The sequence below is a fragment of the Ornithodoros turicata genome, chromosome 6 (assembly GCF_037126465.1).
Source record: "Ornithodoros turicata isolate Travis chromosome 6, ASM3712646v1, whole genome shotgun sequence".
NCBI lineage: Eukaryota > Metazoa > Arthropoda > Arachnida > Ixodida > Argasidae > Ornithodoros > Ornithodoros turicata.
In genome coordinates this window covers 40,461,019-40,605,197 of record NC_088206.1, presented here as the reverse complement: position 1 = coordinate 40,605,197, position 144,179 = coordinate 40,461,019, and the positions used below count along the sequence as shown (strand labels likewise).

Below are 144,179 nucleotides of genomic sequence, written 5' to 3'. Positions count from 1 at the left end.
CAGTTCCCTTTCTGCATTTATGCGCTACCATTCAACCCACATAAACAGTGTACTGAATTTTTTTATAGCATTACACGTCGTTTGACAGAACTTGAACAAGATTACATAGCACACGATCGAAGTAGAGTGAACATAATGTGCAGAAAAAATGGCTAGGAAGCAAGTGAGCTGGTGAAGATGACGCATATGTAAAACCCCGTGACTAGGGAACACAAAGGGACGTGTTTGTGTTTGTCCCTTCGTGTTCCTAGTCTTGGGGTTTTACATCATGCATAATGTCCAGCCTTCCATTCACGCTTAATGGCCGTGGCAGTAATGCATGAAGGCCACTGCTAAGTTGTGTTGAGAAACACCACTTTATGTTTGCCATGTCTAAATGAAACGTACCTGACCTGATCCAAATTAACCGTTCTGAGTCTGGAACACACAAAGAGAAAAACGCAACACACGCCACAACATTAACAGATAGACAAATGAGCTGTGGCGAGCTCCACCTTGGGACAAAGTCAACAAGTAATGCACCAAAAGTCAATGAGCGCCTGAAATGTAACATCTCTGACTGGTAGCAGGACGGTCCACGTTCAATTCCTGGTGCTAGCACTGACTGGCTTTTTCATGAATTATTTGTTGAAGTTTCGATGTACTTGAGAACCATTCGTCAACCATTGTATCCTCATGAGGTGATGAGGGTTTGTCATCTCAAAGAGATTCCCTTTCTGCCATGTGTCCTTATGGATGCTCATCACTGCAGAAAAAAAGAAAGAAAAAGCATTTAATGACAAGAAATGGATAGTCGTATTTACTGTATAATGATTGTGCACAACAGAAAGAAGACTTTCGCACAGAAGGCTGTACTTCTTGAGGTCTAACATCAAGTTACAAAATTCCAGAATATATGACATGTTGTAAGGTAGAGAATAAGTAGAGTTATAGAGTTGTCGAGTTGAGTTGAGGGGGGAGTTCTACCCCCTTTTTATTTTATTATATATGATTGTGTAATTATTTTTATGTCTGTAGCAACCCTCGCTCTCTACATTACAACATGTTTTATATATTCCGGGATTTTGTAACTTCATGTTAGACATTAACAAGAGCAGCCTTGTGCACGAACGTCTCGTCTCATTAAAATTTAGATGCTCTCAACAGTCCTCTTTCTGTTGTGAATCTCTATCGCAGCATACCTGCACATTGCTGTTCTACGTACTGTGACTTTGCAGTAAGAGTATGGACTTTAGGTAAAAAGACTACACAGCACTCCTCAGGTATTTTTGCCTATCAAACAGTATGTATGTATGCAGTATGCACACAGTATTTGTGCACCAGACCCACTAAAAATGTAGTGAATGTGGCATTGCCCACGGTAATGCACCAAGTTCAACACAATTATTGTAGAATCCAGGTATTTTAGCTTACAAGCCAGTACCAGATCCAGTGTGAAGTTGTGAAAAATAAATAGTTTCGATTTTTCTAAGCTCTCAGAACACAGACAGTGAATTAATAAGAGTAGACAATGTTAACATGAATTCTGGGCTATTCTTCAATTAAAGGTTCACAGATAGTAAAGGCACCTTCCTCAATGGACGTTGATGACACTGAAAATTCTAAAACGTTATCAGAGGCGACATCAGCTTCTGTGTGTCAAAGGATTGTATGTCCAACAGTAATCCAACTAACAGTAACGAAAATGTGCAAAAGACAAATTAACTGAACTAATGTAACGTACCTTCTATATCAGACAGTGAAGCTTGTAACAGCCCATCCACAGGAACCAGTGTCCAGACAGCAAAAGTGCTTGAACTGGGAGATAGCAGCTAATCGGAATGGCGACCTTTGTTTTCCACCCTGAAAGCACAGGTTGTAACTTTGAGGGCAGATTTAAAAGTGGTGTCAAGATGTCTGCATGCGAGTGCACATGAAAAGTTGAACATAGGTGAATACTCAAATTATAACATCACACTGTCGTACCTGTTGGTGGAGGTAGACTGCAACTAACGTGCCTCTGGTCTCCCTTCAAATCCGCGTATTGATCTTTCGATCTATCGCGGTGGAGGGAGGCGAAAGGGAGCCGGTCCTTCATATTTCGAGAAGGGCCCCTTGATAACGCGGTCCGCTCCCGGGTGGGCCGTGTCTTGGACTGCGCGGCCCGTAAAACGGTCGTCGGGGCAACATCGCTTGCGGTGTTGTTTCCGGGAAGATTTTTTCTAAAGAACTAACGTGCCAGCAATTTCTTCATGCACCAGATGCAAGCCAGATCATGCTTCATTTCCGCCATCAGCGTGCACCTGTGACAATTCAGAAGTTAGATTATCAATACTATTGTGTTGTTAATCGTGGTTATATCAGAGTAAGCGCAGTAGGACAGCTGCACAATCGATTCATTAGGCTTGCTATATTTTGTATCTGAACCTCGACTTACCTTTTTTGCTCTCGTTTTTTGCCTTGATCCTCCGTGGCACGTTCAAAATGTTGTGCGTCGGGCACCTCAGATTTTCATCCGACGATTTCGTGCCGATATTCCAAATTGCCTCTGGAGTCGCGCGTAACCTATGATAACATTCGTTGACGAAATCCTTGCAGTGGAAATTAGCAGGCACCACTGTCAGCCAAGAGCTTCGCACTGCTTGGTCTTTTAGCAGCTTTAAAAAGGTAACACTTGAATGCTCCGATGAATTGTTCTAACAGCGTAGCACGTAGCACCGTCGCATCTTCGACAACTTCGCCGTGGCATATCGCTCCAGCCCATAAAAGGCAAGGTCAGAACAAGGAAGTGCACTTTCCAAACGACGCCGTGCCAAAAAAAAAATATTCACATGCTTTGTTTCCGGCTTAGCAATAACATAACAGCTGTTCGCTTATGTACGATGCACAGAGGACGAAACGAAAGAAGCCAAGCGGCCAAGCCAAGAGTGCATGCCAAGCCAAAGACAGATAAACCGAGAGCAGTGACGTCGGTGCGCCCGTGCGCAGGGTTTGCCGACGGTCTGACGGCCGGGCGTGGGAACTAAAAAAACTGTTTTCTAAAAAACTACGAACAGTTGGAGCAAGATATTTCGCACACATATTCAGTGTTAGGTAATGAACACACAGCGCGAGTATCGCTCAGTTCTGCGGCACTTCAAAATCGGCATATCTGACCTTTAACTTGATCACCTGGCCATGTTTTCTACCAAATTCCCCAAATATCTGGATTTTGCAGAGGATTTGACAAACCCGGATTTGAAATGGGATTTGATTTGGCATGAAAAAAGGCAAATAAGCAAAAAACATGCTTCACTTTGTTTTCCATAATATTAAACGGGCTAGTACTAGAGTTAAAAGGGATGCATACATTACTATATGGTTCGCCCTACTTTGGATTGTGCATGTACAATATGGGATCCGCACGAAATGTTTTTAATTCAGGAGAGGGTTCAGAATATTGCGGCCAGATGAGTTGCATGGATGTTAGTATAAGCGAGATAAAATCAAGATTAGGTTGGGATAGTTTGTCTACAAGGAGACAACAGTTACGTTTGTAATTTTCAGATAAGATTATTAATGATAAAATTAGTATATGACAAAGGAACCTCCATCGTACATATCGAGATTGTTGATCACAGGAATATTCAGCCCAACGGATGTATAGAGCTTATTTTTTCGGGACCTGAGTACGTGTTGTCTTATACATGTGCGCTTTTTAATTTTTCTTTTTGTATGCTGTACTTATTGCTTACTTTTATTTGTAGGTATCCCCGCCACAGTAATGTCGTAAGGCGTTGTTGCGTAAGAGCAGAAATAAATAAATACAGAAAAAACTATAATTATGGATACATAATGACTTCATTTTCTTCTCGAAAATAAAGAGTTGACTTGAATCCGATTTGTTTCATCAAATCCATATCACTGGCGTGAAAAACACGCGACGGTGTCCCATGCGCTGTGGGGTTCGAACCAGACGCCCATAGAACTCTCATCCGGTTTCCCTCCCAACCCCCTGTAGAGGTGGTGGTGTCCCTCTACATGAGTCCTGACCGGCGATGATGGAATGTCCCAGCGGGCAGATGGTCGTGGCCTCACGCTAGGACGGTGCCGGTAGAACTGCCGTGCCAGCGCCGTAGCGCGTGGCAGCAGAGGCACGTCTTCGTCATCACACACGGGCCGCCACATCACTCCCCCCTCAGACGCGGAGCGGTGTAGAGCTAGCGGTTGGGGTCCGCGTCGATACATGAAGAGGAGGAAGACGGGCGACAGGTGGAACAGGGACGGCTGGTCTTGCATCTTGTGCTGAGTGGGCAGAAGTGGCGGGATGAACGGTGCGGACAAGAGCTGGCCGGGAGGGTTCCAGGGGCGGGCCGAAGTGGAGAGCAGAGTAGGCAGGTAGGCAGAACGTAATGCAGGATGGAGCGACAGAACCGCGACCGGTTCGTGAGCGGTGAGCTCGTACTGTCGCCAAGGAGAGTGCCGGGGAGGACCATCGCGAAGCACGGGGAGACCGGGAGTAGCACTCGGTGGCCTCCGTGCGGGTCCCCGGTGGAACGTTGGTCCCGGTGCCTCTTGAGCGCCACTGGATGGGCTGCCAGCAGTCTGTATCGAAGCCTGATGGGAAGGCAAGGCGGGCAGGGTTCTTGGGACTGGCATGACGATGAAGATGGGGCCATGCAGCCGCAGCGGCGTACCGCGACCGGTATGGGAGCGTGATGCTCGTGAAGGTGCCGCTGGTGAAAGCCCGAGGAGTGCCATCGCGAAGCATGTGGCGACGTGACGCAGAGTGAGAGACCATGGCGATGCGAGCTGAGTAGATGAGCGAGCTGGGTAGAACCATGGTGTTGCGCGGCCGTGCGTTGCGATGAGTGGAGCCGCGGTGAATTGACGTCGTCGCCTAGCGGTTCCTCGGTAGAACGTTGCACCGTACCTTCGGAGGTGGGCTTGCAGTAATTTGGGATGGTGCTTGGCCGAATTATGCCGAACATGGTGTTCGTTGTTCGGGTCACCAAATGTAGAGGAGGTGGTATCCCTCTACATGAGTCCTGACCGGCGATGATGGAATGTCCCAGCGGGCAGATGGTCGTGGCCTCACGCTAGGACGGTGCCGCTAGAACTGCCGTGCCAGCGCCGTAGCGCGTGGCAGCAGAGGCACGTCTTCGTCATCACACACGGGCCGCCACACCCCTATTACTACTCGCATGGATCAAGCACGATCAGTAGATGCACCCAAGTGTCAATAAACTCAACGGCCGCTCAGGACGCAAGAAATTGTGAAATTCGTTGCGTTTTCTTAATTGCACTTTTCGCTTCTGGCCTCTGTTATCGACGCCGATTGCAGAACCACTAAGAGCACACCTTTTTGCTGTGATGGGATTCTGAATAAGGGCAAAGTATTCCGTATAGCCAAACATGAAGGGCAACTACTATTTTCATTTCGACTGCGTTCCGTACACTTGGCTAGAGAACTGAAGTAGAATTTAAGCGTGCTGCTATTCTTGCGTCCTCGGTCGGCGATTGAAAGGATGTAGTCAATTTGTGTGGTTTCTCCAGCAATATTCAAAGCTTCGCATCCCCCCCTCTAAATAAAGGTGAGGGGGCGGAAGCAGTGATTTCCCCAGAAATTCACTGCTGAGGGGGGGGGGGGGTACTGAGCTTTCAAAGGGGAGGGGGATATGCTTGGTGAAGGTTCCACTTACGGAATTTTTCTTAGACATGGAAAGAATCGTGGCACAATTGTGACACATCTGCACAGCTTTTCAGTTTTATTTGTACATATTATTACGTTAGAACACAGTACATTAGAATATAGATTCATTATGGACGGCATTTTAACATTAAGATGCATAATCACGCGACCGACAACGAAAAAAAAAGACTAGCACCTTGTCTCACGAAGCTCAATGAATACCTAGCAGCCACAGGTGAAAACCGTAGACGAAAAAAGCAGAATACCTTGCATTGATTGAGTTGAGCACAAACGGTTCTTGATGATCCACATTGAATTTGCGTGCCCGCACGCATTTTTGCTCGGATATGCGCGCAATATATGCATTGAACAGTCACTTTCAAATGATTTTGGACAAATGCATGGTACAATCATCTGCATGACTGTGGCCCTACAGCATAAGTTTGACAGTACAGGATGTAATTGGCTGCGCCGGGCTCACTACCGAACGTGTTGGTGGCTGAGCTGGGTGGGGTCACCTGAGAAATTTCAGGGGGGGGGGGGAATCCCTGGGTGGAAGGGAGTGGTGATGTATGCCTTCCCTGTATCTGGATGGAAGAATCTAGTACTCTAGAAGGTTTTCTCTTGTTTTTTGTTCTGTCGTCTGTGTGCATCCAAGAGCCGATATACGAATAATTGAGCCTCTGTATGCAATAAGGGGATAAGTCGAAAAATCCCAAACCGAGAAAACTGCAAGTGAATATTTGGTAAAGTAACTGCAGATCAGTTTCCTCGAATAACGCAAATGCAAAATGTGTAACATATACGCATGTGTCTACTCTACACGCATGTCCTGTTAGCATCGTTTCTGGGTGTGTGACTTAGCAGAAAATCCAGGAGCATGACATATCCCCTTTGTCTATACAACACCGCACGCACGCGGTTTTCGTGCAGGAAAAAACAGTTTTCACGATGACGCCAGGACAGGCGAAGTTACCTTTGTGCAATGGAGCATCCTAGATCGTGATTATCGTGCTGCTAAACGAGCACAATCTTGAAAATAATGTTCTGTGTGGTCAGCAAAATATGACTTATTAGCATAGTACAGACGTTTTTCCGATTACAACGCTCAGTAGCATTGCTGACACGGTCATTGACAGTCATTGCTGACATGACTGTCAACACACGGTCATTGCTGACATGCATTTCCCGTTTCTTATCATCCCACAGCGCGTCAATAAATTGCAATACGGTCCTAAAATTTCTTTGACAGGTACATACTGGTATGTAGATGTCATTGCAACAAAAATACTAAAAAGGGGATAATTCGACTTATCCCCTTATTGCACACAGAGGTTCAATTACCATCTGTATGTCATGCTGATTGACAGCGGATCAGCTTGCAATAATAGAATTCACAGCTGCCTTTAGTTGTGGTAACCTATGCAGCATGGTCTCTTGGGCGGTCTGTTGTTGTGTGAGCTTGTGGCAAAAGAGAACCTGCAAGTTGCAGCAGTTATCCAGTTACCATGGGCCATTTGGTAATTTTGCGGGTGACTGTACAGCAACTGAAACTTACTTTTCTGTATCAGATAATGCAGCTTACTGTAATTTGTACCTTTTAGCAGCTTTTCTCAAAACTGCTGGTTACACATCTTGAAGTCAAACGATTATCTCGTACTGCACGGGTACACACCATGTGCATATTTTCAGATGATTTGGAGGCGAGAACCAGTCCACAGCTCATGCATCCAAAGCTGAATGTTGTGGTTGTATTGATAGGTGGTAATGCACTGCAAAGTTTTCACAGGGCAGAAGCTGTAATGGATCTTTAATGTGGCATGCTGTGTTTTCACATAAGTCTGCCCTCTTTTGCATCTGTAATAGTAAGATTGAAGTGCATTTCATTGTTTTGTCTGCTGCAGAATGAATGTTTCAGTTTGCACAGCTCACAACAATATCCACACCATCATATTCGTTTCGCATAACACTCCCTCTGCTGAAAGTACAATAAATATGTATTTAGAAAGAACACAATGGCCTCTAGGGTGTCTTAGTGTAGACAGTTTTCTGCCGTGGATTGGTATGACAGAAAACTGACAAAGCTGTTGGTGGTATGGCCTTGCATTATATGATGTTTTTGTGGCTTTTGTGAATGAGCAACACACACTGCTGTTCATTTTGCAAGAATACTAGCACATGCGTATGGCTTGGAGCTGTTGCTTGACTTTTTCCAACCTATCAGCCATGTCAGCATCAGCGATCTTGTTGGTGTTACTGCTTCATGCAGACTTGTACGTACTCAAAATATAGTATACTTTTTCTGTATTTTGATACTGTACCTAATACTTTCTGTGACAAGTATTTTCAAAGCATTTAAAACACTTCTCTCACTACTTGCTACTCAGTACTCAAAACGCTCCTTCCTCGACATGCCATGCCCCGCAAACTTCTCCGCAGTGCCCAGATTCTCAGCTCACTGGAACTCCCCAGCTTTTTCCTTCTTTATTTTTGGGAATTCGCACATCTGTCATTCATCCTCCTGTACAATGAACTGGTCCCATGCTTGGCCTTGCTTGTCATTATCCCGACCCCTTCGTCAGAAAACTGTTCCTATTCATATTCGCAGGTGAATCCCCAGGGGATTAGGTACAAGATAGTCCCGGCATTTATTTCCTTGGTTACCAAAGCAATAAACATGCCTCAGAAGTTGAAAGACCCAAGCTGCCATACAGGAGCGGTTACAAAGTTTTGGGTCAGAATATACCACTTGAGCTCACCAAAACACACAAAACATTACTTGACATAAAGACCCTTAATACTTGGGTATTTAGTGCTTTACTCAAATTACTTTCAGCTTTGAGTATTTTGTACTCTATTTTAAATATGTTTCATGCTGTGTGTTTAGCATCTTACTTTAAATACTACATTGTACATGTCGGGCCTCGCATTAAGATGCTTTTTCGAAAGAGCATCACCCACGGCTGTTCAGTTTGCAAGAATGCTTGCAACACATGCTCTGTAGGAGTCATGGGGCAATGCTTGGAGCTCTTAAGCCATCTGCAGTGTCAGCATACACGATCTGAAATGGATCATCACATTGTAAATGGCATTTGACGGTAACGTAAAATAATATATGACAAAGCAACTGTACAAGAGAATTATACGAGACTTTTTTTCCTTTTCTGGAAAAGCATTGCTATACTTTGTTTACTTTTTTCTTTTGCTCTTGTTGCTATGCTGATCCACTCAAGTAGGAGTAGCAATTTGGATTTGTTTCTAAGAATTTGTTGTTGGAAAAGTGCATACGCAAAAATGCACAACACAGCACTCTTGCCGTGTATGCTGCCATATTGACTCCTCTTCAATTGCAATGGCGGAACACAGAGGCTATACCACAATTTCGCAGTTTCAGACAAGTTTGTCACAACAGCTTTTTTAAAACCACTGTACGATGCCAGTTTCTTTAGTCATCATTAGCAATAGCAGCCGCAGCTGTGAGTAGGAGACAGGCATGCACCACTGCAACTAGAAACACTGTTGTGGGTCTTTGACTGACCTGCGCAACTTTGACACAACTGGAAAATAACTGAATAGATACAAATACAAATTGAATATGAATATTTTGGAATCGAACTGAACGAATAATCAAGACATAAAATGAGTCACGCAAGCCCTGACTGTACAGCATTTCTGCAGCTTCCTAAAAGTTTATGGTTTTTCTAATTGACAGACCAAAGTGGATCCTCTTGAATTGAGCAGGCATTAGCCTTGATGGTAGACCTTTGCTGACAGAGGTCTTCACATCAGAGTAGAGCAGATTGTGAATTTGAGGTTAAAACGAAACACAAAATTGATAACAGACGACTACTACCAAATAGAAGGTGATATCTTTACATAAGTAACCCAGACAAAATAGAGAATAGCATAGCAAACATCAGCATTGAAATTGGGATACAATTTGTCCAATTTTTAATGGCCCTGGGAAGCTGTTAGCCCTGTCATAAATGTGATTTTTGTGTGCTCCCAGACATTTTTATACAACCTTGACCAGCTTGGCTAGTATAATGGGTGACACATAGCAATGAGCCTGAGCTCACTGCTAGACACAAACATCGTTGTAGTCACACGTTATCAACAGGGTGTCGAACCGCAACAAATACGGGTTCGGTTCGGGTTCGCATTGTTTTAATTTCGTTCCGGTTCAGTTCCGGTTCGGCTACGCCAAAAATCGAACCGGTTCGCAAACCGGTTCAACGCTTCCGTTTTATATGTTCCATAAAACTGCTTTTATCAAGAAATGCGTGGCTAATAGCTTACTGGTGTTGTCTGCATTGACGTCTCTAGAGGTGAGGTAGCCCTTTAGCGAGAAATGGATGAACACTTATTGCAAATAGAGTCCACGCTGTTGAAGCGGTGTAGTCCTGCTACTTTCTGTTCCCAAAATCTCTTTTTTCACACGCACAGTGCCAGCAAGATACACTTAAAGGAAGCCTAATAAGATGGACAGCGTAACATATAGACGACAGTACTTGCCGGCACACTGCCTTCGCAGCGTGAATCGATCTGAAACCGTACTGAAGCATGTCGAAAATAAGCCGCCAGCCTTACTCTGTCCGCGCTCACTGCAGTGTACTAGTTCATCCACAACACAAAGGCAATGTGTCACGACACAACTGCACTACCAATAAGAAGAACCACATTTACTTTTCAAACCACGACCAATCAAACAGGCACCGTTCTGCGTACGCTCCTTCTCCACTTCTCATGTTTCTGACTTGTTTAATTTGTACTGCTCACGTGTAAAGGGAAATCTTGGGCGGTTATTTGATCACATATTCGTCCTGTAGAGCTACATAACTGGCCTACTCCATTCCTGTTTCCTTCGTCCGCGTGCACTCTTAAAAGTGAACTTCACCGCATAGCACGCTCCTAGCCAACCACCATCTCGAATGACATCGTTATCTGCCCTGATTTGTTGAAAACGGGAGGCATACGCCTTTTTGTGACTTATGCTGTTCATAATTGTCACAAAAAAGGCGTACGCCTCCCGTTTTCAACAAATCAGGGCAGATAACGATATCATTCGAGATGGTGGTTGGCTAGGAGCGTGCTATGCGGTGAAGTTCATTTCTAAGAGTGATGGCACCTCTTCTCTGAAGAGTAGACGCCGCATCACCGCGTGCGTGGGGCGCTAGCCGCGGCGTTCACAAGGACAACTGCGTTTCAACGTGTTAAAAAGACACTAAAAGTATACTTACGATACGTCGTCGTCTGACTGCTAGGTGAAAATTTCTGAAATCCATGATATAGGCGCGTGATGATGATACCAATGTGCCTTCGTTCGGGGATAGAGAGGAACTCTTATGCTGACTTCTTTTATGTCCGAACCGTTTTGTTGCGAACCGGTTACCGCTATTATTTTTTACGGTTCTGCTCCGGTTCGGGTTCAGCAGTGTCATGAAAATTTCGGTTCGGGTTCGGGTTCGGTTCCGGCAAAAATAACGGTTCGGGTACGGTTTTCGGTTCGGGTTCGGTTCGACACCCTGGTTATCAACAAACCTTTTGAAATATTGACATCAGCTGCCTCCACTTTTCTGGGCGGACATTCTTCACAGATGTTAGCCAGTGCCACTCTGCCTGAGCCACACGAAGGTGGCAAATACCTGGCTCACTTTTGGCCAGATGCTATGAAGAGCTGCTTTTTAGGTGCCTACAAATAAGTAACGTCTCTTTCAAACAACGAAAAAATAAACAGGCTCTTCATGCAGAAGCTAAGGAGACAGTGGCGTTACACATTTACCAGTATGATCATCAATAGCTGGTGGAGTCTTAAAGGAGGCAATATTACCTTTGAGTCAATGTACAGAGACGGAGGACAACAGATGCAGACGGGAGTCCTGTCCCGTCTAAGTCACTTGTTATCCGTCTCCGCACGTGCTCAACTCAGGGTAATATTACCTCCTCCAAGACTACACTGACTCTCTTGCATTCTATCTTTATGCTCTGGGTCATTCCATGTCCCAGATATGTTGCGCTAGACTGTCCCTGACTTCTTTCAAATAAATTGTGGTTGATTGTTCCCATGCAACCAATGCTCTCCCGCTTGGAAAAAGAAAATTGCTCTGTGGGGGCCTCTTGAAGATTTGCGAAGGGACATGTAACCTACCTGTTGAAAAAAAAATCTAAATAGCTTTTCTTTTTTTTTTTTGCAAATTCTCTTCTGAGTGATGACAAAGCGTAACACGTTCGTGCCGTATGCACTGAAGATCGATCGACACTTTGTGATTGGTGGCTGATCGATAGTTTATGTCCTGAGAAGAATAAAATTCAAAAATTATTTGAATTTTTATGGAACTCCGCAATTTTTTCAGGGCCACTTAAACTGTTCAGCACTCTTGCCTAGGGAGCACAGAACATGTTAGAATATTTTGAGGTGCGCATATTTGGAAAAGTATGTGGGAAAAAAAACCGTGAGTTCAGATATATTGCTTTTTGTCACATAGTCAGCCGTCAATTGCACACTGAGGTGGTTCTGATAACAATATGAGACAATTGCATTTCATAGTACACATCTTGATTATTTTTTCACAAAGTTTCATCAAAAGACTGCTTTTGCAGTGAAAGAATTTTAGAACTTGACCACCGTCACACACATCCAGCGTTGTCCTGCAAGGCTGCTTCAGCCCACAACGCATCGTCGCTGCTTCCTCCAAACACACTAGAGCGGCACAACCCGATTTGCGTTCTTCAGAAACAACTTGTAGAAATTAACCTTCAAACTTCAGGTTCTCACGAGAACAGCCTACTTCGGCTGCGCAGTTCAACAGGAGCACTGGTCCTACAGATGTACTTAGGTGACATTGGACACAGGCGAGCCATTGAATAACTATAATCTGTTTAAGCCATGACGGGCACGATGCTTACTAAGACAGACTCTACGGCGCAAGGCAATAATGGGTGTGAAATAAACAGGGAAAGCACAACAACTTAACTCTTTCAGCTACCACAAAAGAAGAAAATAACAGAAGCCTCGAACTGTCCAAGTGAAGTAATTGAAAGGGTCAGACCCCGCCAAGCTACAGTGTCGTAGCTTTTTGCCTGTGCATTCTGTTAAACCCTTGATAAAAATAAAAATTATGATATGAGGAGCCAGCTCAGCAGGCTGGTGTCGCCTCCAGTTGAAGTAAGTATAGATATAATAGGTGAAGGCCCATCGTCGCTGAAGTACATCCTGGTCTCCAGTGCTCCTTGTGTACTGTGCTGCCGCAGAAGGCCATTCTTGTGAGTACCTCAAGCTTGGAAAGTTAATTTGTACGAAATGTTTTTGCAGGCAACGCAAATCTGTTTCAGCTGCTCCCATGTGTGTTTGGCAGCAGACTTTGGATGAAGGAGCCATGCAAGGCAATGCCGCATGAGTGTCAGGATGGTTCAACATTCAATATTCAACAAGTTCAATATTTTTTTTTCTGCTGCAGATGATTAACCTTTGTACAAGGGGCATACTTCCAAATGAAATTTATCTCATATTTTTATCAGAACTACCTCAGTGTGTAATTAACGGATGAATATGCGATAAAAAGCAACATTTCCCAAATTCATCATTTTTTTCTGATAGTCTTCCAAGTCTGTGTACCTCAAAATATTTTTAACGCATTCTGTGCTTCCTATTCAACACCGCTAACCATGATGTGTAGCATTATTACATACTAGGTTTAAAAATAGCTAAAAGTTAATAGCTAAAGTTAGCTAATAGCTAAAGTTAGCTAATAGTTCTAAAATAACTTAACATCAACTAAAATAAGCATGGAAGGGGTTACCATCTTGTCTGTACAAAGAAATGTTTTCCTTCGGCTTCTGAATGGGCTCTCTGTCATCGCCATATGCATCCTTTCGCCACTGTTCATAACAGTGGTACACAGTTCTCTGCGTTGGGTTGGGCTGCACTTGCAAGCAGTTCATGGGCATTGTTTTACACCTCCAGCTTAGTTTCATGTAGGCTGATGGCCTGCTACACAGCCATGCCTCCAAGGAAGCAACCTGGTTGTGACAACAAAGATGGAACAAATGAACAAGAAATAGCATGTTGTAAGTTAGCTATGTAACATGAGAGTGCACTGTCTTGCAATAAGATCAATAGATATACCTCATGAGAACCTGAACTCCTTGTTGAGCAAGTTATACACATTTAAGATTGCATATTGTCAATCTAGTCTTGTTCATTGATTTTTCTATCTTAACTTTTCTACCAGTGTCCAGCATATAATGCGGTCTAAGATGACTGTATGCACCTCAAGACCCCTAATCATCAATCAGCATCATACCTAAACCTCTACCCTATGGTATCGCTTTCAGGAGGTGTGTAAGCAATGAATAGATTGAAACAGCAGAACTACCTGAAAGGGCAAAGAATTAACTCACCGTTCAGATCTCTTCACCGTGCTAATAATCCGCGAGGTAGATGTACGTTTAGTGCAGTCATCCAGCCATCGTGGGGCGTCGTCATCACAAGTTGGAAAGAAGGACATTCGTAACATACGTTGAATTTGAAGATGCTTCGTCCTCAACACAAATGATGCGTTTATATCTTCTGTTTTCAACCCTTTTACGTGACAATATTTACAATATTTTCCTGGTAATGTTTGTGGCACAAATCATTAATGTGGAAGAATTAATCGAAGTAACTTAAGCTGACCACAAGGTGTCACGAACGGAGTGTGCAGATAGTGCAGTGGGTGCGGATAGCGTTTAGGATTAGCTGGTGTAGCAAGAGCTGCTATGGGAATTCACATTATTGCTCTAGGCATTCTAGCATGGCGGATAGCTTGCAAATGCTTGTCAAGACGACGCAATGCTGATTTGGTGTGATAGTTTGGTCTTGCAAGTATACTGCCTTAATTTTTGGCCATGTTCTACTGTAGTCAAGTAATATGTTCTCTTGTTCAGTGAAGGTCTACAGTACCTGTAACCACAGAACGATGCTGCGGTGAGCTCAATTTTCAGTGCTGCTGCGGCACTTGACCTCTGGGCTGCAGTCCTTGGTTATCTTACCGAGTTTTCCACATCGGTATGGGGAGGAACGGAGCTTTTGTGACTTTTCGGTATTCATGAATACTGGAACATTCTATTACTGAAAATTTCTACACTTATTGCACCTCACACAATGCCGTCGCATATATTCTACCCTGCATAATTCGTTTGCAGTGTGAAATGTTTCGCATGGTTTTTGAGAGAGCCTGTCTCACTCCTGCAGGTTGCATCACTGACCTGTCCATGATGATGGAGTCGTGGTGATGCATGTTCCAACGCCTGAGACTACGTAAAGGCGTATAGGTGCATATAAGGAAGAAAACTGCCCTGGTACCCCTCATGTACTCTGAACGTGTATTGTGCAATTTGTGCTAGTGTGTACCCAACAACTAGTTTATTTAGTGATTATGATTGGGGATTTTCATCACCAGGGGCGATACTCAAACCAGTTGACTGTGGTGGTGTGGTAAAATATCATAATGAGTCACCTAACAGTGAGTACTGAAGTCCTATGATGCCAAAAAAGGTCAGAAATGCTTTGAGTGCAGAACTTCTGGTGTGCTGTATGTGGCCATGGACCAAGAAATATTGACAATGTGATGGGGCGAGAGTTCGGCTGATTAAGAGACCCCGAAAGGGTTGCTTGGGAAGGTTTCTGGTGCGAGCGCTGAAGAAGTATGTGCTAGTGTGGACCTAGTGTGCAAAGAGTAGCGACACACCATCCAGTAGCCTTGCTTGGACGATACAGGAAAATGCAGGTTTCGCGCCAGCAAAGGAGTTTAGCTTGTTTTTTTTTAACAACACACAGGAACATTCGTGGTCAGAAAGGGAGAAGTGTGTATACCACAGTAATGTGTGGAGTCTGAGCAGATGACGGACGGACAATCGAATCAGGCCCATTATCTCGGTTTGGTATCGTTCGACTTATCCCCTTATTGCATAAAGAGGTTCAATTATTCATGTTCGGTAAAATGAACGAGGTTTCAAGCTTAAATAGGAAAAACGTGTGAGGGAGGAAGTGTGTAATGTTGCTTTCATAATAATACTCCAAAACTTTCAAAAGAGGTTAATTGAGTAACAAGTTATTTTGCCATATAATCACCAATTATTTAAAAATAATAATATAAAATAAAGTGCTCAGGATTTCCAAGCACTCGAACTAAATTAAAATACCTGTATTAAGTGCCAGCAGAGTCTGATACTGTAGACTGAGACTTGCCAATCAAAGGCACACACGGCACACAGAGTCTTGCCAATTTCTACAGGCACATGTGTGAAGGAAGTAGAAGTATAAATTTAACGTCTAGCACATCCAGTGGTCTACAAATTAGTCCACACGGTGTGACCGGTTTGGTGTTAGGCATTAACCATGGACATTGACGTTACCAGGGTTTTTTCCAAGTGGAACAAGAGTGCAACCCCCCGAACACCCCTTTTTTTGGAGACGGACATTGGGTGTTCAGAGGTTCCTATCATGGCATCTGAGAATAAACATTACAACCTATGACTAAAGAGTGCACCATTTTTACAAGCGATCTTGGGGTTCCAGGGGGGCCATAGCCCCCCTCTCTTTACGCCCATGACCATGGGGTACCACTTCCTTCCCGAGTAGATTGTAGTTTGCTGACGTGATGGTAGCCAGAAAATATTTTGGGAAGGCAGTTTCTATGGGGACTTTACATGGGGGAGGAAGATCCCCCTTCGTTTTTTTCTCCCAAATGCACTACCAAGGGCATGATTTGAGGGGGGTCGACCCCTAAACCATCCAAGACAACCTGAATCCAAGCGCTCGCAGATGCTTATTAAGCGACAAGATCCTTTCAGACGCAAGAATAACAGAACACGTAAATTATCTCAGCCATGGAACACAGCTGAAATGTGGTTGCACAACCTGCGGTAATAACGGTAGCCATAAGCGAGAAGCGCAATTATGAAAACAAAACGAATTTTAGGCTTCTACTGCGTGCGTCTTGAGTGGCCGTCGAGTTTATACACACTTGCAGCCAAGCAATACTGAATTCTTCCACCGTACTTGTGCAACGGCTTATGTCGAACACACACGCCAAACAACACGGAACACCGAACGGAACGAGGGCTGACCACAAAACTTCCACAGTTGCAATTAACAAGCTAGCATAGCAGCAGTAATTAGAGCTACGTAATTGTTAAATTCATGACGTTTGATGACGTGAAAAGCTCGCAGCGCCTCACTTTAGTCCGCAAGTGAACTCGCGAGTTTCATCCCCTTGGCGATGGCAACTCTGGGTGTGTTTCAATACTCCGGTTAGACGGCTTCTTGGCGGTCTAACCGGAAGTGCCGCCATCTTAAGTCTGGTTCCAATTCCTGCCAAGACAGCTACTAAGGCGCTTCTCGCCTAGTCCGCTTCGATGCAGACTAGTTGGTAAGTCTCTGAGGGCTGCGCTGGCAGGACGGCGGACGCCATGGCAACCGTGACGCGCTTTGAAGGGATCGAGGAGCCAGAATCGCTGGAATCTACTACGACCGCGTCATTCAAATGTAAGTAACGCGAATAAATTTTCTTAATCGTGATTGCACCATAAAATAAATAGTGGGTCCGTCACCATCGTTCAGCGGCTTAGTAACTTCGGGTCCACGTGGTTTTTGTTATGCGTGGTATATTATGAATATTTAAGGTTCCATGTTCTCGGCGTTTATTTATTAGATTCGATTCGGTGGGTGTCCTTTGGCAGTCATATATATGCTTGTCAGGACATTTTCGCCAGAAATAGATGCCACATAATCAGCAGTTATAACCACTAGAGTATTAAATAGGAAGGCACTATTCCCGAAGCGCGTGTGATATGAGTCATGACCAAATGACACCTTTTAAGTGCGTTAGAAAGTAAATGCGCGACAAAGCGACAGTTCTCAGGGTTTACTTTGAACTGCACGGTGATGTTTGTTAGAAGTCTAGCATATCCCTGATTACTTCAAGCTTTTGTTCTTTTTCAGTTACAGAAGAGCGTACAAAAAAATTCATTATGAAACGACACGAGCTAAAGGACCTATTCAATGCCAAGAGGAATTCTGGACGACAAGGCTGGGAGTGAGTGTTCAAGTTTCCTCTGAAAAACTGTACACCCTCAGGGCTGAACATATTTCTTTGTGTCCCCATAGACGTATCATCAGAGAGCTAAATATGGTGGGCGCCACACCAGAACAATGCAGAAAGAAGTGGCTGAACCTGCAGCAGACATACAAGGTATATTTTCCGCATTGATATTTCATGACTGCTTCTACAGTTAACTGACAAATGTATTTTGATGAACTGTAAGTGTGACTTCGTGCTGCGTCGCTCTGCCTTTTCAGAAGCTGAAGGACCCACCCACTGGTGCCGGGAGTGAGGATGGGGAGTTGTCATGGCCCTATTACTCATTATTAGACAGCATCATGAGTGGTCGGGCCATTATCACTCCACCATGCCTAGTCTCCTCAGCTGGTGTGGCGAGTCCAGTGCCACAGGCTGCAGCAACTGAGTCGGATTCATCTAACAACACGAGCCCAGAGGCAAGTGAAGAAAGGAGGCCAGTGAAACGCAGGCGCTGTGTCTTTGATATGGAGGCAGGCCTCCTGGAGGAAATGCAGAAGCAGACAGAAATTATGGGAAAGTTTTTTAATTTATTGTCAGACAAGCTTATGCAGCATTAAAGAAATGTGGAAACAAAGGCAATGCTGAATGTGACTTCAAAGAAAGTGACATATGTAACAATTTACATAGCTATTTAGCTAAAAGGTATGAGTTAAAACGTGATGGTAGTCATGATCCACGGATGATGAGCTTGTGGGACATGACAATCGTGCAGCAAGCTCACTTCGAAATCTCGTAGCGTCGCCTTCGCCCTCTATGTTACCAGCTAGCATGCCTTCTGGCTCTTCTGACCCCTCCTGTAGCTCTTCGGCACAAAAGTCCTCAGCTCGAATGCACACATTGTGCATAGCGGCACAGGCAGCAATTACTAGGGGTGCCTTCTTCACCGACACCTCAAGTGCCTTTGTGAACACTGATCGCCACCTTCCCTTCATAAGTCCAAATGCCCTCTCCACTACAGATCGGGCCTTAGAGTGTAAGGTGTTAAACCTGCTCTCAACAGGTGTCCGTGGATCCTTGAAGGGTGTGATCAGCATGATTGGAGAAGATATGCAGGGGTAGCCCGAATCTCCAAGAATAGCAAAGCCCGGCGGAGGATAGAGGGATTGCTGGTCGAGAGGGCTATTTCTGAGCACACGAGAGTCGTGGACACTCCCAGGGTATCCAACAAATATGTCCAGAAACACACCTTCATGGTCACAAACTGCTTGCAGCTGCACAGAGTAGAAACGCTTTCGGTTTATGTAGTCGTCATGAAGGGCTACTGGAGCCAGTACCCTCACATGACACCCGTCAATGGCTCCCACAAACCCAAGGAAGTTCTTATTGCGGGACAACCGTGCAAAGCCTTGCTGCACGGCATCTAACTTCTCCACTTGTGTTGGGAAGACCATAAGATGTAGCTTCGCCACAATTGCCTTCAGAGCACGGTGAACCATGCGAAATGTTGTGGTTCTTGGTATATTGAAGACGCACCCAACAATCCGAAATGCGGAGCCACAGCCGAGCCAAAACAGGAATGTCAGTAACTCGACTTCCCTCGTCCAGCCGTGTGTCCTTGGTGGCATGTCACTCCAGAGAATCCCAAGAAGTATCCTGAAACTTTGCCGGCTTATCCTAAAATGCTGCTTGAAGTCCAGCCGTTCATCAGTCAAATATTCCAGCATGATGCTACCCATTTGTGGGTTGCAGTAAACAGGTTCCACCTTTAAAGATCGAAAAAAAGGCACCATGTTGAAAACCACTCTTGTTCCTTAGCATGGTAATTCAGGAAAAATACGTTGTATGATACATGCACACTGCCATTACATAAGCCATTAGTAAATGCTGAAGTGTAAGAGCGTAGGCTAGCCGCTACATTACTAGAAACAGTAAAACCTGAAAGAGGAGGAAAGTAGCTTCGCGAGTTTCATTGTGTAAGCAAATGTTGCTCAGGTTTTGCAGCATGTAGAGGAGTTATCACAGCAATTCACTTCTGATAGCAAACCGTGATACTTCGTTTTAACGTCAACTTTAACCCGTGTACAGCAAACGAGTTTCTTTACTTTTCTTCAGGCTCTGATACTGCTGCGACGAGTACAAGCTGTCCACTGCAAGAGCATGCGGTTTCTTGCAACCGTGAGCAGAATGATGGTCGACAATAGCAAGGATATTTCCTCCAATCGTATGTTTGACGCATCCATGGCAAGGCTAAACAGCTAGAACAAGCATGGAGTAAGAGCGGAACGGCGAAGCGTGTCTAAAGTTTATTACAGCTACCGACAGATGGCGCTCGAGACAATATGCCCCATTTTGAGCTTGGTCTGAGGTATATTACAGCAGGTAAATACATTTACGTGTGGTGGCATACATACACATAACACACATAATTGGCAATTTCTATATCCTATAAAGTGCTTTGACCTGAGAAATCTTGTAGAAAAAATTGTGGTAATATTCTGCCAATAAGAAGTGGACTAAACTTTCCACTCACTGCACTAGGCAGTTTGTTTTATTCTGTGTGTTTATATATCTCCAGTACTGAGTACTCTCTTGCAATATAACGAGACAACTGCCCCGTGGCTGATAGTATTGTTTTCTTCAGCTGCAACAGATGCTTTTTACCAAGGAAATACTAACATCAGTTGACATTGCACACATAAAGCCTTGGTGAGCTCAAAGCTGCTGTGTGTATTCTTGTGAATGATTTATCTAAGGAAATGTACACCCTTCCAACAACCATCAGCAAAGTCTTCATGACTATATGTAATGCATAATTATTTAATTAGATTAAAGGAAAAATATATTGCCATCACACCAGCTCAATTGCAGTCTTTTGTTATCATCAAAAATATGGTGGCCGGGGTACATGACTCTCATCAACATTCTGATAATGTAATTCGCATACAATGCTCAGTCATTTTAAAATTTTCCATGCACATCAGTACGCCTTGTATATTCAAGTTGGCTTCTATCTTGTCTCATGCTAGTGTTGGCTATCCGTGCGGTAGCCAGAAAATGTTATGGGGGGTTCTATGGGGACCTCACAGATGCACTACCAAAGGTACGATCTTGGGGGGTTTGAACCCCCCTGGCTATGCCATGCTAAACCTGCTGTAACACTATTGAACAAAAATGCCAAACAACTCTGCTTTGTCTCAACAAAGATGCAAGGAGTTAAAACGGGTGCAGCTATGTGAAAGCCAACCACTGCAGAAATGCAAATAAGAACAACAGTTCTGGAACCCGATGTTCGAACAGCTACTGGGAATTCAGAAGATCATACTATATGCGTGAAAATAACTAGCACAATCACATGTTTGTATGTTCGTGCGTCTTGCCTCAGCAACTGAGTTCCAATGTATGCTTGATTGCATTTATTTAGCAATTGTTACAAGAGAGGTAAAAGTCCTCAAGATATTGCAAATCTATATTGTAAATCTACTCAGTATTGGCCAGTTAGATCACACAACTTGGTTGATTCATTTTATCAAGCTTTGTTTCACACCTCAAGGAAACGTAGCTCTTCGGTAACTTCAGTGAGCCAAACACGCAGTCCAGGTCCAGTTTTGGATATTTTTACTGGTCTCGTTAGCAATACATCGTTCCAAAATACCACAAATTCCAGCTGGACACCATATCAATGAGCCTGTTGCCTTGCACCTCATCGGAGCGGGCCCCTACTGGCTAGTAGGAAGATATCGAATAAGAAACAGGTGACTGGCTGTTCTGTGCACCTCTCAGTGTGTGTGGCCACTCCTGTTTGCTGCTAGGGTGTCACTCCCATGAAGAAATGGAACACCCCGGTGCCCCATAAACTTTTGTCCCAATCTGTTCGAATATTGATGCACAGATGGTGTGAAGAAAGCCATAGCAGCGGGGCAGTTTTCAGAAGCAGCTTTTCAACCAGATTCCAAGAGTGTGCCAAGCAGCAGGAAATACACCCAGCTAGAGGATTTCTGTTGAATTCATGCTTAAGGACCTTCACATCTACATCAAATGCAGCGCTGTCATGTGACAACACATGACAGTCCATTAATGCTTTGAACATGAATTGAGCTTTACCCTCTGGTTGGGCATGAAACAATGATTCTTTCAATAGCTCATGACCCATTTGGGGGTCGTGACCCACACTTTGAGAAACACTGCTCTACTCATTCGTTCCAGCAATAATCTGGCATCCTTCAAAAACACCATCAAACAGGACTTTTCTGCTGATAAGTAGGGTGACATGCAATTACTTTTTGCTTATGTGCATTTCTCAGCTGTGCAATATCTTTGCTGTTTGTTTCTTATACTTGTCATGTGTTCTTCGTACTTCTGTTCCCCTCAAATTGTGTAGACATTTGCATTGACTGTGTCTTGGACTGTTCAACAGGGCTTGCCTAGTATCAGAGTATACTGTCATGGAATAACAATAAAAACCTGGTAACTGAAGAAAAAAAAGTCATCTGAAACACATCTGTCTGACTGATTCCTCACAAATGATCGATGAATGATAGTTCATGTAACCACTCCTCTGGTTGCATGGCACAGGATATGCACCTTGAAGATGTCGTTGTGGACAGAAACAAGCTGTAACAGACCGAGGAAGTTTAGATGATGTGGTGAACCTACGAGTTTGTTGTTGCCTTGAATGGGCAATCATCGCTCAGAGGTAAAACTTATTTATGTTGACTACTGCCTTCAAAGTCGAACTATAAATTTTTTGTTCTGCACTTGTCTTGGTACACCGAGTTCACACAAATGACTTTCTTAAGCATTTTTGCAAGAGCAGCCTTTTGGGAAGAAATAGGCAGCAAAATCTCAAATTGGAACACTGACCTTACCGAGCAGTGTTTGTTAGTTGTCGGGGTTGTACAATGTACAGCTTGGTACAAATGTTTACGGACCACCATGGTGTCTCATTTCTCCATTGGAGTGACACCCTAGCATCAAACAAGAGCGGACGCACATACTGAGAGGTAGACCCGTTTCTTATTCGATCTTTTGCTGGTAGCTGGCAGGGGACCGCTCCGATGAAGAAAAGCGCAGTGCCGTGAACTTTTATCTCGGGCTGTACACGCTGTTGTGTTGTACTCATACAAATTCTGAACTGCATGCCACTTCTTAGAGAATCTTTGGAAATTCGAAACCATTATGCCTGAATTGTCAGCTCTGATCATGAGCGAGATGGTGGGGGGCCCCGGAACATACGTCCCGTTATGTCCTGGAACCTTGCCAGTCTGGAACGTTGCAGACGAACCATCAATGCAGGTTACCCCCCACATCTGATGGAACCTTGTGATTTTATGGACTTTTCTCCTTTGATGTTCTTCTCTGTAAAAGCACCTGATCAGTTACAAATATAATAACACTTTAAACCTCCATCTTTCAATCTTTTTACCCCTGTGCTTTTAGCAAAAATGACTCTTGGCTGCATCCTGCATTTCTTCTCTCCATGCCTGAAAATCTAAAATCAGTAAAAATAAGCAATATCCTCAGTTTCAACACAATCCTCATGTGTTTCGTAATTTTGTTGCTCCAGTTAAGAATACAGTATGATAATTCTGAGTAAAAACTCAAATACAAAATAATAAGAATTAAGCACAACGAAAGATTACTGATAATTGCCGAAACCACGATATTTCTTACTCATATACCGACTTCGGTGTTAAGATAGAACAGGTGACAATTAGACAGTCCGATTACACAGATTTTACGAACACGTCACGAGAATTAGTCCAACTTGGCACTATGGGTGTACATTACGCACCAGTCTGCCGGTTTATGCCACTGAATCATTTTCTACAACACATGCAAAATAAGAGCGTTGAACGCGAATGGTGTGTAGCATGAGACGTACTTACCAGCTTCAGAATTGCACTAGTGCGTCTTAATTCACTAGGAAGTTGTGTACCTACATTTACCTGGTGGTGCTGCTGCCTGGACTGAGAAGGTGCAGCTCAGAAAAAGTGGACTGGCACTTGTTGCATCTGTAGTAACAGAGCGGCCCATTTTACAATTTTGTACAGACGCCCTCACCTTTTGAACCACGAGCATGAAACTCGCAGGCGTTGCTGAAACGTTCCTTCACCTGTTGAACATCGACGGACGAGCGGGACATCCAGCGAGGAACGGAATATTTGGCAAAGCTGCTTCACCACTACCACAAATCTCATCCTCAAGCCATGCTCATGCAGCTCAAGCAAACAAACCGCTGTCTGCTAGCGCATGCGTACGCGAAGCGAGCAGACTGCAAGGCGGCGGCAAAGAAAGGCACGTGACCTCACTTCTAGCGCATGCGCAGCGCAACTGATTTTCCTCTCCCGAAGGCCAAGTGTTTTCATGCTGCCGCGGTGCCAACCAATAGGCGTGCGCGCATTCTCCTATGCGTAAACTAGCCTACGTTACGGAATTTCGGCACCCGGGAATGTGCACCGGAAGTCACTTAGGAGGCCATTTTCCCATGTGCCATTTTCCCATGTATTTGTTCCTATCCCGATGCGTGCAATGCCGGAGGCCGCCCTTAGATACCCCATTGTTACCAGACGTTGGCTTGCGTTGAATTGTAGCGCGCTAAAGATCCAGTTGAAGCATAATCCAAGCCAGGCCAAGTCACCGAAGGAGAAATGGACGACTGCGCCTGCGGCGCCTGGTACGACAGGTACGCTATGTGATGCACGCAGCCGTGCGCTAGATCCTTCCGATCGCTCAACACGTTTAAAAACAGGACCAAAAAGTGAAACACGACACAGAAAGTTGTTATACGCGTTTTATTTGGTCATATAAAGACTAGATTCATTCGCAGAAACAACAAAAACATTTTGCCGCTAAACTTAGCGCGCTGAAGTGATCCGGAACGGCAACAGTGGGGTATCTAGTGGCGGCCTTCTTCGTTGCACGCTTTTCCGAGGTGAGGTTGGGGGACCTTGTTAATCCCCTGAGGGTGCGTGCGTTTTCTTATTCAACTCTTGCAACTCCGAGTTACTCTCAGCCGGCGAAAAATAGCCAGATTAGCGGAAATGACGTCATAACTCTGCGGCGAAAATTAGCCAGAGTCCAGAGTAGCCAGGAGTAACAACTCTACTCTACTCTCTGAAGAAGGGTAGCCGTCGTTCTGACGTCACACACAAGCTAGCAGACGACGATGCGTCGTCTGCTACCAACCGTCCTGTTCACAGACAATATGGGTGGTGTTCATTTTCGAAATGTAGGACTGGTTAAAAACTGTCGAGCATTTTCAAAATCTGCTGGAGTGCACGCATCTGCGTTAAGTTGTTAAACAGAGTGTCTGCCAGCACTTCCACATCGTCTCGCCCGTCAGGCCAGTCCGCCATTTTGAGCGCAGAGTAACTAGCCGTTCGAAAATTACGGTCAAAAATGGCTACTCTGGAGTCACGTGATGATAAAGGCTCTGACGTCGTTACCCAACTCCTGGCTACTCGGGTTGAATAAGAAGACGCACCCAGTAAGAGGGAACGTTCCCGCAGCACGAACCACAGGGGTGGCACCCAATGTATTGCTCCGTAGACGAAAGCGTGCTGGGCGAACGCAATGCATCCTGGACAGGTCCTGGTCGACGTCACAGCAAACGTCAAGGCACACGTGACCTTAAAGATGGCGGCGCCCGCGATCGGCGGCCAAACCGTTTGTAAACAATGCGGTTGTTGTTTCTGGACGACGTTTTGGATGTTTTTCGATCACGGTAATTATTTTTATCCGGTAATCTCGCAATAAAACGCCAGTTTTACACATAAAGCCTCGTATTGTTGACAACTTCCAAAGATGTGATGACGACCGCGCGTTGACTTACCGAGCCGATGCGATGTAAGGTGAAATAGGCTACCATGTTGCGGAAGAAGCACCACAAAGTTTACGGTGGGAAAATACGGTCATCTCTTGGTGTTATGACGGCGAAAATATGTCGGTAAGTGGCAAAACGACATGTAAACAAAGTCACATGACCTCAAAATGACGTTTCCTATGACGTGCGACCAGGACAAGATGGCAGTTTTGCCAAAAGCACCCGCTTCAGGGTAGTTACAACAATGGCTGGTTTGTGTCACCCCTGTGGCACGAACCTAACGTGCCCATTGATGTCTTCATGCGCTGACCAGGGCACTACATCAGTGTTGCCACACCTACAGATTTATCATGAGATCCGCCTACTTTTTGAAAAATCTACCAGATCTACAGAGATTTCTAAAAATCTCATGTTTTTTTGTTCCAACGAATGGATCACTCGACATAGTGTGTCCGGTAAGTGTTTCAGTGCACAAAACGAGATGGAAAACGTTAGCCGAACGCGGGAATGAGTGCATGTTGACAGACTATTTTTTAGAATATTTTCTGCAGTTCATTTGATGAGAACGAAGCAAAGAAACAGCTTCTCTACGACCACCATAACTGGCCTCCTGCACACAAAACGCGTGCTGCGGGGTCAAGCTGCTTCGCCTTCGCCGTTCACGTACGACCACTGCTGGCTGGCTGGACGCCCGTCGGGCCAGTCTTCAGTGGCGCTAGCACATGACGTCTTGCCGCTGCGTGAACGTTTTTCCCGTTTTGGTATACGTCACCCAGCTGTCCCTTCTGCGAGTACAGGGAGTGAGCAGAACATGCTTTCAATTTATGTTTGTTGCCGGGTGCCCTGTGGCATCGTGTAGCAGGCCTTTATAGCCTGACGGATGTTGAATGGAGCATTGTTCGTGGTCTGTACCCCCTCCCTGTCTCGCAGCATGATAGGCGGCATTTTGTGCTCTTGGTGGTCGAAATCAACTACCAAGTGTGGATTTCACGCTGTCGACGAGTGCACGCGCAGCAGAGCCGCAGTGTGCAGGAGCCCCAACAACACACTGTCATCCCAGGGATATCCTAAGAGCATCATGCATGGACGGGGCTGACATCCCCAGGATGGTGAATCTGATCCTCAAATCATCCTCAACATGTCATTTTGGCACTATATAGCGTCCCCATGGTATCCTCATATCATCCACAGATCCTACGTGAGGACCTCTTGAGAACAGTGCTAGATCATTTCTAGGATGCACCATTTTTTTTTATATTCATATCCCTTTTTCAGTATGCACACTTATAAAATAGCCCCCAACTCGTCGGAGAACCCATATCAATGTTTTTTTTTATTGCTCCTGTCGAAAACAGTCGTATCCTGACTCCGTGCATCTTAGCAGCGGTTTAAAAAGAAAGCAGATAGAAATATAAAAGACGCGGAGAAAAGTCTGAGAAATTCACTCCGAAAGGGGGAAAGAAAAACTCTTTCCCGGGACAGTATCGCAAGCGGTACTGCCCCGACGACCTTGATATCGGCCGCGCCATTCCGAAGCAGAAACAGATACAGTTTATTGCTTATTACGCGACCCTCCGTAAATTCGAGAGCCATGCTCGTCTGCGACACAAAACAGAGGGTGAGCTGTCCATGTTTCCTTCGATTACGCGAAGAAAAACTACTAAAAGCGAGGAATTGATTGACGTGTTAGCTCTACATCACTGCAAAGTCTATGTTTCTTATTCATTTTGGTTTGAGACATTCAGGTAGGACCTATGCAAGTCAAAAGCAGTATAACAGAATCGTGCGTTTCGGTCCATTTCCACAAGCAATGCTCCATGTATCATAGACAGTCATCCTTTTTGGAGGCAGATAATTTTACGCTAGACCACCCTTTATTTCAGAAGAATGTCAATCGGGTCCAAGGATCGGCCGAAAACGAAAAACAAAACAAAACAAATGTGTTTAGGAAGTCTGAGCTGGTAAACTAAACAAAGTAATATTTCTCGTCCCACTATCTACCCACAGGGACGGGCACAGAACGTACCTGAATGACTCTTCACGGACAGTCCTCGAGTGTCATCCTCAGGATGTTCTGGGGATACACCTCGAAGGACGAGGACACGATGATACTGTGGGGACATCCTGAGGACCGTGTGTGTTCTTGGGGAGGTGATTCGGCTAGTTAACGCCGGTATTCGCAAAGTTCTTTGCAGGGAGCGTGCGCTGCTTGGAGCAGTTGAGTTTCACCGTCGCTGCATGACCTCTGACATCCTCTTCAGGGTGGTCAATAGCTAGTTCCATGTTAACCTATGAGGTGTCCACATCCTCGTGTTGTTCTCCCACTTGCAGCTTTCCAGTGTCATGGACTGTTGCATGGCGAAACGGACACGTATAGCAATCTCTGAACAGCCTTAGTCGCTGGGCGAGAGTTGGTATTCAGAATGTTGTTCGAGTCTGTTTGAGATGCTACAGGAAGCCTGCCCCTGTGGCCGGCCTTCCATTTGATGCCAATACACTCTCTCTTCGCCGTTGACAAGGATTTGATCCGTCGATCACGAAGCTGGCGGGACTCGCCGGAGGAGAAGGACGTCTACAGCGAACAAACCATTAGCGAGCCTCAACGTTAAATCAGTTTTCTTGAGTATTTGTGTGCGCGTTACCAGTTTGCCTCACAGACATGACTTCGCTGGCTTTGAAGTGAAACCACAACGTTTATAATTCGCGTCACGCGTGTACGCTCTCATTATGTTTGTGGAAATAATATATCGAGCTTTATTGTTTTTGCGGTCCATTGCGATCCTCGCTCACCACTGGTGGGACGAGCGAGAGAAATGTTCCTACTACACGCGATACGGCGCCCCTGCGTTATTCTTGCATTGGAGCGCCACAGCTGATGTGAATACACATATCAAAGTATTAAAATCTACGTGCTGTGACACTTTTTGTGATTGTAGCGGACTTAAGTACGCGACATCGCAAACCGAAACCGAAAGTTCCAACGCGTAATGTCAGTGCGCCGCAGCAATAAATTCCGGCTGTGGTCTTCAGCAGTGGAACAAAATAAGCCATTGCTCTTCCACTAATTTAGAGGCGCAGGCAGACATTCCAGACTTGAAGGCAGAACGTTCAAGAAACTTTGTTTTGAGTGCCTACAGATTTTTAGCTCGATCTACAGATTTTTCGGACTCGGATCTACAGAGAATTTTTTTTCACGTGTGGCAACACTGCACTACATTCATAGCCACGAAGATTAATGCAAAGAGGGACCATAGCCTCCTATATACTGATCAGTATATAGGAGGCTATGGAGGGACTCGGCCACTGGACTCGGCCGTCTCGACAATGAAAATGACGAAGATTGAGTGCGCCATCTGTGGAGCCGAAAGAGAGACAATTGAACATTTGGTGCTTTTTTGCGAAGGAATTTCTCCGAGGTGTGAAACAAACTCATTGGCGGACGCACTTGGATTTACCAGCGGCGAGCATATTGCCACCACAAAAAAGAGACTAATGTTTTGGTGGAAGGAAACAAATGGGACACGGATGGAATATTAGGGATCCCGGCCGAGACGCATAGAAAGAACTGCGACCAGCTGCGACGTCCACCCGTTACAAAGGGTATGGCCATCAGCATCATTATCATCATCACCACCGCCGCCGAGGTACAGTGGCTAGAAGGAGAAGTGTGCCGGGCGCCATATACATGCCATGCGATAGGGAAGCGCAAACCGCAATGACAAATTCTGGCGTCGCAGAGGGCGCTGCAACCACTAGGCGAGTCGGGTCGCGGGAAGCAGACGCTTACTTGTCAACTCAACGTGTGTCGTTTCGACTTTCGAGCATTTGTTTGTTCAATTTGTGTCTCTTTGGGCGCTTTTGTATGTCACTTAGCGAAGTCTGGGTATCCAGTCTTCACGACATGGTCCATGCCACCGTGAGGACGAACATGAGGTCTTCCTGTTCCGACCACCGAAGGAAACTGTCCGCAGATAAGAGTCGACGCGTGACGTAAGTGCGCCCATCAAAATAAACCTGGATTCTGGTGTGCACGTGCACAACTTCAACCCGTTGTGCATCAACAGAGATGGAAACGATTTTCCAATCTCTGTCAACGTACGGCGCATGAAAGAATGGTCAATGATATGACGCATCAGAAAAAAATGAAACTGAATTCCGTGTCCAAAATTCCATTTTTGCTGCACACAGACTTAGTCTGGACTGGTTACAAAACGGAAAAATGGCCGTATAAAAGCTGTATGCAGTGTGCTTGATAGAGAATTTGATAAGGGCTGGCTAGAAAGTGGTTAAGGATTCCTGTTCAGAAAATGTATACAGTGCGCATAATAAACCCTGTACGCACATTTATTCAGGTTTCTGTCTGCCAGATTGGGAGCGAATAGGCTGGATAGGTCATGGTTATAAGAGCTGTAGATCATTTTCATAAGCCGCACAGATCCAAGAAAGTGAGTTCACCAGCTGCTTCGACGTCTACTATACCCTGGCCATGGACTGCCCAAGCTCATTTCAGTGCTGCAAAGCAGCATTTAGGTTATATTTTTCCACTCAGAAGCTCTACGCCCGCAGTATCTTTGACTTTATGCAAGTCATGGTAGTGTGGCTTGTCGCGGAGAGAAGTAGACAGGCAGACAGCTTAGGAGGCAACAGAATCAGACTGCACCCGGCTCGCTAAGAACTCGAGCCCGTGAGCGCGCGTCAGCGTTTATTTTTGGCGGTGGCTCCAAAGGAGCGTCGGGGGGAATGTTCATTGTTCGGGTCACCAAATGTAGAGGACGATACTCTTCCTCTACATGAGCCCCGACCGGCGATGATGGTATGCCACGGAGAGGCGATGACGGTGGCCTATCTCCATGGCCGCGCCGGTGGAACTGAGGCAGGTGCTCCAGGCGCGTGGCATTCTTCGTCGTTGTCCACCGGCCGCTACAGTAGAAAGCGCACAAAAACACGGACTAGAAGAAGACGACACAAGACAGCGCTGGTGTTGTCGTCCGTGTTTTTGTGCGCTTTCTACCATGTCGTATGCTTACCAACTAGCCCAACGTTGTTTGTTATTTATGCAAGTCCTTGACCAACCTAAGGCTTGAACAAATTGGCTGTAACGTGCACTGCAATATGAACTCATTAGACGTGTTCTTCATATCTTTTTAGTCACACGACTGCACTCTCTTACAAAGTCTCTTTTTTTCTTTCTCTCTCAAATTTTTTTGAATAAGGAGAATGTGTCAAAAAGAGAGCGACGGAAGCATTTGAAAATACCCTTGAACGGAAATCAACGAGATGTTTCCGTTCAATCGTACATGTATACACCAGCTCGCTTGTCTCCTCACTTATGTTCAACGAAAATACGCTATTTTTGCTTGAAAATATGCCATTTGAAAATATTCCCTATGACGTCTCGGTAAAATATAAATGTGTTCAGTACTGTACGATCGATCATGACTCTATTTCTTTTTTCTTTGTTTAAAACTTGCGCGTGTTCGTGTTCTCGTAGTTATCGCTGCATAATTAAGAGGACATGAATCAAGTACCAACAAGATTCATTTTTAAGCTAACGTGAAATCCTCGGGTTTAGTGGCGAACTCCGCAACTTCCCACGTAGGAGCCCTTCGGGAGGTAACTCGCCTACTGCGACCAGCGCCACCTGGACCTTTCATTGCAGTTTTGTGCGCTTATTTCCCGGCGCCCGGCACACTTCTCCTTCTAGCCACTGTAGCCGAGGCGTACGAACACAACGAATGATACCCCTCAGGATCTAGCGCCTCCCGTGGAACTGGTGGAACGCCTGCCTAATGTGTAAGTATGGGATATGTTTAATCACATTGTTGTGGGAGGATAACGTTTTCCAAACTTGTCTTCGTTCGCTCAGGTTATAATAGTTTGTTACACCACAATGTGTTTCAAGTTAAAGAGCTCAGAAAAACATTTTGCAGAATCCAGACAGGTGAGCAGCAGGCCTGCAGTTCTCCCTGTTTCGGGTTGTTTTTGTATACGCTTGCGTTTTAATCTGAAGAAGCTAAGAGAGAATTGTACGGCGTTACTCTACGGCATGACATAAACATGTGAAGTGCGGTAAAATGTTTGACATGCAACCCGTGGGCTTTGGGAAAATGCAGTTCGTAATTTGGTCGTTGGTCCCAAGACTCTGATGGAGGCTTGGGAGCAGTGATCTTGGATTGGTCCCTATTACCGATAGCATTGACTGCGAACGCACCTATATCTCCACCTGTGTGCGCAGCTGCTAAAGGAACATGCAGCATTCACAACGGCTTCGGCAGCTGTATATTTTGGTGACGTATTTGGGGTTGGTGTACTTGTGCATCGTATACTTTTCACCAACGCCTTCTGTTCCACGTAGAGGAAAACGTTTTGTGAATTCGGGAGTGACAGTGTTAGAACTGACACAAAAACATACGACGACACGAACACCTTGAACCAGAGAGAACTGATGTTCTGAGGCTGGAACAACATAGAAAGGACAAACACATACAAAGCCTCAAATTGCCCAAGAAATGAACTATGAAAGATGAAAGTCACTGAAAAGGCTAGCCAGCTGTAGGACTCGAACCCACATCTTCTGGATTACCGGTCCAGGGCTCTACCAATTGAGCTAAACTAACACGCCTTCTCAGTGACTTCCAAGGGTGCGTCATCTGAAGGGACAAACCAGCCACTCTCTCTCACTCATCCTCCTTTCACTCTTACATTTTTGCTCACTCATACACACATTCCGGTAATCCAGAAGATGTGAGTTCGAGTCCTACAGCTGGCTAACCTTTTCAGTGACTTTCATTGTTCAACCTTGAACCAGTTCTAGCACTCAGAACGCGACGAGGTAAGAGCCAGTTGTTTGTCGCTTTTTGCCTATGAAGGCAAATTGGGTTAAGAGACCCCAGGCTCGGACTTTGCTAAAGAACTCTGGCATTATTCCTACCTATTTTATCACAGATCTGTGTGTATTACATGACACTGTATTGTGCCCAAAATAATAGAGGGTATGAGAGTACCCAACTTCTAAACATTATTTTTTAATTTGATCTGCCATTGTGCTTTAGCTTTTTGGATTCAATCTCAACATCAAGAACATATACAGTTGACCCCTGTTTATCCCGGCTTCACTTATCCGGATCCTGCACTGTCAGGACGAAAATTGTGGGGACAGATTTCAGTCCATGCATTTTAGCTTCATTTATCCGGGCTTCCGGATCCGGAGAAGAATTTCCAGGGACTGCTATAGGAAAGTACGCAACAACCTGCCTCACTTATCCAGTCTTGGGTCGGAGTAAGTGTGCGACATACATTTTTGCCAGCAACGACAACCTTGAGGGCAGAGCGAACTACTTCGTACTATGCTTCAACGATTTCCCTTTGTACCCATGCGGGGTGATGAATAGACCAGTCGTTTGAAGCTGCAGAGGAAAGAAGGACCCGGAGTCCAAAAGTAAGAAGGTCAGTCAAAACGTCCGCCAGCAGATTTCGAGTACCTCGATGTTGGACGGCTGTGATGAAACGTGTGCCATCATTTCTGAAGTTGTTGTATTGGTATTGTCGTGATGAAGTCGTTGATATTGTTACGAAGTGGGAGAGGAGGACGAAACTCACGCTCATTCATTCTCGCTCATTCTATAATTAAACCTCTGCATACCGCTTGCACAGCTGTACGTTTTCTCTTCACAATATTGTCAATTGCAATGACGACAGCCGTGAATTAGGTAACTGAAGAAGCACATGTGGTTACACTCCGAGAGGGGTGGGTACCGAAATAACATGTTCCCCAAATCCTCGTTTTTGAATAACACATCTCAGTTGAACATGAATTAAAAAGATACAGTGCCAAAATAACACAGTATCGAAATAAACTTCAGAAATCCTTGTGGGGAAATAACATTTTTCCAAAATTTCGTGTCATAGTGCACTTTAAGTATCTCGTTCTGTAATTACCTTACATATGGACACGTCACGAGAAGGCGGGCCCGGCAGGACTCATACCCCGGGACCGGAATTTCTCTCTCCAGCCCTGCATATGGCGTTGGCAGTCTCGGGCAGTGTAATGAATTGACTAATGATCCGTAGTGTCGAGAGTAAACGAACTTACAGAAGAAACACAAATGATACTACTGCAAAACTGCATACATTTGCTAGGTACGATTCAAGGGTTAATGTTCCCGACTGTAGCTGATGTACAAGGCATGTTGAAATCTATGAAATGTTGGAATTTTTTTCCTCCCACTTTTTTGTACAATTTTGTTGCTCTGCTCCATTGAGTTTCAGCAGATGATTTGGTCAGAGCAGTCACCTTGCATCTGCCTGTCCAATAATTTTGGCACCACCATGCAGCAGTACCTGACCTGCTATTTCCCAGGCATAAGTATTTGTACCCCTTATAGAACAGGGCCTTTTGCGTCATGATAAGCTCCATTATGGACAGGACGGAGGCTATGGCGGGTATGAATAAAATCGATCCATTATGTAGAGTGACGAAATCTGGGCTTGTTGGTATGAGACCATATTGCTGCTGAGCGCTATAAAGATGAGGACTTAAGAAAGAACACAACACATGCGCTATTATTATGCGCCATTATGTAAGGCTAACCTGGGATAGCCATGTGGTGTATGCATGGAATAGATGGAACCAGTTAACAGCAGCTGTGTGACAGCCATATAGGTCACACGTAGGGCCACAAAGTACAACCAAGGGATCCAACCAAGTTAGGAAGGATACTGTGCAGCTATTGATATCCTTACATTGAACTGTAACGCCCATGAAACCTGCAGAATGTGCTGTCACGGCCATTCCCGTGCAAGCATAATGAGAAAGAAAAAGAAAAACAGTAGATGACTCTTTTGGGAAACAAACCACTTCTTTTCAACCGTAAAAATGGTGCTGTATGTTATTTTGGCACTATCATTCAAGCAAGGATTTTGCCACTTGTTATACCCCTGCATGTCATTTCGGCATGTTTATTTCAGCGGTGGCACTAGGTAATGTTAATACGGTACATGTTATTTCGAACTTGAGTATATCGCAGCTGGGAATTTTGGGAAGTTATTTCGGGACTGTGTTCTTTCGGTCCACAACCTCCGAGAGGCCCGAAATCAGTGACTTATCCAGACCCCCCCCCCCCGCCACACACACACACACACATACACACAAAAGAGTAATATTCCAGAAGTTCTTGCCATAACTAAGGGCTTAGTAGAGCTTGGTGCTTGAGTAGTCTTGCATAAATGAGTATAGGCAGTTTCATGTGCATTACGAATTAAATACGGGTCTCGTGGACAGCTCAAAATACTGTGTTTCACTTATCCTGATGCCCCGCTATCTGTACCTTTTTGCTGGGAACGGTCAAGTCCGGATAAATGGGGGTCGACTGTACCACAACGATAGCCCTGAACAGGCAAACAGTTTATAAGAGTTCGAATGATTCTTAGACTTAGGCACCAGGGACTGCACTTCTCTACTGGAAAATTAATGCCCCTGTCACACGGATAATTTAGTGTCATTTTTGTGAAGTGCACTCCAATCAAGCGAATATCACTTTCACTACATGCTTGCTACACGGATTAGGTAAGTAAGTGTCACTTATATAGTGATGGCAATTACGATAGATAAGAATAAACGTCGGCAAAATTTTTAGGCGTGCACCACTATACCTTCCTCAGAATGTTTTGCTTTGATTTAGAAACACCTCCTGCTAATCTTCTTCGAACATTAAACAAATTGGCCTCAAACATGTGCCACAACAAAAATTGTTGCCGCCGGATCGCCAAGACTGTGAAGTTCTCACAGGCAGTTAACGAGAGTAATGACATGTTTTTTGGCACAATGTCACACTGTACTTAAATAAAATAAACGTGCTGTTACGTAATAAATAAACAATTACATTAAGCTGTTACAAAATAAATAAACACTTTCGAGGCTACACACTCGGTCACCGAAGAGAAGTAAAGTGAATTTGGGGAACTCACTAAATTGTTAGTGCACTTTCTGCTGAGTATCACTAGAAGATGTCGTGTGACAGCACACGAATGACACTAAGTGAAGGTGCCACTCGTTGAAAGTGACACTAAATTAGTTCGTCTGACAAGAGTATAAGACGGGCACAGGGAATTTTGACGTTGCTAAATGTCCCTGAGCTTGGGGGAAGGACAAAAGACGAAACACAAAAACGACAGCTCTGGGACATGTTTCTAACGTCAACTGTATACCAGCTCACTTGCATTTTACTTCTATGTTCAACAGTGAATTTTGCCAGCTTTTGGCACTTTGCTGTGGCCTTGACTACGGCATACCTGACTGTACAAGATTTTCGATTACTTTACTTTAGATTAACGTGCTTTAATGCATTTCTGGAATGGCTACGTGTTACGTTAGCACGGAGCAGGGTGTCATTGAGTTTAAGAATTCATCCTTGTGAACAGAATTTTTGCTTTTCCTTCCTTCCTTTCTCTTCGTTTTGTTGTTTTACAAGAGAAGGGGATGCTGTATTACAGCAAGGAAATAATATTTTCTGATGTTGAACTGGTTTTGTAGAGACATATAATGTACGATACTTCTATGTCACTTACCATTGCATTACTTTTTGAGCACATTTCAAAACAAAATTTTAGACTTTTCAAATGTTTTAAAAATCAAATATATTTCACCCTTCATAAATGTATGCACGTGCATAGAACACACTGCAGGGAATGTGTTTTGGCGTAGGTATATGTTTGTCTTGAATAGCAAATGCTGTTTTTAACTCCTGTTGGGATGCAGCATGTGTGCATTCTTTTTATTTTTTCTACTTGAGTAATATTCCTGTGCTAGCCCTAATGACATGTTCCTCTCTTGTACAGAATAGCAGGTAAAGAGCAAGGAATGCGTGGCTAGACCTGTGGCATGTCTGCCAGGCCTTTGACGCCTGACCCACCGAGCACTCAAGATGACTATGATGATGACTTTGGAGATTTTGAAGCCACACCTCTTCGTGTTTGCCCACCGGACTCTGATGAAAGTGTTGTGACAGAACCTGTTAAATTCTCTAAGACAAATGTGAATAACAGCAGTAGTTCAGATGGTACTGTGCATACGAGCTGTGTGGCTGCGTCCTGTACGACTGGCAGTGATTGTATGCAGAGCATTGACACTATTTGTGCCTGTTCAAAGCCAGCTCAGGGTGACAGCACTAGCCAGGACTCCGGTCTGTGCACATGCAGTCAGTCTTCGTTGTCTTTAGCAAATTCTGTTCCTCCTGTTGGTGGTTCATCACCTAATGAGGCTCCAGACATGGAAGATGAAGAAGGGAAGTTTTCTCCATCAATACCTCAGAGGGAAGATAGTTTTGATGACTTTCAACATGCCGGTGAATGTGGTACAGTCTGCCAGGAAACCTTGCTACCTGTACTGCATGAGGACAGTGATGATGATGGATTTGCCGATTTTGAGTGTGCGGAAGCAGGCAGTGAGTTTGCAGACTTTTCGGCAGCATTTCAAGAGGTTCCTGAGGGTGAAGATAAGGGCGAATGGGCCACATTTGCTGCAAATGAAGAGTCAGTGGAGACATCTCCAGTTGTTGTCGACACTCATGTAAGCAAGTTGCTCAGCTGGGGTAACACTAATGAACATAATGGGAATTGTTGTTCTGAGGCTGGGACACATCCACATGAGCGTATGTGTTTGTCCCTTCAAATGGCACACCCTTCTAGGTCACTGGAGAGGCGTGTTAGCTTAGCTCAATTGGTAAGAGCCCTGGATCAGTAATCCAGAAGATGTAGGTTCGAGTCTTACAGCTGGCTAACCTTTTCAGTGACTTCCTTCTTTTATCGGCAACACTAATGACAGTCTCTGCTTACATGTCAACAATCTCTGTGTCTGTTTCACTAATACGATTTGGTGCTGTGGTGTCACTAAATGCCACGTGGGCAAGAAACGTGCCTCAGCTGTTACACCTGATGTAATGACAGCAAATTTATGATAGGTTGGGACAGGTTGTATAACGAAGCAGACTTGACTCTAGGAGCATCCACTAGCTGCAACACATAGCCTTTAGTGGTTGGAATGCAACATTTGTCAGTGACGAATGTGATACAGAGAAGCATTGTACATGGACGCCTTGTAACTATACTTCGCTTCAGCAGATTTCGGTGTTCTTCAGGACTAAGGTTTAGGAGGCTAAGGAGTTATTTAGTACATTCTTGTTGCTTTTTTATGCATGACTGGTGCATCAAAATGTAAGGTTCTGGTGCTCATATTGTCATGTAGTAAAATGCATAACTGATGACATTTTGTATGCAACTGACCTGCATGTGTGCCATAATTCTCTCCCATAGCTCGAAGACTGCAGCACAGAAACATTGGTGTGTAGAGCATTTCCAGCTTCTGTACCAATCAGAGAGGCCAACCTTTCAACAGATACTGATGTCAAGTCATTGGAAGAGCACGAGGCACACAAAAGGTATGTCCTGCAGTATGGAAGATTAAATTGTTTGAGTTGTGTACTACACAGCACAGACCACCTGCAGTAGCCCTTGTGAAGAGTTTGTTTTAGGTTACTTATATTCTCGGGATATTAACAGGATTCGAACTACAGTGCAGCCCCGTTAATTTGAACTCGAAGGGGACTGAAAATTTGTTCGAATAAACTGGAGTTGGAACTAAAGGGAGCTGGTGCTTGATGTGTTGGCAGCTACATCAGTTAACTGCATCAGAGATGCATCGTGGCTCGCTTGGCCGTGCTGCACGTTTGCGGTCACATGATGGTGGTAATATAAGGCGCTTGTTCATTCCAAAATACTACTGGCAAGCATCAAAACATCTCGGAGGATAATCTGTTATACATGCCACTTGCATCAGTTTCTTCAGCTGCGACTCAATGAGCACAGTTTGTGATGTTGAGCCCAACCCAATCTGGGCACAACCAACCCAAATTTTTGGGTTGCTGTCTCAGTAACCCAAAAAAATATCAGCTGTCATCCATTCCGTTTTGTTGGCTGCATTGTCATCAAGTTGCATTGTCATCAAGCTGCATTGTCTTGATTCCCTTAAAACAATTTGCCAACTGCGAGTAAGCAGCATCGTTTGGCGCACTCGCCATTACAGTGGTTTGTTCGTTGCTCATCTTCTGGCTAGAGGCGAAGCCCTGGAAAAAAACGGAAATTTTTGGGAAAATAGAGTTTTTTCGTTTTTTTTTTCTCGTCTCCGGAAAAATTGCCCAAAATTTCCAGGCGACAAAATTTAGAAATGTAAATTTTCGTGCCTTCGATGCGTTACAACCCGCCAACAGTGCCTTGGTCCGCCAACAACCACCAACTTAGAGCTCCGTCTGGCTGCTCCAAGTGATCGCCATCGCTTTCACATAATGTCTGAGTTCTGGTCGGAGTCGACGGGTTGTTTGAATTACCTATCGCTGAGTAGACAGCAGTCTCATGGGATGGTCTGCTCTGCATTTATGCGTAGAGGGTGAACACTACTAAAGTTTCTAACTCATTGTATGCTGTGGCTTGGCCGGCAATGCTTCGACTCAGCAGTAACCGCGTTTGTTTCCATTTTTTCCAATTTTTTGGAAAACCCCTGAAAGAAAACGTTTTTTTTTTTTTTCGAGCGATTCAAAATTTCCAGAAATTTTGCATCTCTACATCTGGCACAAGTATCGCTTTCATAAGTACCAATAGGACGCGTTAAGTAAAGGCTCTACACAACACACTGTGTGTACTCTGACCCTCGTACTCCTGTGCTGCTAGTAAACGGTCTTTCAGAGCCATGAATGCAATACGCGCCCCGGCGAAGTTTCCAAGGTGGCACATTGGTTTTCCGGGCTCTCCTTCCTCCGTACGTCATGGAGCAGGAACAGCACTTACGTGCTCTGACCTGCAAGCTGGAGCGTGAGAGTGCATCAAGAGTGCCAAAAAGGAGGAACGCCAAAAGTGTCAGAGGAGTTGCTCCGGAAAAGGAGTGTAGAAAAAACCGTTCAGAGCGCGCTTCCTGCGCGCTCTGACAGCGCGCAGTGACCATTACTTAACATGCCTATAGTCTTACAAGTATTAAGTACCAGCTAGACGCTTCAAAAGGGATGCGAATTGAATAACTGGGCGTTAAAAACCCACAGACTAGGGAAGCATGAAACACACACACACATTCGAAGTCTCAAAGTCTCTGAGGCTTTGTCTGTGTGTGTCTGTTTCATGCTTCCCTAGTCTCAGAGTTTTTAGTATTTTGAGTTCTAGTCACCAGTTCGCTTGCTTTTTAGCCATACTATCCTTGAGGATGTAGTTCCTAGATATCTCGGAACAAAATACTGTTGCTGCAGAACAACAGTTTTGTGTTTGAAACATTTTTCCAGAAAAATTATTACAGTAAACTTTCATTAATTCGGCCCTGACAGGAACGCGAAATTTGATGGAACTGTCCATAGGTCCAATTAAAGAGTAGGCAGAAAAACTAACGAGGTCAATGTAATTTTTGTGCGTTTGTCTGCTGTCGCTCGTGCTTGAAACGCGTATATGAAAACATGCCACATAGAGCGTGTATGCATGCACGTACACACACACACTGCACGCTCTCTGCAAAATCGCATTCATTTCTGCTTCCACCATCTTCCGTGGGAAGGACACATCCGACAGCGATGTTGTCCACTTCCACAAAGTAGTCGAGCCTCACCAAGCGCACGTTGTATATCAAACCCTTGTTGGACAGATTCCAAACGAAATGTGAAATGAAAACCAGAGAGAAAAAATGTTAAAGCAGACGTTTCCTCCTCACCTGGGACTTGCCAGAATCGTGAACCGCCACCAAATCGATTCAGGTTTAGGGGTTTTTAGGGCATTGTACACTATCGCCTTTGCGTACGTAAGCGATAACGTGATGGTTCTGCACAATGCCCGAAGCTCTATGTTTTGCACGTGCACAGAACCACCAGCGCTATCGCTTGTCTGCACAAATACGATAGCACACGATGCACTAAAACTCGCGGTTATTGGTACAGATTGGTACTGTTCAGTCTTCATCTGACAATCTGCCACCTGAGCTTTCGGGCTAACTTTTCTGTTGCCATGTGCGGTGCAACACGGCCAATGCAGGTGCCTGGTTCGCGGACACATCGGTTGAATTATACGGTGTGGACTGCTTTACGTTCGGAATAACAAACTTTTTATCAATAGGAATATTGGGCATACAACGGGTCCTTCAAATTTGATCGAATTGAGCGAAAAAACGAATTATCGAAAGTCTTATTAACGGAAGTCTACTGTAAATGTGCTATGTGTATGTATTAGATTGACTTAAATGTACATCATCTCAAGGTCACGATCAATGTGAAATACTATATGTTGGCTGTAAGTGGTGACATACGTTATGCTGGCCATGTGAGGGAACATGAATATTGCACTGTCTTCAGGCACATTCGGCAACGAGATGCCTACGGGAAGGAGATGCCTAGGTAAGGGTACAGCAACGAAAGTAGCAGCATAATATTTATATTACTTTTGTTTGGCAGTGGTAGCGCGTTCCTGTTTCAAATTTGTAGCGACGCTAGTATTGCACTACTCTTATGGAGTAGCGGGTAGCAGTATTCGCAGCACTTCGTTTTGTAGCGGGTATGGCACTACTCACTTGCGGCGGTGCGTCCTGTGATGTCAGAACCGGGTTTCGATCTTGGCAGTGCCAATTTTCTACGCTTCTTTTACTGTCTTCACTGTAAAACTTGGAATGTAGGTTCACATCACTGCAAAGGACCGTCTTTTACGTTTATCTGGGATAACCTGGGATGTCGTGTGGCAACCCCTTTAATGATCAGTTGCACCTATAAGGGCCTACTAGCATAATTGAACACACCCATATAAGTGCACCACTTAAGCAAGGCAAAATACGTCCTGTAGTAATTAAGGTGAATTCCTTCTGAACACTAGATCTTGTATTTATGTGTAAAGTCAAAGTGATTGATAAGAGATGCCTCTGTATCTCAAAACTTCTCTGTAAGAACCAGGCATACATATAAGAAATGAGTACATTATGTCAAAGTGTTAAATGTTTCCATTCAGTACAATAAACTGTGCATAGGGCCTTGTGTCTTGGGGTTTTATTTTTTTGAAAATCGGGGGTAAAAATTTGATTTCATTTCAAGTGCTGTAAATCAGGATGAAGTCAGGCGGAATTGGATTAAAAAAAAAGAGCACTTCCCCGCATTTTAAATGAACACAAGGTGCAAAACAACCATGTTGAATGTGCAGTGCCTAGCGCTCTTTGGGTCCTATGGGTGGCTGAATTGCCACGTTTTGACTATTACCCTAAGTGAGAATGATACAAACCTCACAAAGCTCTAACTATACATCAATGACAAGATATTTTCCCATTGTCTTTCAGGTTATTCTCACTACCACTACAACCAGTGTCAACTGGACACTAGTAACCCAGCACATTATACTACAGGGTGTCCAGTGAGAAAGTGTCATTAAATTTATATACAGTCGAACCTCGTTACAACGAAGTCACACGGGAATCACAAATTAGTTCGTTATATGCGATATTCTCTGTAAAAGTACAGCATTTAAATGCGACTAATGATTCTGACAAATTCCCGCCAGAACACGCGTAGCTTGCGCAATATTTCACAATCAATTCAAAACACCATAAGACAAACACAACCATTTTATTTGAAGAAATCTGTAATCTTCTGTTGCTTCGTGGCAACAGCGCTGTTCACGACAATCACTTCAACCTTGTCAAGCGAATGAAACGCATCACGAACAATTTCATCGGACATGTTCCAGAAATAAGTCCTTCAGTGCACGTACCATGGAGAGAGCCTCACAGTGCATTAGACAGCGGTCCGTGTCTTCCGGATCTTCGCACTCATCGTCACTCACCGCTTCTGTACATTCGCGCTGCCTTCCTGGCTGACCCCAGCAATGATGTCGGCGTCCGTCAGCTCACTTGCCACAGCGGAGCCGGGGAGTGGAGCCAGCGCGGTGGAGAGGAGGAACGCGTGTGGAAGCACTAGAAGCACGCAACCAATGAACGCGTTGCTCACTTATCGGGGTCATTCGCCTCCACATACAGGTCACCTTTCCAAAACGGGAGCTAATCTCCTGAATGTGCCGGAAAAAATGCGCTCGTGTGTTGGAAAGTCACGATGAATCACTTCGTGGTAACCGATAATAGGCTAGGAAATGGGGAAGCCTACTTCGTTGTAAACGCAGGATCTCCATAGAAATAAAGCGTGACCAACCAAATCAGACAGAAAACTCGCAATAACCAATAATTCGCACTAACGATGTTCACTGTAGCGAGGTTCGACTGTATATATATAAAAAAAAACTGTGTGGTAAAAATTTGAGACTTGTTGTATGACACTCCTGAAGGTTTTCGCCACCCAAACAAGCGGTCATTAATTTGGCTAATTATCTTAATTGAACTTAAAATTTTGCCAAGGAAAGGTAGCATTTTTTAGCGTTAATTAGAAAGTCTGTGGTCACAACATGCTATCCCAATCGTAATTTAAACTTTCTTCGACTACTCCCTAATTATTTGACACCCGAAAACTTGCCATCTCTGCAAGCCTGTTTTCGTATTTCATCAGTGCCAGCATATTGGCAAGGCCCGAAGACACACCCACTGCGAATGGAAACAGAATGAAAAAAAAAGCAGCTTGCGAAAAAAAGCAGAAGGCAGCTCGTTCAAGCAGCCCAGGGCAGCTTGAACGAACGCACTTTGATGAGCGATGTTTTTTTTTGTGTGTGGTGGTTATGTGTTTTCGGGTGTCAACATTGGAAACATTGTGCATTGTCCTGTATTTGTGAGTGAAATGGTGTGTTCTGGCCATGGGTTTCTAATTAACGCAAAAAAAGTTACCTTTCCTTGACAAATTCTTGAGTTCAATTAAGCTAATTAGACTAATTAATGAGATTCGCTCACAGAAAACACCTGTATGGATGGCAAAAAGCTTCACAAGTGTTGTGCACAAGGTTTCCCATTTTTATCTCACGTAGATTTTTTTAGAAATTAATGACATTTCTAGAATGGCGCAAAATGAAACGTAACAATGCAAAGTTATTATGTGCATTATATTTATTAGACGCCGTTTTTACATTGCCAGAATACATGATGCGTCAACGAAGTTATTAGGCTGCTTAACGGTTCCATGAACAGTGGAACGAAGTTACATGGGTCATTTCGCACATCTGGAGCTACAGGCACTAACCATTTCGGATGCTAAAGGGCACCAATAAACACACGATGAAATAATCACCCCAAGGCAAGATAATTGTACCTGTAGTCACTTCAATACTGATGTCAGCTGTAAGTACTTCAGTAAAAGACGGCATACCCTACAAATGCAACATGTCGCACTTAGAATGTTTTTAGAAGTCGAAATACATAGCAGAAGGTCTAGCACATGCTGTTACAGCTGCAGTGCTCGAGACAATTTTCTCGAGATGTGCTCTTCGTGAACCGAACCGCTTACCCAAGAGCATGTGAGGGGGATGGCTTTTGTAAATACACCAGCCAGGGCTGGGTGGTGCCTGCAAGACTGCACTATTCAGAATTCACCCAGAGGGAACACTGGATGAGAGGCGAATAGTCGTAGTTCCCTTCCCTGCACTCTCCTCGACCGAAACCCTTAAGGTCTTTGTTGGTGTACTCCATATCTTTCGGTGGTAGCCCGTCACCGCATTGAAGTAGATTATGTACCTAGGACACGCAGAAACCCATTTCATTGACGAGCTTCTCCTCTTCTTCACAATATTCACCAACCTACAGAAACTGAAATTGCACTCACCTTCCAGACCCGTCGAGACTGCGAGCGTTTTGAACTGCCAAAAGTTACGCTTCAGAACAAACGCTGAGCACGCGCTGGGCGCATGCCAACAAGCCAGAGCACGCCCTCTCCCTCTTTCCACCAAGCTTCAGCGTTAGTTGCAAAGGCGTCACACGTCACACGCCGATGTCGCTTAGCGTCTCATTGCCTTTGGTGATGTGACGCTGAACCTCTGCTCGGCGATGCAGATTTCGACGCTGATATTAAAAATGCGGGTGAAAAATAGCGTCATGCGGCTTCTATGCGTCTCCAGATTAAGAGTGTAGCAACATCTTAGCATTGAAGTGTCTGAATTAGGGTACCCTAGTTAGTAACCCTACTCGACATGAGGGAATTTTATGGTCACTTGAGCTATTTCTCAGGTGTACTTCAGAAAATGTCCAAGGCTAAGGGTTTTCCTTTCCCCTTTCCTGTGAATCACCTCTTCAAAGTGGGCAAGGGAGCTCAGATGACAAGGCAGCTAGTTATTGGAATGCAGACAGTAGCATGACACATGCATGAAAGCTGCCTGGCAACGGTGTTAAGGAATTCTGTTGCCAGGTGGCTCCTACTATCATCCCCCTTCCATGCATGCTCATATTCACACACAGACGAACAAACCGAAGGAGACAACATTTCTGATTGTAACGTAAATTACAGTGGCTGAATGAACAATTAAGACTGACACAACATTTAGTATTTTCTTGCATATAACACGAGCGCGTGTATAATACGAGGTGCAATTATTGGACCCCTATAAAAAAAATCAATTTTGACCTGCTACCATCAATTGCATTTGTTATGCAGCACTTCTTGAAGTCAGTCACGATGATCGCAGTTGGCAGACTGTACCGGGCGTCCGAAACCTACCCGCTACTCGCCTTGAAAGATGCTCCGCTGCCGTTTGTTGTGATGCCTTCATTTCTAGCAAGCTATATTGCTTTTACCCAGACTGTTTGCGCAGTTACCGCGATGTGCCGTGCTCGAAGGCCTTTGATGTACTCGATAAGCTGCTCCTCAATGTTTGGGTAACATCAACTCTTTGGCCCATGAAAAGCTTTCCGGTTTGTTGAGCACTGGAAGAGTGACGCACGTTGACGATGCCAAACACGAATGTTGGCCTCGTTCACCCCAAACTTTCGTGCAGCAGCCACGTTACTGGAAACCTCCGCTACCTGTGTAACTTGCCATTTAAAGTTAGAAGTGTACGAGGCACGCTATGAAGACGTGCTTGCGTGAACGCGATCACTTTCAGTTAGCTTCGTGGGAGAGACAGATCACATGGGTGCATGTGCACGGCCAGGAGAGCCAAGGGTAGTGGGGAACTTTTCACTCCCTCAGACGTGGAGAGGGCGCCTGCAGAAGCATCGTGGTGGAGGCGGCACCAGCATCGCGTTGAGGCTCTTACACCTCGCAAATGGTACGCCTCTGCATTTTAGGGGTCCATCTTTCGGGGGGGGAAAAACTCGTATTATGTGCGTATATATATGCGGTAAGCCTCACCAGCACTTATCTGTCTTACCAACTTGTCTGTCTTGAGTGTTTGTTGAGCTCTTGCAGTTTCTGTTACTATCAAAAATGCCGCCTGCAAAAAAAGAGAGAATAGGTCAGGGTCCGCGTCTTTGACCATCTTCCAGATTGTTGCTTGAGCCTTGGTGTCTGTCTTAATTGCTCATTCAGTCTCTGCAACTTATGTTACTCTTGTGGCGGCCCGCGGACGACGATGACAACGACGTGCCTCTGCTGGCGCGCGCCACTGCGCCTGGCAGCCAGTTCTACCGGCACCGTCCTAGCGTGAGGCCACGACCATCTGCCCGCTAAAACATTCCATCATCGCCGGTCAGGACTCATGTAGAGGAACACCACCTCCTCTACACTCTAAAAAATTCGTTGCCTTGACTGCTCGTGTGTCATTGCTCCACATTCGAATAACTACTCCATCTAGATGGACAGGACAACATTCTGTACACATTCATTATGATGCTGTACTTGTAACATACAGAAATGCGAAAAGTACAGTAGTATTGCCCGACTGAAGGACTGTCCAACTAAAGTCCCAAAAAAGTCTAGAGGTGACGTTTAGAACTGATGATACCTTCATCCTAGATCAGGGGTGCCAAGGTGGTGGGCCGCATGTGGCCCGCCCGGGGTTGGCATGCGGCCCACGTGGCCACCCAGCAAAAAATTCCAAAATATTCAGCCCAAACTTCATGAACGGTTGTGGCGTTATCATTGGGCTCTGTACTCGTGCAGTTTATCTTGCATTAATTGCACTGATAAAAAAACTAAACTGAATAAAAATTTACTCAATTGGTAGTACTAGAACATTCCTATCAAAATTTCTGAGCCAACCCTACATGCCCGATTTGTAATCTATGTGCCTTCAATGACATCGGAAACGCACCGGTTCAATAGCAGCAAGTGGCAAAAAACGCTGCAAAGTATTACAAACCGTACGGAGGTAGACAAAACAGTAACATGCGCCATTTGCATTATTTGACTTCAATAGCAGGCTTGGGGATCTCTCGAGTGAATTCGGGCAAAGATTCTTCGAGTGCAGGAGACCTCAGACGGAGCTTTTTGGCTTGCTGCTTTCCACAGTTGTTGACAATGTTCCTGATCGGCTAACAAATGGAACTGATTGATTGCACCGATAAGAACAAGTTCGACGAAGTTGGTGCGACTTCGTTTTATTCCTACACTCTAAAAACAGAACTTCACCGCATAGCACGCTGAAGGCCAACCATTACACAGAATGATACCTTTATCACTTTCGATTTGTAGAAAGCACTGGGCGTACGCCTTTCCGGACACTTAACGTATCTGAATAAGTGTCACGAAAAGGCGTATGCCTCCCATTTTCACCAACTCAACAGTGATAAGGTCCCATTTTACACAATGGCTGGGCGTCAGCGTGCTATGCGGTGAAGTTTTGTTTTTAGAGTGATAGGTTGAATGAAAGTATCTCAAGATACATATGTTGTCATGGACAAACCTGTCCATGTTCGGTACAACATAACCTAATAATAATACTTGGTGGCTTTACGTCACGAGACAACTTTGTCAACACACGTCTGCGAGCAGACGTTTCTTGTGATGAATCTCAGTAAGTCAAAGTTACGCTCACAATTATAACAAACCAGCACCACGATGTTGCAATTCCGCAATCACATTCACACGATGTTGACTTAATAGTTAGAAACAAGAAGTGCCAAGTTTTATCATGAGTCATGACACAGCAAATATAAATGATTGCTGACTATGTGACTGAGCAACACTCAGTAACCCAAATATATATGTTTGCTCCGATTTGGATTGTGTCTTGTGTCATCTCCGTATATCAGAAACAGGCTAACCCATAGCCGTGTTGTGCGGCCCTCGTAGTTCCTCCATGGCTCAATGCGGCCCGCGGACACGAATGAGCACCCCTGTCCTAGATCGTTTGGAATTGTTGCGTAATTAACTCACTGTACCTCTGTAAGATTTATGGAAGCAGTTTAATCCAAGGTGTCGAACCGCAAAAAAAAATACAGGTTCGGCTCGGGTTCACGTTGCTTTGATTTCGTTCCGGTTCAGTACCGGTTCGGCCATGTCAGAAAACGAACCGGTTTGCGAACCGGTTCAACGCTTCCATTTTATATGTTACATAAAACTGCTTTTATCCGGAAATGCGTAGCTAATAGCTTACGGCTGTTGTCTGCATTGACGTTTTTAGCAGTCAGGTGCTCCCTTTAGTGAGAGAAAGGTGAAATGGATGAACACTTATTGAAAATAGAGTTCACGCTGATGAGGCTGTGTAGTCCTACTACTTTGTTCCCAAAATCTCTTTTTTCACACACACAGTGCCAGCAAGATACACTTAAATGACAGTCTGGACGCCAGGTATGAAGTAAATAGGCCTCATCAGATGATTTCATATATCTTTCCGAGCCACCATGCAAAATATTTCCTTTATATTGAGCTCTGAGAATTTGTAATGCAATTTTCAACTTACATCTTTTGCCCCTGACTGAAAGCCGCACTTGGACTGTCGTGGCGCCAGGAGCGTTCTCTTCCGGCCTTTGCGGCATCTGCTCGGCTCCTCTTGGCTCCTCTTGGCGGGCTGTGTGTTCTTTGTGCGTCGCCGTTCTTGGTTTCCATACTTTCAATATGCATGGCATTCCTGCTTTTTATGACAGTGATTGGTTACTGCATATGTGACTGTGTTGTTGAGCAATGAAGCATAGGTGTTCCTTAGTGCATCGTGAGAACAATAATGAAAACACAACGTGCGTATCATTTTTCGGGTTTGCGGAGACCGAACCCCTAAAATAGTTGGGGGTAGCGAGTATTCACCGTCCTGGATAAAAGCTCTGTGCAGTACCAATGCCTTTTGAAGAGACAAGTAAGTGTTGTTAAGTTTCAACCTCGTTCTCGTCACAGATTTGGCCTAGACAGCATAAACATTTGTCAGGCGCGTCTCTCTGAGTTACAGCACGAACACCTCCATAGAAAATGTTACTAGCTACATAGTTATGAATAATATAAGTCAATCCCAACTGGGTCAAGTCTCACCTGAAAACCTCTTTGCTCCTCAAACAAGTGCTGAGTGTTGTTGTGTCGTCTTGCACAATTGTGACGTCGGGAACAACAGTGACGTCACAGAGAAAGCGAAACCGGTAATGGGTTAACCGTAGGATTTAATTCGTTTTCTCTAAAACTTGGAAGCTTTCACCCTGTCTATTTTACGTGGATGATATGCATGTGGAGCACAATCGAATGGAGTCGCAATCAAAATACCCTCCGGAGGTCCGCACTGTCGCTTTAAAGGAGCAGTCTAGAGGCCCACAGCTTTGTTTCTGTTTTTGGTCAGTCTGAAATGTTAGGTGGCCGAAAATAGTTTTCCCACAATTAGTGCAACCGTAGCCAAATTGGGACGCCTGCAATAGCTCCCCGAACCTCCCGTGTGCGACACCCTCCTTCGCCTTCACGATAGGCACGTGATGAGCACCACCACGCGCGTCACTATATGACGCAGGTGGTGAGGACGCTCCTCATTGGACCTGGGATCACATGATCAAGGTGAGCAACGTTGCGCAGGCCGGAGCGTCTGCTACCGCTTCGGAGATGCCATGCGTTCTCTGGCTGCATGATGTTCGAAACGGAGGGTTTGAAGGCTGTCCGCGACACAACCACGATTTTTTGGGACCGCAGGCACCACGGGAAGAACGAGTGGTGCAGCCCGAAATTAACTGCGCTTGTACAGCGAAAACCCCGTGCTTCTTGACAGTGGGCAGCCTGTCCGACCGTTTTCACTGCGCAGTTGGTTCAGTGGCTAACAGGTGGCGCCACAATACTACCGCCATCGCGTGCTTTCTGCTACTGTGAATTCTGAGATTGCACAGAAGCCACAGATATATTACTCTTGTGATCGTAATCTTATTTTCTCAGGGTGCATATATGCTTTGTTTTTTTTAGAAAACGTGATATAAATCATATAAAGAATAGAAGTCAACAAGAAACAGCTCGCAATGTTCGTAGCAGACGGTTTCTCCTACGAACGAATGAGGGGCTCTCAACCACCAACGTCACAGTAGAGTGGGTGTGGTCTGCAGTTGGAGCGCTCCAGCCTGTCACCGCGGCAGCGATTTTCGAAATTAATTGCAACCTAGTGAAACAACTTTGGACAGAAATATTTTTTCATATATTTTTTCAATTCAAGTATATTTTTTGTGGGAATGCTTTTCACATACTGCTTTACAAGATGACAGCAGTTTTTGGCCATGTTAGATACCACTTTAATGCTCCTTCAAAGGAAGCCTAATAAGATTGACAGCGTTACATACACGACAGTACCTGCCAGCACACTGCATTCGCAGCGTGCATTGATCTGAAACCTTACTGAAGCATGTCGAAAATAAGCCTGCCAGCGTTATTCTGTCCGAGCTCACAGCAGTGTACTAGTTAATCCACAACACAAACGCAACGTGTCACGACACAATTGCACTACCAATAAGCAGAACTGCATTTACTTTTCAAACCACGACCAATCAAACAGGCACCGTTCTACGCACGATTCTTCTCCTCATCTCATATGTTTCTGACTTGTTTAATTTTTACTGCTCACGTGTAAAGGGAAATGTTGGGCGCTTACTTAATCACATATTCGTCCTATAGAGCTACTGGCCTACTCCATTCCTGTTTCATTCGTCCGCGTGGCGCCTCGTCTCTGAAGAGTAGACGCCGCAGCGTGCGTGGGGCGCTAGCCGCGGCGCTCACAAGGGCAACTGCGCTTCAACGTGTTCAAAAGATGCTGAAAATATAGTTACCATACGTCTTTGTTTGACTGGTGAAAATTTCAGAAATCCATGATATGGACGCGTGATGATGATACCAGTGTGTCTTCATTCGGGGATTGAGAGGAACTCTTATGCTGACTTCTTTTATGTCCGAACTGTTTTGTTGTGAACCGGTTACCGCTATTATTTTTTACGGTTCTGCTCCGTTTCGGGTTCAACAGTGGCATGAAAATTCCGGTTCAGGTTCGGTTCAACACCCTGGTTTGATCGTTGTGATTGATTGACTGATTTGTAAAAGAAAAAAATGGAGATGTTAGTTAATCGTTGTGTTGTTGATCGTTTGCATTGTTTTATACCTGAAAGGAAACTGAAAATGTGAAAGCAGAATCCCTGGGTCACAATGGAAAATTGTTCATCTAGAGAAGGATCAAAAGGAAGCACGTGTCTAAACCAACAGGCTCCTCTGACTTCACTAAGCTTAAGTTTGCATTAAAGAGGGAGCTTCAAGAAACCAAAGTTTGCTATGTGAATTTGCTATGTCATTTGCCTTGACATGACGAACAACCTATACAAGTGTTGGCGACATCTTAAAGAACAAACTGCTAAACTAACTTGCACTGAGTATGAAGGTCTCCTTATAATGGATAATAGAGACATTGCTAATGTGCTTAATTGGGTAAATTTTTAATATCTGTATTTAACACGGATAACACCACTTGCAAGTAGTCAACCTGGAGGATGGGCCAGACAGTCGTAGATTGGTGTAATTCAATGATAAGGAATACTTTCTCAACTGTCAGCTTTGCACGAGAAAAGAGCAACAGCGCCTGATGAAATTCTAAATGGATTTGTGAAAAGATATGCAGAATGGGTTTCTCATATTATGGTTACAGTTTTCAATAAATCCTTAGGTTCTGGACAAGTACCAGATGATTGGAGAACAGCAAAAATTATTTCAATATTTAAGTCTAGAAATAAGCTAAGTGTGTCTATTTATTGCCCAATTTCTTTGGCAATTCAGGTGTACAAGCTAGTGGAGCACATAATATGCAGTTATGTTAGTTGGTATCTTGAAAGCATTAATTTTGTTTCATTCTAAACAGCATGGATTCCAGAAAGGGGTATTAGCAACAACAAAGCTTGTAGGAACTGTTTGTGATGTGTCGCACATACTTAATCACCACAGCCAGGTAGATGCCTATATCCACATGTGTAAAGCATTCAATGAGCTTCCCCACTCTAAACTAATTCACAAACACTAACAATGCAGCATTGATTCAGTGTTTATTGCTTGTATTTTAGCCTATTCATGCTTGCGAACACAGTTTCTTAGTATTAATGGTGAAGTCTCAAGACTTGGTCTCAGGAACTAACATTTGGTGTGCCCCAAAGGGTTGTCCTGCGGCCCTCGTTATTTCTTGTGTACATTGATTTGCCATCTATTGTTGATCTGTGAGAGTGCATGCAATTGTAAGCTGATGATTGTCTAATATGCATGTGTGTCAAGAATAGTAATAACCAAGATCCTTTATGTAGGTAAGTCTTGCTACAAGTTATGGAGATGAACCACAATAAAACAGTACATACGCGTGTCACAAATAAGCGATTACCCTTAAAATACCGTTACGTGGTTCAGGACTATGCCCTAAAGGAAGTATGCTGTTTTAAATATTTAGGAGTTACCCTAACTAGAACTTGATTTAGGTGTAACTTCAAATCGACGTGCACTTCATATGCAAGAAAGCTTGCGCACGCTTGTGGTTGCTGCACTGCAAGTTAAAATTAGCAGGAAGAGATGTGAAATTAGTTGTTCTCTCGTTAGACCATGTTTAGAACGTGCTGTGGAGGTTTGGGACTCGCATACAATCACTTTGATTGAGAAAGTAGTGCAGGTATAAAGGCTTGCTGTGCACTTTGTCCTCTCACTTTATTCCACAACTAGCTCAGACACGGAGAATTACTTAAATTCTCTTCACTCCCATAGGAAAATTAATCGACTTAAATTATATTTCCAGTGGTATAATAAGTTATTAAACATTTACGAAGATGGATATATTCCTCGTCTTACCTCTGTCTTTAAGACAAACACAACTTCAAATGGTCTGGCACTTGGCAGCACGAGTGTTTTTTTTTTTAAATATTCATTTTTTCCGGAAACTCTTGAAAAGTTGAATTAATGTCCCCTGGTGTTGTTGAATGTAGCACTGTCACCGAATTTGTGAATGCTCTGTCACCATGCTATGGGCTGTAAGTACTCACTCTGTGTTTGTGCTCTTACTTAAAACTTATGGATAATCCAAACTGATGCTAGGGTCCCGTCAAAGTCATGGGGAAAATGCTCGTTAATTGGAACATAGGAACGCGCGCAATGGTTGATTCGAACGAGTTTGCTCGGATGAAAATTTGGTCCCCTTCGACTTTGAATTGATGGGATTGCACTGTATAATTAAAAAGTTTGCTATTGATTGAAGAACACTCAGCACATCTTATAATAGCAAATGATCTTTGATTTAAAGGCCAACTTGTGGGGACAGAAATATTGCAATGTAAAATAGAACAGTCACTTAGTCTATGAAGGTAGGCTAGGTTTCGCATAAAGTCAGGTATGTTTGTCAATACAAAATCTAGCACATAAGCACTAGTGTTTCAGACACCTGTAGGATCAGTTACTAGCTGTGTCACATTACATGTGTCATCAAATTGCAGTACAGATCCAGAAAAGCATAACCATTAATTCTGTATTCCTGAGCAATGTCTAGTATGCCCTAGGTCCTAGTATGTCCTAGTGTAGTTAAGGTCACCCAACACAAAAATTGGGGTACGTAAGACCAGCAACAAGATTAAGGTGCCATGCTGGTTAGCAATGAAATTGTTTCCAGTGGAAGAAAATGTAAGAGAGAATGGGTCAGAGTGAATGTGTGTCCGTGTCTTCATGAATGAGGCATTGGTATCGTGACGAGAACGCGATGTCGGCGTAGTGTGTCTCGTAGCATAGAGGCAGGCGGAGAGGTGTGCATACAAATCCCGGCACTGACATTCACTAACTTTTCGTCAACTGCTGTCTTTCAGTTCAAGGCAACAAAACATGTATTGCATAGTGAAACACTACCAGACATGTTTAAGGGATAGTGACACATCATCCCAGGTTATCCCAGACAAATCTATGCAACGGTCCTTTGCACCGATGTGAACTGCATTCCAATTCTTACAGCAGAGATGGTAATAAAAGTGTAGAAAATTTGCACAGGAGATACCGAAACTGAGCCAGCTCTGACATCACAGCACGTGTCGCTGCCAGAGAGAGGCAGCGCGAGAGAGGTCACGTGCTTACGGCTACCAGTGGGATTGGCCGCAGCTCTGAGGTCTCTGACGTCTGCACTTTACTTGGGCGCGTGTTCAAGGGTTCGTATCTTCCAAGTGCGACACGTAGACAGACCTACCAAGTCTCCCGGTTTACCCTCGTTCCAGAAATACCTCCCGGGTAGGGGTTGGTCACGTGACAGAGTTGTAACATGTGACCATGAGAGTAGGGGTACCCTCGGGTAGGTTGTGGAACAGGTGTGGGTACGATTCTCAACATGGGGGTAGCAGGGGACATTTGGGCCCCGGGACATTTGGGCCCCAGGACATCAGAACTGCTGTACGCTGCTTCACTTTAGTGTGACGGTGTTGACTTCAGTATAGGGTCATCTGCGTGTGTTTGTAAAGCACATGCCATGAATTAGGTGTATTTACTGCGCATTCTGAGAAACGGTAGCGCTATTCTGGTAGCACTTAAACACATAGAAGCAGCTTTCTACGGTCACATGCAACAAGCTGATGTGTGGTGTATGTATGGTTCCGTTCATGTTGCTCTGAAGAAAATACCAGGTCGCCTAATCCACACTGGAATTTCTGGGCGTCCTCCATTATGCAGCCAAGACGAGCTGCAGCAAAAGCAGACAATCGTAGGTTTCTATGCAGATGACAACTCTGACATCACTACTCTTAGCTACCCCAAGCTGATAGGGAGTAGTGCGAGATGATCCAGAGTCGTTACCCTCGGGTAGGCGACCCGTTATAGGAATGCGGGTCGTGACATAACCGAGTTGATTCTGGAACGCGTAGAGTAGCTACCTTCAACTCTCGGGTCGACCCAGGTGAGTTCTGGACCCGCAGCCCTGGAGACTCCTGGAAAATCCAGTGTCCCCCTGTATTTTTCAAAACACCTGCTTTTGGTCTGGCCATACAACGTAAGCTTCAATCCAATCTCTGCACGACTGCCATTGCTTTCTGGATAGTTTCATTTGCTTCCTGGTGAAGAGTTCAGGCAGTGCTGTTTATGGTAAGTGCTACGCATGGGCTGGGACTAAGACTACTGCAATTATCAGTGAAAGGCCAAGCTACGCACTAGCGCGTGGTAAGTGCGCTGAAATGAGAAGTCGTTTGCTATCGCTTGAACCACAGTAAAGATAGCCAGGCACAGCTGTACCGAACCGTTGTGACATATTATGTGGAGGAGTCGAGGCCTTTTGGAGAGCCAACTGCTTCTGCCATTGCTTCTGAAATTCAGCTGCATTGCCGATTGCTGCGTAATGCTTAGTATTCTACTCATACCACACAGTAGTGCTGAGCGTGAGTGGCAGTCCACCATTGTGAAAAAGCACCACTGTTTTGTGCCTTCATGCCTGACAAGACTCTGATTTGGGATGCATGTTCTTTTGACAAAGTGTTAGAGGAGTGAACCTTGTCATTGCATTACTTACTCAGATCACTGCTAAGTGATCAAAGTCAGATCAGGGCTAAGTTGGCTACTACAAAACTTTTCCAGTAACAACAAACTGACAAACTGCTGGGGCCAAGCCTGCTGTTGCTGTTTGTGTAAATAAAAGAATGTTAACATTGTCCTTCATTTCCATAAAATCTCATGTCGTATGCCTCACACAAACGTCCCCACCCCCCCTCCCCAGTTTTGAAACCACCCTAACTTGGTTTACCACAATTTGGAATGTCTGTGTAGAAGAATAATTATTTTTTCCCCTGTACTCTGGAATGCAGTACAATGCATGCATCATGTGCTGAACTGCATCTATCAAAGTATCACAACCCATTTTGAAGAAGCACACAATGTACTTTTGTCACTACCTGTTTTGAAACCAAGCTGTTAACCTGAATACTAAAATGCACTATGCAAAGTGATTCATTCAACAGATGCATAAATGCAAAAATACTCCAAAAGCCGTAACTAGACAACAAAGTTGAGAACTCCGACTTAATACTTGTTATTTTGTTATGTTAAGTCTGAGTTCTCAACTTTTTTGTCTAGATGCATAAATATTGCAGAATTTGATTTTAAAAATCTTGACCGTGTGCAACTGTGGAAATTCCTGCAACTAGCCGCCCAAGTTGCTTTGATGTCATTCCAGTACCGCCCGCTAATTGGTGTAGTGAAATGTCACCTGCTACACAGGGAGAAAAAAAAAGGAGTACGGAAAGCACCAGCCCCAATTGGAGCATGGTCACTCTTGAGAGAGTCGAGCTGGAACGTGTGCGTTGATTTTCAGGTGCATTTTTCTTTTCTTTTTTTCTTAGAGAAATATTGGATATAGAGCATTTTATGTGTTAGTCCTCAAGTCACATCGTCTTATATATTTTACTTTGTAATGCGTCAGAAACAAAACTTTTGAGATGATTTTCTGGGCTCCTTTAACGGGATAGCTTGCCGTCCAATTCGTTGATTTCTGTTGCAGACAGTAGTGTATTTTGAACTTTGTCAGGTCTGTGCATTAGTTTTCGGCAGCTTTAGGGGCATGGTTTATTGTAGGTATCTGAAAGCAATGGAGATCCACATAAGTAAGTTTTCCCACAGAGAATGAGATACACGCAACGTCAGTCTGACAACAATGTGATGACAAAAGGGCATTCCAGCCCACGCAAAATCCGGTGAATTGAGTGTGCTATGAGGTGTGCCGCAGGGTTCGGTATTACGACCCTTACTCTTCTTTATCTATGTCAATGGCGTTACAGAAGTTATAGATTCCAAGGTACAGGTAAGATCTTTTACAGATTGTGTAATTTACTTTGTAAGGGTAGCTGACTTGTGCGACATGTGGGAAATGAGGATTAGCTATAATGAGACAATGTTCATGACTATAAGTAACAAAAAGCAGGTTACAGAGTTCACTTATCACATTTATAATAGGATGCTTCATCAAGGATGTAAAATTTAAGTTGAATAACCACATTGAGAACATCTCTAGTTAGGAAGCTCTACTCACTCAGGAAGAGCCTAAGACATGCCTCGCCAGTTATTAAGTTAATGGCCTATAGAACGTACCTACGTACATCCCACACTAGAGTACTACGCAGTTGTATGGGATCCATCCGCGGAGAAGACACATTGACATGCTCTAAAGTCTTCAAAGATTCTCCTCTAGATTCATTTATGTGTTCAAAATACAGATATTCAGACTTCATTTTGGCATTGTTGCGACGGGCACACCTAGAGTCATTGCAGGTCAGAAGAAAAATATCCAGATTGAAAATTTGTTTACCTAATTTGTAATAACCGCCTCGGTATAGATTCCAAACATACCTTTTCCCACCTGCCCAACCAGTCGGCAAGACTCAACCACAACACAATATTATTGTGTATCATGTGATACGATTAAATATTCTTTCTTTTGCTGAACTATAGAAGAGTGGAACAGGTTGCCGTCTAATATCATATTCATCGATTCTGTAATAGGACTTGCTAATGCCGTTCATACCTTGCTCACATAGGCCTCTAAGTATTTTGCATATACCTATTGTAATATATTTAGTATATTTAGAACGATTACTAGTTGTGTATTGTTTTGCTTCTAGTTATTCAGGGTGTCTACCAACCTGGAAAACGGGGAATTGTCAGGGAATTTTATGTGACTGGAAAAGTCAGGGGATTATCAGGGAATCTGGTCAAAAAGCAGCTGAAGTCAGGGAAAATCAGACAACTGCGACGAATCGCATGTGCCGACCGGTGGTTGAGCAGCAATGCCGCAGCAACGTTGCTGCGAGTAGCAGTTCATCAGTATGACAAGCTCTGAGGCAGATAGCCTCACTAATACTTAATAAATGGTATGTTTTATGAGTGATCTGTATCAAAACGTTGCAGCAGACACCAAGTTTCCTTTTGTTTTGGTCAGGGAAGTTTCTTGAAATAGTCAATGAAAACCTGGAAAAGTCAGGGAATTTGAAGGCTACAGTTTAGTAGACACCATGTTATTGTAATGACACCAACTTGGGCCCAAGAGGGCTTGCAGTATTGCTAAATACTGTAAAAGTGGTTAATTTTGCAGTTTTAATAACTTGCAAATTCGTGTGGGAGCGTGTTTCGGGAATATTTCGCGAGACCTTAATTTCGCGAAATCGTGTGCAAAGGGACGGAAGCGGAAATCGTGGTATCGGGGAGATCGGGGGTTCATGACACACACAACAGTAAACGAGAATTAGCCGGCCTCTACATGCTGGCTGGCTTATATAGAGGCTTGCCATGAACTCCAATCCTGTAACAATGACATACGTGCTGGTTTTGTGAAGGCAGGTATCTGCAATGCCAAGTGATACACTGTGCGAGCACACTGCTGATGTTGAAGTGGCGTTTCAATTATAGAAATGTTTGACAAGAACAAAGTGTGACAATAAAGGTCGTCAAGCAAGTTGATCTGTCTTTATAGAGCTCATATCATCACGAACTCCAGTGGACATGCTTTTTCATCCTCGCTACCTATATTTCGCGAAACCTTAATTTCTCGAAATAAGTTGGATCACGAAATTTGCGAAAATTCCATCCTCGCGAGAATTTCTACTTTTGCAGTAAACAAATAAAATAGATATGCAAGTTGCACATAGTCGGTTAAGTAAATATGCAAAAATTTATTTAGAAGAAATGTAGCAGTAATTAAATTTGCTACTATAATGTGGGCTAGACTGTTCATAACTTTTTTCCCTCAGATAACTTATGAGAATGTTTATGGTACTTTTGGAAGTAGTGTATCTGTACGAGACATTGGGTGCATTGCAAATGGAATGTTGGGATACTGCAAAGTCCACTCTTACATTGCTAGACTTCTCCCAATTGGAGGCATCATGCTTAGGTAGCAGTTGATAATGTGATAGGTTGGCAGACTGTTCAACCACTTTCACCTTTTATCCACCGTGCAAGATGTGTTTCACATTTATTAGAGCATAGGTGCGGGACCCATCTCTTATCCCGATCTCCTATTCTGCAGCAAAAATTCAGGTTGTAAACTTTCCTGTTCATAGCAGTAAGGTTCCACTTTTGCGATACAAAAGTCACTTCACCGAGTACGAAACAAGTCCTCATCGTCGTCCATGCATACCTGAGGCACCTCTGAAGTTATTCAGGTAGATATAAGCCAAACCGCTGGTAAATAATGTTGGCAAAATTGTTGTCACAAATCCCCAAACGACTGCAAGCATGAAACATAGCTGTCTTCACCTGTCCCTCACCTGCCAGTGCTCATGGCCAGGGCACATACAAAAGAAAGAAAAGAAACTCTGAGGAACTGCTCTTGGTAAACACAATAGTTTCTTTGCTTCTCGTTCTGAAAGCACGGAATGATGGCACCTGTGTGTGTATGGCAAATGATATCGCCACAATCCTTTTGCCTTTTTAGGAAAACACTAATTTAAAAAAAAAAAACTTTTAGGTTGTGGGAGGACCTGCAGGACTTGGATCATGCCCCATCACTTCGACATCAATGGGGGACATCATTGTCCTGCCAATATCTACTCAGGAGCCTCAACATAGATTCCAGGAATATTGTAAGTGCAAAAGTGTTTACTTCATTCAGGATCAGGTTTAATGCTGATCCTAATTATCTCAAGTGTTGTGAATTTGCGGATTTGATTGAAATATGGGTTTAGACACATGTGGGAGGCATGTAGATTTCGTTTGGATTTGATTGGAAGTGTTTAATATTTAATAGGTAGGATTTTGATTGAATCATGTTTTGGAAGAGATTCAGATTTGGATTGAATCACTTTCCTTCAGAGGGATTTGGAGCTTGGTTGAATGCTTTTTCTGCTATTTGGATTTTACTTGAATCACTTTTTACATATGGACTTCAATTGCTCACCTTTAATCCATATTATAAACCACATTGTCCCATTGAAAGTCCAAGGTTCACCCCTGGTTTACTCAACGTCAATCACCAGACATGGGATGTACAGCTGTGTGTCACTAGCACAGCTGTTAAGTAATGTAGTTGGCAGTGGGTAACTTGATCTAATTTATTACTGCGCTCAAAATAATTTTAAAAAAGTGATTAACTATTTTAGTTACATTTCGCTTGTAACTTTTACTCTACAGATAGTCACTTCTCCCAGTAGTTTAAACGAGTTCTTTTTGAATTGCTCTCTGCATTGTCTCTCATCCATCTACGTTGGAGCTACTTGTCTTCTTGAACAACCACAGAACCAGCTACAGTAGACCTGACATATTTGTATATTTTACATTACCCTCAAAGCTGTAAGGCATTACAGAAGGGACTCAGCATTAACACAGAAGGTTAATATAGACTAGAAATTGAACAATACAGATTGAATAATATAGGTTGAACAGTAATACTGTAAGACACAAACGAGATAGTACAAGGATAGATTAGAAAGCAGTTGGTCAGTGATAGCATTTTCGAAATGTGAAACGATGAAACGTTGGATTTCTGAAATGATGGTGGCTTGGAAGTGATTCCAATCCCTGATGGTGGGAGGAGGAATGAATGAAGATAGGCGATTCTCTTGCATTTTGGACATTCGCTCTTGACGGGGTGATCGATGCACGAGGACGTGTAGAACGTGGATGACAATAGTGAACATTTGAGATGGTGGTCAGTCTAATAAATCCTATGAAGGCCACATGCATGTGAAATCTTATGGCGGACTGATAGATACAGGGAAACTTTCATGGCACTTTCACTAGAAAAATGAGAATACGATGTGACGCATAGTACTATACAATTTTGAAATCGCTCGAAAGCCTTAAAGGAGCTCAGAAAGCACTTCAATCACTACCATTTTTTCAAGCCATTCCATTAACCTGCCTTTTAAAATGCACCATGCAAAGTGATTCATTCAACAGATGTATAAATATCTCAGAGTTTGATTTTAGATTTTTAGGCATTCATAATCTCAGAATATCTCAGAGTTTGATTGTGCGCAACGGTTGCAATGCCCGGAACGAGCTGACCAGCCACTCGCATCCGTTTGACGGCACTGCAGTACAACCAGCTGGTTGGTTTGGAGAAACAACGTCTGCTATTTTTCTCTTGCAACGACATCGTAAGCCGTAGCGCTGGAAGAAGTGTTTCTTTCTGCTTTTCCTTTGATTTACCAGTAGAGTTCAATTTTTTCGGAGTTTGTTTCTGGGCGTTAGCGGAGGATGTTTTTCGGAGTTTATGATTTACAGCTCAGTTGATATCCGAAATTCTGAGAAAACTTGACTATGCACGCACAGTTCTCACACTTATTGCTAAAGAGACACACGCTTAACAATACATTTCATGCGACGCACACTGTTAGAGTTCGGTACCATCGAGCGTATTGTAGTAGATCGTAGCATATTTTTTCCAGATTCATCGTGATCTCAGGACGATGTAAACTCCTCGAAATCGGGGTGCTCCTTGACATAGTCGTGGGGCAGCTTTCGCTTGCGTCCCATCTTCTCGTCAGCACTACAACTAGTTGTCCTTTCAAAAAGACCACTCCGTGTGACCTCAGTTCAATGCTTCTTTTAGTGCTTAGGTCACATGTAGGACAAGGAAATCGGGAAACAGACTGGGGGGAAAAAAACCTGGGTGGTGAACACTCAAGTGGTCGAGATCACCGCCGAAGAAAACGCTAGATCACAAGAACCATTATGTCGCGGTGGGGCCGGTATTCTAGGTGAGAAGAAACCCAGGACGCAAAAGGCAGTGGTGGTGGTGATGAAAGGGCTCGCCGTTATCAGGGAAAACATCTGCTTGCCGAGTTCCAGCCTACTGGAACCTTCAACAAGCGGAGTTTTTCGGATTAATGAGAATTGCTTAAAATTTTAGCGGAGTACGGTTTTTTTATTTTTTCGGATAAATCCGAAAACCCGGTATCCTATTTATCAGATACAGTAAACAAACATTGGTCCACAGACACCGTTCAAGGTTGGGCCGTGAGATTGTGGCGGCCATCCTCATTGAAAAGTCTCCGAACAACGTTAACCAAAAATCGGGTCAACCTGCCCCCGCTCGAGCTTGCTTTTGTCATGCGCAACCTTCTGGAATAGGTGGATTGTGAAAATAAACTTCTCTTGCTAGTTGAACGCTCTTCTGTCCGCATCTGTGTTTTCTGTCTTATCGTGATGATTGTTACTGTTGTTCTGTTCATGGTGGCAATGAGTGTGTGGCAACACTCAGTGTTGCTCGAGTTCATGCTTAAAAATAATCGCCGCATTGCTATGATCACTAACTCACCCATCGTTTCAATTAGCTTTTTAGTCATTCAGTTAATGTCTCATTCAGCTGGAGGTTTGTTATTGCAGATACGTTGTCAGACACAATCCAGTGACATTCATCGTAATGCCGTCGCCGGCATGTCGTGGCAGCAGATGTCCTCACGCCGTGTGTCCACTGACCATTGCAAAGACCAACTGTTGACCATTCATTGACTGTTGCAAGGACCAATAGAGCCAAAACAATCTCATAAGTCATAACCCACTGCCATTTATGATCGCCTTACCAACCATCAGCCAAGGCAGGTTACAAACAAGCTACAAACTCAAACACGCCAGTTTGTTGTCATCTGAGCTGTTCCGGTGCCTTTTGTTTGGTTACCACATGGTGATTGACAACGCCGGTTAAGTTTGTGTCGTTGACATGTAAGGCATAACACCGTAGGGCGTAGAGCCCGTCATTCTGCATGTCTGCAGAGTCCCAATTTCCCACTCTCAAAGTGGCAACACGTCTCGATATTCTGCAGGTACTTTGCAGTCCTCCATTCACCATTTGACAGGAAAAAGCAATGAAAAAAAGAAAAGAAACCAGACAGCCTGTTCCCTTTGAAATGTAATGACATCGCCGATGTCGTTTTCTCCTCCTTCTCATTTGACCCTGTGGAGCGAGTCGAGCAGGGACGCACACGGTGATGTTAGTGTTCTATTTTTCAGTGAAAAATATTGCATATGGAGAAAATTTGTGTGTTAATCATCAAGTTAGATCACCTGCTTTCACAACGCGTTGGGAATGGAAAATTTTTTACATGGCTTTCTGTGCTTCTGTGTGGTCTGTTATGGGTCCCATATACCTGAGTTGTACTCTAATATAGGTCATCTAAGTTTGATATAAGCATTACTGGGTGACTGTTTGAAATTTTGTTTGATATCTTGTAGCTTAACACTGTTAATGTGGTTAGACTATGAGAGATGATTCTATAGATGCACGCCAAGACACTTATACTACTGAGTGTGCTCCGGCAAAGATTTGATAATGTGATACTGAGTGCACAATGAATGTGAACAGGACAGGCACATTTTTTGGTGTTGAGTGGTGTACCCCACGTATTGCACTGTACACTGCTGTTATTTAGGTCATTCTGTAAGGTTACAGAATAGGCGGGAGAGGCAATTTTGTGGTAGATAACGTAGGCATTGGGTAAACAGGAGTTTTAATTTGAAAGCGGCACATTTATATAGCTAAACGAGAAATAAGATCTACACGAAACGACAGGTTTTGGGGAACTGACTGGTATCTAAAGACTGAAGATTGACCAAACGCCGGGAAAACGCATGTTTATAAAAGCAATAAAAACTTACGGCATACACAACAGGCTAAAATATAACAAAGCATTGACGTTTCGAAGTCTGTGTGGACTCCCTCTTCGGAATGAAGCAGGAGGTGGCTGTGCAGTCCTATTTACTTATTAGGGGGGCGCAACAATCGGGAAGCAGTCCTGGATGTTTGTTCATAATGTTATCAGTCATTCTCGTGTTTGTCTTTCTTCCCGTTTCACGTTCGTCACCAGTTTCCGTCTTGTCCTTAGGATGACATAGTAGATTTCTTATCGTGACATGAGGTCTGAAGGTAGTCTGTACCCCAACTTGCGTTAGGGTCCGTCTTATCCTTTACACCCTTAATGTAAGGGAGTGTGACTAATGCTTGTTTCTGAGGCCCTAGAGTTTCTTGTTTCTTCCTCGTCATGCGGCAACACGGGTGGCCAATAAAGGTCCGGGGTACAATCTGGCTGTTAAACATTTTCTCGTAATGTCCATCTTCAGTTGTTTGGAATTAGGGCTTAAGGGAATGTTAAGTGAACGGGAAGCCAAGGAACGAACCACTGCTCGTTTGTGCTCCGAAGAATGTGCTGAATCATAGTGCAACACCAGCAGCTACAGGAAAATCTGCTGCAGTACCTCGGTGCACATGTTCGTTTCAGGCACCTTACAAAACGAGCTGGCATTAAACAACGAGAGCCTCCAAATCCGCAATATAACATTCACTCTTGATGCATGACTGGAGCAAACTACACAAACACAAAGAACACGAGACGAAAGAAACACAGCTCTCCACTAAGAACAAGGATTTATTCGTAGAAAAACAGGTACATTGTATTTCAAGGAGTGAGGACAGAACCCTCTATTCACGGACACTTGTTGCGAAACTTTGTCGTATGTCAAGATGTAACTCACGATGTAATTCAAGATGTAACTCATGTATGTCAAGGTACGACTGTACCAACAATCCCAAAAATCCACTCCAGTAATATTCGCTCGCCAACCCGGAATAAAGAAAAAGAATGAATTGTCAGTTTTCCGCGGCAATGAGTCAACAGCTGCTTGAAACGGGAGACACTTTATTTTCTGGGATAACGTGGGAACAAAAGATATTTTATAAACTTACTGATTCAAAGCACTGTTGTGCCTTAGCATTAGATGATATCTTGTGTTCTCCTTTGACAGCAAATGCCGTCTGTCGCCTACAATCATTTTATACCTTATACCTGCAGAAAGATCTTTCAGCATCTACAGAGTTTATAGGAATTGACAATTACTTGATTGCAATAGACACTAAATCCGGAGCAGGCACCCTGATTCCATTCCAAAACCTGATTACAGTATGTCGAAGCGTCACGTGTACCTTGTAGAAGTTTGGAATGTGAACAGCATGCGCTTTTGTCTGCCGCTCTTTTGCGTGAGCGTGCAGTACTGCTCCTGAGACGCTGTGCGTTGTAGTAACCGCCCACATCACGCCAATCGCATCCTTGGACCCAATCGGATTTCCGCGAAATTCCGTGCAAAATTTCAAGCAAAATAAGGGATTGTGCGAAATTCTGTGCTAAACGAAGGATTCCGCTATGAATTCTGTATTCCGCGAAATTTCGCGGAATCGCGGCGAACCCGGGGCCTCCTTAGTCAGTCCTAAGCATTTCCGTTGTGTTGTTTCAGGCGGTCGATTTTCTGGATTTGATAGAGGATTTGATAGACCAAGATTTAAAAAGGGATTTGATTTGACACAGAAAATATAAATGCAGATTAAAATTATTTGATTTGCGAACACAAATTTAAATCTGGATGTTCATTTGATGCTGATTTCTGGGGAATTGGGAATTTGATTTGAATCCGATTTGTGTCATCTAATCCACATCACTGAGCCCCCATTACACGAAGCACATTGTCAAAGTTCTGTAATAGCAGCAATTTTTTAAACGTTTCTGTGACACACTGCCACCCATTGTTGAATACTATAGTATAACAAGTGGGTTGAAGCAGGGCGGTTGTAGTATACTATAGTGTAGTTGCTTGTAGCCCAAAGCATGTGAAATGCTTACACAGAGATTTTATGATAGCGTCTTATGCGGTGCTTTGTAGAATGAAAACTTTGGGCCACTTGTACCCGTGCCACACGGGCAGAAAAAATTACGTTAGCGTGTAATGTCAGTTTGGTCCGGAATGCTGTTTCTTACGATAGTCGTGCTACACATCAGATTGGAATGACATCGAAGAAACTCAGAAACCACTTCAATTTTTCCAAGCGAATCTATTTATTTATTTATGAGACCCTCAGGGCATTAACCTGCCTATTAAAATGTACCATGCAAAGTGAATAATTCAACAGATGTATAAATATCGCAGAATTTGTTTTTAAAAATCACAATCGTGCGCAACGGTGGCAATGCCCAGAACGAGCCGACCAGCCGCTCACGTCATTTTGAGGTCATTACGGTACATCCCACTGGTTCGTTTAGAGAAACGATGTCTGCTATTTTTCACTCGGAACGACGCCGTAAGCCGCAGCTATGGAAGACGTGTTTCATTTTGCATTTTCTTTGATTTATCAGATACAATATACGAACTTTGGTCCACAGACACCATTCAAGGCATGGTTCAAGGTTAGGCAGTGAGATTGTGGAGGCCATCCTCATTGAGAAGTCCCTGAACAACGTTAGCCAAAAATTGAACAACCTGTCCGCGATCAAGCTCGCTTTTGACTCGCGCGACCTTCAGGAGCAGGTGGATTGTGAAAATAAGCTTCAGTTGCCAGTTGAAGTCTGTTTCGTCTGTCGCATTCCTTATCGTGATGATTGTTACTGTTATTCTGTTGTGTGTGGCAAGGAGTATAAACACAGCGCAGCAGTAAGCGTTGCTTCAGTTCAGCCTTCAAAATGATCACCGCATCAGTACAATCACTAATTTGCCAATCGCTTTCATTAGCAACTTTGTTAGTCATTCAGCTGGAGGTGTGTTCTTGCCGATACATTGTCACAATCCAGTGAAATCTATCGCAATGCCATCATCGGCATGACGTCATCCATTGACTGTTGCAAAGACCAACAGAGCCAAGCAATGTCATAATACCACCACAATTTTTGGTTAGGGAGTGACTTTTTGGGGGTTAAACCCAACTCTGCCAGGTTATTCTCCCCTGAACTGACCTCCGACCAATTCGGGTTAAATCCAGTTTCTCCCCAAATTCTATTCACTGTGAAATCCTCAAGTGACATTTTCACTGAAGACAAACAAAGGTAGCCACATGTGACACATGTAAGAATGGGTCACTTACGTTCTCACACATATGTGTCAGCACTGTCTATGCAGATACTGTATGCAGATACTGTAAATATAATCTACATTACATGTCACTATTGTCAATATTACTTATTTATGCAGCTTTGGGTTAACAAATGGTATGAAGTGCACTTCATCTTTGTGTGTTGTGCAACATTGGAAGTGACAGAAAAGGCATTGCCATGTATAGTGCTGAATAGACAAGTGGAGAAACAAAAAAACACGATAACACCCGAAGGCACAATTTTCGCCTGATTTCTCCCGGAATTACCGATTTAAAAGTAGCACCTGATTTTTACCCCCCTAATCCGAGAAAGGCATTTAACCTGAAAAAGTCACTCCATATTTATCGTCAACTTACCAATCATCGAGCTAAACAACAAGAATTAGCCGATGCAGGATACAAACATGGATAACACAAACACACGAGTTGTTTGATTTTTTCCAAACTGCCCCGGCGCCTTTTGTTTGGCCGGTAAAGTTTGCGTCCGTCAACATGTAAGGCATGTAACCGTACGGTGTACAGCTCATCATTCTGCATCTCTGCAGAGTACCAATTTCCCACTCTGAAGTGGCAACACGTGTCGAAGGCACTTCGAAGTCCTCCATTATTCACCACTCGACAGGGAGAAAGCAACGAAATAGGAAACTGGTCAGCGCTGACCTTGATAGAAGCGTGGTCGCCCTTTTGAACTATAATGACATCACCCATGATATTTTCTTCTCCTCCTGCTCATTTGACCCTGTGGGAGTCGAGCGGGAACTTACAGGGTGATCTTCGAGATTGTGTGTGTGTTTTTGTTTCTATGAAAAATATCGCGTACAGAAAAAATTTGTGTGTTGATCATCAAGTTACCTGCTTTCACAACGCGTTTGGAACTGAAAATTTGTTAGATGGCTTTCTGTGCTCCTTTAAAGGCGATGATGTCGATGATGGGACTCCCACTAGCCACGTAAGAGATGCAGTACTTGAAGAGCGTAGACGCGTTCAAAGAGATTGAAAATACCTGTAATACCTCACAAAATGAGGAAATTTGCTTGGTTTCATAATCGATGGTTTGTACTATGCCGGAAACCTGCTGCCATCTTGTTCTCGACACAGCAGCAGCAGAAGGAGGAGGAGGTACCAGTGTCATGTACTTATTTGCTTTTCACGTTAGCAACTGTTAACAACGTCGGGTATTTTGCCCAAAATAATGCTTGTTTTCATGTAATTTGCAAAAGGATTGCACAGCACGCAGTACAGAGTGGCTTTATCTAAGTTTTAAATTGCTCTTGTGTGCAAAAAATGGGAGCAAGGGTACACATTTTGTGGGCGCATGAGTTGTGGAGATCTCATTACGCAGAAACTCATTCAGACGAATGTCATTAAATATGTAGCTGACGACGATGCTAGGCCACGCCCAAGCCAAGCTCGTCGGCACGCATCATCTTCACCCGCGTTCATTCTAGTCGCGCTCTTGCCCAGTAAACTGGCTATTTCTCCTGCTGCCTGTCTTCGACTCTTTTCTTCACGTCGCGACAAATATATCAGTATAGCACGACATGAATGATGCACACTCATTACACACTTAATGTCATTTTTCGTGCCCTTGTGGCAGAGGTATTAGAGTCCACATGCTAAAATGTATTGAGCGCAGTGAACATCTCGCAATTTCTGTTGTTTTGATGCCCTTGCTAATCACAACTCACAGCACATTGTTGCAAAAATATTCCTGGGTGCATACAGTATGATAACTCTCAGATACTGTAACGATATCTCTGTACTATTTCTTCTGTTATGAAGCCCTTCCTTAAAAAGCTTTGAGCACTACAATTCACATCCCTAAGCGTCCTTTGTGCAGAGACAGTTCCATGCGATACGCAAATAAGGGCTGAAGCAAGAAAATGTCTCTGCTTTAATATGAAAGTTCTTGAGGTAGTCGCAGAAAAACACAGGTCATGTCAGCCACACCCTTCTAGCAGCCTCAAGTCACTCGTAGCAACCTCAACTGGAAATTTTCATTTACATTTTCTTTCGAAATCATGTAGCCGATTGTGTACTTGTGGGCTGCCAGAACGCACGCCCTTTGATGCAAATTTACCCATTGGAGGAATGCCTGTAGTTGGTCTTAGAATATTTTGTACAGGTACATGATCAGTAACGAGTGAAAAGTGAGGTACATAAAAGTAACAGAGAAACCTCCAAATATGACAGCTAATGCTGCTTCCCAAGCTGAAAGTAGTTTCTCTCATGGTAGGATAGCGAATGGCTTCTCTGTACCATCCTTACATACATGCGATAACGCTGGAGCAATGTTATGAGTTGAAGTGCTACATGCTGAAACCATTGGCAATCAGGTAATAGTATGCATTGATACAGAAGATAGTCTTTGTTTTTGCTCCTTGAGTGATCCATCAGTCTTTTTTACAATTTCCATGGAACAGCCCTGTGCAGCAGCCTATTCAGAGGGTGTAAGATATGTGAACTTTCCACAGTAGTTTGCTAATCCCAGCAGTGAACATTGCTTAATAACTGAGCTTGGTGCAGCCCTTATTTCTGCTTCCTTATATGCCCAGTCCTTGCTCAGATCCTATGTCTGAAACTCATGCCTTGAGGAATTCACAATCCGTCTTCCTGAAGTTGTTGTTGTCTTGGAGATGCTCTAGCACTTCTTCCAAGTTAGATATATGCTCTTTTGATTTTCCACTCCCGCAAAGAACACCAATGTGATGCATTGTCTATTGTATACCTAGGAGACTCTAATCCATCACTTTTTGGAATAATCGTGTTGCTGATGCAAATGTTATAAAGGAAAATTTCAGCAGAGGGTAACTCCAAGTGTATGTTTGTTAGGAACAGTCCCACCTGATCGGAGCGAAGTCTCACTACAAACTTGTTCGTTATGTCAGATTTTTCGTTTAACTTCACAGCACCCAAAAACAATGAACACTACAAATTGCTAAATATGGTGCCTACAGTACTGGCCACCGAATAATATCGCAAGAAACATGTTTATCCAGCAACAACAACAACAACTTTATTTTGGCTTTGGAGAGTGGGGAGGGGTGCGGACGGGCCTCGTATGCCGGAATTTTGAATTGCTTGAAGTGCAGATTTGGACTCTGTTAGGACTGCCCATTCCCGTGGTGTAAAATCAGCGATGTGTTGTAGAAAGAAAAGGATGGCATAGAGTTCCGCAGCTGTGGAGGAGGTTGGATGTGAAAGGCGTCTTCCGTGCACTACGCCTTCGGATGGTATGACAAATGCTGAGGCGGACTTGTTGTTTCGGGATGCGCCATCTGTATATGCTGCCGTAAACGTAGAAAACTTCTCGTCTACCAGAGCATGAAAATGGGCTCGGAGGACTTGAGGGGGGACCTGATCTCTTCTTTCCAGAAGGTTTGGGAGGCGTACAAAAGTGGGCGGTACCGGTAGAGACCAGGGGGCTTCCGGCGGTATAGCGTCCTTAGTTATGAAGCCAGTGAGAGTTTGGCGTGTCCTCTGCGCTACTCGATAGAAGTCACTTTCAGGGCGGTATCGAATTTTCCAGCAAAAAACAGACGAGAACTCCTATTTTCTGTTAGTTTATTGCAACAACATGCTTCATATTAATTGCCCCAGCCGTGTTGATACATAGGAAGGCCCTATAAACCGGCAGCATGGCTGAGTGGGTAAGCGCACCTGCTCAGTGGTGGCAGCGAAGGTTGTGCTGATGACTGGGAGGTGGTGGACTCGAATCCTAGCATCAGCTGGTCTGTCTGATGTTTTCCCTGGATCTTCCTTTAGTCTTTCCAAACGAATATCAGCACAGTTGCCCCTGAAGCAGGTCCAGGATGCATACTAACTCCCTGTCCACCACTCCTTCCTGCTGTCATCTGTCCACGTCTGTATGCTACTCATAGCCGCAGTTGCTTTGCGGTGCTAACACAGAATCAAAATCAAATCAAAATTTAAAAAATGTGATGGTAAGCCTGCCCAGCAATAGTTCTCATTGTGACTTGACCAGCTAAGGAGTAGCTACCATATTACCATGCATTTCTTAGTTGCCGGAATAAAATGAGGATGACCAGCATGCCGGAAAAGCCCGTCCCAGTGCGCTGAGCTGTGTGTCCAGAGGTGCAGTTTGTAAATCTGGTCCAGCATTCCAAGAAATGCACAGTAATACAGTACATTTCTACTAGTACAATCTTCACTTAGGTCTTATTTTCACTTTGTTTCATATAGTATTCATCATCAGATCTGCCAGTTAGAGCAGGGAACACTTTAGACCTTACGTACAGGGTGTAGGGTGAGTGATGCAATGGCCAATGATTAAAAAAAGTGTGTGTGTATACCACAGGGGTGGCATCCAGTGTATTTCTCCATAGACGAAAAGCGTGCTTGGTGAATGCAATGCATTCTGGACAGGTCCTGGTTTCACATCACAGCAAACGTCAACACACACGTGACCTTAAAGATGGCCGCGCCCGTGATCGGCAGCATAATTGTTTGTAAACAAGGTGTTTACTGTTTCTGTGCACCGTTTCGGGTGTCGTTGGACCTCGGTAATTATATTCATCCGATAATCTCGCATTAAACATGCAGTTTTGTACATGAGGCCTCGTACTGTTGACCACTTCCAAGGTTGCGATGACGGCCCGGCATTATGACACACTGAGCCGATGTGATTTACTTAAACTGAGGAGAAATGGGCTACCATGTCACAGAAGAAGCACTGTATAGTTTACGCTGGCAAAATACGTCCATCTCTTGGCTTTATGCCGATCGGAATATGTCGACAAGCGTTAGGCGATATGTAAACAAAGTTGCATGACCTCAAAATGACGTTTCCTATGATGTGTGACCAGGACAAGATGGCAGTTTTGCGAGAAGCACCCGCTTGAGGGTAGTTACAACAATGGCGGGTTTGCGTCACCCCTGGTGTATACCCTATTTTCACGCAACATATTTCTCGCAACATATTGAGAGCCATTAAGGGGTTCAATGTTCAGGGTGTCTTTTCAGGTCTTACATGATTAAGCAACCTGACACCTTTTCTTTCTAAGACGTCCGGTTGCAACACTTCCCACAGATCTGGTTTTGTAGACTTTCAATAGAGTTGTCTGTTGTATTCTGCTAGTACGTATACAGCTTCTGCTATGTGGGTCAAACTGGGTGATGCTTAAAGACCAGGCTCTTTGAGCATAGAAGGAACGCTGATTCCCTTTCACGGCATTCACAGTTAGTGGCCCATTTGAAAGCATGTAACAAATATTCTCCTCATTTCCATGAGACTGTTCTCAAGAATATTTGTGATCCAGTGGCATGACTTCTGGCAGAGTTTAAAGCAATCATTATGACAGGGCGCCATATCAGTATTGCCTCTGTTCCCCCTTGCCATCTCTCAGGAAGTTGTTAGACATCTAGTTTTTGTCATTAAAGAGTTTTCTGTGTCAGAGATAGTGTTGTGTCGTTTGTCTCGGGTTTCTATACTTCGTAACCATGTATTGTCTCACTTGCATCATTTTGCCTACATCCCGCAAATTACTTGTTTACAGCAACATGGAGCAATAGAGACAGAGCCGTGTAACAAAATAAGTAGGGCAGAGTGTTACTAGAAAGTCACAGGGAGGAAGTGGGAAGATACAACATGAAGCCAAAAACCTTAGAATATATCTCCGGGTGAGGTTGGTAGATTCAGGAACCATGCTTACAGAACTGTATTGGCTGTAACATACATTGGCTGTGCTAGCTGTAGTATTAGTACATAGTTGGGAAGTGTGTAACTCAGCAACACGTCCCCAGAGATGTGCATACCAGTCAGCATGCTGGCCTCTCTCAGCTTGCATACTTGTTTTCTTTACACAACTGTCATGTATGCGCATCATATGTAAGGGTTTTGAAAACTAATTTGGTAATTCTAGTCAGTTGTGTGATGTACTTTTCTCTTAGTTCTAACCTCATTTGTCATGAAACAACTTATTTATGTCTTCTTGTATATAAATGTATTCTTGAAACACTCTTTCTAAAATACAGGGTGTTCTCAGGTAAAGTATTGTATTAGAATTTTTTTGAAAACAGAATAGCTGTTCCCATTTCTTTAAGATCCTTTTTCATTCACATTTTGTTTCAGGGCAAATAAATAGGTATACCATGTACAGCTCAATCTTTTGTACAGACAATCATTTACCTATTTCATCTGCACCTACAACAAATGGCGCTCTCTCGTGCTTACTTTGCTGGTTCCAATGATCAACGTAAACTGCGTTTTTGAGAAGCGTGATTTGATTGTCATAAGACTTCACAGAGAATGAACTTAGCCCTATTAAGGGGTGTAAAATTGTGAAGTAACAATTGATAACAGGCAGGTTGGTACATACTATTACAAAGCGGCAATAGAAACAGAGATGACGACAACACAGCACAGACAACCCGCAACTTTCAACTAACTTTTACTCACACAGTGAAGAACACAAGTACATAAAAGATGCTCTGTAGGACAGGTAGGTATGGGTGACAGGATGCAGAGGGGCCATCGTAGGGAGGTTAGGGAGGTTGCAGCAGGGCCATTTCTGCGAACAAACACATGTGTGGCCATGTGGAGGTCCAGGCTGACAAAGATAAAACGGCACGTGGGAGTCAGTACAGGTGGGGGACAAAGGCCGCATAATATCTCATGAAGGGGGTCCACGTAGGATGTCATGTTGGGGATGACGACTTCGGATAAGGGCACGGGGAAGACGAAGAGGACAGCCGTAAACCAATTCTGCAGTGCTGCAGTAGCAGTCCTCTTTGATTGCAGTGCGAACGCCCAGCATGATGAGTGGAAGGCACTCGACCTGCTGTCGGTGGCTCGCAAGGCAGCCATGAGCTGATGGTGAAAATGGTCTACAAGGCTGTCTGAGACAGCCTTGTAGACAGTAACAGTAAGTGACAGACAGAGAACAGAAGACAGACAGCAGTAGTGCGAATGTGCTTAGTCCCGAAGTTTGCACAGTTTGTGAAAAAAAAAAACTTTCCCATTGGTTCCTTCCCTTCAACGTGGTTCCCACTGGTCCTTGAAGCCCTTGAATACCCTAGAATTCAATAGTGCCACTTTCAAGGTATGAAAAACCCTGTAATTTTCCCACACTTCTCGAAAACCCTTGATTTTGCATCTTTTCCTTATTCTTGTGGAGCAATTCCGCTTCTTCAGAGTCAGAACTACTATAGCTTCGAAACCACAGGCGTTAGCACTCATTGCAATAGGAATGAGCAGCAGAAACCAGAAGTGTATGAAATGGATGGGGCGCTGAGTTGTATTCATCAGCCGTCCTTTCTATCCTATGTTCATGAGTCATGTTTGTGAACGGATCACTATTGTGCACCCATCTATTTGTTTGTGTGATAGCTGTACCTTATAAATATTTTAGTGAAATGTTGAAGCCCTGGTCATAAACTGCAGCTGAGCCGTCAAGCATCCTTGAAAGACACTTGAATTTTTGTTCCAAAATTCAGTGGGAACCATGCTTCAATCTCTCTTCCTCCTGTTAGTGTTAGTGCACCGACAGCAGCGTTGGCAGATAAATAGCTTGTGCTTATCAATAGTTTGGTTTGGTTTGTATAGAAGGGACGTACATTGGAGGGAAGGAACCAATGGGGAAGTTTGTGTTTTTTCTACTGAGCATATTCTCGAGGTATGTGTGTTTCTCACTGTGTGAGTAAAAGTTGGTTGAAAGCTGCGGCTTCTCTGTGTTGTGTTGTTGTCGTCTTTGTTTCTGTTGCCGTTTTGCAATAGTAGAATTTATCGACATATTGAGCTACTACTACCTTCTACAGCATTTTGAATGGGCTGAAAAACTGGAGCATGTGGTCAGTCAACCTGTCTTCTTTGTTGTCATCAGCCTTTTGTCTTTTGCTCTCTGATTCTTGAATTCCTTCTCTGCATGCTCCAGGATTTGCGTGCTGAGGACCCTGACTTCTAGAAACGTTTTTATATTTTTTTACCAAAGCTAGAAACAAATTGAGCCGTGGAAACTGGTATGGAACAGCCTTTTCTTCTGCTTGCGATTGCATGGCTTCCTTCTGCATTGATGTCGGGCAGTGCTTTTTCTTTGAATCTGCTTTCCATGTGTGTCCTCTTTAGGATGAATACCCTTTATAACATTCAAAAACAGTTTAAGTAAGTTTTTCAGAAAAACATGTAATTGTGGTTCTAATGCTTCATATTAATCTGACAAGCACCCTTGAGATCAAAATCTTAAAGGGAGACTCCGGGACAATCCGAAACTATTATAATGGCTGTGTAAATAAGTTTGATACATTCTTCCGAAATGAGAGATAAAGTTGGTTTGGCAGTCGAGGACTCGTTAGTTGCCAAAAGAGCTGGGAAGCTCAAAACGAAACCGAAACTTCTGAAGGTTCCCCTTCCTACCTCCTATACCATGTGTGACGTCACCGGTAGTCTCGTGTGGGCCACCGGTTCCTTTCGGGCACGCGCTTTGTAACTTTGTGCCACACGGATGACCAGTCATCTGCTTCCTCAATTTCGTTCTAAAATATTCGCCAGCGGTAAAAGCAAAACCTACAGAAAGCCGTACACGGAATATACCTGAGGTGAAGCCCAGTGTTGCTGGACGGCTTTTCTGTGGAGGAGCGCCTAATCACTCGAAAGAAAATATTCATTTTCTAATTATCTCTGCCACTTGGGGATGAGAAATTGTATTCACTGAAATATCATACGGTACGGATTGATGTCGCACTGTTACCTCAACACGTTCTTTGGTGCGGAGTCTCCCTTTAATAGTGGTTGTCAGTTTGCTACACATGCTATTGAGTTTGTGGGTTATCATTGGGATGAAATGGGAAGATATAATAGCATTATATTATTTTAAGAATTCAGTTGTGTATTACATACTTACATGTATGAACAGAAGTATTTCTGTGGTATTTATGTTATGTTGCTGTGATAACGAAGAATTTTAGCGGACTTGATTGTTTTGTATGGCTTATTTATACGGACATTTGGATTTTCTGTCCTGCTGGCAATTCCTGGCAACCCCCAAAACTTCAGTTAGTTCACAGTTTCAGCTTCAAAGATTATCCTGGAATTTTACTGTGCCTTCACCTGTGCATTACTATGCCCCCTGAACATCGCTTGAGTACATTATACTGTTGAGCACAAAAGGATTGTGCAAGCGAGCTGGTGTAAATTTGAAGTGGGCAACATATCCATGAGTTTGGGGTGAAGACAAGAGGACGAACAAACATGTAACACGGTACATACATTTCTTTGTTTGTCCTCTTGTCTTCACTCCACACTCAGGGATATGTTGCCCATGTCTACATTATACTGGTGCGCATACATTTTGCAGAAGTTATTACCGTCTTGACTCTTCAATTAATCTTATCTGTGTGATGTCAAATAATAACAGCTAGCTTTGAAATGTCTTGTCATTATTCACGATGTGAGCTAGTTTTTTAGAAAGTTTAACTATCATGGCACAGTGCCGGTAAATGCACACCAAATCCTGTAATCTAATGGAAAATTACAGGCATCAAATGTGAATACTAGATTGTAATAGTCATAATTTGTTGCAAGTAATGAAATTGTGGGCAAGGTGCTGTATTAACAGCCTATTCATTCCTTATCACCTTGCACTCCTATATGGAAGAAATGCACACACACGTACTCATATGACTTTGTATCATACAGTTGTCGTATCCATCCTTCAGTGGAGGACATACAAAGTAACTTACTTTCTGTGCTAAGGAAAAATGCATGCACAAGAGTACAGCAATCAATTCACTTGAGAGATTTAGTGGGTTCATCTAGTTGAAGCAGATTAAAAAGTGCATAATAGGAACCACTTCAGCATGGAATTGAGAAACATGCTCAAAGAGTTCAGCCCACAGGGCAACACAAAGTAAATGGAGAAGGGAATCATACCCGTGTGTAGAACTTCTTGAGATGTCCCCTTTCCTGCCCAGCATTTAATGTGGGCATCGTGCCTGTTTGCTTCTGGCTATGAAGCTATCTACTGTCTAGCAATTTGCTTGGCCATTGAGTAGTACTTTGAGCATGTGTGTGAACCATATTGTGATTTCTTAGTTCTGGATTAGTGTGCCTTGTGAGGTCCACATTACAAATTCACTGTTCCAGTATTTCGAACACTGTGTTGCACATTGTGAATGTTATCACTGCTGATATCCTTACCAGTATTATTGTAGAAATAAGGTAATGGCTTTTTTGTCTTGGCCCCACCCCACACAATGAGTGTGAAATAAACATTATTGTTATAGGATTATAATGTTATGTAAATTGGGGATGTCTTGTAAAGAAGTAACTATAACCGCCATATTCCCGCTCAGCCCGAGCTTTGGCAGTGTGTGGGGCATGCGCAGCAAGCATGTGACCAATGCATTGGTAAAGCTACTGGGCGCGTCTACTAGAGCTGCCACCGAATGGCTAAACTTCCGTCTACTAGAATAAGGCGCTGGTTTCGTAGACAACCTGCTGCCGCAGCGTTGCTGGGCAGCGCCGGCAGCAGGTGAAAATGTGCTGAGCGCACTGCTGCTGCTGCTGTGTGACGTCATTGTGGCAGCCGACACACAGACATCCATCCATCATGTTCATTGCCACTGTTCACCGCTGTGCTGTACACTGAGCGCATCCGATGATGTCTATTCAGTCCACCGAGCCGGATAAGAACACGTCAATACACTACTTGAACAACAGTCCGAAACACACATCGAATTCAACAGACAACAGTTAGAATTCACACTGAATGCTTACTCATCAGAATAGAACACAGGTCTTGGGGATGCAAGGTACGGTAATTCCTCACAGGTCACTAACGAATTTGGTACCGAGAACAACATGGTGTAATTGTAAATCACCTTTCATGTCAGCTTCTCCTGGCCATATTATAATGTCACGCGCGATCACCACAAGTGTTCCTACGCATTTGGCAAGTGGTGCGCAAGACCTCTGCTCAAGCCGAACCTATCAGCCACTGTCCGGAAAGGCTCTTTACCCGCGATCCATATCGTTAGCAGAAGGCAGAGCTCTGGCTCTACTGAGCAAGTCATCCGATGCACAGCCATAAACCACCGCCACAGGAGGTCCTGAAATACGTTACATTTCGTGAAATGTCAACCACTCAATGAATCACGTTTGTATGGCTAGGACGAGGACAATTCACGCCCTCAGTTTAAAACTTGGACATAGACTTACCTCAAATGCAGTAGGAGATATTCTGATGTCACCATTGAACTGACAGGCATTAAAGTGTGGTATATTGGGAACAAAACTCGTTTGGATGAGACTGTATTCGATATGAGAAGTGCACACACCATGCCATCAACGCAAAGTTCTTCCTGCCTTTGTGCCATTAAACACATAATCAATCAATCAATCAATCAATCATCCGTCTCAACGGGCTCGGATATAAAATATTTGAGCAACCGCTTCCGAGACAACACTGTCTGCTGTGGGGCAGCTATTTGCTAAGCACGTGGACTGTCTACCAAACCAGCACATGCTGCCGCTAGCAGTGCCCCCTGCCGGTGCTGCAGGCGCTGCTTTAGTAGACGCGCCCACTGTAAAGGTGCTTCAAAGCGGGACCAGTGCATTCATATCACCGGTGCATGTTTTTTGTCAGACGCATTCAAATGTATGAGGTATGTGCAGGTTTGGGATATTTTACCTTAGTTATCTTGAAAATGCTCATTCCATTGCACAGGCGTAACTTTTATACCTGTGCTTCATATTGCCAAAGTGCTAAATATTTGTTATTAGTTGTGTCTGAGACACCTGGCAACATTTTCCTCACAAGACACCCTTCCTGAGTGGTAGCCCTTCCAGGTGCCACTATCGTGCTAGCATGAAATACAGGGCACGAAATACACTCATGTACACACAACATTACATTTTATTTGCTCATTAAATTTATGTTTTGGTTTTCCCTGGCCTTTTCTAAATTTAAAGGAGCACAGAAAGCCATCTACAAATTTTTCAATTCCGAACGCTTTGCGAAAGCAGGTAACTTAACTTGATGATTAACACACACGTTTACTCTGTACGTGATATTTTTAATAGAAAAAAGGACACTTGAACATCGCCACATGCATACCTGCTCGACTCTTTCCTCAGGGTCAAACAAGGAGGAGAAAGAAAAAACGTCATGGGTGATGTCATTAGGGACAAAAACAGTGACCGCGCTTCTATCGGGGTCAGTGCTGCCCTTTTTTTCTTTTTCTTTTTATTCATGTTATTCGGTATATCGATATTCCCAGTTTTGAAATTCACGTTCTCGAAACAAGGAAAATCAAGGTAAATGCTCGACTGCTTCGTAAGATGATATGCCGTGTTTAAGAACATAACATCACTGTTTAACAACTAAAATTCACGGGTTTTCAATGTTTGTCTAAGTCGTATTAGCGAATGAAAGCAGCCACATTTTAGCAGGCTTAGCAGGGCGGACACGATGGAGCGCAGCATGTTGTTTAGTTTATTGCCGTATTTACTCTCAGAATTTGTGCACTTTTTCTCCCAAAAAAAGTCGAAAAAGTTGGGGATACGCAAATTGTGCGGGAACATTTGTTACAATATTTACATGACACAGAATTCAAAATTTTAGTATGCCGGTCATATAGGCTCCTGTTAGAGCCGATATTGACATTATTACTGCATTGCACAAGCACGAAAGAAGCACCCAAACACTATGCAACCGACGATGGTCGGGAGGCAAAATGCCGGATACCGGTGAAATACGTAGAGACTCTGCTGGAAGACACCGCTAGTCACACGTGACAACTGAAAGCACGCAATGTTCGTCAACCTTGTCATGTTGTGCTGCAAGGTTTGTCGTGGCGTGTTTGTCCAGCATTTCTTTCCGCATCCTGTTGTTTAAGTGACAGTATCGTCCATCGCGTCAGTGGACCACCACCACATCAAAGTGTAGGCAAATCAAACAAAAGCACCGCAGTAACTTTGGTGGCACTGATGATGTTGCGAAAAGCAGTCGCAGCAAGTCGCTGACACGTGCATGTCGGACATCCGAGCCCAAAAATGCAAGTTACGCGATATTTTGTTTTCTTGTCATTTTTAGTGCTAAACTAGGGGTGCACAAATTATGCGATGGCACAAAATATGCAAGTAAATACAGTATAGGCTAGTCAGTTTGGTGTTTGCATTTTTGTGCCCAGGTTAGTCACAGTTCGCCGTTGGCAGTTTCTTGTGCGAGACTGTGCATTTTATAGTCAGATAAAATTTATTTACACTAGTTTATTTTGCAACAAGGATTTTGATCCCTTTATTTCGAGGTACACCCGTGAATAATGGGGAACGGCGAAGTGTCTGCGAAATATTGACACGTGTTACCAATTTCAGTGCACGTTGATATGTCGGCGGGCGCAGTGTGGCAACCAAGCAAAAGACACCGGGACAGCTCGGAATGATGATCGGATGAAAGCAAACTGTCATGCTTGTGTTGTCCATGTTTGTATCCTCCATCGGCTAATTCTTGTTGTTTAGCTCGATGATTAATAAGTTGGTAATGGACGGTCAACGCCCGATGTCGCGACGTGCCGGCGACGGCATTGAGATAGATTTCGCTGGATTGTGTGGAACTGAAGCAGCGCTTAGTGCTGCACTGTATTTATACTCATTGCCGCCAACAACAGAACAGCAGTAACCATCATCACGATAAGGAACGTCATACACAGTCTCTAAACCAACCAGCGGGCTCACCCCTCCTGATGGCAAAATGATGTGGGCGGCTCGTTGGCTTGTTCCGGGCGTTGCCACCGTTGCGCACGGTCGCAATTTTCAAACTTTAATTCTGTGATAGTTGTGCATCTGTTGATTGAGTTACTTCACATGGTTCATTTTAATAGGCAGGATAACTGCCTGGTTTAGAAAAAAAGTAGCGACTGAAGCGCTTTCTGTGATCTTAAGCGTCGAGCACTTTTAAGACAATGCAACAGCTTTTGTCCTCACTTTGAGGCTCATCATACTATCGCCTGTGGTGATGAAACACCCCAATCATCATCATTGCAACAAAGCGTTGTTTTTCTATTCATTTTGATCATCAAAATTCAGTGATATATTGCAATTTTCTGTGAGCAATGGCATACGCAATGTGAACAATGTGGTGACGAAACGCCCCAGCCAGCTGCAACAAAGTGTTTTCTTATTTCAGTTTTGCAAAGTCTAGCTCTGCAGCTTAAGTGAGAAATGTGGTTCATCCTTTGGAGTTCATTAGCTGAAGTTTAGAAGCTGCCTTGTCACCGTTTTTGTGCTCCATTTTTTTCCTCATTGTCTCTCAGCTTTCTTGTAGTGCAGTGTGTAGTAAATGCACAGTGCCTTGTGAAAGCATTCTCTCTGTAATATGCATTCTTGTTAGACTTTTTCCAAGACACCAAGAATAACATTGAGGTGCAAACCTGTGCTGTACTCATTTAGGAGTGAGCAGAACAGTTGGCGGCTTTTCTGTGCTTTGATATTGCTGGTTTGAAAACACACAACATGTTCCACTCCATGCTTGTACCGGTACGACCATACAACAAGCCCTATCTGAAATAATAATTGGAGGAACCTCATGGTGGACACATGCTGGTAAAGGACCTTTCATGAATCGAAATGCTTTCAGTTGTTCAAGCACGTCGTGGCATATTTTTTTCTTTCTGGACGAGGAGAAGATTCTGCTCTATCATTCTGCGGTAGATTAACAGAGCATGATAACCGCGGACGCGTGACGAAAGGCGGGCTGAGACAGCGTGCTCATTTTGTTATTTTGGTTTCGTCACTGATCATCCTCTCCCATTTCAAAGTCAGTGAAATCTTCCTTACCTCCTGAAGAGAAAAATCTAACCTGGGGCTTTAACTTGTTGAAGTGCTAAGCAATTCTTAATGTTAGTATCCTCCTTTCTTGCAGTTGCATGGAACTGTCGAGCAGCCCCTACATGCTTTTAAACATCACTAGACTGTTCAGAATACAAATAACAAATGCAAATATTTAAGGTATGCAGTTACCAAGGTTATTGTGAAATTTCTGTTCCTGTATTGCCAGTTATTATAGACGGCATATCTTTTTGAAAAGTAGGTGCAATTTCGGATGTGTTGAGTGACCACTTTTAGAATGCCAAAAAAGCGGAGAATGTAGATTATGATTGACATACCCTGTGATACCTCGTGTGTCTTTCATTTCATTGCATTGCATTATATCTTCTATTTTGTTCTGTAATTTTTGTTTCTTTTCAAGCACCTGAAAGCAAAAATAAGCCAATAAACAAGACAAAAATAAGCCAAGCTAAAGCCAAGCTCTGGGGTACTTGTGTTGTCATCCAGCATTGTTTGGTGATGCTTAGTTAACTTGTAGCTATTTTAGGCAAGCCAGAGCTGTGTTTCTCCTATTGTCTGCATTTTGTCTGGCTCCCATAAAGCAGCTAATATGTAAAAGCCAATCTAATCATTAGTAGGTAGTTTGTATCCCGTAGATACTTTTATCTGGTTGTATCTCTCATTCTAGATGCAAAGCTTTAAATGACGTAAGCATACCCTCGTCTTGGTATTTCTAGCATACTATTCTGCTTGTGTGCATTTTCTACAGTGCATGAGGGGTGACTGGAAGTTCATGCTAATGTCTCTGCAGTGTAGTAGCATCACTACATGAAAGTACAGTGTGTGGTGTTATATGCATCTGCTCATTTGTAGTGGGTTACAAACCTGTGCAAAGGTGTCCCTTCAATACATATTTTTACTCCGGGAAGGGGGGGGACACTACACTACAATGCTGGAAATAGGCAAAATGTGTAGCTGTGTTGATTAGTTTGATGATGTGCACTGAACACATAATAATACATGTGCAATTTGATACCATGTGAACATACAGTACAGGATGTTTTTGCACAGTTTTGAATATAGAAAGTCCTCTAGGCCCAAACAACAAATTGCATTTTGGCTCAGACCCCTAACTTGTCAATGTTCCATAGAAAACAATAAAGCCATCACTATGATTTGTCACGAGCTCCTGCATGACGGCCAATCACAACATTGATTCAAAATCTTGACCTACAAAACCAGTTTCACATGGCGTCATGTGACACTTGGAGCGTGCCAACCTAAAAAAATAACTAACGTTTGTGATGTGCAAGCTTAAGATTTGGACCCCTAAAGTATGTATTTGGCATTAGTACATTTTAGAATATATGTTGATTCATTAGATTCCTGTGTTAGGTAATGTACATCACAAAAGACAGTTGATTTGGGAATGTAACCTCTTTTTTTTAATCGTAAACATATTTATGCTGGTGCAACTGAAAAATGGCAGCAAGCTGATGAATATCCACCCTTGAGTAGGAACCTTTATCTTGAGGGACATTGAAAGGAGTGACACAAAAACCAGCAATGTATGAAATTTTTTTTAGGTCAGAGTCACACAGGTACAGCCATATGGATAAAGCCCCATAGGACTCCCAGGTTAAAATTGATGGGTTGCTGACTCATCCATCCATGATCTCGATAGCTACGGGTTCTCAGAAGACCCATAACTTATAGTGGGATTCTTGGCGCAGCAATGGTCGTCCTATTCCATAGAGGTTGATAGGAGTTGCACCAGGAGTGAAACTTGAAAATTTCTACGATTATTTTCTAGATGAAAATTTGTCCTTAAGTCTGAGGAATGGTGAAAACATGGGTCAAAACATAGGAGGGGATATGACACGGACTTGTGAACTCATTATGTGCCTGTGTCCAGTCTGCTAGTGTGCTTTGTCCCATGTTTTCACTGTTCCTCATAGTCAATGACATGTTTTCATGAGTTCACACCAGCTCGCTTGCCTTCTTCTGCTATGTTCTTCTACAGTTGCCCCTGACATTACGCTTGTGCCCCCTAATCCTATCATTGACACAAGAAATTTGCCTGATATGTACAGGGCCACTTGAGAAGGGGATAGATTAAACATTTTTTGCATAATTAATACTGGGTTTCTATGCTTTGGTATGGCAGTTAGCGGTTCTAGAAAAGAGGGTCAATTTTGACAACTTAAAGTAGAACCATTTCAATGTTAAAGTTTTTGTGAAATTGCTGACTTGGTGCAGGTGGGGAATGCACATTGGGAAGTGCATGAAACTCCACAGGTCCATATCTGTGTTGAGGCAGGTAGCTTTCAGCTGAACAACTTCCACAACCAGTGAAATGATGTGACGCCCCCTGCTCACTTTCAATATCATGGATATGCTATATAATTGCTTAAATGTAATGTACTGATAGGTAAACTAAAACCTTTTCTGTCCTTTGTGTTAACGTATTACTGTATTATCAGTGGTGGTGGTCTTGTTGATTACTAAGCTTTTCTGTCCTCTTCTTACTAACATCTGCAACAGCTGCGCAATCCTTCGGTGCCTCTCTTTGCAATGCACTTGGGGATGCTGGAGCCCCAGCGGGGGGACTCAGCTGCTGGGGGGACTTGCATTGACTGTCCCCCGAGCCCCCCTTCTCACCAGGTAACAAATGTCAGACATTGTTTTTTCTATGTCCACTAACTGCCTTGAAGTGTAAATTAGTGTGACTGTTGTCTCTCAGGATGGAACACTGTGTCTTAGTCTATTAAGGAATTATTAAAGAGGCACTAAAATGCGAAAACAAGTTCACTTCAAATTACATTACACGCTATGTTAGTTTGGTACTTGCTATCATAATTCATAACTTCCGTTACGGAGCTACAATTGAAATTATACCGGACTCTTTCTTGCTTCGGCGCTAAGCAGTGAACGTCGTTTCAGCTCGTGCATCGGTGTTTCTAGTCCATGCTTGCGCGTGCCACGCCATCAAGCAGTCCCAGTGAAAAACATAGTGCGCGTTGCGAAGCAGACTGGCGTCGCTGTCCAAAGGATGTGAAGATAAATATTGCTAGTGGAACATTCACGAGAACTGTACATGTATGTTTTTATATTTTGACTGTGTACGGTTCTTACTCAGAAGTGCTCATCCCATTTATGTGTGTGTCTTTTCTTCTTGTTGGACTTCGTTGTTATTCCATGCCTTTCCCCTGATATAATGCCCCTTAGGGCGCCTTCAGGTGCAATAAAATGAAATGAAATGAAATGAAACTGTTGTGGGCCACAATTCAGTGAATCTGTATTGAAAAATGCAGCAGTGCACATCATGCCGCTCATATACGGAACACTACGATCGGACCCGTTCTAAATCCACATGCTCATGCTCGCGCTAAGTATGTGCACGCTTCTGCTGCTGTCTCATTGGATACCGCCAATCTTTGCCTCCTGGGGATCCCATTCATTACTGCCAAAGAGGGCTCTGTTTACGTTGCGTTTTTCTTCTAAGTGGTAGCGCTGTGTGAACTGGTTTTCCTTGCATTATACTAATTGAAATTAATGACTTTCATTTGAGAGCAAGTTGTCATTGCATTTTAGTGCCCCTTTAATGCCAGTGCACAATCTCTTTAACAACTGCATATTTGTGAATGCTTTATAATACTCACTAATAAGTTATCTGCACTGATTTGTGTGATGCCCATGGTTGCCTTCCTGTAGTGTCTGTCCCAATTGAACCTTCATGCTAAGAAATCCATTAGTGTATCTCTGCTTAGTTCATTAAATCGTTTATCATGTCAAGAAAGAATAGCCCATTTGTCAAACCACGATAAACAACATAGGCTACATTGTGTCATTGGACACCATGTAAAAATGTAAACAACGCAGCTATTCTCGGATGTCATGCAAGTTTTATTGATTCAAAACAACATGAGCACAACCACATTTTAAGAGCATACAAAAAAATTACGGACGGTTACGATTGTGCAACGTGAATTTCAGCGGTAGCTGTTGTGTGTGGATGTTTGCACATTTATTGCTGATATATGCACAGCTACATTAGAGTGACGAGTGCTGCCTTGTGATCTGTGAAGTGAGTGGTGATGTGTAGAGCTGGATTTAGCTGTACAAAAATATTATTGAAATCTGTACACTTTCAGGGACCACGTACCCATCTCTGAGTATGTCAAAACTGCTTTTCTTAGTCTTAGATTATTCGAACGTGTTTTGCATCACTGAAACCGAAACACAGGATTTTGTGATATAGCCACAACGATTTCCCAAGACCTTCCTGTTAACAGCTACCGCTATAACAGTTGCTGAGCTTTGCCTATGCTCTTAGGCGCAAAGAAGAACAAAACATGTCATTGTCATCAATGCACACGCAGGCAACGTTGGCACAGGTTGGCGACGTCCGAAGATGACATAGAATGTTTTTCTTCTCTTCCTAATTTCGTTGTCAGCTTACATGTCAGTTAACGACGCTTACTTGTGGATCAGATATTATGCAAATTCTTCAAAGGCTACTTCTTGGGAAGACATGAATGCAGGTCTGGTGTCAGCGTCTTCCTTCAGGGTCCTGTTTATTGCGCCATAATGCTTGCAATATTACATCACTCTAGAGCAGAGGTCTCAAACTCAAACATAGTCGTGGGCCGCATTCGTCTGGCCTACACCACTGCAGCCACAGGTAGTGAACGTACACAAAAACTGCCTCTGATTTGGGGAACCGCGTGTCTGTGGCCGAGTGACATAGCGGCAACTTTTTCAACTGTCTTTAATATGACACAGAACTCGTTCTCCAGGCGATACATGGATGCTGTTAGCTATGATCCTGTCGTCTAGAAAAGAAGCCCGAAGGAAATACACAGTAAAGCAGACAATATTGACTTTATTTCAGCCAATGGCAGGAGGCTGTGCACCTCGGAATAAACTAAACGCGAACAAGGTTACAGGAGGACGCGCTCCTAATGATGCGCTGACGACACATGAGACTTCTTCTTCCTCACCAGGTTCCTCAGGCCCACTTGTAGGTTGACCGCAGTGGCAATTCTCAACTGGGCTCGAAGATGGTCATCAGACAGCTGGGACCTCAGCTTAGTTTTGTTGATATTTGTCATTGAAAAGAACTGCTCACATACGTACGTGCTTCCAAACATCGGCAGAACACAGCTGACGTCAGACATCAGGCAGGGAAACGATTTCCTGTCTACATATTTGTAGAACTCTGGAGTGCCGAATTCGTCACTTTTGTCGCAATGTGGAATTGCACTGGATATCTATTAGTTCCATTTGGAGCTCGGGCTTAACGTCTTCAGGAAGAACTGAAAAGGGGTCGGCGAACAGTTTCAACATCGCCTTGAGGATCTCAATGTCATGAAACCTTGACATGAACTCACGTCGCAGCACCGACACTTCTGAGGAGTATGTGCGAAGAGTTTCCTCGTTCTTGCAGTCAACGGCTTTTAGACAAGGAAAGTGGAAGAGATCCTTCGATGTTAGCTGTTTCTCCCAAAGTTCCAACTTTCTCACAAAACTTTTGACGCTGTCGTACATCTCTGTGATCGAGTGAGCTTTCCCCTGCATGCCCATAGTCAGTATGTGCAGGTGGTTAGTTATGTCGACGAGAAACGGCAGGTCACTCAACCATTCGGGGTTGGCCAGTTGAGGGCATTCTTTCCCCTTGTTGTGAAGAAATTCCTTGATTTCATTTCGAAGATCGAAGAAACGTTGAAGTACTTACACCCTGCTGAGCCATCTGACCTCTGTATGATAAGGCAGGTCTTTGTACATGGCATCCAAGTTTTGAAGAAAATCAGCAAACAGACAAGGATTCAAGCCTCTCGACCGAATGAAATTAAAGGTCTTAACAACAGTGTTCATGACGTGCTTTAACTTAACTGTGCGGCAGAACATTGCCTCTTGATGTAGGATACAGTGAATTGCTGGAAGGTTCGTGGGCACGTCTTCCTCTGCAAGTGCTTCTTTAAGGCAAGCTACCAGACCTAGAATGCGACCAACCATTGAAGGAGCTCCATCAGTCGCTACTGATGCAAGATTCTCCCACTTAAGACCTGCTGCTTCGATGCTACCTTTTACTACGCTCCACAGGTCACTCCCCGTCGTTGTCCCTTTCAGAGGAAGCAGATCAAACAGTTCCTCATTTATGTCCAAGTTGTGCATGACACTGCGGATGAACACCACGTACTGAGCATTATAATTTATGTCCGTGGATTCGTCAAGTGCTAAGGAATATGCGCAAAAGTTCTTCAAAATATCGCGCAGCTGCTTTTCCAAATCTGCACCCATGTCCTCAACCTGCCTAGCGACGGTATTTGCAGAAAAGCTAATCTTCTCAAAAGAATCTTTTGTGGTCAGGCACACAATTTCAGCTGCACGAATGAGACAGTTCTTGATAAAAGGTCCTTCCGTTAAGGGTTTTGGCGCTTTTGCGATCAACTGCGATAGGGCAGAGTTTGCTTCAACGGTGACCTCATTTTCCCTGTTAAGCTTAGGAAAAATGTCCTTTTGTCTTGTGACCGCCAATTTGAGCTGCATCACTTTTTCTTCACGGATCTTTGCAGTAAATTTCGCATACTGTCCTTAGTGAAGAGCTTCGTAATGACGTCGGTGATTGTACTCTATCGGAACATCAACAGTTTTTTGGCACACTAGACATTCCAGGATGTTGTTTATATCGGCGAACAGAGAATTAATCCCCCAGTGCTCTCGGAAGGTACACTTCTCCTCCTGTACAGTCCACTTCAGATGTGGCTTCGAGCAGGAGATACTCTCTATGCTGTTTGGTAATCTTTTGCAAAGACATGGAAACACTGCAGAGCGCAAACCGACGTCCACCGGATGCTTGATAGTTCAACACGTGATTATGGAAGAGACGCTTTGGCACCTGCGAATTCCGAAACTATATATATAGGACGTCCTTCGACCTCTCGGTCCTTCCGAGGAAGCGTTGGGTGGCCACGGCAGAGCTCCCGTGTATCGTAGTGAAGAGAGCTGCTGTGTGAAGTGTATTCTTTTAAGTGGGTCTGTGAATGTCGTGATTCGATGTTATCCAGGTATTCAAGGGCTTTCCGCAGGCGCATGATTGCCCATAGCGATCTGCTAGCTTTTTTTTTTTCTCTCACTGCGATTAAGTTTTCTCGTCTTTCTCTTCCTTTCTTTTTCTCTCTCGCTTCGTTGTGGGAGCCCTGCGGGCCGCATGCAGGCCTCTAGAAATGATGCTAGTGAGATAATGGCTCTAGGGGCCCCATTATCTCACTAGCATCATTTCTTGTAGCCCAGTAGCAACCCACAATTTCATTATCTTTAATGTTCTGACCTCTACGCAATTGGCCCTGGTTCACTGTCTAGGTTGACACCTTACACAGCTCTGCACATTGCACATTGAAGACATCTTAAAAATTTGCTGGCAACAAGGATTCAACCTGAGAACCACAGTTAGCTGTGTGCAGTAGCTTTGGGAGTAGTAAAGTAAAGTAGTAAAGTAAAACTTCTACACAAGCTCATTGGGTGAGTGTAGCAAGCAATGCTGTGATGCATCAATCCACTAAGCGACTAACAGCTTTTCTGTGCTTTGATATTGCAACAATGTCATTGGAATTGCTTACATGTGTGCATACCACTGGGGTGCTTCTTTTTCTTTTCTGAAGTCTGATGTATTTGAACTTGCTGGTTTGAAAACACAGAAGGCCGCGTATTGGATCAACCATAGTAGCTCCTCTTGGGTTTGCACAATTGAAAGCACAATTTATTTCTGTATTTTCTCTTAAACTAGTACGTGTATACCAAACGCAAACGTGTGAACAAATTGTGAACAAATAGAAACAGTAAGAAAGCACACATTTGTTATGTCCAGGAGAGCATTCCACCAGCACAATTTGACTGGAGGTCAAGTGGTCTGGAGAACCCATTAGAGCAGCCCTCTTCTTCCTCCCTGTTAGACCTGGAGTTCCTGTCAAGCCTCAGCCCTTCGGCATCAACCCCACTCCGGACTTCCAGTTAGTCAATTTGTCTTGTTATTAACCCAGTATGCTGGATCGTACCATGTGCCATCATATAGCATGTAGTATGCTTATAAGTTCTTGTTGATGTGTACTGTAAATATCATACTTGCTCACATGATTAATATGCTCAAATAGTTAACTCACCCTCAAGTTAGGCATCCAACTGTTAGCATTTTCACTTTTTGTGTGTATCTAGTGCATCCTGACTTTGCCAGGATGACTGGTATATATCACACAGCCACTTCAAGTGCGCTTTGGAGTCGTCTTGTGGGAGAGTAGATAGGCCATGTTGGTTATCAGTAATCCTAGGATCCCGTTTGTTACGGAAAGCGTGGATTTGGTGCTTGGAAATGGAAATTCACAGATTTTATTTTTTGTATGCCGGAAGGATGTGAACCATTCCTTTGCTACAGTTTATAGCAGATCATAGCAACCAGTCTTAATCTCAAAAGAGAAGAGCAATGCGTATGCACATGATTCTTCTACTGAAGCGAAACATCCCGGAAACTTTGGGAATCTTGGGAGACGTTACGCAAAAAGGAAAGTCGTACATCCCATACCCTCACTTCACTTGATGTGTAATTACATCGATGTGTCACTGATACATTTTTTCCTATCTCCTTGATATGATAGGCCTTAACTGTTTCATATCCTGGCACATCCTGGCTCCTACGTAAAATCCTTGTATCTTGTCATTGTGGTTCACATGCACAAGATTTGCGCTTGACAGAGAGGTGTGTACTTGCATTGTTCCAAATGAGTTCTGTGTTCACAAAAGTGTTCATTCACGGACGGGCCTGTGTGTCCTATATACACGTTCCCACGGGCGAGTCAAATCAGCACCCACTACACACTTGACGCAGATGTTATTGTTTCTTCCCACTCCCCAGCTTTGACGGTGCTGACAATACCATCAGCACCCGAAACTTGTTTGCCACCTTCAAAATGTGGAGTGTCTTGTGCACGTACACACACAACAGTCAAGCCTCCATGTAACGAAGCCAGTAAACATGTTGCAAAACTTTGCTCTAGGGAGAACTTCGCTATATACGAGGGGTGTTCAAGTCAAACCGGGTCTTTTCATTTTTCGCAAAAGTAAAATGAACTTACAGGCGAGAAATTAGTTTTTTTCAACGTAACCTCCAGCTGCACTAATGCACTTGTCCCAGCGTTTCATGAGGGCTTGGATGCTAGCAGCGTAGAAATCCTTACCGGCACGTAGCAGCCATGATCGGACCGCATTCTTGACCTTGTCGTCGCAGCTGAAGTGGCGGCCCCCAAGGAACGCCTTCAGTAACCCGAAGAGATTGAAATCGCTGTGGACTGTAAGGGGAATGTGGCAGCAACTCCCAGCCAAGTTCTTGTAAGGGGCGTGTCATGAGATGCGCGGTTTGCGGGCGTGCATTGTCCTATAGGAGGAGGACTCCTTTGGTGATGAGGCCCAGCCGCTTTTGCACATCCCTGAGAACCTGACAGTAATATGCACTCTTGATGGTGGTACCACTGGGCAGAAAATCAACATGAACAACGCCAGCCTTGTCCCAGAAAACCGTGGCCATGACCTTACCCGCAGACGGGGTGCTTCGGAACTTCTTGGGAGCGGGCGAGCCCAGATGCTTCCACTGTTTTGATGCGCGTTTCGACTCTGGAATGAAATGGTGCACCCACGTTTCATCGCACGTGATAATCCGATCAAGGAACGGCTGTCCTTCAGTGTTGAAACGATACCTTAGCTCTTGAGAGATTTCCAGTCTTCTCTGCCGGTCAAACACGGAGAGCTGCCTCGGTGGCCCAACGGGCACCAACTTTCCTGAACTGGAGGTGTTCATGAATGATAGTGTTCATCGTTCTCACAGAAAGGTACGTCTTTCGAGCCAGTTCAAGACATGTTATCCGTCGGTCCTTGAGGATCAGGTGCTCCACAAGTTGGATGTTCTCAGGAACTCTGACACACGACTCTGAGCAGCCCCCACCGGGATCGCACTGTACTGACGTACGGCCGTCTCGGAACCGTTTGCACCACTCAGATGCTTTGCTGCGTCTAAGTGTATCGTGGCCATACTGAGCCTGAAGTCTGTGAATTTCATATGACTTTACCCCTTCATTCACGAGAAACTTCATGACAATTCGCTGTTCAATGTTCGCGCTCACCTGGCTGTCGGCCATCTTGTCCAGCACGTGTCTTCTGTTTTGCACAAACTTTAGACCACGTGGTAAACGTGGAGGCCTGTCGTGTGTGAAAATGACGAAAAAGAAGTAGGGCGAGCCATTTGTAGACTCAGGAGACAGAAAGTCCTGGTTTGACTTAAACACCCCTCGTACATAGATCGTCAGCAAAAATACCGAAGCTTACCGCTTCTGCTCATCTGCCTGACTCCCAGGTGTAGGTACAAGACCAGACAACAACTAACATTGCATAGAATTTTTATTTGCTCCCGAAAAAGTCTGTGAGCTTTGTTTGCATAGTGACGAACATGGGCATGACATTTCGTCCCTACGCGGAGAGGGTCTCTAAAGCTTGCTCCTGGTTCTTGTTGGTCCCCACATACCGACAGAGGACATTGATTGCATCTAGCACCTCGTGAACCATTGGCACAGTACACACTTCTGCAGTGGAAAGACTGTCACTGTCATCATTTGCCTTGCAGACCGTCGACGATGTCTGCTTCAGTCAGTTCCTCCGTGCATATAGTAGCAGACTAATCCACATTCCAAAAGTCCGGCAGTTAAAGATCTTGAGGCACGCCGTCACCATCTTTACGCGTCTCCCACTGCTAAGCAAGAACAGCTTGACGAGGTGTGGGTTCAGACGCGAGATTCTCTTTGCTGTTCCACAGTCCGTCGACTTCGCTGCAGTTCTCATCGCTGAACTCCGTGTAGAAGCCCGCCTTCCAGAACGAGTTGACGATGACCTCAAGTTTTCCGCCTTGCCAACTTGCTGCCAGTATCTCCGTTGCTTGGATGGCATCTACCTTCGTTTCTTTCTTTGGGCAAATGTCCAAGTCCACCAGTCGTGAGCAGTAGGCACACTTCACGCTGTTAATGATGCCTGATCAAGGAGTTGGATGAGGGAGGTGCAGTTTGGTGAGAGAAAATGCATGAGCGAGAGAAAGTGCGTCAGCTCCAGATCTCCAACATGATGCACTCAGCAATTGTCCAAGACCAGGCACATGTGATGGTCCTTCTTCACCATGTCACATTCGAACTCCCTCTCCCCGTCCTTGAAAAAGGCATGGAACATCCATGCCTTGCTGTTGGAAGTACCTCCACAGGGATTTTATTCCCCGTGAAACAGTCTGGCCTCTTGCTCTTCCCTATCACTAGGGAGATCCGCTTGTCTGTACCTCTGTATTAATGCAGAATAAGATGGAAAAACGCAACTTGCTGTGTGTTCTGCCCTTATATCACTCTTAATGTCCTTATATCATTATCGCCCTTATATCACTCTTATATGTAATTCAATGGATGTGAAACGTGAGCACCAGAAAAGTTCATTGCATCGAGAACTTTGCAATATGGAAAGTTCGCTGCATAGAGATTTGACTGTAGTACTAAAGGTAGAAGGTACAGGGAAAGGGTGTGGCGGCCCGTGGGCGACGATGAAGATGTGCCTCTGCTGGAGCACGCCACAGCGCCTGCCAGCCAGTTCTACCACCATAGTCCTAGCATGTGGCCATGACCGCTGGAACACACCATCTTCGCCAGTCAAGACTCACGTAGAGGGACACCACCTCCTCTACATTTGGTGACCCGAACACAGAACACCATGTTCGGCATAATTCGGCCCAGTATCATCCCAAACTTCTGCAAGACCACATTCGAAGCCATCGTGAACGTCCGGTGCACCGTTCTTCGGAAGAATCGCTACGCGACGACGTCAATTCACTGCGGCTCACTCATCGCAACGCCCGGCCACTCAACAACATGGTTCGCTCATCCACCCCGCTCAGTTCGCCATGGTCGCACACTCCACGTCACGTCGCCGCACGCTTCGTGATAGCACTCTTCGGTCTTCCACCAGCGGTACCTTCCCGAGCATCACGCTCCTATACCGGTTGTGGAACGCCGCTGGTGACAACATGGCCCCATTCGCATCGCCATCCCAGTCCCAGGAACCCTGCCCACCTTGCCTTCCCACCTGGCTTCGATACAGGGTGCTGGAAGCCATCCAATTGCGGTCAAGAGGCACCGGGCCAACGTTCCACCGGGGACCCACACAGAGGCCACTGAGTTCTACTCCCGGTCTCCCCGTGCTTCGCGATGGTCCTCCCTGGCACTCTCCTTAGTGACAACATTAGCTCATTGCTCACGAACCGGTCGCGGTTCTGTTGCCGCCCTCTCTGCATCACATGGCCTACCTGCCTGCTCTCTGCTTCGGCCGGCCCCTGGAACCCTCCCGGCCAGCTCTTGTCCGCACCATTCATCCCGCCACTTCTGCCCACTCAGCACAAGACACAGTCTAGCCGTCCCTGTTCCACGTGCAGTCGCCCTTCTTTCTCCTCTTCATGTATCGACACGGACGACCTTCCGCTAGCACTACACCGCTCCGTGTCTGAGGGGAGGAGTGATGTGGCAGCCTGTGGGCGACGATGAAGACGTGCCTCAGCTGGCACGCGCCACTACGCCTGCCAGCCATTTCTACCGGCACCGTCCACGATCATCTGCCCGCTGGGACATTCCACCATAGTCGGTCAGGGCTCATGTAGAGGGATGCCACCTCCTCTACGAGGGTACTAGTAGCTCTAGTATGCTCTGCAATTTTGTTTCACCCCATTTGTTTCCCCGGGGTTTCCCCCGATTCAGTGACGCCCCAGTAGCACCAACAGAGGGCATCCTGCAGTCTGCAGTCGACAAAGTTGTGTCACGGAACTATCTTCAGGACTGTGGCAGGATTTGTCAGAGCAGACCCAATGTACTGTAATGCGATTGCCCACTTCACTGTTTTGAAGTGTGCCGAATAATCGGATGGTTATCCTTCTTAGTGAGGAGCACCAGCAAATATGACTAGAGGTGAGCACGGATACCATTTATATGAAGGGAATTGATGTTCTGAAGCTGAAACACATCGCCCCATGTCGCCCCGTCGTGTGAATGTGTGTGCGAATGAGAAAACATGTAAGAGTGCAAGGTTAATGAGTGAGGGAGTGTATGTGTTTGTCCCTTCAAATGACGCACCCTTGGAAGTCACTGGAGAGGCGTGTTAGCTTAGCTCAGTTGGTAAGAGCCCTGGACCGGCAATCCAGAAGATGTGGGTTCGAGTTCTACAGCTGGCAAACCTTTTCAGTGATTTCCTTTTTTCATAATTAACATTTATATATCTGCATCCGCACAGTATGATAAAAATAGTTGGATAATTGAAACCACCTGTTTTGTGTACTTTGGGTAAACGGAACAAAGTGGAGGTACCGAGATGCGGGTGAACCTGGCAGACTACTATTCATGTCTCACAACCCGGGGTGAAGTCAGAGCCAGTGTAATCCAATCCCTTAGTCAGTCAGCATACAATGTTAGGCTTAGCTTGCGTCCACATGTCTGTCTAGAAACAGCTACATAAAGTGCTTTCACTTGTGTCAGTGTTGCGGATAATTCAGAGACATGATCCTGAGAGCAGATCAAAAATAGAAACCGTGAAATTTGATATGCCATAGTCAACGCACTCGTCCGCGCCTTGAATGAGGATGTGTTCGATGCCACATGATACTGACGGGTAATATCGGAAACCTGGAGTCTGGAAGAGGATGTGTAGTTAGCCCGGCAGAACTGAAAGATAATCATTGTAGACGATTCAGGTGCGCATGAATTTTTTTTAAGCCTCAGGCATGCGTGCATATTTAGTGAAAAAAGCAATCATACAATGCGAAGAGAACAGCCATTAACTCACTTTCCTTGCTACTCACAGTAGTGGAAATTGATTATCTTGAAATAAAGTTTAATTTCATGAAATCTGTGTAAACTTCGGTAAGCAGCAAAGCAACATGTAAACAAAGTCACATGACCTCAAAATGGCGTTTTCTATTACGTGCACGTACTGGCATCCTGCTCTCACTTCGAACACCAACGCCAACAGTATTTCACCGCATTCTACAGATACGATGTCCCACTCCACCCAGTCCTTCTACTGGGTGACACTCCTCTTCTGCCGTTTGATAATGTTGTCCAGTTTTTTACCATGTGTAGATTACGTTCAGCATTGCTCCGCTTTTAGCCTTTGTCACCTAACTCATCATGTAAATTTCTCATCCTGGATCATCTCATCGCTCATACTTGTCGACAACTTTTAACTGCCACACTCATTTGTTATCATCATCCTCCTCTCTCCTCTCATCCTCATCTCTCACACACTCACCATAGTTATGGCGCTCTTTGGCCTTTGCCGCCTTTGTGCCATTAAACCCATAATCGCTGATCGCTAAACGCTATGACGTACGACCAGGACGAGATGGCAGTTTTGCCACAAGCACCCGCTTGAGGGTTGTTACAACAATGGCAGGTTTGTGTCACCCCTGTGATAAGGAGAGAGGCTAGAAGAAAAGTTGAGAGAAAGAGTAATGGGGAGAGCAAAGGAGCTGTGCGGAGGCGAGGCCCTCTCTCAGCTTTCAAGTCCAGGGGCCGCCATGATCGATATTGTGGATTCGGTCACAGCCTTTCCACACGTAAAGAGCAGGTGCTTCGACACCATGGTATCCAATCCAATCCAAGTCGTGCTTGCTACCGCTGGGCTCTGTGTGCCATGGTGTGTGCAAAGTGTGTTTCATTTGTCTGCTCTCACACGTCCTTTTGGACTGTGTCTTATTCCATTAGAAAAGAGTATGGTAGAGTTTAAACCTTGTGCTGTGACATGAAAGAACGGCACACGGAACTTGTAGGGTACACCGTAACACACTAGGCCTAACGTATCGATCATGGCATTTTGGTGAAACCTCACTCGCCCTCACCCTCACCGCCCTCACGAGCACATACCCTCACTCGCCCTCACGGGTACATGCCCTCACTCGCCCTCGCCCTCACGGCTCTCACAAACGCAAGCCTTCACCCATGAGGGTTTTACTCATAAGGTCTCCCGTGGGTGCACTCATGAGGTTGTGTCCCTCATGAGACCTCCTGTGAGTGCACTCATGAGGTCTGAGAGGTGCCAGGTCTGTGTGAGTGAAGTCACTGGTGAGGCCTGAGGGGTGTGAGGTCAGTATGAGGGCATTCAGAAATGAGGTCGAATGACGCATACCTGACGTGCGCAAATTATGAAGGCATTGATGATATGGTTCCAGTGACCCAACTACCGGTTGGGTGCACTTTAAAGGGCTGGTGTGCCCGTTTTTAGCAATTTCGTCTACGTTGCGCTGGGAACACAAGAAAGCCTCCTGAGCTTTGCCCAGGACACTTGGCTGTATACCCAGCGCGACGTAGACGAAATTGCTAAAAACGTGCACATCAGCCCTTTAAAGTGCACCCTGCCAGTAGTTGGGTCGCTGGAACCATATCACGAAGTAATCCGTCAGCTCAGGACGCTTGGCTGTGTTCCCGGCGCTACGTAGACGAAATAGCTAAAAACCTGCACACCAGCCCTTTAAAGTGCACCCTGCCCGTAGTTGGGTCACTAGAACCATATCACCAAGTAATCAGTCAGTTCATGACACTTCGCTGTGTTCCCAGCGCGACGTAGGTGAAATTGCTAAAAACGGGCACACCAGCCCTTTAAAGTGACCACTGCGTGTAGGCGGGCAGCTGAAACCATATCACCAAGTAATCAGTCAGCTCAGGACACTTTGCTCAGTTCCCAGCGCGACATAGACGAAATTGCTAAAAACGGGCGCACCAGCCCTTTAAAGTGCACACTGCGTGTAGTTGGGCCGCTGGAACCATATCACCAACTAATCCGTCAGCTCAGTACGCTTGGCTGTGTTCCCAGCGCGACGTAGACGAAATTGCTGAAAACGCGCACACCAGCCCTTTAAAGTGCACACTGCATGTAGCTGGGTCGCTGGAACCATATCACCAAATAATCAGTCAGCTCAGGACGCTTGGCTGTCTTCCCAGCGCGGCGTATACGAAATTGCTAAAAACGGGAACACCAGCCCTTTAAAGTGCGCCCTGCCGGTTGCTGGGTCGCTGGAACCATATCACTAGTGCCTTCATAATTTGCCCACGTCTCCTAAGCGTCATTTGACCTCATTTCTGAATGCACTCATACTGACCTCACACCCCTCAGGCCTCACAAGTGACTTCACTCACACAGACCTGACGCCCCTCAGACCTCATGAGTGCACTCACGGATGTCCTAATCGCGGGCTTGCCCTCACTCACCCTCACCTCAAAGGCGTGAGGTGAGGGTGAGGGGCACTCATGAGGGCCCTCATGGGTGAGTTCGCCCAGCTATGATCATGGCAGCTCACATGTTGAGATGCCCCCCTTGCCTGGCTTGGTTTCTAGTTATTATGAGAGTTCTATGGTGGGCTGGAACCGGAGACACGGAAGAACAACAAGAAATGCCGGTTCTTCCAATTCTCCGGTTCCAGCCCTCAGTATGCACCAGCTGTCCGCGTTCTTCCACTTCTGCCTAGCTCTGTTTTGCGTGACATGTGACCTGCTATCGAACGATGGAGTTCGGTAGGAGCAAATGGAATGCAGCGGATGACACGCTCCGGCATGTCATTCTCAATTCAGTTTGAATTGCTATGCCACGTAGGGTTTGCCAGCAGAGATGATTGCGGATAAAATGTGGTTATCTGTGGAGGCAAGCCGTGCTATCCGCATTTATCTGCTGGGATTTCGGACAGTACAATTTTCATCTGCAAATCAGGATGTAGCGCAGATATATTTATCATCTCTTGTACAGGTTAAAATTAGCAAATTGTTTCATATTGTCCTGCGGACAGAAGTGAAATATGTAATGGGACTATGCCCTCCTCGGTATGACCATTGTGCATGTGTCTGTCGCCTCACTGGGGTGCGATGTTAGTGGACGAGAATCGAACAAAAGGAACTTCCCCAAGTTGCTTTGACAAAGTTACCTAAGAGAGGAACAAATTAGTGGAGCTCACAAAAGAGCATCGTGACTTTTTAGGAACGTGGGTAAAAGATCAAAACATGTCTGCTACAGAAGATGGATAAAAGAAGAGGACTGGCTTACGGAAGGCAGGAATAAAACGTTGATTGGTGCAGTTATATTCATGTCGTCCTTGTTGATGTCAATTTTTACGCTATGGCTGTGCTTGAGAATATCCTCCATGTCCTTGTAGGCCACTGTGCCACTCATTTCCACTCTGCAGCAGTGTCACCATTGTGGGATGCAGCAAGTATTTTATGGCTGTCCTTTGTAATACAAAATTTTTTAGTGATAGCCATCTTGGAAATCTTGCCAACCTGTACTTCGGAGAGTATCTTCACTTTCGTCGAAAGTGCAAGCGACTCTCATGCCCACTTCAACATCTTCCAGCGTCATTGAAAACCAGGCATGATTACAAAAATGCATCCAAAACGTGCAGCCTCAGCTGTTTGGTTCGCAGGCTCATAAGCACCTGACCGTCTGACACTGACCCGTCTGTCTCATTTCTTTCTGGATACTGCCGGCAGTGCCTGTTTGCCAACAGTGTGACAGAATTTCCCCTCCTCCTCCTTAACTACTCTCACTGTTTTCACCTCTGCCCATGCGTTGGGGGAGACAGACCATGTGTTTGTCGGAGAGCATGAAAGTTTATGTTAACTGGAGTGGCTGTGCAAAATGGTTTCAGTTAAGCTTTCTTCTATTTCTTTTTTGCATGGTAGTTTATGAGAAACCAAACAAATGGCTGGGCTCTGTTCAGCACACTTGAGAATTCAAATAAAGCGAGTTTGGCTTAACGGGAGTCTACTGTACTTGGAAAGTTTTCATAGATATTCAGTTGCAATGGTTTGAGAGAAGTGGTAGAGTGGCATGCCAATATAACTGTGATACTGGGAGGACTTGTACCACTGTACGGTGCAACCATAGGTCTTTCTGCCAACAGAAGCTTCAAGGAGAGTGCTCTGTGACTGCTATGGAGTGGATGGTGACTGCAGAACACAACTCACAAATATTGGGAAGTGACACTACAGAGTTTGTAAGCACATCACTCTGGCATGGTACCTGATGTGTCCTGGTGCAAGGTCTTCAATGAGGCTTGTGCAGTAACGTCACGTTTAGTCATGTGGCTCGGGAAAACATATTGCCGCACCGGAGTTACAGTAGGAGGGCATGTCGTGAGTTGTTGCAGTATGCGTGATATTGGAAAAATACATTCTGTTACCTCATTCGGCCCGCAGTAGGATGCATGTGACGCATCCACATGTTTTCCCGAGTCACGTGGCTCAAAGGCGCTTAAAGGCTGCGCGTGACGTCACGTGCACAAGCCTCATTTGTTGCAGCAAGTGTTAAGTGCATCACTTTGCTGTGATTTGCCATGAACTCCTGCACAAAGGACAATTGCAGCATTTATCTTAAATGCTGGCCTGCCGAACCAATTTTTATGTGTCGTCAGGTGCAATTTACCAAGTTAAAAAATTACAATAACACCTGCTATGTGTGTTTGGGCCCTAAGCTCATTCTGAAGTCCTTTGCGATAATACGATAAGTTCTTCAGCACATGACGGAACAGATGATATTGTAATCAGGGAAAGGTAACAGAAACGGAAACTGTATTATACCGGAAGTATAGGTAATGGTAACAGAAACAAACGGGTATCTCACAGTTAGAATACCTGAAACAGAAACGGAAATGACAAGAATTTACGGTAATAATTCAGGTACCGCAGGACTCGAATTATTGCAATTCTTCACCATATCATGTAGATAAATTTATGAAATAAACCTCAACCTAAAATTAACTGAAGAACTGAAACTAAAATGAACTATCAAACTGGAGCATATAAGTATGCAGTATACAGTAAATAGAAGAAGCATAGTTCTTATACGCTTATGGTGACCTAGAAGTTGCAAGCGTGAGTAACATTCCTGGAAACCATGTTCATATTAGCTGTTCACAGAAATCACGTACCTTTATATATATTTTGAATAAATGTATCTTGTATGCGATGTACCCCTGGAGTCCTCAAAATAGACTTCAGAACGTAGAGGGATTAAGTTTTGTCACGGTCTCAGTGGTCTTTTTTAAGAAAAAAGGAAAGAAAAGAAAGAAGGAAAACAAAAAGCTTGGGATGGGGCGGTACCGAAAAAAGGAAATGGAAACGAAAGCAACAATGGTGGTAACCGAAACAGAAACAAATAAGGGCCTGTAAAGGAGGTGGTAACGGAAATGAAAAAGATTCCGTTACCTTTCTCTGATTGTAATTCAAGCACCACCCAGAAAGTTTGCGGCAGCCTCAAGGATACTGACTCAATGATTTGAAGTAGAACAGTAGCTATGTGCACCTTGAGTAACCTTGAGTCCTTTCCATGTTGTTCCAGCCTCAGAACATCAGTTCTCTCATGCTCTCACCTTGAGTGTTGAGTTTTTGAGCTCGCACTGCACTGGAGAGTGCATTGTGCTGTGCTCCTCCTATTTCAGAATCAGGTGGAAAATGCTGACACTTACATTCAAAATGGAGCGATTCGACTACAGTAGCTGACTGATTTTCGGACGCCCATTATTCGGACTCCCACTGGGAACAGTGACCTTCGCCATAGAATTAATACATTTTAGTACCATTTTTTCGGTCAGGTCCAAGTCCGAAGGCCTGGTTTTCTGTACTAAAAAGCTTGCAGACAAGCACCAATAGGCCTACATTCGGCACTATAATGGAAACTTTGAAGCCACCATTTTGGATTGTGCACTCTGATTGGATTGGCAATTGGAATCCTAGGCGAAACTGCTCTGAAACTTTCGAACCACGCCTCTAGAGGCGTTTATGTTTATTCGCTCCAAGCCGAGCCCGAGCTGAGCAGCAGTGAGTCACCGAACCAGATATCGATCGGTCGGGAAACTGAGGGAAAAGAAAATTCCATATGCGACCGAGCGAGAATGACAATGTGCTTGCACAGTTGTCTGTTGCTGTGTCATTTGCTTGCAGTTGGCACACGTCGCACAACACTGTTTATCACTTATAACAAAAGGTCCTGACTCAATGCGTCCCGCGGTCAAACACACAGATTCCAGCACATAACCTGTTTCTGTCCATTCTAAGCACCTGCCCCAAATTCTATTGTGTGTCACTTTCCTCATTTATTCATTCGCTGTCTCTTCCCTTTGCTCGAAGGTTTCTAGCTTTGTGTTTTTTCTTTTTTACTTTTGTCCACCTCCTTCTCACTAGGACAAATGTCACATATTACATGCTCTACATAACATGTAAAGCATGGAACGTTGCCTCAAGAAGCGCAGACTGGGCAAGAAAGTCGCTGTGCCATTAAAGTTATTCGATATGTTTTGTACCCAGTGATTTTTTACATTTTTTACACTAGGGGCAAAATTTCCAAGCAAAATTCACCAAGGGAGAAAACAAATTGTTGTGATATGTATTTCATGCACAAATAACTACAATGTAGTTGAATTAAGTAACAGCAAGTCTTCCAGTATTTCCGGAGAAAGACAGGACCTTTGATCAGGGTGAACGAATTCCGTAGTTTCCTACCTAAACACCGATGGAGGCCATGTATTGTGCACTTGAGCTCTTGCAGTATGGGCTCTTGATTTCAATCCCCCATTTTAACCGAAATGGAGATGTTTCAGTTTCTCTTTGGAGCATAATTTTTTTCACGGTTTTCGTTCTGTTCGGGTTCACCCAAAATAAGTTTTTATTGGTTTTCGATTCTAGTTTTCATTTGACTTCGAAACCTTGCTCCGGACTCCAAGCAAATCGAGCTGCCTGGAATGTACCCAGTTTTTATATGCCTTCGAGCCAGCTCCATGACATCATATCCACCGTGAGCGCCTCCGAGCGAATAAACATAAACAGCCTAGGATTGGAGCGGGCAAGCACGTGACGACCCTTTTGGGAGTCTGGATGGTGCCAGTAGAGTTTCGGTTTGGGCACACTTTTGCTGTTCACCAGCTTTCGACGCAATGGCCATGCCTGTTCGGTAAAATGTGTGGCAAGTGCTCATGCAGCCTCTGAAGACGATCACGTTGGCCACCCACAACCATCAACCTCAGACATCGTGGACTTGTCGCTATTGTCAAATGTGTACGACAAACGTGACGCTTGTGCAAGTGCAAGCGGACATCATCACATACATGTGCTACATGTGGCAGGGCACAATTACAGACTTGTTTAGGGCAGTTGAAGTGAAATAAAGATAAAATTACTGATCGTCGGATTTTTCAGACTGCTGCATTATTTGGACCTTTTTCCAGTTACTGTCAAGTCTGAAAAATCTGTCTGCCACTGTAAACTTTTTATTTTGTTGTGGTACCAGTAGTATGTGACGCTTCGGTTTTGATATTGGTTCTGAAAAGCTTTCACGCATACAGTTGCTGCCCGTACGTCGGCATTTGTGTCTGAATTGTTGTCACCATCCTCATGTATTCTTGCATACACAAGCAAGCTTCTGATACCAATGCCAGTATGAATGTATTTATGATGCAGGTCTTGAAGAAGAGTTCCTAAGTGATTCTCCTGTGACTGTCAACGGTCCCAAGCTCCCCCCTCAGCTTCAGCAGCTTCTGGAAAGCAAGGCATCGAATATGAGCACTATGGGCCGGCCCACAGAACTGAGTACTGAGGCAAGACGTCTACTCGACCAGTTGCCAGATTTATCCTTCATGAGGGCCACTGTTCTCATGTTTCCTGTGCACCTGTGATCATCTTGTTGCTAACTGTATTGGCTCTCATTTTGGATTGCTGTTTTCTTTTAGCTGTTGAAACATCATTAGAACTACTTCTCTGGGTCTGGAGCAGACCTGGTGTCATTTTGTCTTTCTTCATTGAGCATAGGTGCAATAAATATCAGCAACCCAAATAAGAGCAGAATGGCACAAATTATTCCAAATTTGGCATTACATCAGATGAACAGTTTTTCCTTCAGCTGACTGACTTAGTGGCTGTTTTAGTTGCCTTGGCTGTGCCATTTTTATGAACATTCAAGTAGCCAGAACACAGATGCCTATTTCAGTTATTTTCCTGTACCAGGCTTCTTGAAGGAGCACTTGTGGTGTGCCCCTATGTTGACAGTGACATATTCTACAGCAAATAAAATGAGCTCCTGCGGCAACAATGAGCACATGTGGCCTGCAGCGCGTTACTCCTTTCAAACATGCCTTTCAAACATGTCCATACATGGAAGGAGCGTATCAGAGGGTGAGGAAAGAAGGGCATGTCGTCACGTAACATTAACAGGCGCTCCACAAGCTGGTAAGCAGCACGGGAACTGAGAAGAAAGGCAATCTCCAAGGCACAAGAAAGGCAATGGAGAAGAAAGAAACAAAAAGGCAGGGAGGCTTCTAGATGGTGGCTGCTTTTGCAAAAAAATATTTTTCATTGTCGCTTCCGATGGACGGTTTGCCGTATGAAACAAGGTTTGGAGCCATGTTAAATGTCACCTCTTTGCTCCTTTAAAATAATATTGACCAAAAAGCAAAATATGATTATCGTGTCAGGCTGTTTATTTATTTATTTATTTATTTACCTTAAGAGCCCGAAGGGGCATTACATAAGGGGGGTACAACTGATGCATCCAAAATTAGAGTTAATTAGATAAAGAAATCAGACAAAGCAGCCTTAAACAGTGCTGCATCTTTAATCCGCCTCTTGCGAAAAAGATACGGCGCATGCGCACATCTCCCTCTCCCTCGTGCTTCTCGCCGGGTTTCGAACTGGCTGGAAAACAAACGCCATTTCGCCGCTGCTGCAAGCTTCAACGGCTGTACGAATTATTATGTGCAGGGCAAGAAGTTGCATTTTTTTAGGTTTCCGTGCGATATGTTATGTCCTCAATAACCCGAACCGTGGGTTCGGGCTATGAAAAGACAGGAAGAATTGCGAGACATGACAGGATTTCCAGACGTTGAGGAAACACAACCGAATTAGCCCAAAGCATTTCGCAAGCTTCCCAACACAAGATTAGCGCTCGATGCGACTGAAGTCAGAATCCAGAGGCACAGAAACAAACTTTTTCGCGTTATCAACATTACAACACAGACGAATCAGTTGTTGACTGTGACCCAGAAGGTTACATCAGCTTTGTTCCCCGGCTTTGGGGTGGGTCCATATCTGATGTGGACATAATGCAGAGTAGAGGATTGTTAGGTCGCCTCGAAGCTGGTGATGCCATATTGGTAGATAAGAGCTTCAATGTTTCGTGTCTCCCCCAAGGAATTGAAGTTTACTATCCACCATTTAGGATGAGTGGAGAAGCCCAAATATCCAAGAGGAGTGTTCAAAGTACAAGAGAAATTGCCAGTGCAAGAGCGCATGTTGAACGCGTGATCCGACATGAGAAAGAATTACACATTCTTGATCGGGCCTTTCCCATCAGCATGGTGGACATTGATGAGCATCAGTGGCGTAGCGAGACCTCCAAGGTAGGGGGGGCTCTATACGAAAACCCGCCCCCCCCCACGATCCTGGGTGCGACAACACACAATACTTCTGCGCACCGCACAATATTGGACATTCACAATACGATTACACTGTGATGTCCAATGAGGTGTTGTCGAAAAGCTCATACTTTGGAAACCATTCAAGTGTGCCGCTTAGATAGACGCCGTGAATGGTAAGAACTTTCGCGATCGTCGCACTGGTCCCCCCCCCCCCATATATTATTTTTCTCCTCGGATTTGCACGATTTGCGTGGGTCGGTCAGTGGCAGGTAGGGGGGCTCGCCCCCCCCCCCCCCCGTGGCTACGCCACTGCTGAGCATATATTTTGCATGCTGTTACCTTAGTAATTTTGAAATATCCTTAATAAATGTGGCCTAACACAACAAGGAAGGAATTAAACAACTGTGCATGTATTATCGTATCATCATACTGTAACCTGTGAAGTTACCGTATTGAACAAAGTCATATAAACGAGTCAGTCTTCATTGAGAACAGCATCTGGGAAAATGTTTGTTGCACTATATGCATTTACATACTACATTCATTATAAGCACTGACCATACACATTATATACAGGGTGTTACCCTATAAAAGTCTACCCGTGCCGGCATGCCGTGCTCGCCAATTACTCAATGCAGGCGGTACAATGTGTTGCCTACGCATAAAACTCATAAGGACATTCCATCATGGTAAATATCGAAGTGATTGAGTACCGTAACGCAAAGTTATAGCGCAAAACGTGAGATTCCCGTAGTCAAAACAGCCAAGATGGCGCCTCTCAGCTCGCAGACGACATCCCTTTTGGTTGTCGTCTGCTGAGTATGCGTCGGCATTTTTCGTTCCTCACGTTGCTTACTTCTGAGCAAAATACGACAGTAACACGAAAGCGAAATGAAAACTGCAGTTCCATCCGGCTGGCAGGATATGCGACACGTTGTCGTGTGGGAAGCAGCATGTCAAGAGCTCTTCTCAGCGCCGCCATCTTGCTTGTTTTGACTATGGGAATTGCACGTTTTGAGTTATAACTTCGCGCTGCGGCACTCAATCCCTTTGAAATTTACCAAGATTAAATGTCCTTATGAGCTTTATATAAAGATCGCACAATGTGCCACCTGCATTGAGTAATTGGCGAATACGGCATGGCGGCACGGGTAGACTTTATAGGGTAACACCCTGTACATTCTGTACATACATGATATTCTCACACTATACATTACTACCCCCCATATTAAAACTATACGGACTAAGACATTAAGTCTATATGTATTATACTCATTCACTATATGCACTACAAGTTACAATACATACATTCATTTTCGTACTTCACGACTGGAGCCTTCTTAGACGGAGCTTCAGCTTCCTGATGCTGTCTACGACATAGTACCCATTTATGTACTTCTTGTGTGGATCAAGGTTCCCATGCGGCGAATGCGTTTGGTTAGAACTTGGATGAGAGCATGCTAAATATATATATATACTCTCCACCTGAACTCCAAGAACGGAAACGGGATGCCGTCCTCCTCGATCATGGACAAATTCTCACTCTCCTCGATCAGAACGACAAACACCCAAAGAAACAGTCAAGAAGACGGCAAGAAACTAACGAAACCACTGCGATATTTCAAGAGCGTTCTAACCGAACACTCTCGGACGAAGGGACAGCGCCAGTTTCTCCGCAAGTGGTGGATTGTGACTATGGAAGATGGTAATGTGTCCCATTCTGAGATGGCGAATGGGATGGGATGGGTGGGTGTTATGTGTTGGCTTTTCAGACGACGTCACAACATTCGTAAACATAAGACTGAACAGCTTAGTTGAAAAAAAAAAAAAACTCCTGATAGCACTTCAGTTTTGCTGTAGCATCAACCAGCTTTACGAACATGTCCAGTGACCTCGAAGGTGTGTCACCTGAGACCTACGATCAGAGGCGTCCAAAGGTAAATTTCTGTCTGGGGCAGGATGCCCACCAAAGTACCCTCTGACTAAACATCAGATATGAGCATACGATGTCTAGCTCAGTTTATTTTGTTGCATAAATGCATGGTTCCCACTGCACCTTGAAACCCTTTAATACCCTGGAATTTGAAGATGCCATTTTCAGAGTCTGGAGAACCCTGGAATTTTCCACAGTCCTTGAAATCCCTTGATTTTGCAGAACATGATTAAGAACGCGTTCTTAATCATGTTCTGTCCCAACCAACACGCTCTACACCTTCTCGCACTCCTTTGATTTTGCATCTTTTTTTCTGGTTCTCATGGAGATTCCAGTGCGAAATCCGCTTATCTGGAGTGTGAACTATATAGTTTTGAAACCACAGGAGTTGGCAATCTTTCCAGTAGGATTCAGCAGCAAGATCACACCCTTATAGTTATATAAATCAATTTTCCTTTTTGTCCTGTGATATCCAAGAGTCGTTAGTCATATTTGTGAACGATCACTATTATGCTGTCCCTGTGTAGTAGTGATACCTGTAGCCCAAAATTTTGTTACATACTGAAGCCCTGTTCATGAACTGTGTTTTATATCCCACACAAAATAAATGGCTGAGCCTCGAAAGGTCCTTAAACGATCCTTAAAAGGTCCTTGAACGATATGATTGTCCCTTCTATGTTGTTCCATCCTCAGAACATCAGTTCTCTCATGATCCTTGAATTTTCGTTCCAAAATTCAGTGGGAACCGTGTAAATGTTCTTGGCTATGAGGCTCTACAAAGAGATCCTATGAACAAAGGTGAATACCAAAAAGGGACCTTTTCCCAGAGCCGTTTATAGAGAGAGTTTGGCCATTAGGAGGAGCCTGACTTAAAGCGCGTCATGCGACGTCACGGCTAAGCCACCACCCTCGCCGTGCTCTATTGTTGTCCCGTTGCCAGCCGGTCGCTGACGCCATATTGATGCTGATCGTTGTTTACGATGGAAGGCGGAAAGACACGCCCAGCAAACCAGATACATCCAGTAAATATCCGTAAGATATCTCACCCGGGACGTTTGGATATCCATTGGAGTTTGGCACAGATCCGTTTTACATCCATGCAATATCCCAGCGACTAGCATTTCTGCCATGTTTGTAGATCCACTGAAAGTCCCTGCGACGTCTGTCACGGATATTTGGATATATACGGGAGATTACGAATATCGTACATATTTTGCTTTTAACAATTTTGTGCATCACATATTTAGTGTTTGTAGAGTGCGTTGAGACCACTGCAACTGTGTACCAGCAAATAATATTTATTGTGTGTTTTAACCCATTTGATACTATTGGGAACAAAAACATTACCTTAGCCTGGATTCATCACAGTACAGCAACACCGTGGGACACGCCAGCATAAGTGCAGAACTCTGCCCGACCACTTGGGAAAACCCGCAGTAACCTCTATTTGCGAGCTGGATGGAACTGAAATACAAATCGTTACACACACGTTCGTTAGGGGTAGCGTGGCGTAAACCATTTGTAACGGTGACGAGGATGTATCTTCGCAATTCCTGTGTTTCTGCATCAACCCACAGTATACCCAACAACATTTCTGACATCCCTTCCTATCAACTACTGTGTTTTTAATTCAGGTTACCGTCTCTATAAGGACAAACAAATATTTCCTAGATCTCCCATAGACATCCCTAGGACCTGCAGGCTGCTTGTCATGGGACATTCAAACACCCAGAGCGCGATATCCTTCCAACATACCAGGGACATCTGTTGTTTACTGGAGTAAGCCCAAAACGCAATGAAATTGTGCGATATCCCATAGATATCCTATGGATGTCGAGATATTCGTGACGTTAGCGACCTTGTAGGGATGTCCCAGGGATATTAATGGTTTGCTGGGCGTGCGTACATTGTCCTTCGAAAGCCCTTCGTCCTTGAACTCTTTCAGTTTGGCAACAAAGCCCCCTTTATCACAGGCGGCTGTGGGTCATAAGCCGGTTATTCCTGTAGATTGCATTCATTGCGACAACAAAGCTGACGGACAGCATCAATATGGCGTGCACCCAGTGGCGTAGCCAGACCTCCAAGGTAGGGGGGGCTCGATACGAAAAGTCGCCCCCCCCCGCTGATCCTGTGTCGACAACACACACACATACTTGTGCACACTGCAAACTGAGGATTAAAAAAGGAACGAAAATAGTTGATTTAGACGTTCACAGTACGATTACATGTATAGGCTGTCATGACCAATGACGTGGTGTCACGAGATTTGAAGTATTTTGAAAAAGCTCATACTTTGAAAACCATTCAAGAGTGCTTCTTAGATAGACGCCATGAACTGCAAGAACTTTCGCGATCGTCATACGGATCGTCATGTTCTCGGATTTGCACGATTTGTGTGGGTCGGTCCGTGGCAGGTAGGGGGGGCTCGAGCCCCCCCTAGCCCCCCCGTGGCTACGCCACTGCGTGCACCAGATGGCTGATAAGCGGATTCTACTTGGATTCATGCTTTTTGGGCGGCGCAACGACGACTCTGACGTCAAAATAGGCTCCACCCACGAGGCGGCATAAGATCAAAGAATGGCCAAACCTCCCTATAAACGGCTCTGCCTTTTCCATATTCGCGTCGCCCCTGGCGGTGGAATGTCGAACGTCGTGTCTTTTCCCTCAATAATGGTGACGCTTTACGAACTGGCACGTACGTTGCGTGGGAAAGTAGCAATAGAAGATTGGAAGAAAAATGCGGAAAGAGTGAAAGTGCATTGTACTCATTACCAAACCTCAAACGTCCGCGTAACCTTGAAACCGATTACTCCCCACAATGAACATGACAGTCGCCCGCAGGTGGGTCCATGGCGATGTTTTCCGCTCAAAGATGGCGGACTCAAGGGCTGGGCATGCGCATACGTGTTGTCGGAAATGGTCCATTAGTAGCTTTACGGTGCAAGAAAAGTGTGATAAAAGTGAAAAATTAAGTTTTAAATTCCACAGTATGGTGCATATGGACATTTGATCGAACGTCATTGGGTCGAAAGCCGTTTGATCGAACGCAGGACATTTGGTCGAAAGCCATTTGATCGAACACCGTTTGATTGAAACGGCAGCGGTCGTTTGATCGACTTTTTTATTGGTTCGCTTGGAGCGTTGATGAAACAAAAAAAGAAGAAAACAACAAAAGAAAGCTTCAGTTCTAAATGCTGTTATCCTAATATTTCACCCTGTGTAATCGGCTTGCCCATAGACACATTCCTCATCCTAATGAGTCATTCCAGCTCAATCGTCCTAGAGTCACTGTAAATCGTCCCAGTCGCGTGGCTCCACCATCGTGGATTTCCGAGAAATTCTTTCCCGGAAGCGCGTTGAATGGCCTCTAGGGACTTTGAACTCCCGCACGAAGTAGAGTCACTGTATGCGGGGAGCGAAGTTCCGTAACGTAGGCTAGTTTAGGCACAGGAGAATGCGCGCCCGCCTGTTGGTTGGCAGCACGGCACCAGCTCCGGTGGCGCAGCGGTAACGCGTGCGCTTGGAGACTGGGAGGTCCGCGGTTCGAATCCGCGGGCCGGCTGTGCCGTCTGGGGTTTTTCCTGGGTTTCCCTCAGATGTGTAATAGGCGTATGCCGGCATAGTTCCCCTGAAGTCGGCCCATGGACGCAGCTATCCTCCCCCCGAGCGGATTCCGCTCGGTCTTTCACTTCACCCTTTCCTCTCCTCCTCTCCACCACCTTTCCCTTCCCGAGAAACATGCCGCCTAATCAGGCAGGCAGACCTCTCGGGTTCCTCCCAACGACACTCCTCCTCCTCCTCCTCCTGGCAGCACGGCAGCATCAAAACCTGCGGCGGCCAGAAACGGATGGAGAGTTGCTATCGCCCCATCGCGGCCAGCATGGCTGCCAGTACTTGTTTACACACTGCAATAGGAACTGAAGTATTGAAAAGGGAAGTTGCAAGGAGCAAAGAAAGCGAGAAATGAATAGTGAAAAGTGTGATCTCCTAGTACAGTGTTGCAATTGTGGAAGTTTAATTGTGGTCAGCCCTCGTTCCGTGCGGCTTCCGTGTTGTTTGGCGTGTGTTTGACATAAGCCGTAGTATAAGTACGGTGGACGAATTCAGTATTGCTTGGCTGCACCTATGTGTAAATGAACTCGTCCGCTCAAGACTTACGAAGTACAAGCCTCAAATTCGTTTTGTTTTCTTAATTGCCCTTCTCGCTCGTGGCTACCGTTATCACCGCAAGTAGTACAACCACATTTCAGCTGTGTTCCATGCATTTGTTATTCTCGAGTCTTTGGGAAAGGAAAGGAAAAACGCCTGAAAGGATCTTGTCGCGTAATGAGCATCTGCAAGAACCTACATTCATAACAGATACGACAGTGTCAGGCAGTGGCCTTTTTTACTTTCAAGAAGACAAAAGCAGTGTCAAATAACATCACATGTACAAATGCGTGACACAAATGACTATTTAAACATTTCCTTCTGCAATCATTCTACCAGTGCATGCTCTTACGGTCTTGAAGTCGTGTCAATGACACATTTCCCAAATGGTCCACTTACCGTTCTTTAAAGGAGCATGGAAATGATCGGAATAAAATATGACGGGAGAAGTAGAAATTACGATTCTGAGCCCAGCGATACATATTCGCACAAAAAGTTTGGGCGTAGCGCGCGATCCTGGAGCGCGAGGGAGAAATGCCCCCTCACTCGGCTGCCAGCCGCTGACGTCATATGGCCGCGCCGTCTTTTTCTTTCTTTTTTGCGATTTCTCCGGCGTCGCGGGGCCGACACCACCGTGTCGGGCGGGGGTGCCGGAGCGGGTAGCTCACCGTAAAGTTTCGAAATATGGTGCAGCAGGAACGCACGCAAGGCATCTTTGCCGGTACCGCTTTGGATGGTTATTAGTGCCCCTCGATACAGACTCTGAAAAACTCGAAGCCTCTTGGATACTTCTGCAAGCAAATTCAGACATAGATAAGTGGAAGGCAGGCCTTCTTCGCTTGCTTGGTGCGACAACGATTATCAAGAAGGATCAATACTGTGTTTTTCCACTCGATGATAGGTAAGTCAGTTCCTATACCATTCTGCCGCTTAGCATAGCATAGCATCACACCTGTGGCATATACGCAACATTTCGGCCGGTAGAATTTTTAGTTCACGTTTTCTGATCCCTGTTCTGTTCTCTCTTGCTCAGGTATAAACTAGGTACTGCTCAAATGATATCTGCTTCAGAAAAGCATCTGCATGGATGCAGTAGAATGGATAAGCCACTCTGAGTGATTGGAACATCATCTTTCGGCATAGCAGCTGCACAGGTTCCTTTGTAACGGGTCACCCTTGACATGTGACACTACACAAGCAGCAAAGGGATATGGACATGTTTTCTGTCATGCTGGATCTGTGAATGTGTGTGCCTGTGCAGTGAATCTACTGATCTACTGTGAAATCTTCCACGTGAGACGTCAGCTAACAGTGAATGTGAAGTTGCTTCGGCATATTACTCGAACTTCAGAAACAATGTTCATGTCAAGTTCGTGTTTGGCGCAGATACAGAAGACTGCATATGTGTGATTTGGAAATACCAATCCCGAAAAATAAAGCACCTTGTGCAACAAAAACAGCCAACGCTTCCGCGTTTTATTTATTTCACTCGATGCGAACGAAAATCCAGAACCGCCAAAGCGGGGAGAGGGAGAGAACAGATGAGAAAGGGAAAGCCCAAAACAACGGGGGAGAGAACAGAGGGGAAAGGGAAAAAGAATGCCTCGGCAGCGTCGCTTTACGTCACCTGTCACCCAGGGAGACAAAATAAAACAAAGCAAAAAACTACTCTACCGAGGCTCGACGCCAGAGGTCACGTGAGTTTTTCCCGACAATAGAAGTACACGTTCATTCCCCTGGTGCCTGCTTACGCGCGCCACGAAAAGGCTATCATTTCAAACCGACAAATGAGCGCTCGCATACCGGGGGAGCGGCCGCAGGAGCCAATGGGATGCTCTCGGTAGAGAACTCGCGCTTCGGCGTAAAATATTTGACGTTTCATGACGTTTCATGACACGAAAAGCTCGCAGCGCCTCACTTTAGTCCGTATAGGGACCGTGCGACACCTAAAGGGGGCGCGCTGCTCCGTCGCGACAGCGCCGCCAGTGGCGGTCTTGGAAGTATCTGACGTGATACCACGCCGCCCGTTCTATGCATTCTCAAGTGGAACCGTGGCGACCGCCGTAATTAGAAGGGCTAATTTTCGAAGTGCAAATAATGTGGAACCTTTCTGGGGCGCTAACGAAGCGAATGGAGACAAACTGCACAGAAGCAACCACGGTATTTATAATGTATCTAACAGTGCGGTAGGAGAACAGCCACTTGCGTCTGTCTGGTCAGAACACCTGTAAGTGATACGTCGAGAGGTTGGTTATTTGACGCCTCACAAAATCCTGGCTTGCTAGCGAAGGCTATATACGTGTATTTCTCTGATTCCAGCCACTTGTAATATGTTTTTGACTGAGTCTTGTACTCCTTTCGTCCTCTTTGCACATATATAGCTTCGTCACTAAAATCTACATTGTGCTTCCGTTTTATCCATACAAATAAACGCGTGAGGTCACAACTTATTGTCTAAACTTGTACTGCAGTTTTTCCAGTATCTTCAGATACAATAACGCTAAAGAGATCCTCAAAGAAGAAATTTTATGAGTTTTTATCTCGGCTACCGCCGTAGGCTTGCGGCACGACAGCTGTGAAATGGTCGGTGTGTAAATACTAAAACTAAACATTTTGGACAACGTAGAACTTCCGTTCTCACTGTGAGACTTGTCATCCAGATTACCGGGAGCAATATTGGATCTGGGCACTGGCGATGAAACACCTCAGTCATTATCTCGAAATAGGTTGCCGTTTGATCGGTGCATTTGATGGTGATACAGTATCCAGCGGCGTTTCACCGTCACGAAAGTGGCAACTGTAAATCATTGATGATTTTGCAGGTCCTCATTCAGTTTCATTGAAACTACAACAAAAGAAATAGAATATGTGATGTCGTGCACACCTCATGCAATGGCCGAACGCGCGTCACAAACGCTACTCGCTGCGAGTCTAGTACCCTCGGTGGTATTGGAAGCATAGAAATCAAGAGGAATGAAACACCTGGCCCCTAATGAAGAGTTTTTTTAGGTGCTGGCACAGTTAGCGGTGCAACAGTTCCAGTGTGGCAAAAAAAGACGCCTGCACTTCACATGTAAACAAAGCTGACTACCCGGCGGCTATCACGCAAGGTACTTTCTCCGGAGGCCGCATCGCGGCGCCACTAGTTTGTCGCGCACTCCCTATAGGAACTCGCGAGTTTCATCCCCTTGGCGGCGCAGGCAAGCCGACTGAACCGGAAGCGTTGTTGTTCATCGGACGTCGTGGAAAGGACAGGTGATGAACTGAACACTCTTAAGGCGCAGATATAGTCCAACGTTTTTGGCGTCGCAGTCAGCGACAGCCGAAGTCAGACACGCTAAGCGAAGCGATCCGGGAAATATGCGTTTATATAGTCAGACGCGCGTCAGCAGTGGCCTGCGACCGTTGCGCATGGGCAAAGTCGCTGTGACTGCGGCAGCGCGACTGCAACAGCGCTGATCTGACTGCGCGAGCGCGGTCGACGAAAAATAGAACATGTTCTATTCTGCTCGGGCGACGTCCTAGCGCGTTGAATGCCGCCAGCCGCGTTAGCCACTAGACTATAGAGGGTGTGATTTCCCCCGGCGTAGCGCAACTGTGCAGCGCACGTACGCGCAGCACAGCTACGTCGGACTATATCTGCGCCTTTAGGCGACACGTCTGCTCTTCTTGATGAAACGTTTTATGGAGTTGGAGCCTAAGCCCCGCCAGCTTCGATTTCGCCACACGAATGTACCGGAGGCTGGTAAGTGATGCTGCTAAGTGTGAACGAACATTCGGATTGAAATATAGTGCTTCTTCTTGCATAGTCATGATGCATAGCCATGCAATGCATAGTCATGAAGACGCGGCGCAGTGACCAGTGTTTTCACTTGAAGAGGTCGTCGACCATCATGACTTCTCCGTGTTGTGGTCAACACTATGGGCTCTGAACCGCATTGGTATCTTTGAGGCGAAAGAGCAGACCGATGAATGCATAGCTGTGTAACCATACCACCATACCATACCAGGAGCGCAACGTCTTCACAAGCACAACAACATGGGTACCAAAATAAAGTCAGTAGAGTTCATCTGCTAGCGATCTGTGGGAAACCCCAAAACACATGGCCAAATAAGAATTTTCTTTTTTGAATGGTCATACGCAGCATACAACAATGGCACATGGAATAAATCTCCAACTGACAGGAATGTATTTAGTCGTATCATATATGCTGCACACACAGGCACAATACTGTTCACTAATTAACGACACCTCAGCACAATCGGAACAGAAACCACAGCCGCGTACGATCCACCTCAACCCGGGCCGTCACGGCAACACAGGGGCCTAGCCACACCATTTACACTGCCCGCAGCCTTGTTTTATGCAAAACGTACCAGACAAATCATGTAAGAACGCAAATGAATGTCAAACGCAAAGAAATAGAACAGCGTCTCAGTCGGTAAGTCGCCACGATTCCGGAGCTAGCAGACGATTCTGGCGGGCAGCGGACGCTTCCGGCAGCCAATGAAGTGGTCGGCCGCCTGACGTCACCACACGCCAGACTCGGATTAAGGGAGACTGTCGCCGCGGAGCGCATTCTTGCAAACTAATTTTCTCAGAAAATTCGCGCTTTTCGAAGGAAATATTTTGCGTGACAGTTTATGAAGGTAGTATGTTCACATCAAGCGGTGAAAAAATATATGTTTCAAATGATTTCCATGCTCCTTTAAGCTCTGTAACACAGTTCTCTCGCTAAATACATATATACTATGACAAATGGTTGTTGCTGTGGCATGCGCCTATACTGTCATCCAGGGGATGGTTTAGGGGTGTCGACCCCCGCAAATCATGCCTTTGGTAGTGCATTTGGGAGAGGAGAACGAAAGGGATCATCCTCCCCCATGTAAGTCCCCATAGAAACTGCCCTCCCAAAATATTTTCTGGCTACCCATCATGTCAGCTAACTACATACAATCTGCTCAGGAAGGAAGCGGTACCCCATAGTCATGGGCATACCGAGAGGGGAGCCATCGCCCTCGCTGGAACTCCAAGATCGCTTGTGAAAATGGTGCACTCTTTAGTCATAGGCTGAAATGTTTATTCTCAGATGCCATGATAGGAACCTCTGAATGCCCAATGTCCATCCCAAAAAAAGAGGTGTTCGGGTACTCCCCTTGGAAAAAACCCTGGTAATGTCAATGCCCATGGTTAATGCCTAACACCAAACCGGTCATGCCCTACGGACTAATTTGTAGACCACTGGATGTGTTAGAAGTTACATTTATATTTCTACTTCCTTGACACATGTGCCTGTAGAAATTGGCAAAACTCAGTGTGCCGTGTGTGCCTTTGATTGGGAAGTCTCAGTCAACAGTAACAGACTCTGTTGGCACTTAATACAGGCATTTTAATTTAGTTCTGGTGCTTAGAAGTCCTGAGCACTTTATTTTATGTTATTATTTTTAATTAATTGGTGATTATATGGCAAAATAACTTGTTACTCAATTAACCTCTTTTGAAAGTTTTGGAGTATTATTATGAAAGCAACATTACACACTTCCTCCCTCACACGTTTTTCCTATTTAAGCTTGAAACCTTGTTCATTTTACCGAACATGAATAATTGAACTCCTTTATGCAATAAGGGGATAAGTCGAAAGATACCAAACCGAGAGAATGGGCCTAATCTGATTGTCCGTCCATCATCTGCTCAGACTCTATATTACTGTGATATACACCCTTCTACCTTTCTGACCACGAACGTTTCTGTGTGTTGTTGAAAAACCAAGCTAACCTCCTTTGCTGGAGTGAAACCTGCATTTTCCTGTATCGTCCAAGCAAGGCTACTGAATGGTGTGTCACTACTCTTCACACTCTAGGTCCGCACTAGCACATACTTCTTCAGCACTCGCACCAGAAACCTTCCCGAACCACCCTTTCAGGGTCTCTTAATCAGCCGAACTCTCGCCCCCTCACATTGTCAGTATTTCTTGGTCCATGGCCACATATACAGCACACCAAAGTTCTGCCTTCAAAGCACTTCTGACCTTTTTTGACATCATAGAACTTCAGTCCTCACTGTTAGGTGACTTATTATGATATTTTACCACACTACCACATTCAATGGGTTTGAGTATTGCCCCTGGTGAGGAAACACCCCAGTCATAATCACCAAATAAATTAGTTGTTGGGTACACACTAGCACAAACTGCACTCTACACATTCAGAGTACATGAGGGGTACATGAGATGGGTAGAAATCCAGCGAACAGGTAGAGATGTAGGAAGGAAGTTGCCTAAGGACAGAAGCCGCCGATATTTCGAACAGAGACAGTTCTTCTTCTGGGCACCGTCCTCATCATTGGCATGGTATTTAAAGGGTTAGGTGTGACGTGTTTAAAGGTTCATGCGAATTGTGGGTCAACAGCCCCGAGGGAAGAATGGGTCCGTACGGGCTTCTACGGCCGAAGTGAATGGCCGCTTTGTTATAGTGTGGAGGGGATTATGTGAACGTAGTGATCTAGGCTCCAGACCGGTTACAGAAAAATGGGAGGTTCGCGGACACGTGGACGAAACGGGACAACAGGCAAGAATTTGCAAGCATAGCGAAAGATAAGGAGGTCAGTGGTTACGTGGGGAAAATTCCAGAACGAGCAAGCTTTTTTCTTTTTTAATATTAGTAATACAAAGTTGTGGCATGCAATAAAGAAAGCAGAAAGCAGTGGTCATGCAGAACATAACAGATGATAATGGAGATAGAAGGGAAAAGCATATTTTATTTGTGAAGTGTTTCTAGGGTGCCTTGTGATTTGTTGACACCGGACGGGTGAAGAGCGTTGAACTTGTACAGTCGACCCCCGTTTATCCGGACGGTGCCGTTCCCGGCGAAATCGTCCGGATACCGGGGCATCCGGACAAATGAAACGACCGAATAGAAACGTCCTACAGAGCAAGGTCTAATTAAAACACAGAAATCTCGTCAATGACGGCTGTTACATAGTAGTATAGGCACTCGATTCCTGCAAACTTTTGCTAATTGCATAGAGTTGAGCCACGCTGTTGCGCTGCTTGAAGAATGTCAGTGCGGACGCAAAGTGTCCGTGTCGGAGCCTTGTTTCTCACTGGCGTCAACGCCACCGTCTTGCTGCACATCATCGGAGGCAACAACAGCAACCACACCGTCATCAGTCATAGCTGCACACGCGTCATCATCCTTATCAACGTCAACGTAGTCAGAAACCGCAGCATCATCTACGGCAGTCGCAGTGAGCCTCTGCATCAGGGATCGCAGCTCAGCTAGGGGAATGTCTTCATCGGCCAACGGGCCGTAAGCAGCAGGCCCTCGGGTTGGAGTTTTCCCCTCTAGAACCGGACAGTTGCTCGAGATATTTCCAAATGACTCGACTGGTCAACGTGACGCAACGCACACAAATAGGGGGGGTCATCGTGTACGGTTGTCTCCCCTACGGAGGAATATATGTCCCTGACGTGTGACGGGAATAACCCCAACACAGCGAAAAGGGTGACGAAGCGGGGTCAGCGTCTCCTCTTACTCACGGTAGTCCGGATAACTGCCCTAGTAGCACAAAACGTTTTGTAAACGTCGAGGAAAGGTCTAGCCACAACCACATTTTCATCTAGGAGACGTCTTCAATCTGATCTACATAACGTCTTCTATCCCCGGATAAGTTGACGCTTTCCCGAGTCTTGAAGACGTGTTTGTGGCCGTCTTGAAGACGTTCAAAAAATGTTTAGAACACTAATTTGAATGTGAGAAAATTCAGCCCTGTGGATATCCACCGGGTACAGTTTTCCGGAGATCTGCCTTTTTTTTTCATTTTTCAACCTCAGTCACCGTCACCACAAGTTCCATTTTCTGTTTCTCCAAGCATAACTGCAAGCAGCACTGCCACGTGGCATTTTGGCCAAAATCGAAGACGCGCGGTTCACCAAGCTGGACCGCGTTAGCAGAGGTCCTCCCACCGTAAAAAGAGCAGGCTCCCTCCACGGCGTTACACGCGTAGGGGAACCAGAGCGTAGAGGTGGTCTATTCCCTTGCAAAGAGAAAACAGATACTATACATTGCTCGTCTTAGAAACTCCCGTAAACTCGATAGCCGTGGTCGCCTCTGAGTCAAAATGGAGGGTGAGGTGTCTAAGTTTATTTCAATTACGCACACAAACAACACTGAAGTGGGAAATTTCTGGGAGTATTAACTCACCGTCAACTCAACGCCTGTGTTTCCTACTGTTTTTGGTTTGAGACAGTCAGTAGGTCCACCGAAAGTAAACTTATTTAGTGCACACAAATCGTCCTCGTCTAAGATACGTCTTGAACACAGTTGGCGAAGACGTATTATAAACGGAAACTCGGTACTTCTTGCAAACGTGAACGGAAGACCTTTAGGGGAGGTCTTCCTTTAGGATATCTCTTCAACAGAGATGCCGAAGACGTATTATAAACGTTAAATCGGCGCGTCTTATAAACATACTATAAATTACGGCTTCTAGACGTCGCGTTGACGTCCTGATCGTCTTCTACCCTAATTTGACCAAAGAAAGACGTTTCCGCGACGTTTTGTGCTACTAGGGTGAAGCTGGATTACAAGAATTTTCGACTTTCGTTCCCTGGAATTCTTGTCCGAGTCCGGAAGCTGAAGTCCCGATAAACGAGAACAAAATACACGGAGGAAAATCCGTTCCCGTGCCTTTTCTCCGGATACCGCGGGATCTGGATAAATGAAGTCCGGATAAACGGGGGTCGACTGTATATGATATAAGACTCCGTATCACGTCTGTCACGTGTGGATCTAAACCCGGTTTCTAGAATATATAGTTTAATGTTGTCAAAATTGTGACCAGGAACGTTAAAGTGTTCGGCGACTGCTTTGAGGAGTTTGTTGGACGTGTCGGTTCTGTGTCCGGTAAGGCGGTTGTTCATTTGTTGGCCGGTTTCACCGATGTATTGCATAGAGCAGTCACCGCATTCAATGCAGTATATGACATTGGAGCTTGTGCATGTGAATGCGTGGTTAACGGGGTGGGTGTAATTGCTCGCAGTGCTTTTGATGGAGTTAGCGTGTTGAACGTGCTTGCATGTTTTGCAGCGCGGGAGGTTGCAGGGTCGTGTTCCCGCGTAAGGGGTGCTCGTTTTGCTGATTTTGGCATTGACCAAGGAGTCTGCTAGGTCTTTTGCGCGTCGGTATGGTCACCTGTATGGGATGGGTGAATATATTGGGATACGGACCTTTCGGTACAGGACATTTCAGTACAGGAGCTTTCGGTACGGACATTTCGGGACACGGCCCTCTCGGTACACGGACCTTTCGGTATCAGGACATTTCGGTACACGGCTGGAATATGGTCTTCGACTTATTGGTTATGACAACGTGTTTTGTTCTCAATACAGATTTTTTATTAAAAATGTATGAGTTACAGACGTCCTGTTTTCACTTCTAACATCTCTGGGACGGCAGATATTCTTTGCCAGCTATTGTCACCCAAACGGCATGTGTGGGACTCTTATAGATTTTTAATAAAAAATCTGTATAAAAAAAGACACCCTGTATAAGGAAGGGCATTACAAGGTTTTGCACGTACGAAAACATCAGTTGGTTGTCCGTTGCATTGTTCACTGTAAATTAAAATTACCATGACCTTTCTTTCTTTATTTTTCTTTTTTTAACGGCTTTCAACGCAAATACGTTTTCTGAAAAGTCTGGCAACCTTTTCATTTCCTTTTTTACGAACATAACATTTTTGACGACCTACATTGACAACGGGCATCTGGGATGTCTTCTGTGAAAGAGAGTAGAACAAAATAAGCCAGATAAAAATGCCCGCCTGCTATACCGGGGGCACTTTTTACCGGAAACGTTTTCTCAGGGGTCATTCTTTCCTACGCCCTTCTGGTCGCCACCCGTAAGGCACTGCAGAAAGGCTACTTTGCGATCATTGCAGCATGCAGACACAGGCAGTTTTAGGGGAACATCTACACTCCAGTCACCAAATTTACTACCATTCTTGAGCCCTTATGTGTCCTGCAGAGGGAAACCCATCAAAAGGTCAAAACACGAAATGCCAAAAGATTAAAACGGCCAACAGACGAATGGCCGAAAAATCAAAACACCGACCTATCTGAAGGCCGAAGAGACATTGTTCAATTTTTTCGCACAAGATTTCAACATAATGTCCGTCTAAGCGCGTGTAAACTGTAAACACTCTTTTTGAACTAATCATATAAAGAAAATTTAACCTAACCTTAGCCTTGAATTTTGACTTTCGGTTTGTTCGGGGATTCGATTTTTCGGCCTTATGGCTGCCACTCCGTGCAGAGGCAATGCCACCTTCCAGCGGTGTGGCCGTGTACCGAAAGGTCCGTGTACCGAAATGTCCGTACCGAAAGGTCCTGTACCGAAATGTCCTGTACCGAAAAGTCCTAGACCCGAATATATTGCTAAGTCGGTCACTGCTTTGGAGGAGTGGCTCGTGCTTTTGTAGAATGGCTTTGATGTTTGGAAGTGCGTTGGAATATCTTGTGATGAAGCTTATTTGGCACGCGTCAGGATTTTTTTGGTTTTCCAGAACCTCGTTTCGATCGAGTGTGAGTGCCTTGCGACGGAATTCGGTTAGGAGGGAGTCTGGAGTCTGGAGTCTGGAAACCTAGCAGACTCCTTGGTCAATGCCAAAATCAGCAAAACGAGCACCCCGTACACGGGAACACGACCCTGCAACCTCCCGCGCTGCAAAACATGCAAGCACGTTCAACACGCTAACTCCATCAAAAGCACTGCGAGCAATTACACCCACCCCGTTAACCACGCATTCACATGCACAGGCTCCAATGTCATATACTGCATTGAATGCGGTGACTGCTCTATGCAATACATCGGTGAAACCGGCCAACAAATGAACAACCGCCTTAACGGACACAGAACTGACACGTCCAACAAACTCCTCAAAGCAGTCGCCGAACACTTTAACGTTCCTGGTCACAGTTTTGACAACATTAAACTATATATTCTAGAAACCGGGTTTAGATCCACACGTGACAGACGTGATAGGGAGTCTTATATCATATACAAGTTCAACGCTCTTCACCCGTCCGGTATCAACAAATCACAAGGCACCCTCGAAACACTTCACACATAAAATATGCTTTTCCTTTCTATCTCCATTATCATCTGTTATGTTCTGCATGGCCACTGCTTTCTGCTTTCTTTATTGCATGCCACAACTTTGTATTACTAATACTTAAAAAAACAAAAAAGAACTTTGCTTGTTCTGGAATTTTCCCCACGTAACCACTGACCTCCTTATCTTTCGCTATGCTTGCAAATTCATGCCTGTTGTCCCGTTTCGTCCACGTGTCCGTGAACCTCCCATTTTTCTGTAACCGGTCTGGAGCCTAGATCACTACGTTCACATAATCCCCTCCACACACTCTAACAAAGCGGCCATTCACTCCGGCCGTAGAAGCCCGAACAGACCCTTTCTTCCCTCGGGGCTGTTGACCCACAATTCGCATGAACCTTTAAACACATCACACCTAACCCTTTAAATACCATGCCAAGGATGAGGACGGTGCCCAGAAGAAGAAGTCTCTGTCCGAAATATCGGCGGCTTCTGTCCTGAGGCAACTCCCTTCCTGAGGGGTACCAGGGCAGTTTTCGTCCTTATATGCACCTATATACGCCTTTACGTAGTCTCAAGCGTTGGAACATGCATCACCGCGACTTCATCATCATGGGCAGGGCAGTGATTCAACCTGCAGGAGTGAGACAGGCTCTCTCGAGAACCATGTGAACCATTTCACACAGCAAACGAATTATGCAGGGTAGAATATATGCGACGGCAATGTGTCAGGTGCAATAAGTGTAGCAATCTTCAGTAATAAAATGTTCCAGTATTCATGAATACCGAAAAGTCACAAAAGCTCCGTTCCTCCACACAAACTGACTACATCCTTTCAATCGCCGACCGAGGACGCAAGAATAGCAGCACACTTAAATTCTACTTCAATTCTCTAGCCAAGTGTACTGAACACAGTCGAGATGAAAATAGTAGTTGCCCTTCATGTTTGGCTATACGGAATACTTTGCCCTTATTCAGAATCCCATCACAGCAAAAAGGCGTGCTCTTAGTGGTTCTGCTACCGGTGTCGATAACAGAGGCCAGAAGCAACAAGTGCAATTAAGAAAATGCAACGAATTTCACAATTTCTTGCGTCCTGAGCGGCCGTTGAGTTTATTGACACTTGGGTGCATCTACTGATCGTGCTTGATCCATGCGAGTAGTAATAGGGGGTTGGGAGGGAAACCGGATGAGAGTTAGTTCTATGGGTGTCTGGTTCGAACCCCATAGCGCATGGGACACCGTCGCGTATTTTTCCCCGCGTGGCGCGTGTGCGGAGGCTTGTCCGCGCGCTTATAACATGCAGAGACATGCAAAGGACGGTCATACACAAAAAGTACAAGTGAAAATGACTATCCTTGACTTTGCTGACCAAGAGCGAGAGAGGCTCCACCTCCAAATGGCGCGCCAATAGGAGGACTCTGGAGGCGGAGCGATGCGGCCTCTGCTCTTGCCTAATAGATGGCGCATCGGTAGCGCTCGGCTCGGGATATGTGAGCTGCTGTCGTCTGCTTCTTCCGGTAGATCTACGACCTTGAGACTGGCTGGTAACCTAAATTCCGATGACGCGGCCATAGCAAACCATAGTGCGTAGTTTTGACGATTATGCTTCATGGATGTGTCATTACATTACCAAATCTGTGGCCAGTTCGATGTTTCGCTCCGCTCTTATGCGTGAACATTGTCTCAGCTCATGAAAAAGGAAATAAATGTTGCTGCTTTTGTTCTACACCTCGCACTGAAATAAATCATTTAAAATAATTGTACTGTGTGTTTCTTTTTCTTTTTTTCTTTTTGTAAATAGTTACACAAGTATGTAAAAAGGAAAGAAATGTTGCTGCTTGTTATACTCCTCACACTGAACTAAATCCTCTGAAATAATTATGCTCTGTTTCTTTTTTTCCCTTTTTGTAAGTAGTTACGGAAGAAAATAATTGTACTGTGTGTGTGTGTTTCGTTTTTGTAAGTACAGAAGTACGTAAAAAGGAAAGAAATGTTGCTGATTGTTCTACTTTTTGCACTGAAATAAATCATTTGAAATAATTGTACTGTGTGTGTCTCTTTCGCTTTGTAAGTAGTTACGGAAGAAACTGTTTCGTTTTTGTAAGGGATTCCGGGACATTTGATCGAACGTCGTTTGGTCGAAAGCTGTTTGACCGAACGCGGGACATTTTGGCGAAAGACATTTGATCGAACACCGTCTGATTGAAACGGCAGCGTCATGAAACAGAACACACAGACAACGTGACAAGACTAATAAGCAATTCCCCAAGGCCCTGATACCTTCTGCATATTTCCGGCAGATATGTTGGGAAAACGCAGCGAACCACATGTCTCACGTTAGCGTGGGCGTAGGAAAAAATTGTCCCAGTTTGCGGAGCATTTCACCAAATGAAATCTTTGTGCGTACTTCTAGCAATACGCTGCGGCAGTATCAGCCACGAGGACATGAGAGTGGAGGTAAACGTCTAATTTTACTTTCAAAGCTCCTGCAAACGCAGTTGCAGCACTTAATGCAAATAAATAGCGAAAAAAAAAGCACATAATCGGATCGCCTTCTGGATGCGAAAAAGTAGATTAAGATGAGGAATGTGTTTATGGGCGAGCGGATTACACAGCGTGAAATATTCCTTGGGATAACGGCATTTAGAACTGAAGCTTTCTTTTATTGTTTTCTTCACTTTTGTTTCATCAACGCTCCAAGCGAACGAATAAAAGAATCGATCAAACGGTGTTTGATCAAATGCCTTTCGACCAAACAACATTCGATCAAATGTCCCGGAACCCTTACAAAAAGGAAACACACACACAGTACAATTATTTCAAAGGATTTAGTTCAGTGTGAGGAGTAGAACAAGCAGCAACATTTCTTTCCTTTTTACATACTTCCGTTACTTACAAAAAGAAAGAAAAAGAAACACAAACAGTACAATTGTAAATGATTTATTTCAGTGCGAGGAGTAGCACAAGCAGCAACATTTCTTTCCTTTTTACATACTTGCGTAACTACCTACAAAAAGAAAAAAAGAAACACACAGTACAATTATTTTAAATGATTTATTTAAGTGCGAGGAGTAGAACAAAAGCAGCAACATTTCTTTCCTTTTTCATGAGCTGAGACAATGTTCACGCATAAGAGCGGAGCGAAACGTCGAACTAGCCAAAAATTTGGTAATGGAATGACACATATCCATGAAGCATAATCGTCAAAACGGAAGCCTATCAGAAGGCCGAAAATTATAACGCCGAACTATCAGAAGGCCGAAAGCCAAGAGGACGAAAATCATAACGCCGAACTGTCAGAAGGCCGAAAGTCAAAAGGCCGAAAATCAGAAGGCCGAAAATGGAAAGGCCAAAGAGACAGAAGACCCTGAATGGGACTGTTCTTGTCATAAGATTATAAAAAAGTTTCCTGGCTCTTGTATCAGAAATCGAATAATTGAAATGCGTAGCATTTGGTGCTCAGAAAAAGACTGGCTGGATAAAAAAAAATTACAACATGTTTACTACAAAAAGGAAGTGACTCGTGGGTGAATACCAGTGAATGACTTGTATCACACACTGAATGGATTGTAGAGGAGATGGTGTTTCTCTACATTTGGTGACCTGAACGTGGTCTGAACAAGCAACCGTCTGAATAGAAATAACTTAAACCCAGTTAAACCCATCGTGAATTTACCCCTGCATAGGATATCTATGACAAGATCTGTAGGATTTTTTTTTCTTTTTGCTTCGCCTGCAACTTTCTGTACGTTCTATTTCAAGAACTCTAAATGACCACGCTTGTCCCCTGACACAAGAGCACAGTATATGATTTCTTCCAGAATAGTCATCAGTTGTCCCAGGTCATTCACTCGACTACTCACCCTACTTATCGAAAGGCCGAACAATTAGGTGCGGGTTTGAGTCAGAGCGGATGATAGGGAAGTGGTTTTAGGAATGACCGAGGTTGAAGCCGTTGTTGAAAATGGGATGAGAATGGGAAATATCATCGCATAGCTCGTAATTTTTTATTTTAACTTATTGCCATTGTGTAAAATAAACACATACAATAACAGAGTGGTTCATATGCCTACTTTTACTTTTTTTGTTTTCTCCTAAGTGATCGAAAGTACGTTATTAACGCGAAGTTCGGTGAAATAATTTATTTGCTGTATTAATTCACAGCAAGTCTATCCTACTTAATTTGTAGAGCTAATTTTTTATCGCAGTTGGAATAAAAGTTTTTGTATCCTGGGTTCCTTATATTGAGGCCTTTCGATAATTCGGTTGTCTGACTTTTCGGCCTTCTGATAGATCGGTTTTCTGAATTTTTGGCCTTATGATTGCCACCCCGTCAAAACTACGCAGTATACTTTCGTAACAACTTACGAAAAAAGAAAAAAGAAACACACAGTACAATTATTTTAAATGATTTATTTCAGTGCGAGGAGTAGAACAAAAGCAGCAACATTTCTTTCCTTTTTCATCAGCTGAGACAATGTTCACGCATAAGAGCGGAGCGAAACGTCGAACTGGCTACAAATTTGGTAATGTAATGACACATCCATGAAGCATAATCGTCAAAACTATACGCACTATGGTTTGCTATCGCCGCGTCATCGGAATTTAGGTTACCGGCCAGTCTCAAGGTCGAGGCTCAAAGTTATGGCGACCACATGTGCCCTTACCGAGCCAGAGCGCCAATGTTGCGCCATCTCGCGAGAGCAGTGGCTTCAAGGTCGGAAGAAGCAGACGACAGCGGCTCACATATCCCGAGCCGAGCGCTACCGATGCGCCATCTATTAGGCAAGAGCAGAGGCCGCATCGCTCCGCCTCCCGAGTCCTCCTATTGGCGCGCCATTTGGAGGCGGAGCCTCCCTCGCTCTTGGTCAGCAAAGTCAAGGATAGTCGTGAAAATATATTTATTAATGCCAATTGTAATGCCAATCAAGTTGAGATATATTTATTAAAGCCAATTGGTGCTAGGAATTGTGCCAATTGTGATGCCGATCAGGTGAAGGAGAAAAACCCAGCCGAAAAACCTCCATGACCTGTAACAGAAGAAACACAAGACAGTACATGTAAAGGATACATACATTTATTCATTTGTTAATATTTCATTCAATGTGTTTACAATAACACTTTTTTAAATATAACAATATAATAATAACACAATAACAAGAGTTTTTATAAACTCTTTCATTTCAGACGCTGAAAGAAAACATAAAATTAACATCGTCACATTGCTTACCACACGATAACTCACATTGGACACAGCACTGACCTGAAAAAGCGGTTATTGTTATTATATGAAACCACATTTGTATTTCAATAATACATACAATGTTGTGGTGGCAGACCCCAGTAATCTGTAAGTGAATCTAAATTAATATAAATTTATACATTTCATTAATACATACATTGTGGTGGCGGACCCCAGTAATCTGTAAGTGAATCTAAATTGATATCAACTTATACATTTCAATAATACATACATTGCGGTGGCGGACTCCAATGATCTGAAAGAGAATCTTATTTATTATTGTAATCGTGTCCTATAACTTTTACTCACATTCGGGCGTTGGCTGTGGTACAGGTGTGTAAGCTGAAAAAAGATATTATCAATTAATAATACACACACACGCATGCACACACACACACACACACACAACTATACACTCCACTACACAACAACTACACAACAACTATATACAACACAACTATACACGTCTATATTCCAATAATACATACATATTGGCGGCGGCGACTCAGAAGCTGAAATAAGAAATCGAATTTAAACACCTTTTTTTTTCATATCCATTACAATTCTTTACCATTTTCAAAAAATGTCGGACTTGAGCTAAATACTGAAAAAGACAATAGTGATGAGAAAATGAACTACATTGCAAATCAAAAAACTTACTGCTCTCATCCGACACTGGCATGTAAGCTGAAAAGATATTGTCAAATAATAATAACTAACTAAACCTGCACAACTGTATTCCAACAATACACAGGGTTTGGTGGCGGCGACTCTGGAGCTGAAACAAGAAATCAAATTTAAACAACTTTTTCATATTCATTATAATTCCTTACCATTTTCAAAGTATATCGGGCTTGAACTAAATTCTGAAAAAGACAATAGTCATGAGAAAAAAGAACTACATTGCGAATCAAACAACTTAACGCTTTCGTTGGACATTTTTTTGGAACATGTGTCAGTCAAGTGAGGAAGAAACTTTTAAACGTGCGCATCCTCATTATCATACAACTTCCTCTCCACTCTTTCCCATCTATTACCTTTCGAGCGAGCCCACCTCCTCATTTTCCCATTCGTTCGCCAGACCAGAAGCTCACTCCCAAAATAATTATGCGGAAGCTCTTTCGTCGCTGTTTCGGAAAGAAATGTGAAGAGGAGGAGGAGGAAGTTGAGTCTCCCAAAGACAGGAAATGGCGTCTGAAACAAGAAATTCATATCAATGCATTCATATCAAGAAATTCATATCAAGCAAAAGCTGAAGCTATCAGACGCGTTTTGTCTCACGAACGTCTCCTCAGGGCCAAACGAGAGTCTGCGAAAAGTCAATTTGATCAAATCGACGGCTGGGGAAGCACTGGATGGTAATAAATCTAGTTTTCAATACATCTTATTATCAGTTTCAATTCTACCTCTGCGACACAATGTCCGACGTAAGACCGTTTTCTTTCATCCACCCTGCACGAATTATTATATGTGGACCTTCCATGTCAGTAAAAACCTACCTAGTTCATAACATCCTTAGAAATCTATCAGTATTCAGTGTAGTCCCACAACAAACATTTTATGTTAGTAAATATGATGCTAGCTGGGAGAATGAATTCACTAAAATTACATTTAGTAAAGAATTACCAACGACATGGGATGAGAACATACCAACACTGATTATAGTTGACGACCTCATGACTGAAAAGAATGTTATGCAAGATATGGTTCATCTCTATACGCGAGCATCCCATCACAAGAATGCATCAATTATTTTTCTTTGTCAATGCTTATTCCATAATGGTGTAAACTACTGCACTCTATCCCACAACAACACATATATAATATTATTCAATAATTTAAGATCTCACGCACAACTCGAACTTCTAGGACGACAAATCTATGGGAAATCACAGCTACCATACTTTCTGAATGCATTCGAACAAGCAACAGAGAAACCGTTTGGTTATCTAGTGATTGACCTACATCCACTTACCCAGTCTGATAAAAGATTGCGAACAGGTATAACCAAGCTCGAGTCGCAATTTGTTTTCATACCAAAATGAAAAGTCTACGTCACCATTTAACTTTCCTTAAAGTGCTTGCAACCTGCACTCCAAAAGAACGGGAAAACATATTGAAGGAGGCTCCTCCACACAGCATTGAAGCTCTTTCCGAAGTTTGCAAGAATATATTGAATGATAATGTTAAACTGTCACCAAAACTATACAAAGATTTAAAGAAATATAAAGCCACAATTCGATACATCGCATATAAAACATTGCACAAATCACCAAAGAAGCTACAAAAGTTTTTATATCGACAACGAGGAGGTTTGGTCTCATTACTCCCACTATTACTGACAGGCTTGAGTAGTATATTAGGTGGTGTAGCAGGGCGGGCTATAGCAAAGGTAGCTGGTGTTTGAAAATGGCAACAAAAATCGAGGTATTAAATCCAGTGGACACTATTTTGGAATCTAATGAAAGCGAAGACGTAAAGGTAAAACGTATGCTAACAGCTATGTACTACACCATAAAAAATCAATTGAAACCGACAATAGAATCAGATCCGCCAATAATAAAATCATTACAAATGGAGGAAAGTATTAGCAGAAAATTCGATTATGATGCTCTACCAGATAATATAAATATTTAAAGAGTTAGACGCATAGTGTCAGCGATACCGAGGAGTTTGTCATGGAATGAAAAAGGAGAAATCATTCATAACAACAAAACTATTCATGGCTCTAGTATAATGGAATTGGTCTTGTACCTATCCGGTCATAAACGAGTGAGGCCCGCTTGGTTTCTAAAGGTGTCAAAACTTCTACCATCACACAAAATCAGACAGAAAAGAAAATCAAAGAAGAAAATATTGTGGGAGACCTAGAAGTCGCCACAAAGAACAAAGTTGATTTCATCTTCAGACGAAGAATATTTCTCAGAAGAAGAAGAATGAGCTACAGGTCACCTGAAGGTGGGTTCGGAGGGGTCAAACGCTATCAAAAGGCACGGAAAATCACAAGGAAAGAAGCACTACAAGAATTACAACGCTACGACATCTATACTCTCCACAAAGATGCAAGACGAAGATTTAAGAGAAGGAAAGTCATCTCACTCCACCTGAACGATCTCCTTCAAGTAGACCTCATTTCATTCATTCAATACAAGAAATACAATAAAGGATTCTCCTACATACTGCTTGTGATAGACTGTTTGTCGAGGCAAATCATGGCCACACCTCTCAAGACCAAGTGAGGTGAAGACGTGAAGAATGGATTTATGAAGCTATATCGAAATAGGGGAAAAAAACCACGACTAATCCAGGTAGATCAGGGGCGTGAATTCTTCAACAAACACGTGCAGGCTTGGTGTAGGCGACACGGTATAGTTCTTTATCATTCGTTTTCGCTTATGAAATCTTGTTTAGCAGAACGCGCAATTAGGACAATTAAAGGTCGCCTGTTCCGCTATTTCCGTAGTAAAGGATATCACAAATACCTTAAAATTCTTCCAAAGATTATAGAGGATTGTAACAATTCTTACCATAGAACTATTAAAATGGCACCGAATGAAGTGAATGAAAGTAACGAGGTTGAACTCTTCAATAGACTCAGTAGTAAAAAAGATGATGACTTCACAATACCATTCGAAATTGGCCAGCAAGTTCGTATTGTATTGAATCGATCAATCTTTGACAAGGGGTACACAGGACACTGGTCTCACGTTATCTATAAAATTTCGAGGTACAAGAAAACAGATCTTTCTGTCTTTTACACTGCAGGTCGAGATGGTGTAGAAGAAGAGGGCACATATTATGCAAACAAATTGCAGTGCGTTATCAAAGAGGCTGATGACCCATATCCAATTGAAAAAATTATATGCAGTAAGAAAATTGATGGAGTCACTCATTATAAAGTGAAGTGGGCTGGTTATGACGATTCATTTAATTCATGGGTTCCAGTGCAAGATGTTGCCAGGCTCTGAGTTTTATATGTACCTCCCATCCAATGATTGTACTGAATTATATCCAACAAATACACTGGACAACTTTACAATTGCGTTGAATGCACCCCCACAACTGAGTGGAAAGTATGAAGTTGGATTACAAGAACTATCCATCTGTAATCTATTCCACAATATACCGCGGAGTGATGACGGTGTCATGCAGGTTGATTACAAAGACTTTGCAGAGGTTCGCAAGACTATCGTCGTTAAAAAAAACATAGAAATGGCCCTTCTATAGCTTTTTGAACACTTGAACAGTTCTTTCAATTATATTGACGGGAGATATGTATTCAGTTTGCCACATTCTATTCGGTCAATTAAATTTATAGATGAAAACTTGCAAGAGGCTATTGGAGTGTCATCCATTCAAGGCAATACTATAATAGGTTCTAAGGAGCCTCGTCAGGACACATTACTTCGAGAGGAAATCGCTTCGCAGCTATGCATACTCGAAGAAATTTCTATTCTTACTTCAACTGGCTTGATCGCATTCATTCCAGGTTGTTCTATCAAGACCACGTTAAATCGTTTTTTTAGAACACACAAAATTGAAGCAAGTGTAACATTCCGAGAGAATAGTTATAGATTGTCACAGTCATTACACAGTCTCTTTGCTATTCCAGAACAGCTCAAGAATATCCTTAGATTAAATAATTTTAATATAAAAGATGATACAGCCTACTACTATGGAGATCCACTTGAACGCACTTATGACTTGATTATAGAGAAAGAAGTACTTGTTACAAAAAGAAAAACTATTCCACCAGTTCATTATGAAACTCCGAAATTACTGCTACATACAATCAACAATCAATTAGAGGGCAAAGCTCTACTCACATATAGTAATGACAGAAAGCTCTGCACTATCAACCCAATTGACGGTGTTACCATTCACCTATCAGAATACCTCTCTAATATGTTGGGTTTTGCACAACTTACAACTTTTGCGAGCAATACAAGTGGAAACACGCACCTCAGACTTACACCATTATTCCATCATTTTATAGTTTATTGCGACATTATCGAATCATTGCACTTGGGTGCAAAGAAGTTTCCCATATTAAAATTAGACCCATACTCTGCAAAGGAAGACAATATCATTAATTACGCTTTCCAAAACTTGCAATATTTTAAGCTATTGCATAATGAAATAAATTTCATTTCAATTAAGTTGTGTGACGACTCTGGTCGACCTCTCCACTTCAAAGGACCAGGCAAAATAGCTCTAGCTCTACACTTTAGACATGTATCTTAAAGAAATCCCAGAAATCCACTACTGTCATGGATTTGGCAACCTTACACCATACTCGGGACCAATGTTTCAGAGGGGCAGTGGATTCTTTAAATCATTGCACAAGTTTGCATTACCACTCCTGCGACGAGCACATGACGAGCACGTTACTAAGACCGCAATGAATGCAGCAAAAAACCTGGCACGAAAACTATCAGATGGACAACATTTGAAAGAAGCCATTAGAAGCAGTGCATCCCAGCTTAAGGCGCAAGTCTTAAAATATTTTGCTGGCGGCGGTGGCAGACGGAGGAAAAGAAGAAGAAAAGACGTCTTTGACGAGCAACCCAATTGGAGCGAGGAATAAATATTTTCGTCAACGCTGGCGTCCGTTTGTCTGTCTGGATAGGAAAAACGAGTCGGGAAATAAGGCAAGATAACTGATTGCAGCGGGGATAAGTCAAAGCGACACAGGACCGTCCACTTAAAAAAAAACAAAAAAACATTAGAACCGGTGCATCGAGGCCGCTGGTCGCGACACGGGGTTGTTCACTTAAAAAAAAAAGCCATTAGAATCTGGTGCATCGACGTGGGAGGTCCATCGGTGCCGGAGGTCGCGACACTGGGTCGGATTTTTCTCTCGTTACCTTAGGTCATGCGAAGATGCGATAAAAAACTGCTTAGGGGTGCCGGAGGTCGTGACACGGGGTCGGATTTTGTACTAGTTACCGTAGGTCATGGGAAGATGCGATAAAAAACTGCTTAGGAAGAGCCGCGAAACGTTTCCATTTCTCCCTAGAACCGGTGCATCGACGCCGGAGGTTGCGACACACTGTCTTCCACCCTGAAAGGAGTGCCGGTGGGGAGAAAAGCGGAAATAAGTGGCGACAGATAAATGACCTGTCAAGTCCTAAAAATAAAACAAGGGAGAGGGTGATACTTGTATTCAGTCGCAAACATGTCACTGGTCAACGTAGTCCACACCCAGTCCGAATTGGTTTTGAAGGGTGATTGCGAGCTTTTTCAAATCCCACCCACTCAAATTTCTATAGAATCATACGAGAATCAATTGTTCTACCCTGTATCGACAATTACAGGCGGCGAATCTACGATTGAATGGAATATAAGCAACTTATCTGATCTCTATCTCGATGTTTCTAGTATGTACATTAAACTAACTATGCAGATATTGAGAAGCGATGGGAGTGATCCGCATACAAGAATGGCGGATGATGTAGTCGACAATATTGTATTCCCTGTGAATAACTTGGGAGCTGCAATGCTTAAGTATATTAATGTGTATATCAATCAGCGATTAGTATCATCAAATTGTCTGAATTCCTACCGATGTATGCTTGATACTTTGCTCCACACCAACAGGCATCTTCAGAAAACAGTAGATGATTGTGGTATGTATATTTATGATTCAGGTGAACATGCCGCAAACGATCCAAATTCGAATGTTGCTAAAGCACTCATTTCTAGAACAAGGGGTGGCAAACTATTTGAAGTTGTCATGCGTGTTAATACGGATTTGACAGATCAAATTAAGCTATTATTACCGGGATTGGATGTTAGGATGTTTGCTGTGCACGCCAGCGACATGCATCGCTTATTGACTGGTCCAGGAGAAACGCATCAACATCAAATCAAGATACACAATGCAGTATTGACATTATGCAAAGTCAAAGTCAGTAACTCAACTTTCCTTTCTCACCAGTCTATATTGAAGAAACATCCAGCATGTTATACTATGTGAGGTTTAGAGAGCAAAATTAAGACATTAACTGCTGGCTCAGTGGATGGAATTTTCGACAATCTATACACCGATCGCATTCCAGATCGGATCTCAATGGTTATGACACGGACCGACGCCTATCAGGGCAACTTCAAACTGAGTCCATTCAATTTTGAGCATTTCAATGTGAGTTCAGTGACACTAACAATTGACGGACATCGAAAACAACTCTGATACGATTGGGACAATGACCTATGCAGAGGAAGGTATTATGATTTCCTGTCTCAACTGAATGATAGAAGCGTCGAGCTGCGTTATCAGAATTATAAAACTAATTCATTCATATTGCATTGGAACCTCAGTGCAGACGAGTCCGTTGGCAGCTACTTTAATCCGATACGTAAGGGAAATTGTAAAATTGAACTTAAATTTGCAAAACCATTGCCTCACGCCGTGTCGGTTATACTTATAAGTGAGAGCCCCAAGATATTGACAGTCAATGCAGACCTTGCAGTTCATTTGGATTAAATCATGGACGTTCTAGATCTTGAATTATTGTTTTCAATGAACCCTCAAACTGTGAGAATGTATCGAGGAACCTACGCTGTCGACAGAGTTTCGCCACTTCAAGAAGTAGGCTTCATTGTCATTAATACGCATCCACACGTCGGCCCGGGATACCATTGGTTGTTGTACATGATGGATCGAAATGATAGATTCGTCTACGTGGACAGCTTTGGTCTACCACCAATTGAAGAGGAACTGCTAGATCTACCTGCTGACGAATATTGTGACAAGTGTATACAGAGTCTCTACAGCTCCCACTGCGGCCTCTTTGTTTCCGTATTTGCTTCTCGTCTTTCTAAGAATTATCCACTCAAAAGCATTCTGTCATTATTTGACAATAACCTTGTACACAACGATCTCAAGGTAATAAAAACGACTGAAGAGGAATACCTCATTTAAAAAATTCTCTCATTTATTCAATGTACAAGCACTTTGAAGATAATCCTCTAGACTCACTATCTTGCGAGAGCCGTCTTCTTTTCGCTGGACGATGTAGTGCGAATGCTGAATGTAATAATTCCGAAGGATTGGTCTTCTCAAATCGGCATTGATAATGGTCGGTGAAATCTGTTCACCATCACAGTAACGTCTTAACAAGTCACATTTCACGGCGACAAACTTTTGTAGTCTCTTCGTTAGTTGCCCGCGTCTTGTTTTAAGTTGATACGGTAAACATCGCAAGATGAGTGTGAAGTCACTCTCAGGTCCGTTGCAATTCAAGAATTAGTTTAATTTCATCAGGTCCTTATACATCATCCACTGTATAGTCAAGTGAAATCTCTCAGCCGAGTTCATACTCAATCCGAGTTGGGATGGCATCCGAGATATGGTCTGATGTTATGATCTAGCCAGTCTGATGATTTCGTTGAAATCAATCCCCCGCAGCGACATTGTCTCATATGGTCGCCATTTTGTATAAAGAAACTTCTGGGTGGTGTCTTCAATGTTTGCACAATGGACAACTCGCCTGTCAGAAGACACTCGTAATCTAAAACAAAAATACCCTTAAGTAACTGGAAAGAGAGGAGAAAAGGTGTAAAACTCACAGTCCTCCAGGGAGAGTGAATAGCACTCGTCTGTTTCCATCGCCGATTTGGGAGAGAATGAGATGGAAAGGATGCCTATTGGTTTTCTTAGTATGCCATTGGTTAACGGTTTTCTATATACAATTTTCGGGTCCGCCCACATTTACTTATAAAATAGTGACCCATGGGTTATTTTTTCCACCAAGTTCTGTTGCCCTGGTTGCAGTGCTTGTTTCCTTTGCCAAAAATTTGTTTTGGTGTGCTGCCGAGATCTTTGAAGAGTAAGTCTGCTTTTTGATTATTGCTCTTATTTTAATTTACGGAATGTCTGTTCTAGTGCCTCGCTGTGGAATCTGTGGGTACGATTGCATTGAGGAGGTAATTCGTCGTATGGAGGAGGAAGCTAATGTTCCAAATTTAGATCCTGCTTTGTTTGATGAAGAGTGGGGTTTAGAATTTGATCGAGTTTTGATGGATGGAGTTTTTGATGATAATACGCCGGCAGATGCCGTGCAAAATCCAGATAGCCCAGAACCTGTTGTGAACGATCTCGCGGAACATGTTTGGGTGGCTCCTGCTGGTGTTAACGTACCACACTTTCCGTTCTTTGAAACCGCTGCGACCTTTGAAGGGTACCTTGGACGTTACGTCCTGTTGGCGTCACCGTATGACGACTTTGTCGAGGATCCATTCGAATGCCTGGTACACTACCAGCACGATATAGTTTCCATATTACAACAGGCGCCCCATACCTTTTAAATTTTATATGCGCGTGAAAGTATTGATGGCAAAGCAAGTTGGCGATTCGATGAGCAGCCACTTTGCTTTTCTAAGTGCCGTGTCGCGTGAAATTCATAGTCTTGCGGATATAATGGTTGCGCTAAATGAAATGATTACCGAGTTAGCGCGCAACCTTGAAAATTATCAGGGTGAAGGTAGCGGTTACGTCTCCCGGGACGTATCCGAAATCGAATTGAACATAAGCGCAACTGAAAAAAAGAAGATTGGCTGTGACACTGTAATTCCTGCCACATTGAAAAAAAGAAAGAAAACACTCACAAATGTAAAATGTCCCGACAATGAGTGTTTCAAATACAATACTTTAGTGCTATTGCATCCTAAAAAAAAATATCGAAATGATTGGAAAACATATCGCAAATATCTCATTGATCTAGAATCGAATCCATTGGCACGAGTCAGATGGTGGCCCGGCAGTCCGGTATCGTATTCGGAGATTGCAGAATTTGAAGAACGGAACCAAATTGAAGTGTATGTGTACTCATATCAGGATGGGAGTATCCACACTTCCCGTGTTCCGCGTTTCGCATTTAACGATAAAGTGCAATTATTGGAATTTGATAATCACTTTTTTGGGATAAAGAATTTCAGTACCTTGTTTGGTCGCAAAGAAATGTTTTTTGTGAAAAGTGTACAAGGGGATTTACAACACAGGAAAACCTAGTGTCACATAGGAGAGTGTGCAGGAATTTTGAGGAGCTTATGTTGGTGTTCCCTGAGCCAGGTAAGCCACGTTTAACCAGGAAAGGTGTCTACCCTTATTCCTGGATCAAAAGCTTTCAAGTCTACAATGAAGAATGCCTGCCGGCAAAGGATGTTTTTTATGATGATTGGAATGGAACACACATCAGCGATGATGACTGTGCTTTTGCTCGGGAAACATATCATCATTTTGATTGCAAGTCATTGAAAGATTATACATTGATCTATTTGGAATGTGATGTCCTGCCCCTGTTAGATGTTATGCAGCATTTTAGACAGCTTTCTATGAAGATATATGGATTAGAAGTGCTGCACTTTGTCAGTCCACCCGGATTCAGTTGGCAGGCTGCTCTCAAGTATACAAAGGTCGAGATCGAGCTGCTTACAGGTGAAGATATGTATCGAACCACCGAGTCTTGTATTAGAGGTGGTATTTGCCAACATTGATTGAGGTATGCTGCTGCCAATAACAAATATTGTGCAAACTTTGACCCAGAGAAACCACAAAGTTACATCTCCTATTGCGATGCAAACAGTCTGTATGCCAGTTGCCAAACATTGCCATTGCCTATTGGAAGATTCGAGTGGGTGCCCGAATCCGAATTTCCGAGTTTGGACATCATTAACCATCCTCAGGATACAGAGTACGGCTACATTTACGTGTGCGACCTCGTCTACCCGCCGGAGTTACACCAGAAGACCAGGTATTTCCCACTAGCTCCAATGAAACAAAAGGTTGACGAAAGATGGTTGTCAGAGTATCAGTTGGCTCTAAAAGACCAATTGAATTACAAACCTGCAGCACAGGGTAAGTTACTTCTCACTTGTAATGATAAAACAGTGTATGTTGTACTTTATCGTTTGTTGAGTCTGTATTGCAAGTTAGGTATGCGGGTGAGCAAAATCCATAGAGCGTTGAAATTTCATCAGGGTACGGTCTTTGGCCCGTACATTGAAATGAATATTAAGCGACGCATTGCAGCGCAAACGGACTTTGAGAAGCAGATATGGAAGTTAAGCTGTAATGCCCTTTACGGTAGGACACTCCTTTCCCCCAGGCGATTTAGATCAATTAAGATAGTATTTTCCAAAGAAGAGGCCCAAGATATAGCTCTTCAAACGATTGCATTCGATTTGAAATTTTGTCAGACAATTGTGTGTTGTATGAGATGAAGAAAAGGGAGGTAAAGTGTAGCTTTCCATTACAGATTGGTTTTTGTATTTTAGATTATAGTAAGTTGGTAATGTATGAATTTGTCTATTGCACTCTCTTGGAAAAATTGAATTGCCCCATCACCATCATGTATTCGAATACCGATTCTATCATTGGTGTGTTTCATACGTCAGAGTATGAAGAGGAAATGAAAAAGATTGCAGATGATCACCTCGATCTTTCATCCTATCCCACTGATCATCCACTCTATAGCAATAAAAATAAAGGGGCATTGTTCCACTTGAAGGATGAGACTGGAGGTAGGATAATTGAAGAGGTGGTTGCTCTGAAAGCAAAAATGTATTCTATCCGATTGAGTGACGATAGTCAAATTGCTAATGCAAAAGGTGTTAAGAAAAGTATTGATCGTAGGGAATTGCATCACGATGTATATAAAGATGTTTTGTTTAATAGTGTGAAGGTAAGTCATCCACAAAGGACCATATGTAGTAAGCGCCAATGTATGTATACAGTGGAAACAACTAAGCTTGCACTCATGCCGTATGATGATAACAGATACCTCTTTAATGCAATTGAGTCATACCCATATGGAAGCTGTGAAATTGGTAATGAGTAAGTATATTCTTTATTATGTGTATTGTGTTTCTTCTGTTACAGGTCGCGAAGGTTTTTCGGCTGGGTTTTTCTCCTTCACCTGATTGGCATCACAATTAGCACAATTCCCAGCACAATTGGCTTTAATAAATATATCTCAACTTGATTGGCATTACAATTGGCATTAATAAATATATTTTCACTAGTACTTTTTGTGTATGACCGTTCTTTGCATGCCTCTGCATGTTATAAGAGCGCGGACAAGCCTCCGCACGGGCGGACACTGCCATTTTTTTTCCGCCACATTTTTATTAAACATCACATTTAAACACCTAAATGTAACTTATGCTTATTAAGGCTTCGGTCCTACTCCTCTTGTGAAAACTGCCATGTTTGCCAAGAGATTGCGCCGTTCCTATTTGTCTGACGTTGGAAGTATTGATGTCGTAGGAAAGCATTTTTTCTATACAAATGTGCTACAGCACCCTTTTGTTTATACATCGCTCAGCTGTTCTGCTATAAAGCCAGGAACATGACCATATTCTCATTTTTGGTCATCTTTGTCAAGGTTTTACGCGAAGAAAAAAGGAAATAGCGCTATGTAGTTTTTTGCAGCGTGGTGTCCTGGGATACACAAAGTGCGCCACAGCCCCGTATTATTGATATTTGGCGTAGGTAATTTATAAACGCTCCTTAGAAAAACTGAAAGAGGATTTTTCAACTTGTCATTTTGAATTGTTCTACTGCTTGTCTGAAAGCAAAATCTGCACTGAAGAGAGGCAATTATGCACAAAACAAATCCTGAAATTTTCACCGTAATCGGAGTGTATCAAGGGGAGCACGAATGCACTAAAAGCTACCCAGCGAAACCGAAACCGTATTTCGGCACTTTTTGTGTATCTTGAGTAAAATATTGGATACATTGTTATGAAAGTACTTTTAACTGTAACTGAGTTACTTTTTACGGGCAACTTATACTCCATGATAGGCAAGCCTGAGCGATGGGCAAAGACTAGAGGCGTAGAGGTGTGCGCCGATGCCACTTTTGTCGGCGGCGTGAATCGGCGCGTTACCGAACGACATTTTAGCGATACCGTTTACCTCACGATTGTTTCCGCTTCAGTTCCTTTCCTGTGTAACAGTGTATTTGAGACTACTCATTAGTAACATAACGCTTAAAAACCAAGCAAGCTAGTGTCATACACCCAATGGTTCGTAATTCAACGTGAACACTGATTAGAAACGGGATGATAGTGAGGTAGCAAGCGAGCTGGTGGTATAGATCCATAACTTGAAAACCCGAGACTAGGGGACAAAAAAACGACAACACAGACAACATCTCTTTTGAGACCTTTTCTGTGTTGTCGTTTTTTTTGTCCCCTAGTCTCGTGTTTTTAAGTTATGGGACTGATTAGAAGATCGGCATTGTTTTGGAAGGGGCACCCATATGCAACTACAGGTTTTCCCGTCGTATTTAATCCTTATACCGCGGAATTTAATCCTTATACCGTGGAATTTAATCCTCATGCTGCCACTTTTAATTCTTGTTTCGCTGGATTTAATCTGTATGCCGCCACTTTTAATCCTTATACCGTGGGATTTAATCCTTGTTCTGTTAAATTTAATCCTGGTGCTACCAATTTTAATCCTTATGCCGTGGAATTTAATACTAAATTCTCGGGTTATCTTTCCATTACTCTTTTCACCACAACGCGACAGTGTGGGACAACCTGTATGATTTATGACCTCTTAACTATTTCCTCGTTTACAGCTATACACTGACATTTGTGACTACCCCTGCTCAGTGCACTACCATGTGATAGTATGGGACTCCCTGCATAATTTATGACTTGTTATGGGTATTTCCTTGTTTACAGTTACAAATTGACTTTTTATGACTATGCCTACTCTATGCACTACTATTGGATGGTATAGGACTACCTGCACCATATATGACACGTTTTGACTATTTCGTCCTTTACAGCCAAAAATTGACTTTTTTGTGAATATGCCTACTCTATGCACTACCATGGGATAGTATGGGATTACCTGCATGGTATATGAACTGGTATGACTATTTCCTTGTTTATGGCTATATGGTGACCCTTTTGTGACTATCACTGTTCAATGCACTCCTATGTGATACTATGGGACTTCCTGCATGATTTATGACCTATTATGACTATTTCCTTGTTTACGTGTATAAATTGATTTTTATGATTATGCCTACTCTATGCACTACTATGGGATGGGATGGGACTGCCTGCACGATTTATGACCTGTTTTGACCATTTCCTCGTTTACAGCCATAAATTGACTTTTTGTGCCTACACTATGCACTACCATGGGATAGTATGGGACTACCTGCATGGTTTATGACCTGACATGACTATTTCCTTGTTTATGGCTATAAATTGACTTTTTATGACTATACCTACTCTATGCGTTGCTATGGTATGGTATGGGACTACCTACATGATTTATGACCGTATATGACTATTTTCCTGTTTATGGCTATAAAATGCCTTTTGTGACTATGCCTACTCTATGCACTACTATGGTATGGTATAGGACTACCTGCATGGTTTATGACCTGATATGGCTATTTCCTTGTTTATGGCTATAAATTGACTTTTTATGACTATACCTACTCTATGCGCTACTATGGGATGGTATGGGACTACCTACATGATTTATGACCTGATATGACTGTTTTCTTGTTTATGGCTATTAAATGACTTTTTTGTGACTATGCCTACTCTATGCACTACTACGGTATGGTATAGGACTACCTGCACGATTTGTGACCTGATAACACTATTTCGTTGTTTATGGCTATAAATTGACTTTTTATAACTATAACTACTCGATGCGCTACTATGGGATGGTATGGGACTACCTGCACGTTTTATGGCCTCATATGACCGTTGCCTTGTTTATGGGTATAAATTGACTTTTCTATGACTATGACTTCTCTATGCACTACTATGGGAAAGTATGGGACTACCAGCATCATTTATAGCCAGTTTTGACTATTTCCTTGTTTAGGCCTATAAATTGATTTTTATGACCAGGACTACTTTATGCACCACAATCGGATGGTATAGGACTATGTGTATGCTTTATGACCTGTTACGACTATTTCCTTGTTTCTGGCTTCCTGCATGCACTATTGTTTGGTAATATGGGACTACCTGCAATGTTTATGACCAGTTATGACTATTTCCTCGTTTTGCAGCTATAAATTGACTATCGCTGGTAAATACACTACTATGCCATAGTATGGGAGCACATGCATGATCTATAACCTGTTATGACTATTTCATTGTTGTTAAAGGAAAATTTATTAGGAAAGTAATATACAAGCTGTACAAACCCGTGCTTACAACAATATGATTTTTTATGACTGTGTACTATTTGAACTACCATAGGGTAGTCTAAGATACCTGAATGTTTCTTGACCTGTTTGATTGATTAAAAGTTGATTTTTAGGCATATAACTATTCTTTGCACAACAAAGGGATATTATAAGACTACCTACATAATCTATGACCTGGTTTACAGCTACAAATGATCTTTTTGTGACTACGACTACAGTGTGCACTAGAACGGAATACAACAACAGTAACAACTTTATTTTAAGATGATGAATGAGGAGTTTCATGTGTCCAGAAAGGTCAAAAGATCTTTGATCGCAGAGCGTTGGTGGTCTGGATCCGGCCAGGAATAGCACGAGAATATCCTACACGCTTTATGACATGTTATGACTGTTCCATGTTCGCGGCTTCAAATGAACTTTGGGTTGAGCGATGGGATAGTACAAGTCTACGTTCACAATAATGCATGCTATGTGAGGATTCAAGAACTGGACTCACGTCATTTTAACACAGAAGGCCTGTGACGCGAAAAGAGATCAATAAAGTGATAGATTGTATGGAAACATGAAGAGCATTATAAAGAACTGATTACCAGGATGTCGTACTGCGATGTGCATCTCATTGCTGACCAACTTACATTTGGAAGGAGGCGAGAAAAACAAGGGGGCTTTTCGATGAATGTCTTAAGTATTTCAATTGTTCTTGTTCCTAGGAAACTCGAAGGTAGTGTTGTGCTTGTCTATTTGTATGTTCCAGCTTCAAAGCAACTACTTCCAGGTAGTTCGCGTTAGTTCCAGATAGTCTCATGCTATCTTATAGTGGTGCACGTAGTAGTCAAAGTCAAAAAGTTCATTTATAGGCGTAAACAAGGAAGTACTGATCACATGTTTTATATCTTGCAGGTAGTCCCATACTACCCCACCACAGTGCATTGAGTAATCCTAGTCATAGAAAGTCAATTTATAGCGGCAAAGAAGGAAATAGTCGATACAGTCCATAATGCAGGTAGTCGCATCACATCTCATTGTAGTGCATAGAGCAGTAGCATACCAGTGCGTGGCAGCAGTCACAAAAGTCAATTTATAGTTATAAACAAGAAAATAGTCAACAGCCCATACATCATGCAGGTAGTCCCATACGATTCCATGGCACTGCATAGGGCAGGCACAGTCACAAAAAAGTCAATTTATGGGCGTAAACGAGGAAGTAGCCAAAACAGGTCATAAATCATGCAGGCAGTCCAATACCATTGTATAGTAGTGGTTGGAGTAGCCATAGTAATAAAAAGTCAATTTATATTTATAAACAAGGAAATAGCCAAAACAGGTCATAAATCATGCATGTAGTATCATAATATCACATAGGGGTGGATTGAACAGTGATAGTCACAAAAAGGTAAATTTGTAGCTATAAACAAGGAAATAGTCATATCAGGTCATAAATCATGTATGTAGTCCATACCATTCCCACAGTAGCGCATAGAGTAGGTATAGTCATTAAAAGTCAATTTTTAGAGCCTTAAACAAGGAAATAGCAATATCAGGTCATATATCATGCAGGTAGTCCTATACCATACCATAGTAGTGCATAGAGTAGGCGTAGTC

At 43.9% G+C, this 144,179-nt stretch overlaps 3 protein-coding genes and 1 long non-coding RNA gene across 7 annotated transcripts in view; 2 read left to right on the top strand and 2 right to left on the bottom strand.

Moving 5' to 3' along the window:
- LOC135397894 (uncharacterized) overlaps positions 1-1,998 on the bottom strand; it is a 2,904-nt gene extending 906 nt beyond the window's left edge. Inside the window, exons 1-3 of the long non-coding RNA XR_010423841.1 lie at positions 1,966-1,998; positions 1,724-1,842; positions 1-745 (exon numbers count right to left, since the gene is read on the bottom strand). The exon at positions 1-745 is cut by the window's left edge and continues 906 nt beyond it. This is a non-coding gene — a long non-coding RNA (uncharacterized LOC135397894). The remainder of the gene's footprint in view (positions 746-1,723; positions 1,843-1,965) is intronic.
- A 15,050-nt stretch (positions 1,999-17,048) lies between these two features.
- On the top strand, positions 17,049-18,340 carry LOC135397893 (uncharacterized). The gene is made up of 4 exons (XM_064629408.1): positions 17,049-17,177; positions 17,634-17,727; positions 17,799-17,883; positions 17,991-18,340. The coding sequence occupies exons 1-4, from the start codon at positions 17,102-17,104 to the stop codon at positions 18,327-18,329; spliced, it is 594 nt and encodes a 197-aa protein (XP_064485478.1). The 5' UTR covers positions 17,049-17,101; the 3' UTR covers positions 18,330-18,340.
- Positions 18,341-18,407: 67 nt separating this feature from the next.
- Positions 18,408-19,448, bottom strand: LOC135398521 (putative nuclease HARBI1). Its single transcript, XM_064629925.1, has one exon. It carries the CDS (start codon positions 19,446-19,448, stop codon positions 18,408-18,410), a length of 1,041 nt encoding a protein of 346 aa, XP_064485995.1.
- An 11,798-nt stretch (positions 19,449-31,246) lies between these two features.
- LOC135396570 (aftiphilin-like) lies at positions 31,247-103,622 on the top strand. Of its 4 annotated transcripts, none has more exons than XM_064627607.1 (7): positions 31,247-31,327; positions 36,376-37,100; positions 37,844-37,968; positions 59,273-59,387; positions 83,982-84,101; positions 89,308-89,449; positions 102,989-103,622. In XM_064627607.1, exons 2-7 carry the CDS (start codon positions 36,414-36,416, stop codon positions 103,201-103,203), a joined length of 1,404 nt encoding a protein of 467 aa, XP_064483677.1. In that variant the 5' UTR covers positions 31,247-31,327; positions 36,376-36,413; the 3' UTR covers positions 103,204-103,622. The 4 variants fall into 4 exon arrangements, with proteins under 4 accessions (XP_064483677.1, XP_064483676.1, XP_064483679.1 ...); XM_064627606.1 differs by having other exon boundaries at positions 36,371-37,100; XM_064627608.1 differs by lacking the exon at positions 31,247-31,327 and adding an exon at positions 31,368-31,475 and having other exon boundaries at positions 36,371-37,100.
- The last annotated feature ends 40,557 nt before the right edge of the window (positions 103,623-144,179 follow it).

Bases quoted from the DNA above. Each gene is read 5' to 3' on its own strand.
- LOC135398521 (XM_064629925.1), bottom strand. From the start codon at position 19,448: ATGGGTAGCATCATGCTGGAATATTTGACTGATGAACGGCTGGACTTC.
- LOC135396570 (XM_064627607.1), top strand. From the start codon at position 36,414: ATGTCTGCCAGGCCTTTGACGCCTGACCCACCGAGCACTCAAGATGAC. The intron at 84,102-89,307 runs GTAACAAATGTC...TGTTATGTCCAG, and splicing joins CGAGCCCCCCTTCTCACCAG to GAGAGCATTCCACCAGCACA. The intron at 89,450-102,988 runs GTTAGTCAATTT...TTTATGATGCAG, and splicing joins AACCCCACTCCGGACTTCCA to GTCTTGAAGAAGAGTTCCTA.
- LOC135397893 (XM_064629408.1), top strand. From the start codon at position 17,102: ATGGCAACCGTGACGCGCTTTGAAGGGATCGAGGAGCCAGAATCGCTG. The intron at 17,178-17,633 runs GTAAGTAACGCG...GTTCTTTTTCAG, and splicing joins TACGACCGCGTCATTCAAAT to TTACAGAAGAGCGTACAAAA. The intron at 17,884-17,990 runs GTATATTTTCCG...CTGCCTTTTCAG, and splicing joins ACCTGCAGCAGACATACAAG to AAGCTGAAGGACCCACCCAC.